Raw genomic sequence first — 144,179 nt, 5'->3', positions numbered from 1 at the left:
AGAGTTTTAGGCCTTGGCTTATTGCCTACATGATGTGTCTCTTGTGTATTTACGTTCATGCATTGGTTACTATTTGATGAAGAAGAGCACTAATAATCTAACGTGAAGAAGATCCTAATCTAAAGAAGTAAAAAGCATTCACAAGCAGTCACTAATGGAAGAGAAATCAACTAATACTAATGCCCTAGATTTCTCAACAAATTGAAAAGGATGAAAGATACGAGGGGGCAGGGCGGGCCACACCAGCAAATTGTTGCTATGCACAACCCTTCCCCCCATCAAGGAGTAGTGAATACCCAGCATGAAAACCCTCAACAGCAGTATCAAAATCCCCGTGGATGGAATTTCATGGATACCATCAATCGTGACATCTACATGGAAGGAGAAGAAGTTCGCTTGCAAACACGAAACAGGGACTATGGGACCCCTCCGGAAACCAACCCTTCAACATCAACCACAACTACAGCACCTTTGACGATCCCTCACCCCCTTGTTGAAACCATCCCACATATTGTCAAGGGCCTCTACGTCGAACTGGACATAACTCAAAGGTTTCTCATAACTACAGCGTAGTTGATGACTTAGCCCAATACCCATCGGCCATGTCAACACTGGATTTTTTGCAAACCTTCCCAACCCAACGGAAAGCCCCTCTTTCTACGTTAGGAGTGTGAAAATTCCTAAACCGGAATCCCTACTGCAACAACTAATGATATTTCTCCTACTTGTTATATTTACATGAACAGGTTATTTGCAGTCTCTTACGACGAATATTGAAATACATACATTGCAACCTTCACTTAATTAATTTATATGCGGAAACAAGAGACTTAGCAAGAAAGAAAATACAACACAATAACACCGTTATTTTTGGACAAATGTCCCCGGAAAAACCCAATGTCAGAAAATCGGTGCAGCAGATCTGAGGGTTTTATTATTATGCAGCAGTAAAATCTGAATACATCTCTAGAAGCCTTCTTGATAATCCAGTTATAGAGAATAATCCTGACAAAGAGATTTGTGAGATTACCTCACACTATCATTAGGAATCCTAGCTTATCCAGCCCCAGAAAGATTGCCCCTGCTTGTTTGGCTGCCTCTGTCCAACATCTACGTTAGCCCAATGTCAAGCTCACTCGAGACAGCGTCAATCCTCTGGCTGGTCAATTTTCTGCCCAGGATGATTCGATTTCTGCCTCCCGATCTCACACCCCGGCTCCCGGCTTCTGAAACTCAAATTCCCTCTGCAAATTTCGGACTCCCTCTTGGCTTTTGTGTTGCCTCTGCATGGCTCTGCGTCAACCCCTCTGGCTCAACGCTGCCACTATTGGATCTCCCTCTACCTTCTCTGTTGAGTATCCTCCAACTGGGAAGATTTCCCTTCAAATACTATCCCTACCCCTCACTGCAAAAGCTCACTTCGAATCTCTCTTTGACAATTGCTCTGCTTCAGAAATTCAATCTTTTGAACTCTCTCGGTGTGTGCTCCAAGTGTCCATCAAGATTCCTCTTATAATCCTCTCATTCATCATCAACGGCCCAGATTAGATTCTAATCAATGGCTAGGATCATATTGACTTGATCTCTGCCTTCTTCCAGAAGTTTCACCCACAGTTTATATTAATACCCTTTAATTATTTTAATTTCCTAAGTTTAGACATAGGGTCCCATTGAAAATAATTATTTATTTTAATAAAACTGTCTGCGGGTGGAATTTCCCAAAACGATTTATGGGTTCTTTGGAATACATGTGCCCAAGCCTCCCTGCAAAATTTGAGGCCTAGAGCACATCTGATGCTACCCTAAATCAACACTCCCTCTTAGCGAGGAATTTGCTCAAGCAATATGCTGTTGCATACTTCTCTGACTCTGAAGCATCGTCCTCTGTGCTGCTGATGTATAACATGTTGTCCACCAACTACTGCGTTGTTGCTGCAATTTTACTGCTTGTTGACACTATCACTGTCAACAATGCATCCATACTACAGCACCCTCTCAAGTGTTGCATCTGTGCTGATGCTAGCACTGCCACTGCCACTTCACTGCAAATTGTTGTTGCTACTCCATCAGAAACAAAAAAACATCCAAAATTACTGAACTAATTATGTTCAGTATGATACCACGTTAATGCTAGAGCCTGAATGATGCTAGTCTCTGCGCAAACCCTTTGAATATACTGCATTGTTGCTGACCTCTGCTCTGTTCCATTTGCACTGTTGCCAACTCTGCTTTGCACTGCTCAGACTCTGTCGCTCCTAGCCATTGCACTTGTCTTTTCGACACTCCTCGGCACCATCCGACACTAGTCCATCCTGCTACTTCTGATCTAGCCTCCCGTAGCAGGGAAATGATACTAGAGGTGGGATCCTCAAGGACACTGCCCATTTGTAGCTCTTTCGAACTACAACTCCAAATCAGCCCACCTCCCTCTTGGAGGTATCTCAACTATCATGGCGAACTCCTCCTCTTCGATCTTCGCAGGCACGGCCTTTGGATCGTGCTTCTCATCCTTGTCCTTCTTCTTGAGGGGACACTGAGTAGCATAGTGACCCATCTCACCACACCTGAAACACTTGATCTTCGAGACGTCCTTCTTACGTCTTTGTTGTTGTTGTTGTCCCTTCGATGCAAGAGCTGCATTATCCTCCTCATCCTTGGGCTTCGACCCATTGTTGTTGCATCCATCAAGTTTAACCTTGACTAAGTCTCACCTTAACTCCTCTTAGTTTAGAGCTGCCCACATCTCATCCCAATTTGGCAAAGTTACTCTGGACAAAGACTTGCCACTCATCTGAGACAGAATTGAGGACCAATCCAACCAACTCTGAATCTTGAGTTGTATGCCCCACAACAGACAATTCATCATGGGTCTCATGAAGCCTCGTGAGGAATGGATCCACATGCTCCCCTTTCTGCATCTTAGCAGATCTCAGTTCCTGCTCAAGATACATCTTCCGTTGCTCGAAAGATCCCTGATATAATGTAGACAAAGCATCCCACATCTCCTTAGCAATCCCTCTACTAGCGATGTGACGGACCACATGATCCCTCACTCTGTCGAGGATCATTCTTTTCGCCTTCACCATATCAGCCTTGTATTTTTTCAACAGATCTGCATCTGCAAGGAACAGCCACGACGTTGTCGACATATGTCTTGAGGGCATGCTCATCTAGAAGGAACGACATTCTTGACTTCCAAATGATGTAGTTGGATGCCCCATCCAACCTATCCTGATCCCTCAAGCCACTGGTTTCCATTTCTGCCACAAATGTCGAAAATCTCCTCTCTCTTTTGTGTTGTTGCTGGGCTAGCTTACGCACTCCCTGTTGGAGCTAGTAAAACTATTGCCCCTTGCTGCTACTCAACTCTAAAGAATTCAAATTCCTGGGCTAGGAATTCTCTGAGGAAGAAATTCCCTCAACTATGCTTCTCCTCTCTCTTCTGATGATTTTTTGTCTAGCAAATTACTTGCAGAACAATCTGCATCCCACCAGCTCTCCTCGCGCTAAGGCTTCTGCATTGCTCCCTCTACCCCAGCAAAAACTCGATCTGGAAGCCCTTCTCTCAGTGAACTCACTCAGATAGAGACTGCCTCGAAATTTCAGCCCTCCAGCTAAGGCCTGCGCAAACCCTCTGGGATTTCGAACTGTTGCCTCATGCAGCTTTTCGATTTCCCTCTTCTGCTCAGCGCTGGGTTCTCTGGCACTGCTCTTCTTGTTCCACCTGCAGCTCTGATACCATGTGAAAATTCCTAAACCAAAATCCCTACTGCAACAACTGATGATATTTCTCCTACTTGTTAGATTTACATGAACAAGTTATTTGCAGTTTCCTACGGAAAATATTGAAATACATACACTGCAGTCTTCACTTAATTAATTTATATGCGCAATCAAGAGACTGAGCAAGAAAGAAAATACAACACAATAACACCGTTATTTTTGGACAAATTTCCCCAGAAAAACCCAATGTGGGAAAACCGGTGCAACAGATTTGAGGGTTTTATTATTATGTAGTAGTAAAATCTGAATACATCTCTAGAAGCCTTCCTAGCAATCCAGTTACAGAGAATAATCCTGGAAGAGAGATTTGTGAGATTACCTCACACTGTCACTAGGAATCCTGGCTAATCCAGCCCTAGAAAGATTACCCCCGGCTTCTCTGGCTGGCTCTGCGCAGTGTCTGCATCAGTGCAGTGTCAAGCTCACTGGGGAATTGTCAATCCTCTGGCTAGTCGATTTATTGCCCAGGTGATTCAATTTCTGCCTCCACTCTCACACCCCGACACCCAGCTTCTGAAACTCAAATTCCCTCTGCAAATTTCAAACTCCCTCTTGGCTTTTGCACTACCTTTGTGTGGCTCTGCGTCAGCCCCTCTAGCTTAGCGCTACCACTGTTGGATCTCCCTCTGCCTTCTCTACTGAGTATCCTCCGACTGGGAAAGATTTCCCTTCGGATACTATCCCTGCCCCTCACTGCAAAATCTCACTTCGAATCTCTCTCTAGCAACTGCTCTGCTTCAGAAATTTGATCTTCTGAACTCTCGATGTGTGCTCCAAGTGCCCATCAAGCTTCCTCTTATAATCCTCTTGTTGATCAATCAACGACCCAAATTAGATTCTAATCAATGGCTAGTATTATATTGACTTGATCTCCGCCTTCTTCTAGAATTTTCACCCACAATTTATATTAATACCCTTTAATTATTTTAATTTCATAAGTTTAGACTTAGGGTCCCATTAAAAATAATTAATTATTTTAATAAAACTGTCTCCGAGTGGAATTTCCCAAAACGATTTCTGGGTTCTCTGGAATACATGTGCCCAAGCCTCCCTGCAAAATTTGAAGCCTAGATCTGATAATACCCCAAATCAACAAGGAGCCATAAACCCAGTCAATTCTTGTTTGATGGCTTTCGACTTGGAGAACGTTACCCCACGCCTTCCATTAATAGTCGCCTTCGAGATTCCAGTCACCATTCGGAATATCAACATCCATCGTTGAATTGTTGACGAAGGGGCATCTACTTCCATCATTTCAAAGACAATACGGCAGAAGTTGGGTTCTCCCAAATTAAAACCATCACCCATTACTGTTAGAGCTTACGACAGGCGCCCATCAACCCCTGTCGGACTTTTTCAGGACATACTGGTAGAACTTGCCAGTAAAATTCTGCTCATTGACATAGAAGTCTTTGATGCCCAACTTGATTAGAACATCCTGTTAGGTCACAGCTACATGTATGTTATGACTGCGGTGGCATCTTCTGTATTATATATCATGATGTTCCCCCACGACGGGAAAATCGTTATGGTAGATAAACTCACATACTATGAGAAAAAGACCACAAACCCTCCTGACGAGGTGTTACCTTTCATAGGATCCCACCAAGAGTTGATTACCACTTTTACGGAAACGGCCCTAGGAATGTTCAAACCATCATCATTGCTTAGCACATACCTGGGAGACCCATTACTAATAGAGGCCCCCCCTTCTGGCCCTGATATGCGTGATGAGATCATCAAACATACCGCAACCCTAGGAACCAGTCCCTGACACCCCTAGTGTTGTGGTTACTGACTCAACATTCCTACCCTACACTATCACTCAAACACCCCTCTTATACCTTCCACCTAGTTTTGTCATGCACCAAGTCATGGCAACACTCACGATGTCGAATATGGATTTTGCGATACATGTTTGGTATCTGGGCCCTCATGCCATGTCAGCAAAATCAGGTATCACCTCGATAGGCATCATTCTTATAGCCCCTCATCAGGACACCACCCCAAAACGAGCTACGCCTGCATCAACACCAGAAGGTGCCAACAAGTGGGATAAGCAAAAAGACAAGAAGGTGGAAGCCGCAAACTCTTCCTCACCTAGGGTACCACCACCTTGTGCTTTATGCAAAGTAGTAGGACACCCTACCAACTTGTGCCTAGAGTTAGAAGAGTTAAAATCCCTTCTTCATGCCCCAACATCGTCAATAGCCCCACCACCCTCAGGAGAAAAGGCCACCCCAACGCGAAATAAGGCATTACGCACTAACTATGCATGCGTTATATGCGCAAAATACAGACATTACACTCACCATTGTACCGAAATTCCTCATTATCGAGATGCAATGGGAGCCCTCGCTCAAACCAATACTTTGACCCAATCGCTTCTTGCCACATCGATAACCAACGATGGGTCCAAAACCATTTTTAGTGTCTTTGAGGAAGAAGCTTTATGCTCATATTCCTCTTACACCCATGGTCATACAACCTCTGACCATACAAGGAGGCAACCAGAATTAGTGACACCTCAACCTACCTCCATCTACGCCTTATGTGATGAACCTGGGCATGTGATTAACTAGTCTCCTGATTTGCGGGAACTCTCAAGTTGTCCCTAGCAACAGACCCAGGCACAAATACCATAGCTTTCGCATTTGTTCGTGAAACCATCATACTCGGTTTTTCCCAACCCTTACCCGATTCTGTGAAGCATTGGCTCATCTGCGCCAATATAATGTTGGGACCTCGGCATCTGTCCAAACAGATACCCAACCCTAGAACAACCCACGACATGCACCCCTCACCAGCACCTTAACAAGCCCATCATCGGCAATTATGTGAAACGTTGCGACAAAAACCACATATCACATTAGTACCAGCAACTACCCTTAGGAACCCATGAGAGAAATCTTACCACCACCTGGTACTGACAACACACAACACCATATACGATTCATTTCATCGACTGTAGGAAGCTTAATTCATGTCGTCTACTCATTAGTTTTTGGTGTCGAAACTGCTACACCCACCACAAAGGTGGTGCCACCACCGACTATGCAAACCCGTGGAATCTGGGCATTGTCAACATCACTGGGTTCTACAGCGGCAACCACCGAGTCATTTTCTTGTTCGTCAACTAGCATTGTTATATCCCAATCCCATCCTCACAACCTCCAGCAACCTTTAACACATGTAGGCCATCTTTTTCACTCAGATAAAGATATTCTGGAGGCCATGACAGAACCAAACTGCCCTTGGGACGTTATGCATCACCGCTCTTTCTTCTTATTGTAGAAAGCATTCTCACCTACTAAGGAACCAAGCCACAACATCTACACAATAGAAACTATGGACTTCCTACCCACAAGCCAGGTAGATTGATTCAAGAATCCCATTCCTGCACCAAATGCATTTGAGGAAGGGAATATGTCAATTATATCACCCACTGTCAAGGTAAATATTTATGTCAAACTAGGCATATTCAAGGAAATCTCATTGGGGGCATCATGCTCCCCAGACGAAGTAGCCTCATGCAAGGCCCTCTTCCAAGAATATAGGGACATTTTGCTTTGTCTTACTCAGAAATGCCCGGCATTATTCCTACCATCGTAGAACACCACATTGACACACGACGAGATTCTTGCCCTGTTAAGCAGAAACAACGTCAACTTTACCCTTCCAAAGACGAAGCGATCAAACTCAAAATACACAAGCTTCATAAAATTGGTTTCATCTACCATATCACTTATACCTCTTGGATTTCTAACCATGTACCCATCAGGAAAAAACAGGGCACCCTTCGAGTTTGTACTGATTTCCAGGATCTAAATAAGGCATGTCCCAAAGACAACTATCCAACCCCCTTCATTGATCAGGTCATTGATGCATGTGCAGGACACGAAGCCTTGTCCTTTATGGACAGCTTTTCTGGATATAATCAAATCCAAAGATGCCACACGAATCAGTACAAAAGTGTGTTTACAACCCCATGGGGTACTTTCACCTACTGCATCATGCCCTTTGGCCTAAACAATGTCGAAGCCACATTCCAGTGGGCCATGAATTATATAATCCATGATCTGGCTCATCTCATCTTAGCCTATTTGGACGACCTCACGATTCGCTCCAAAAAACACTCTGAACATCTAGAGGATCTTCGCTTGGTTTTTCAGAGGTGTCGACAATACAACCTACGCTTGAACCCCCTAAAGTGTGTTGTTTGCATTAGCGCAGGAAGACTGTTGGGATTCATTGTCTCCCAGCAGGGTATTCATGTAGATCCCCTGAAATTCCAAGCCATACGGGAGATCCGCCACCAAAAACTTTAAGGCAACTACAAAGCGTGCAAGGAAAGGCCAATTTCTTGCGCCACTCGTCCCAAATTACACCATATGTGCGCACAGTTTCTTATGCCCCCTCCTTCGGGACATTCCCTTCCACTATGATGATGAAGCCAAAAAATCATTCGAGGCCCTAAAGGACACGCTATCACAAGCACCTCTGATTAGCCCCCCTTACTATACCAAGGACTATATCCTCTACTTATCATCTTCAGAAGTAGCCATAGCAAGGGTATTGGTCCAAGAAGGAACTAACAATCGTGAACATGTCATTTACTACATAAGCAAGAACCTCTCTGACCCTGCCTTAAAGTACGAGCCAACAGAGAAAATTGCCATAGAACTCGTCCATTCCGTACAAAAGCTTCGTCACTACATCCTATGGACCACTACCATAGTTGCAAATATCAACCCCATGCGATATTTGCTTACTCGTCGTATGATGAACCACAAATGCGCCCGCTAGATAGTTATTTTGCAAGAATTTGACTTACACTTTGCTTCCCCCAAAAGCAAGAAAGCCTTGATCCTTGTTAAGTGCATCGCACACCTTCCCTCAGAGTCCCAAGGGTCCCTGGTTAATGACTCTTTACTAGACAAACACTTGTTCATCATATCTACGGATGATCCTTGGTACGACGATATTCTACTCTTCCTCTGAACTCAAAAGTTCAACCCACACCTCACTCGTGATGATCGATAGTGCATTAGCCACCATGCCCCACGTTACCTCCTTATGTGGGACATCCTTTACCAAGACGGCATCGACACCATCCTTCGTTAATGCCTTTCCATTAATGAAGCAGAACCGGTCTTAAATGACTGCCATAGTGGAGCTTACGGCGGCCACCTATCTAGAATGGCCACGGCGCAAAAAATCCTTCGTGCAGGTTATTTTTGGCCCACTTTGTTTTGCGCCTGTATTCAAGCAATCCAACAATACGCTCACAAAGCGTGGACTCCACCATCCCCACTCCACAGAGTCATTGTCACCAGGCTTGTTTTGCAAATGGGGCATCGACTTCATGACTTGCAACCCACAGTCTCATGGTGGTCATAAGTACATTATCATCGCAATAGACTGCTTCACCAAATGGGCAGAAACCATGCCCACTTACAATAACATTGCAGAAACCATTGCGCAAATTCTCTTCAACCATGTCATAACACAGTTCGATGTTCCCAAGGAATTGGTCTCGGATCATGGCAAACACTTCGAGAATGAGATATTTCAGGAATTATCTCAACACCTTGGTTTCTATCATGAGTTTGCTTCCCCATACTACCCTTAGTCCAATGTCTAGGTAGAAGTTGTCAACAAAGTGCTCAAAACAATGTTGCAATTTATGGTGAACAACCAAAAAACCAATTGACACCACATGGTCTTTTCAACCTTATGGGCATAAAGCACCCACAGGATTCACACCTTTCTAGTTAGTGTATGGGGATGAGGTTCTACTCCCCATAAAAGGTGAGATCCCCACCTTACACTCAGCCATCAAACTCCTCCTAGATACCTTATCTTTAGAACAAAGGCTAATACAGTTGGAACACATCGAAGAAAGTCGGCAAGAATCACTCGAACACAACGAAGCCCACAAAAAGAGGACTAAAGCTTCCTTTGACTGCAATGTCACCCCTCATTCATTTACAAAAGGGGAGTTAGTCCTTCGCTATGATGTTGCCAAAGAAACATTAGGACTAGGGAAATTTGAAACTTTATGGAAAGGCCCATACATCATCAAACATTGTCTCCTCAATTTTTTGGGCTCGTTTCACGTTTCAGAGTACCCCTTCAGGTGTGCTTTTCCATGTTCTTCGATTCATCTTGTTCAACACATTTCAACTTCTACCTAATTCATCAAGATGTTTTCACTTAGGGTGTTGGTTCTCGAAGTTGCAGGTCTTCCAGCAATTTCTCATCAGAGTCAGCACCCCAGTGATCATCGATGATTAAGGTACCATTCTCCACTCAACATGATAGACTTCTTACAAAGCTTTGCATATCCTAACCTCATTTCTCTGAAATACACCATAGGGTCCATCATCTCGACTATGTTTACCACTACCTTCCCCTTGCACATGGCAAACGTCCATGTCGGTTGATGGAAACTCCCCATACATGGATCATCTCATTTAATAGATCACCATACCCTATCAAGATCCATGACCATCCACTCAGAACTGGGAGCCATCTCATTTGCATGTCTTGAAAATCAGCGTCATTCTCCTCTTCTTTACTTATTGCTTACCAACCCCACTCCTGGGCTGCCTCATTTATTTTTTGTCGAATAAAGTTGAATGCACTCTTGCATTCTACATTTGGCCTTTCATACCTCCATCTAGAATGGTCTGTCTGTGTTACTTCATCCACCTCACCAACCTCGCACAGAGACCAACCAATGGGGCCCCCGCCCTCACCAAAAAACCTTACTTGTACCATTATGCAAGACGTCATTTTCTTGGTGCACCTGTCTCCATGTTTGTACATCCCAAACCACTTTTATATTCTTTTGGCAAGTGCACAAAAAAATTGAAGGAAGAGGACTCTCACCCATATTTTCATGTCAGTTACCCCGTGGCAGTCCCTAGTCACCCTTGGTTGGAGCTTGCTTTTGTCACCACATCATGATCCACTTTTATTCATCGTTCATCATGCCAGTCAAAACATGCTTACACCCACCCTAGATATCCTGCAGACTCCAGGGGCATTTGCCCAAAAGAATTTTTTTGATTTCCACCACTCGTATTACAACTCTAACCTCAGGAAATTTACCATATCCACCCATATCGTCAAGTCGTGTTATCATCACCCACCATGCTACAATGATCTTTGTTCCTTCACCATGATTCCTTGAATCATCATTTTGGGTGGTTGGTGCTTCTTTCCTATCGACTTCAACACCCACCTTCCAGGATCGAAGTTGTACCTTGTTTGCTTCCCCCTTATGGGACATCCTCAGGTGGCACAGTGGCAATCACTATCACCCACTAAATTCATCAGACTCCCTGACATTCGACACCAGCAAAGTCTATCAGGTCAGAGTAGTAGCATACATTGTGACCATTGCAGTTATTTCATTTAACCGAAGACTCATACATCTTTTAGGACCTCATTCAGTGATGCTTACTTTTTTTATGCATTGGAGGTACCCAGAGTCGAAGACACATCCATTTGTCAGCACCTCAGTCAGTAGTGCTTCACTATAGATGCATGGGGGCACCTAGTTCTGTCTATTTGTCAAAGGCATCCTTGAGGGCGTAAGCAGTTGTCATCATCAGCCATTAGCACACCAACCACAACAACGCTGACTTGGCAAGAACATTTCCTATATGATTGTCATAATTAGCATGGGACATGCCTGCCTCATACAAACATTTTTTATCTCAATTTCTCCAAAGCATGTTTATCTTTAATTCTATCTCAATTTCTCTAGAGCATCGTTATCTTTAATTCTCAATCAAGGATTTCCTCTACTCATCTCTGATGTAAGTTTCTCTCTCTCAAGAAGTTGGTCAGAGCCTCAGTCAAAAAAGAAAAACATGATGTATTTCGGCTATAGTTATATGCTTGCTCCTAACCTCATACATCAAGGGGCAACTATTAATATGGAAAAATCGTACACGCATTTGTACAATCCAGATGACACCTAGAGTCGTCCAGTGAGGCATACAGATGAAGGCTTTCCAACTGAGAACATCATGAAATATAAAAATCAAAGGTTCTCCAAAGGTTTTAATTATAAAATCTACCCATGCGGCTCATCCAAAGGCAAAAATTAGCGATTGCGTGATTTTTTCTTCGATAGTCGCGAAATCAAACAAAAGTTTGAATCAACGGTCCGAGACAACTTCACACATTTGGAATTGGGATTCTCTGACATGTACCACCCAAGGACAGCCAATTTCAAGTCGATTTGGAGATATGAAACCCCCAAGGGATCCTCTTGTCCTACTCATAAGTCATTTTCTCATTAATGAACTAAGGGAGGGAAGAGGAGTTCAAAATTATATATAAACAGGCCATTGGAAGACCAAAAACAAGAAGAAGTAAAGCATTGTTATGTTGGAAAAATTGCTCCACAGCAATCCAACATTTCATAGAGAAGAGGATTTCACCATTGAGAGAGTCTTCATACTTCTTTGAGAGAGAGAGGAAGCTTGCAAGGAGATTGAAGAAAGAAAATTCCTTGTTGAGGATTTTTTAGCACCATTGCCCAAACAAAATGTTATAATATGTGTGTTGAAGTTTCTAAGTTTACTTAGTTTAGAAACCCTTCATGCACTTTTTCTGATTTATTCTTACCTACCTGTTATTTTTCTTTAACAAGTTATTTACAAAATAAACACTGAAAATAAACACCAGTGCATGCTCAACATATTACAGATCGGCTACTAAAAGAAACAAGAACAAACACACCACTTGACACCATTATTTTTGGACCAATGTCCCCAGAAAAACCCAATGCAGGAAAATCAGTGCAGCTATCTGAGGGTTTTCTTATTAAGCAATATCAGAGTACAATCTGGGCACCGAAATTGGCCTACCCAACAGAGAATTTCCTTCGCAACTATACCTCACAATTTGAGAGAAATTTCCTGGCTGAAACCCCGGAAAATCCTTTCGGCAGTTCCTCAACACAAAACTGCTCTGCAACCCCAGCGTTTTCCCAATTTGGACTGTGTCATCCTCTCCTAGCCTAGCACTAGCCCTGTGTCAGCGTTCCTTGGCCTGCGTTAGCCCCAAGAGGCCCTGCATTAGCTCTAGAAGCCTATGCGTCAGCTACGTTGGCCATTTTGGTGCTCTACGCAGCACTTGGCTGCCTCTGCGTGGCCCTGCGTGAGCCCTTGCTGGCTCTGCGTCACCCTCCTTGGCTGTTGCGCTGCTCTCCCGATCACTGATTCTATCTCTCTTAGCAGACCCCACTCTAGAGAATAGAATGACTGATCACTCTAGTGTATTCTCCAAGTGACCCTCAAGCCTCCTCTTATACTTTTCCTGTTGACATCTCAACGGCCGAGATTAAGTCCCTAATCAACGGCTAAGATCAGATCTAGCTTGATCCATGTCTTTTAGACCATTCTAACACAGATTCATATTAATACACTTTAATATTTTATTTTCCCTAATTTTAGACTTAGGGACTCCTTTAAAAATATTAATTATTTTAATATCTCTTGATCTATTTAGAATCTGCCCAAACCCTTTTTGGGTATTAGAGATCTCATGCGCCCCAACCTCTCCACCAAATTTCGTGGCTAGAGCACATCCGATGCTACCCCAAATCAACACTCCCTCTTAACGAGGAGCGTGCTCTAGCAATACTCCTCACTGAGTATTACTCTAATCATCCAGCATCGGTACCTGTGTTGATGCTAGGCCTTCCTGCCCAACATCCTTTGCACTGCTGCCTCATGTACTGCTGCCCATGGTTCTACCATTGCCACTGCTGCATCTGTACGACAACTCCCTCTGCATCCATGCTGTTACAGGTCCTTTCTCCCAGCACCTCATCCGCACTGCACCTCCTCTCATCAAGATGCATCGTGCTACCCACTATTGCATTGCAACTCAATTACTGAGAAGTAAGTGACTGATCTCCCAACTAACCTCCCTATTGAGCTAGAAACACCCACTAATGTTGAAGCTCCCTCTGCCGCTGACAAGTGCTCCCTCTCTCTGACCTTTGCGCTGCTGCAACAACTCCCTACATCTCGCACTGTTTCACACTTCTTTGTGCCTTCCTGCACTGGTGCAACACTCCTATGCCTCTCGCACTGTTGCAGTCTGCTAGCTCTGCACTGTCTCGGGACTCCTACACTGTAGCTCTCTCTGCCACTCCATCCACATCCGTCTCTACCCAACTCAGCCAGTCATGCTACTCCTCGTCGGGGCTCCCGTAGCAAAGTCTAATCCAAGAGGTTGAGTATCTCGAGAATCCTTCCCCTCATCGCCTATAGTCCACCTGACTACAACTCGATATCTCCCCACTTCTTCTCAAGTGGCGCGTGTGCACTCATGGCACAATCATCGTCTGTCAAAACTTCCTTCTCTGCCCGTGCTGGCGCTGCCTTAGTCTCAGAAGACTCTCCCTTACTCTTCTTCCTTGGGCACTGGGTCACATAATGACCCATCTCCCCACAGTGGAAGCACTTGATCTTGGAGAGATCTTTCTTCTTCCGCTTCTCCTGCTTTCCCTCAGATGCTAGGGCCACATCCTCCTCCTCCTACTTGACCTTGATCCCTTTGCTGCTGCTACCTGTCTTTGACTGCCGTCTGATCTCTTCCTAGCGAAGAGCTGCCCACATCTCATCCCAAGGTGGGAGAGTCCCTTTGCCCAGGATACTCTGGACAAACACTTCCCAATCTTCTGAGACAGCATTCAGGGTTGTCCTCACCATAAGCTCTCGATCCGATGTCGCTCCTATAGCGGTCAACTGGTCTCGGATCTCATTTAGTCCTCTGAGGAAGGTGTCAATCAACTGACCCTTCTTCATCTGATACAACCTCATCTGGTTCTCAAGCAGCATTCTTCTCTACACAGAAGTATGCTGGTACAGGTTCTTGAGAGCCTCCCACATCTCAACTGTCGTTTCCTTCTCGGCTATATGTGGTACCACATGATCCTTGGCCCTGTCAAGGATAATGCACTTGGCCCTCGCCGTTGCTTCTTCATACTTGTCGTTATCATTAGGGTCGACTAGGATAGCTATAACCTTCAAGGCAAAGTTCTTGACACGATTCCTGTCAAGCACTGATAAAATTCTGGCCTTCCAGACTACGAAGTTCGATGCTCCGTCCAATCTATCCTGGTCTCTTACCCCGTGTAGTGCCATGATGCTCCTCTACATCCCTCCTGGAAGTTCCATGTTCGACTCCTTTGAGTCTCTACTTCCCGTCTGGAAGTTATCTTTTGGAATCCCTCTAAGTCCTGATTTCCCTCCTAGAAATCCTTCTGTCGCTTGTCGAGATGCCCCCTACTCTAATCGTCTTGTGCAACTGCACTGCTGATCCAGGTTCCTCTGCTAGAAACCCTCGGTAACAACTCCTCTAGACCTTCTCTGTCAAGTATTGTTCTGACTACAGTACCTCACCAGCTCCACTCTACAATATTCCTGCAGCCTTTTAGACCCCAGCAACTGCTTCTCTGTGAACTACGTCAGCCCCTCTTTGCGTCACCCCGGATGGGTCTGCGCCAGCACTAGGATGTCTTGCGTCAGCCCTCTGTCCCTCTGCGTCAGCAACGTTGGCATCTCTAAGGCTCTGCGCAGTTCCCGACTCCTTCTGCGTGGCTCTGGTTGGCTCTGCGTCACACTTCATTGGCTTTTGCGCTGCCAAAAACAACCTCTGTCACCTCGGGACAACTGTTTTCTGTTGCTATTGCTCCGCTTGATTGATGTCTTTTAGTCCTCATGTGATCTGCAATCACGCTCTAATACCATGTTGAAGTTTCTAAGTTTACTTAGTTTAGAAACCCTTCATGCACTTTTTCTGATTTATTCCTACCTACCTGTTATTTTTCTTTAACAAGTTATTTACAAAGTAAATACTAAAAATAAACACCAGTGCATGCTCAACATATTACAGATCAAAAACTAAAAGAAACAGAACAAACACACCACATGACACCATTATTTTTGGACCAATGTCCCGGGAAAAACCCAATACGGGAAAATCGGTGCAACTATCTAAGGGTTTTCTTATTAAGCAATATCAGAGTACAATCTGGGTGCCGAAACTGGCATACTCAACAGAGAATTTCCTTAGCAGCTATACATTACAGTTTGAGAGAAATCTCTTGGCTGAAACCCCAGAAAATCCTTCCGGCAGTTCCTCAGCACAAAACTGCTCTGCAACCCCAGCATCTGCCCAATCTGGACTGTGTCAGCCTCTCCTAGCCCAGCGCTAGCCCTGCATCAGCCTTCCTTGGCTTGAGTTAGCCCTAGGAGGCCTTGCGTCAGCTTTGGGAGCCTCTGCATCAGCTACGCTGGCCCCTCTGGTGCTCTGCGTAGCACTTGGCTGCCTCTGCGTGGCCCTGCATGAGCCCTTGCTGGCTCTACGTCACCCTCCTTGGCTGTTGCGCTGCTCTCCTGGCACAATCTTCGCCTTCTCTATTTCTCTGTACTCAATGCCCCTCAGTTTCTCTCTCGATCACTGATTCTATCTCTCTTAGCAAACCCTGCTCTAAACAATAGAATCATTGATCACTCTAGTGTATTCTCCAAGTGACCCTCAAGCCTCCTCTTATACTTTTTTGTTGACATCTCAATGGTCAATATTAAGTCCCTAATCAACGGCTAAGATCAGGTCTGGCTTGATTGATGTCTTATGGACCATTCTAACACAGATTCATATTAATACACTTTAATATTTTATTTTCCCTAAGTTTAGACTTAGGGAATCCATTAAAAATATTAATTATTTTAATATCTCTTGATATGTTTAGAATCTGCCCAAACCCTTTCTCGTATTGGAGATCTTTCATGGCTAGAACACATCCGATGCTACCCCAAATGAACAATGTGGGCAAGTGTTTACGTTGTAGATAGTATCATTACCAAACCAACCTACATGATGACAAAGCTCCAAGAACAATCAAGACTCAATGAGATTCCATGATAGGGTGTTGACTCTGGTCCTACAAGGAAGGGTGGAGGTTTTGCCAACCATTTATCCTCCAAAACTAAGATTCATGGGAAGATTGTGCGAGTCACGCTCCCCTAAACGTGTGATGATGACTGTCGGATGCCTACTAGAAAATTAGGTCAATATAGTCAACATTGTCACCCTTGAAGTTTATAAATGGTTAGATCAGTATAGTTGACACCATGGCATATCCTAGTAGAGAAATGATAGAATGGGAGTGGAAGAGATTAGAAAGAATGAGATGATTCTAAGTTAGCTTAGGCAGGGCATGACTATTAAGGTTGCAAACCTATAAGTGTTCGAAACACAAATTTTTAAATATCCTCACATTAAACAAATATTAAATCGTGGAACACAATCCTTACATGACTATATTAAATAATAAAGTAATTACAGATATACTTTAAACCTTAAGTTTGAGACAAATTTTTTTGAAGGAGGGGTGTATTTAACGACCCGTATCGAACTACAGGCAGAATAGGAATATTAGCATGCATATGAGAGCTACATATGCATGCATCACATGTACAACACCACTATACATACTAACTAAATGTCCAAGTAATAGGTAATGAATTAATTATTGGAAATACGAAGTAATTACCTAACTCATCATAATATAATGAATAATTAAGTGGGGTATTTCATATATATACCACCATCATAATATATAGTTAAATACCTAACTGTCAAAAGTAAGAAACGTATTAAGCCTAAGACCCTATAATATCATCCAAATGGGTATTCTAAAGTAATAATTCAATTAATAAAATTTATTAACTAATATAACTTTGATAACAATAAACCTTTTTTGAATTCAGGGTTCTGTGATCCATATTACATTAAGAAGAGTCTTTTCGGTAGAAATCACATCAGAGAAAATTTTGCCGACGCGTTTCAAACCAGCGAGTGTGGTTCATCATTAGGACCAAAGGAAGACGCAAATCATGGCACATGCTTAAATAGAGGGTGATGTAGAGACCAAAAGATCATATAACGGCTACTTTATGAAAATTAATATTTTAATAATGATAATATTCCTGTAACGGCTAGTCTAAGAATAATAATATTTTAATAATGATTATTAAAATCAAATAATATTCCTATAACGGCTAGTTTAAGAATAATAATACTATAATTTATAATAATAATTAAGATAAAACAATAAAAAACAAAAAACAAAAAAAATAATAATAATAATAATTAAGAAAGATCGAAAAATGTAAACATTAATAAGAAACAAACAATCCAAGTCAACCAAATACACGGAACAGAGTCAAAAAATATAAAAATAAACAAATAGGAGTCAAGACCTGATTAATGAGTCAAGACCCTATAACAAAATAATAATTAAAAGAGACTAAAATTAAAACCAAGCAATCAAAAGGGAGGGTAAAATTATTATTATTATTATTATTATGATTACTAAAATTAAAACTAGTTGGTTCGAAACGCGTCGACAAAACTTTCTCCAATGTGATTTCTACTGAAAAGACTCATTTTAAAATAATAAACCTTATTAATTAATGTTAATATAATGATAAACCTTACTAATTAGTATACTCTTTAATTAATTTAAATTTGGATTAATAAAGTATAGTAATTAATATACCTTGGTTAAAATGAATTGACACAAAACTTTATTTTTAATTCATTTATTAAAGTCGGTCGTTATCATGCCAGCAAGGGCAACTCAGGAATTTAAAAAATATATATTTAAATAAAGGCGATGGGAAGGTTTTCGAAGGGAGGCTTTACGGTGGACATTGAGGGGTGAATATAAGGAGACCAAGGAGGGCATGAAAGAGATAGTTTTATTTATCTGGTCTCACAGGAGAAGGAGGAAATACCGAGAAAGTAACATATAGAGAGAAAGTTGAGCAATTATTCTTGGAGTTTTGGGCACGGTGGCCAGAAGACCGCTATTTCAAAGTCTTATGGCTCTGGAAACCAGATAGGTTGATCCCAGATAGGTTGGGAGGAAAAGAGTCGGTTTGGTAGCAAAATGAGGAACAACAACAAACCAGAAACAACTTCAAACAAGAGTTTCAGGTAAGTACTTCCAAATGAATTGTTAAATTCTGGTTAAAAATGCATTGTATGGAATTTGAGCATAAATTTCGTTAAGTTCTGTTAATTATCAAATTTAAAGCTTTACATTTCAATTTAAAGCCCTAATTTTAAAATTTAACCAACGAAGCTCAAATTTTATAATTAACATCAAATTTTAATGCCCTAATTTCAATAATTTAACACGAGAACCGAAATTTAACAATTCTTTTGAAAGTCCTTACCTGAAAATCTCATTTAAAGACGTTTCTAGTTTGTTGTTGCTCCCCCTCCTGTTACCACACTGACCCCTTTTCTCCCAGTCTATCTAGGATCAACCTATCCAGTTCTCAAATACAGAGGACTTCAAAATGGATGTCTTCTGGCCCTCGTGCTCAAAGCTCTAAGAAAAATTAAGACTTAATCTTACTCTCTTTCAATGGCTTCTTCAAAATTTCCTTCTTTATTTGTGAGATACTCCAAAAAACTTCCTTTTCATGTATGCCTCTTGTGTTCTCCTCATATTCCAAACACCACCGTCTCTCAACACTCCATCATTTCGTCATTGAGGTATGGTTTTCTACCTTTTGTCAGTCATGTGGCTTCTCACAGTGTTTAAAGGGTAGATCACACTTTTATGCATTGACAGTGGTCACTTAATATCTCGTTCAACTAACCATTAACAAAGTTAAATAATACATTTCTTTTTTATTAAAGAAATATTTAATATTTTATTAAATTATACAATTTTCAAGTTTAATAATTAGTTTAGAACTTATATAGCTAGTTCATTTATAAAAATATAGTTCCTTTTTATAGTTAGCTCTTTTCCCCTTTTAAATTTTAATAATTTCATTTATAAATTTATATAGTTAGTTCTTTTTACTTGATATACAATATATAATATATATAATTTATTTTAGTTAATAAAATTCCCTTGTATTTATATATATTTTCGAATAATGTACTAGTTATATATTATGGTAGTGGTATACATATCAAGTACCCCACAACATATATTCATTAGATTATGGTACGTTATTGTTTACTTAGCACTTCGATAATTAATTCATTACCTTGTATTTGGACATTTTTCATAATTTGTTAATATGCATACTAGTGCAATACATGCAACGCATACATATGTAGTTATCATTTGTATGTCTCATATTAATGCTAATATTCCTATGCTCCCTTTAATTCAACACTCACTAAAGGAAATTAAATTAGTATATGGGGATAATATTGTCAGACCTAACTTACAGATATATTATGATAAAGCTGTAACAATGTTAATAGGTAATACTAGGTTGTAGAGTTAATAGGTTTGATGATATTATCATAGTTGATTTATAGATAGGAATTATGAAGTAGGGGATCAGGTTTTCATCCTGATCAGACCAAATAAAATCACCATCTGGTTTGGAAAAAGAACAATGTTGTCAACTCAATTTATTGGGTCATTCAAAGTTCTGGAAAAAGTTGGACTTGTCTCCTATCGTCTTGTATTGCCACACCACTTGCATAAAGTTCATAATATTTTTTATGTATCTGTACTAAGACATTATATAGCTAACAAATCACATAACCTTCAATGGAAGGAATTTCAGGTATCGGAAGAGGGAATCATTTCGGTCGAACCATTACGTGTACTGACACATAGGGTTCAACAGCTTAGGAACAACCTGGCAGACCAAGTTAAGGTCCAATGGGACAAGTATAGTCCTAAATCGACTATCTAGGAAGACACGGAGGCCATATGCTAGAAATACCCCAACTTGTTTTGATTTTGAAGCACTTAAAACCTTATTTTGTATATTTTCACTTTATTTTGGCTAGATACCTATGACTATCATTTTGAATTGTTGCAAGTGAGAATGATTTTAAATTATTTGCTTAACATCGTTGGTACATGGATACCAATATGAAATATGTTATTTTCTTAACAACACAGTGCATGGATACCAATATGAAGTCTATTATTTGCTTAATATCATTGGTACATGATACTAATATGAATTATGAATTATGTTATGGATGTGATGTCTATAATTTTTATTTTACATATCAACATGAATGATGAGATGGAAATAAAAGAATGACTACATCTGACTACTTAATATGAAAGCTAATGAATAGATATACGAGCTTGACATAGCCAATTACATTATATGAACTCAAAGATCAATATCGTAGATAGCAACATATTTGGAATGCATAGAAATTGTTTTTTGAATACAATTTGCTTTGAATATATTGATGCAAATGTTATAATATGTCGGAAAGTATTTACATTGCAAATAGTATCATTACCAAACCAACCTACGTGATAACAAAACTCCAAGAACAATTGACACTTAATGAAATTCCATGATAGAGTGTTGACCCTGGTCCTACTAGGAGGGATGGAAATGTTGCCCACCATTTATCCTCCAAAACCTGGAATCGTGGGAAGAATGTGTGAGTCACACTCCCTTAGACGTGTGATGATGATTGTCGGACGCCTACTAGGAATTTAGGTCAATATAGTCAACGTTGTCACCCCTGAGGTTTATAAAGTTAGATCAATATAGTTGACACTATGGCATATCCCCGTAAAGGACGGATAAGATGGGAGCGGAAGAGATTAGAAAAGATAGGATGATTCTAGAATAATTTGGGCAGGGCATGACTATTAAAGTTGCAAACCTACAAGTGTTCAAAACATAATTTTGTAATTTCCTCACATTAAGTGACTATTAAATCGCCGAACACAATCCTTACATGATTATATTAATCAATAAAGTAATCACCGATATACTATAAACCCTAACTTGAGGATGAAGTTTTCTGAAAGAGGGGTGTATTTAACGACCCATTTCGAAACACGAGCAAAATAGGAATATTAGCATGCATATGATAGCTACATATGCATGGATCGCATGTACAACACCACTATACAGACTAACTAAATGTTTAATTATTGGGTAATGAATTAATTATTTGAAACATTAAGTAATTACCTAACTCATCAAAATATAATGAATAATTAAGTGGGGTACTTCATATATATACCACCATCATAATATATAGTTAAAACCAAGTTAAATACCTAACTGTCAAAATTAATAAATGTATTAAGCCTAGGACTCTATAATATCATCCAAATGGGTATTCTAAAGTAAAACTTAAATTAATAAAGTTTATTTACTAATATATCTCTGATAATAATAAACCTTATTAATTAATGTTAATATAATGATAAACCTTATTAATTAGTATGTTCTTTAATTAATGTAAATATGACATTAATAAAGTATAGTAATTAATATACCATGGATAAAATGAATTGAATCAAAACTTTATTTTTAATTCATTTATTAAAATCGGTTGTTGTCATGCCAGCAAGGGCTACAGAGGAATATAAAAGAATATATTTAAATGCAGGCGGTGGGAAGGTTTTCAAAGGGAGGCTTTGAGACGGTGGATATCAGGGAGTGAATATAAGGAAAACAGGGAGGGCATGAAGGGGATCATTTTATTTTTCTTCTCTCACAGGGCAAGGAGGAAATACCGAGAGAATAACAAACAGAGAGAAAGTTGAGCAATTGTTCTTTGAGTTTTGGACACGGGAGCTAGAAGACTTTTATTTCAAAGTCTTCTGGGTCTGGAAACCAGATAGGTTGATCCCAGATAGGCTGGGAAGAAAAGGGTCGGTTTGGTAGCAAGAGTGGGAGCAAGAACAGACCACAAACACCTTCAAACAAGAGTTTCAGGTAAGTACTTGCAAATGAATTCTTAAATTCTAGTTAAAAATTCATTGTCTATAATCTAAGCATAAATTTCGTTAAATTCTGTTAATTATCAAATTTAGGGTTTTACATTTCAATTTAAAAACTTAATTTTGAAATTTAACCAGCAAACCTCAAATTTGACAATTAACATCAAATTTTAATGCCCTAATTTCAATAATTTAACCAGAGGACCTAAATTTAACAATTCATTTGCAAGTACTTACTTGAAAATCTTGTTTGAAGGAATTTTTGGACTATTGTTGCTCTCGCTCCTGCTACCAAACAAAAAAATTTCCTCCCAGCCTATCTAGGATCAACCTATCTGGTTCCCAAATTCTAAAGACTTCAAAATGGAAGTCTTCTGGCCCTTGTGCCAAAATCTCCAAGAATAATTAAGACTTAATCTTACTCTCTGTCTATGGCGTCTTCGTAATTTTCTTCTCTATCTATGAGATACTCCAAAAAACTTCATTTTCATGTATGCCTCCTATGTTCTCCTTATATTCCAAACACCACTACCTCTCAACCCTCCACCGTTCGTCATTGAGGTATGCTTTTTTACCTTCTGTCAGTCACATGGCTTCTCGCAGTGTTTAAAGAGTAGGTCACACTTTTATGCATTGACAATCGTCACTTAGTATCTCGTTCAAGTGACCATTAACTAAATTAAACAATACATCTTTTTATTAAAGAAATTTTTAATATTTTATTAAATTATACCCTCTTAAAGTTCAATAATTAGTTTAGAACTCATTAGGTTAGTTCCTTTATAATAATATAGTTCCTTATTATAGTTAGTTATTTCCCCCTTTTAAAGTTTAATAATTTTCTTTATAAATTTATATAGTTAGTCCCTTTTATTTGATATACAATATACAACATGTAATTTATTTCAGTTAATAACAAGCCCTTGTAGATATATATTTTTTGAATAATATACTAATTACACATTATGATGGTGGTATACATAACAAGTACTCCAAAACATATATTCATTAGATTCTGGTATGTTAGTGTTTACTTAGTACTTCAATAATTAATTCATTACCTTGTACTTAGACATTTTTCATAATTAGTTAATATGCGTACTAGTGCAGTACATGCGATGCACGCATATGTAGTTATCATTTGCATGCCCTAGATTTCTCAACATGGTATTAGAGCTTAGGTGCTAAAGAAAAGAAGGGGCAGTTAAAGCAAGTTGACACACAAATAAATCTTCAAAGAAGTAATCAAAGCAAGAAGGAAATTTAGATCTTCATCAAACCAAAACCCTAGATCGAAAGCAAGAGTCTTGAAATCATCTTCAAGAAGGAAGCAAAAACCCTAGAAGCACTTCAGATATCATCACATCATCAAAGGAAGTGGAAGCTCTTCAAATCTAAGGAAGATTGAATCAAAAGTCAATCCTCTCTCTTGAAGCAAAGATCTCATAGAAGGAATTCCTCCCTCACCAAAGATTTGAAGTATCAAGCAAACAAGTTCATCATCAAGTTGAAGATTTGATCTTCACAAGTAAGTACCTCTTATTATAATACAATCTAGTAAAAATGACTTCATGTTTTAAGGAAGATCAAAAGTTGGTTGGGATATCAAACTTCCTTGTTTGGAAAAGAAGGATAGACATTGTCCTCGAAGTAAATGAAGTCATTGATCATGTTCATGGGAAGGTCTCCAAGCCATCCGAAGAACTAGCATTATCTGAATACATGGAAAGGGATCTCAAGGCTCAAAAGATACTCAAGGAGTCCATCAAAGATTCACTTATTTCCTATGTAGCCAAGCTAGAGACATCTAAAGAAATATATGATAAGTTGGGAGAACTTTTCTCTAGAAGCACAATAGAAAATATCTTATCACTTAGATCTGATCTTCATAAGTTGAAAGTATCAAAGGATGAAGGGATATCATCATGCCTCTCTAAGGCATCTCAAATAAAAGAACAATTGAAGAATTTGGCCTGATAACGAAATACTCTCCGCTATTCTAAATGCATTAATTGATGAACAAGGTAACCTCATTTCCACTAGGGAAGAAGAAGTTATCCCATTCATCAGGTTATGGTCTCTCTGCAAGGCAGAAGAAGGTAGGATGAAGAATGAAAGTGATGAAAGATCAGAAAGAAGGAAACAATTAGTGTCAAGACGAAAAGAAAAATTTGGAAAGTTTGGTACTCCAAAGAATAAAAAGAAGAACATGGCTAAAGAAAGATGTTATGGTTGTCACAATTTTGGGCACTACAGAAAACACTGTCCTAATCGCAAGAGGGACAGGGAAGAAGACTATTCTATTAAGGAAGTAAAAGAACCTGAGACAAAGAAGCGTAAGAAGGAAGAAGAAAAAAGATGACTAAGATGATCTTCTTCATTAGAAGGTTTCTTTCACTTGTAAGATATAGATAGAAAGCAATGTAAATCAAATAGGATGCATTATATTAGAAAGAAGCATCGTGATAAAAGCATTAGAGATAAGAGCTTGTGACATGGGAAGCAGAAAGTATGTCTGGTACAAATCCTACTGATTTAAAAAATAGGAAGCTCTTAGGAAACCTCATTAATACTTATAGAAGCAGAGGTCATCATCGACTGGGATCATCATAGAAGAAAACATCTATCAGGTGAGGATATGAAACATCCTTGAATTTCTCATCAAAGGATTCACCGATATAGAAAGGAAGCAAAAGTTTTCATCAAGAATTCCAACTCATGGGATTCAAAGGATAGTGGTATGATGACATGTTTGGAAAGGAGGTCTGTAGGACAAAGTCCTTTCGAATGAAGCTGCTACAAGAAGTCTGAAAGATGAGGTATGTATGCTCAGATAGATTATTATGAAAAAGGTCATGTTGTATGGTTGTTGTTAACTTGGATCTCTATTTCCATTTTGGAAATATGATCTCGAGAAGAAAGAATCTCCTCCTCTGAAGAATTGCAGAATAGCATAAGTCACACTAGATGAAATCAACATAATATATAAATCATGAGGAAGCTGACTACAATCAAGGAATTCTAATTGGAGGCTCCTGGGAAAGAAGTGTGTGAGAAAAGAGAGAAAGAGATCGTGATAATACACAACGATGGTAGAAGGCATTCAACATCCGAAGTCCAAGAAGATTTGACTAGAATATCTCCCGGAAGGATGTGAAGACTCTTATGGAAGTCGGAAAAATATAGAGACCCTTAACACTAAATATCTGTGGGGGATGTGTCAATCTGCATGCAAGATGCTGATACTTATAGGAAGATGTTATGGTGAAAGATCATCACAAAGGTAACTATGATTTGAAGTATCCATTGATTATTTTTTAACTAACATCTAGATGGGCTTATGTAGGACTGTCAAAGGGAAGATCTGTGAATGACTTCCAAGCAAACCATAAAGAAGGATGTAATGTCCTTCCGGAAATATGGCATGAAAGCAGAATGACATGAAGCAAATCCGGATGGAAAATCTGATAGATCACTTTCTGATAAGTTGAGGACATGACTGACTCATGAACAAAAGTGATGAATGATTTGTGCCCTATATATAAAAGTTACCAAAGGGTTGAAGACTCCTTAAAGAAATTCATGACATTGAAGAAAGGAGCTCTTCATGCAATTGATTATTTTAGGAGCTCCACATAAAGAGTTGCTATAGATCCTTGGTTAGGGAGCATGAGAAAAAGTTTCTTACTTAGAAGAAACTCATAGATTCCTAACTCGGAAGCTTAGGTACATTCATCTGTGATAGGAATGGGTACATTCCTTAATGGAATAAAACCTCCTGGCTTGAAAAGGAGAGATAGACACGTTGTTCTATTCTTCACCTGGGAAAACGGAATGGAGGATTGTGTAATCATTTGGCATCTGATGCTCTTATAGGGTGAGATAGGGCATCCCATGAAAGAGTAGTCGTCGAGGACCGATATCCTTTTGAGATTGGAGAGTCCAAGAAAAGAATAGTCCTTATGGAGCATATCCAGAGAGAACTCGGATGGGGTATGTTCCTAGAGAGGCAATGATCAGTATGTCTATAAATCATTGGTCTCGCCAGCATTGTGCTCTGATCTTGTGGAGAGCTAGAGCAATTAGTCAAGGCCTTGCTATATAACAACGTTGGTTGGTATGATGCTATACAAATGAGTTGCAAATCCGAATTCTTCTTATGAGAGATTCTTCAGATTAAGAAAGTCCAAGGTACCATTATGAATACCTCCCTGGTTAAAAGGCACTGTTGAAAAGTGTAACTAGGTTCGATGTTCATAATGACATGCAATTATGATTTTTATGTAATGAGGTGTAAATAAGAAAAATGAAATTATTATATTGACTTGCTTCATGGGTTTCATGAACAAGGGATTTTGTTTTTGAGTCAACACTCCCATTGAGAGTCTTTAGGTTTTATTCGTCTAGTCATAAAAGAGTCATTGTCATGAAAATTAAGTCATGTTACACTTTATAAAAGTTCTATATTGTCTATGTAAAGTATCCTCCAAGAACTTGTCACCAAACCTCTTCAAATCGGCCTACAAACTATGAAGAAGTTGCTAGATGAAGTCGGCCTAAACTCCAATTGTCAAATCGACCTAAAGGGCAAGCGAAGAAGAGTATATATAGCCCTACTTGGCCTCATTTGGACACACACAATTCAGACAAGCATTCGATCTAATCTTGACTATAAAAGTGCGAAGAAGAAGGCTGAAGAAAGTCGAAGAGAGAGCTAAAAAGGAGCAGCAAAAGAGAAGCATGAAGTTTCTTTTAGGACATTATCTTCTAGGTCTGGCGAAGTTTCTTACAGGCAGTGTGAAGTCTGAGTAGCAGATTCTTCTGGGAAGTGCAAAGTCTAGGCAGTAAATTCTTATAGGCAGTGCGAAGTTAGAGCAGTGAAATTCGGCAAGAGAAAGACTCTTCTAAGAGATCAAAGTAGAGACCGAGTTTCTCTCTAGAAGACCTAGAGACCGAGATTCTCTAGGGAAGTTGTGAAGGTGCAGTATAAGAGATAGAGATCGAGTTTCTCTAGGAGGAAAGGCAAAGGAAGGAAGAGGCAGAACATCAAGGTGGGTGAAAAGGTTCTTGAGAGGATACTATAGTCAAGGGTCTGTGTCATGGTCTTGGTACTTATCAATTGAAGATCTAGAAGAATAATTTTATCGGGTTTTCCTCTCAAGAGGTGAGAGGTTTTGGCCCTGGCTGGAGAAGCCTATATACTATGTCACTTGTCTTTATTTATTTTGATAATTGTCTTGATGAAGAGAACACACTAATAAGATAACAAAGAAAGGTTCATAAGCTAAAAGGTAAAAACATATCACAAGCAATTATCAAGCAGAGAAATTGTTAATATTGCATGCCCTAGATTTCTCAACAGATATGAGGCTTCCTTCTAGTGTTTTCTCGCATTTCTTGAATTTTAGATGCTTGGATGGATGTTCATCAAGTGAGGCCAAGTCCTCCTTTGTATAGTAGTATGTCCATGCAAAATAAGTCGACTTGTGCTAGTGTGTAGGCCGGCATCCTCTTCTAGAATGATCTCCATTTCCTTTTGAAGGCCGACTTGATGTAGTACTTGTGACAAGGACTTAGAGGGTTTATGACACAAATAAATTCCCTTTTACAATATGTAACATGCCCAAATGGGTCTTCAATACATGAAAATGACTCAATTGATTTTATTACCAATCCTAAAAGCTCACAATGGGAGCTTCAACTATAAATATAAAATTTCTTGAGCATCAAACCATGACTCAAGCATAACATAAATAATTTTATTTTTCTTTACATCAATTACATAAAATCATGATTACACATGTCATTATGAATACCGAACCTAGTTACATATTTCAACACTCCCTCTTAACTAGGGAGGTATTCATAATCCATACAAGGTATTTGGACATCCTCAATCTAAAGAATTCTCATAAGAATTGTCGGATTGGTAACCCATTTGTTTAGTATCATATCATCCAGTATTGTCACATAGCAAGTGTTGAGAAAACTAGGGCATAAGGAGTTAAAATATTTCTCTGCTTGATAATTGCTTGTGATATACTTTTACCTTTTAGCTTATAATCTTCTCTTCGTTATATTATCATTGTGTCCTTTTCATCAAGACAATTACCAATATGCATAACAGAAGACAAATGACACAGTGTGTAGGCTTGTTAGCCAGGGCCAAAACCTCTCACCTCTTGAGAGGAAAACCCGATCAAAATTCTTCTTATAGATCTTCAATTGACGAATACCAAGACCATGACAAAGATCCTCAATTCTAGTATTCTCCCAAGAAACTTGTCACTAACCTTGATGTTTTGCCTCTTCTCTTCTTCGACTTCCTTCTAGATCTCGAGCTGCTCTCCTCAGCTTCTAGATAAACTCAGTCTCTATCCTTCACACTACTTCTTCTCAGCTTCCTCTAAAGAAACTTGGTCTCTAGGCTTTACTGGTCTCTTCTAGAGTATCTCAGTCTCTATCTTGGTCACATAGAGAATCTTGGTCTCTTAGGTTTACCCTAGAACAGAAACCCTAGTCATCTTAATGCAGCAATAGGTCCTTCCTTCGATCTTCTTGTGATGTATTTGTTTCTTCTTTCTTTGCGCGAGAAAGAGTATATAACCCAAGACAACTCCTAGAAGAATCCTTCCTTTGCTGACCCCAAAAGAATCATGTCTTCCCTATCCCTAGAAGAATCCTTCCTTTGCTGACCCCAAAAGAATCATGTCTTCCCTATCCCTAGAAGAATCCTTTCTTCGTTATCTCCAGAAGAAACCTTCTTCGCTATCCCTAGAAGAAACCTTCTTCGCACTTATTGTTGATGGACTCTATTTCGCACTTCTTCTTGATCGAATTCTTGTTGAGTTTCTTCCTTCTAAGTGAGGTTGAGCGTGGCTACTTATACACCTCGCCTCATGTCCCTTAGGCTGACATAATCTCAAGTAGGTAGGTTGACTAGTTCTAGCAAGTTCTTCCATCGTTGTAGGCCAACTTGAAGAGGATAAGTGACAATGTCTTGGAGGATACTTTACATAGACAATTTTTACCTCTTACAAAATGTAACATGCTTCATTACATGACAATGAATCTATCATTTTATGACTAGATGAAAAATAAATCCTAAAGACTCTCAATGGGAGTCTTGACTCAAAAACAAAATCTCTTGCTCATGAAACCCATGAAGCAAGTAAATACAATAATTTTATTTTTCTTCTTTACATCTCATTACATAAAATCACAATTATACGCCATTATGAAGACCAAACCTAGTTACACTTTTCAGCATTCCCTCTTAACTAGGGACGTATTCATAATGGTACTTGGTCATTCTCAATCTGAAGAATTTCTCATAAGAAGAATTTGGATTGGTAACTCATTTGTATAGCATCATATCATCGAGCATTGTCACATAGCAAGGCCTTGACTAACAACTCCATCTCTCCACAAGATCTGAGCTCAATGCTAGTGAGACCAATGATTTATAGACACTCTCATCATTGTCTCTCTCGAAACATCCCCTACCCAGGTACTCAGGGTGTGTTCCATGAGGACTATTCTTATCTTGGACTCCCCAGTCCTCAAAGAATATCGATCCTCCACGACTACTCTTCTATTGGATGCCCTATCTCATCCTCAAAGAGTATCGGATGCCAAATAATTACCCAATCCTCCATTCTGTCTTCCCAAGTGAAGACCATAATGATGTGTCTATCTCTCCCTCTCAGATAGGGAGGACATCTTCCAATAAAGGAATTTACTCATTCTTACAAAAGGAATGTACCTAAGCTCCCTCTTGGCTTAGGAACTTTCAAGTTTCTTCTAAGTAAAAAAATTATTTTTAGGCTCTCTCTTAACTAGGGACCTACAGCAGCTCCTCATGTTGAAATCATGGAACAACTACCTGCTTGAAGAGCTCCTTCTTTTGATGTCATGAATTTATTCTTCGTCATGGAGTCTTCATCTTTTGTGACTTCTTCATAGGGCACAGACCATCCATCACTTTCGTTCATGAGTCAGTCATGTCCTCATTCCTTTCATCAGAAAGTGATTCATCAGTTTTTCCATCTGGATTTGCTTCATGTCATGCTGCCTTTTTCATGACATATTTTTCGGAAGGATCTTACATCCTTCTATATGGTTTTCCACAGATCTTCCCTTTGGCAGTCCTACATAAGCCCATCAAGATATTAGTTCAAAAATATGAAATGAACAATTAAATCAAATTAACTTTGTGATGGTTTATTATCATGACATCAACCTGTAAGTATCAGCATCCTGCATGCATGTTGACACATCTCCTAAAGATATCCATTGTCAAGGGTTTCCATATTTTTCCGACTCTTATCAAAGTCTTCATATCTTTCTGGGAGATATTTCAGTCAACTCTTCTTGGTCTTGGATGTTGAATGCCTTCTACCTTTGTTGCATATTTTACGATCTCTTCCTTTCTTTTCACACACTTCATTCCCAGGAGCTTCCAATCAGAGTTCCTTAATTGTAGTCAGCTTCCTCATGATTCATATTAGAACATATTATGTTGATTTCATCTAGTGTGACTTATGCTTTTCTGCAATATTTCGGAGGAGGAGATCCCATTTTCTTTAATCATGTTTCCCAAGATGGAAATAGTGATCCATATTATCTGCAACCATCTGACATCACTTTCATAATAATCTATGTAAGCATACATACCTCATCTTTCCTCTGGGTCATCCAGAATTCCTGTAGCAGCTTCCTTTGAACGAACGAGTTTTATCCTGCTTCATTGTTATGTCATCATACCATCATCCCTTGAATCCCATGAGTTGGAATTCCTGATGAAACACTTGCTTTCTTTCTAGATCGGTGAATCCTCTGATAAGGATTCCATTGGAGAAACTTGAGGATCTTTCATATCCTCACCCAACATATGTTTCCTTATTGACTATTGTATGATGATCCCAGTCGATGATGACCTCTACTTCTTTCTATAAGTATTATTTGAGATTTCAATGAGGTTTCCAAGAGCCCTTATTCTTTGTAATCAATAGAATTTATTCTAGACATTATTTATGTTTCTCATGTCAAGAGCTCTTATTTCTAATGCTTCTATCATAATGATATTTTCTAATTGGATGCATCCTATCTTATTTACATTGCTTCCTATCTATAAATTACAAGTGAAAAGTATCTTCTAGTGAAGAAGATCATCTCAGTCATAGTAGAGAACTTTTACTTCTTCCATCTTAAGCTTCATTGTCTCAAGTTCTTTCACTTACTCAGTAATATGGGCTTCTTCCCTATCCCTCTTGTCCTTATTGCGTTTAGGACAATCTCTTCTATAGTGCCAAAGTTCCTAACATCCATAGCATCTTACTTTAGCCATGTTCTTCTTCTTCTTTTGAGGACCAAACTTTCCAAATTTCCCTTTTCTTCTTGCCATAGCAGCGTATGCTTGATTCTGCTCATTTGGTCCTACATCAACCTTCGCCTTCAGTCTGGTTTCTTCGATCTTACAAGGTGACCATAGATTTTGAAATGGAGCAGTCTCTTTCTTCCCATATAAACCTGAAGTGATGTTACCCCATTCTTCTAGTAATGCATTCAATACCACCGTGGTCATCTCTCTATCAGACATGACTTCTCCAAGCTCTTGTAGTTGATCTCGAATCTCTGATATCCTCATGAAGTATGAGGATATTCCATCTTCCTTGGACATCTTTAGTTTGTAGAGTTCTTGCCTTAATGAGATTACTTCTCCTGCAGTTCTTACAAAAAAACAACTCTACCAATTTGTCATATATAGCTTTTGAAGTCTTCAACTTTGATACATATGGGATTAGACTCTGTTATAGATTCTATAAGAATGGGCTCTCACTTCTCCCTTGATGAATCTAGCATGTGCTTGAGTACCTTCCTTTGGAGGCTGGGTTATTGACCTCTTGATGTGATCAATGACCTCATTCTCAATAAGATTTACGTCTGTCATTTTCTTCCATGCAAGGTACTTTGCAGCCCCAACCAATTTATTGCTTTCCTTGCAAAAAGACGTTTTGTTATTATCAGATATAGTCATAAACTTACTTGAGAAATTGATGCTTGCTTCCTCCTTAATCTTGATATTAATAGATGACTTGTTTCTTGAGAGATTGATGAGAGAGGGCTTGATTCACGATCTTTCTTGAATGTTTTAGTCTTCCTTCTTTCTTGAAGATGGTTTCAAGATTCTTATTAGTGTATATTTCTTCGATCTAGGGTTTTGAAGATCTTAACCTTGGTAGCCCTTGAATATGCTTCAATCCTTCCTTGAGGCTTGATGTCTTCTTGATTGAATGCCCCTTCTTGAATTTAGCACCTAAGCCCTGATACCATGTTGAGAAATTTAGGGCATAAGGAGTTAAAAGATTTCTCTGCTTGATAATTGCTTGTGATATAATTTTACCTTTTAGCTTATAATCTTCTCTTCATTATATTATTATTGTGTTCTTTTCATCATGACAATTACCAATATGCACAACAAAAGACAAGTGACACAATATGTAAGCTTGTCAGCCAGGCCAAAACCTCTCACCTCTTGAGAGGAAAACCCAATCAAAATTCTTCTTATAGATATTCAATTGACGAATACCAAGACCATGAAAAAGACCCTTGACTCTAATAACCTACCAAGAACCTTGTCACTAACCTTGATGTTCTACCTCTTCTATTCTTCGACTTCCTTCTAGATCTCGAACTGCTCTCCTCAGCTTCTAGAGAAACTCAGTCTCTATCCTTCACACTGCTTCTTCTCAGCTTCCTCTAGAGAAACTCGGTCTCTAGGCTTTTACTGGTCTCTTCTAGAGAATCTCAGTCTCTATCTCGGTCACCTAGAGAATATCGGCCTCTTATGTTTACCCTAGAACAGAAACCCTAGTCTTCGTAATGCGGCAATACGTTCTTCCTTCCATCTTCTTGTTGTCTTCGTTTCTTCTTTATTTGCACGAAAGAGAGTATATAACCCAAGACAAGTCCTAGAAGAATCCTTCCTTCGCTGACCCCAGAAGAAACATGTCTTCGCTATCCCTAGAAGAATCCTTTCTTTGTTATCCCCTAAAGAAACCTTCTTCGCACTTCTTGCTGTTGTACTCTACTTCGCACTTCTTCTTGATCGAATGCTTGTTGAGTTTCTTCCTTCTAAGTGAGGTTGAGTGTGACTACTTATACACCTCGCCTCACGTCCCTTAGGCCAACATGATCTCAAGTAGGTAGGCCGATTTCTTCTAGCAAGTTCTTCCATCGTTGTAGGCCGACTTGAAGATGATAAGTGACAAGGTCATGAAGGATACTTTACATAGACAATTTTGACCTTTTACAAAGTGTAACATGACTTCATTACATGACAATGACTCTATCATTTTATGACTAAATGACAAAAAATTCCTAAAGACACTGAATGGGATCTTGACTCAAAAACAAAATCTCTTGCTCATGAAACCCATGAAGCAAGTCAATACAATAATTTTATTTTTCTTCTTTACATCTCATTACATAAAATCATAATTATATGTCATTATGAAGACCGAACCTAGTTACACTTTTCAACAGCAAGGCCTTGACTAACTGCTCTATCTCTCCACAAGATTAGGGCACAATGTTGGCGAGACCAATGATTTATAGACACCCTCATCATTGTCTCTCTTGGAACATACCCACCTGCTCTCAGAGTATGTTCCACCATGACTATTCATATCTTGGATTCCAAGTGCTTAAAGAATATCAATCCTCTACGACTACTCTTATCTTGGATGCCCTAATACATCCTCAAAGAGTATCGTATGTCAAATGCTTACCCAATTCTACATTCTATCTTCCCAAGTGAAGACAAGAATGTTGTGTCTATCTCTCCCTCTCAATTAGGGAGGATATACCCATTCCATTGAAGGAATGTACCCATTTCTATAAAAGGAATGTACCCAAGCTCCCTCTTAATTAGGGACTTGACCAAGCTCCCTCTTGACCGGGGACTTGCTTCCAACAGCTCTTCTAAAGGGGAGATCATGGGACAAACAGCTACTTGTAGGACTCCTTCCTTTGATGTCATGAATTTCTTCTATATTATGGATCCTACATCCTTTGGGACTTCTTGTAGGGCACAGACCATCCATCACTTTCGTTCATGAATCATGTTATTCATGTCATCCTTCTTTTCAATAAAGTCATCCATTAGTTCATATTTGACCTTCCTTCATGCCTTTCTACCTTCTTCATGTCATGTTTCCTTCAGGATCTTTCATCCTACCACATGAGTATCAGTTGTAGATGACATTGTTGGTATCATCCCAAGACCCCTTTTTCCTTCCCAAAAACATATCATTTATCCATACATTTTCATCATATATCCCTCAAAATCCTTGGAAATTGATTATTAATAGTCTTATAGTTATTAAATTGCATAGAAATTGATTTAGGGATTTTATGTTGAAGAATTAGAAGTTTTTGATGAAATGGTTACAGGAAGTACCCACATCCTGTAATGAGCTTATCGTTTGACATGTGGCGCAGCAGATGGGCTAGAACGAAAGGCATGGACGAAAAGCAAAATGTCCAAGCATGGACAAACACCTATCTCCCAGCCGAATCGATCCTCCTATGTACGCGGTCAACTCAAGTCAAAGCATGGCACCTGGCAGACAAAAGCAGCAACAGCAGCTCGTTCTATTTTCATTTTAGTTTTTGTTCTTTTTGAAAACACTTAGCATGGAAACATTTTGAAAAGGCTTGATGTAATAAAAGCGGCAACAGCCGAATGTACATTCATTGTAGCAATGACATGGCTGTGGATATACATATGTAAATACAGTCCGGTTAATGGTTAATGTTTTAATCGTTGAATCGTTCCAGAACAGAGTTTTAAGTTTAATACCGAGACCTATTCACAGTTACAACGTGTGTATCTCTTGCATTGATTTGGTAGCCGGTCGATTATAGCCAGTGTACCCTTAGGACGCGGACGGGCGCTGCGTTCAATCGGTATACTGTCCATTTGTTTCATTTACATTTCGGTTATCATATGTTTGCACAGTGTTTATATTGGATTTCGATTTTAATAAGATTTTATATGGTTTGCATAACAATCACAGTTACATAGCCTTCGATTTCCGTAGCATATGGTTTGCACAACAGTTACATAGCTTTCGATTCCCATAGCTTTTGATTTCCATTGAATGTATATGGTGTGCGCTTATGAATGGTTTGCGTTTATGGTTATGTTGAACAGTCATCACTGAGATCTGGAAGTGAGACCTGTAAGGGATTCGATCCCTGTGTGTCTTGTAAAAGCATTATCATAAACCTTGCTTTTATTTTACAATTCATTTATGATCTCTGCATAGTTTGATATAGTGTAAATATCATTGAATGTTGTGTGTTTACTGAACAAGGGTTTTCTGGGTAATGTCTTTGTAAGGAGATTAAAATCATTGTTACAGTCATACACAGTGCTTAGGTTTGCATAGTCATACACAGCATTTAGGTTCAGGGTTTAATTTGGTAAATGCATTTAATGTTAAGCATCGTAATCAAGTTAGAGTAATCTTAGTGTTTGAATGATAGGCTACATATTCCAGTCTTCCGTAAAGAAGCTTTGTAACCTACATCATAATCACTTGGTCAGCGATCCTTTATGTCTATATATTTTAGACCACGCCTCTAAGCTTACGCACCTCGGTCGATATTAAATCTAGAGTCTAGCCTAGTACCCTAGCTGGAACACTACATTTTGGCGTCGTTGCCGGGGAGGCGTACTTAAAGGATTCAAACAAAAAGAAAAAAATTTCAATACACAAAAACAAACAAAAACACAGTTAGAAATCATGTTCATTTATGCCTAGACTTAGAGACAATCAAGGGAGATTTGTAAAAACCCCCCACCATCTAAAAACTAACCCATCAGGAGCAGACTCTCTAGGGAATACAACACCAGCTGAGGAGGATATCCAAACATTGGAAGAAAGATTTTATTCAGGACAGCAAATTACTCTTGCTGAGAGGGAAACTCTATTTGCACATAAATCACAGCAGAAGCCCTTTCTTAGAACTTCTACACAAGGGAAAAGTAATACCATTACAAGCAATCTTCCCTTCTCTCTTTTCCATCAAGTGACACTGAAACGAAGAGACCAATTAGAATGGCTGAGGAAGGATCTGGATTAGTTCCCCACCAAGAGGAGGAGGAGTCAACTTTCAAGTTCCCTATACAAGAACCACAGGAGGATGAGGAGATCAAAATGAAAAATATACCCCCATCCGTGCTACCCAATTTCTATGGGATGGTTTCAAAAGATCCGGACTCATTCTTATTCGAGTTTGACATTGTGTGCCGAACTTATGGCTATACAGATGATGCTCATAGACTGAGATTGTTTCCAGCCACATTAAAGGCAGCAGCCTTGAAATGGTTTATGGGGCTAGGTGAGCATGCCATGGTAGATTGGGATGGCATGAGGAGAATATTTCTAAGGAAATATCAGCCTTATTGCAGATCCAAAGACTCTAAAGATGACATCTTTAGAATGAGTCAGCAGGAGGATGAAACCTTAGAAGAATATTTAGAACGGTTTGTCTATAACTTGCAAAAATCTAAACACCGAACAATGCCTCCTGATCTAGTCTGCACAATATTCTTGAAAGGTATCCGGGAAGAATACATGGATGATCTCAACTTAATGGGCAAAGGTGACATTTCTGCCTTACCCTTTGAAGAAATAGCTGAACTGTGTGAAAAATATTCAAGGAGTAAAGCCAAAATGGGAAAGAGAACCTTGTCATCTAGGGTCACAAAAACTGCCTCTGCTAGTGTCACCCGGGCTGAAATTGGTAATCTTTTAGAAGAGTTCAAAACAGATTTGTTGAGCACTCTAGGGAACCAAATTGATACCTTAAAAGCCAAAAAGAAACAGGAGGAAGAAGATAATATCATGGCTATTTTCTGCCCCAAATGCCGCAAGAAACATGCATTAAAAGACTGCCCTCTAGAGAATATCCAAGTTTGTGCTTTCTGTACTGAGCATCATGATATGTTTAACTGTCCTAAAGTTAAAATTTTGCAGAACTGTAACATGGCAGCCAGTACAGAGATGGAAAACGTGTATTACATGGGTGTAAAGCGACCATGGCAGCCAAGGCAAGCACCCCAAGGTATGTTTCCTAATCAAAATCTGCAATTTCCTATGAATGATCAGATGTATGCACAAAACTCATGGAATGTACCCATGCCATGGCAGCATGGAAACCAATCACAAAATCAATGGAGACCGTCTCAACAGTATTCCCAATCCTATCATCCATATCCTCAATCATACCCACCTTACTCACAGCCATATCAACAGTACCAACAGCCATATCCATCACATTCTCAAACATATCAGCAGCACCCTCAGCAAGTTGTTTATCAGCCCCAACCTTCTCAACAAACACTGCCTGCTCCTCCACCAATAAATGTACCACAACTGCAATTTCCAACTAACCCACAACCTCCCAGACCCACTCAAATACCTGCTCAAACTGTCCCAAATCCGAACAATAGAGCAGAGAGGCCAGCCTATAATGTAGAGGAAGGAACCTCATACTCCACACTGCCTTTGCAAAACATTAACCTGAGGTCTGGTAGGGTGCTCCAAAAAGATTCTCCAATAACAGATCAGCAAGAAGAAAACTTAGAAAAAGACAATGAAATGACAACTCAAACAAAACCAAGCAGTGATACCAAAGATAAACAGATGCAATCACTGCATCCACCTTTTCCAGACCGATTGGTCCAAGTAAAACCACCACTGCCTCCACCACAATTTGATGTCTTGGATGAACTTAAAAATGTCTACATAAAAATCCCACTGCTGCAAGCTATAAAGGACATTCCTATCTATACCAAGGCCATCAAAGACATGTGTCTCAAGAAGCCTGCTAGAAAGAGGATTGATCCTCAGACCATTCATGTTTTAGGAAATTTAGCAGGCCTTATGAAAAGTACCCCCTATCATCCACAGGCCAATGGGCAGGTGGAATCAACAAACAAAACTTTGGAGGGGATCATTACCAAAACTGTTGCAATGAACAGGAAAAACTGGGAAGAAAAGCTCAAAGAGGCACTCTGGGCTTACAGGATTACTTGGAAAGATACCACAGGATTTACACCATACCAATTGGTGTACGGTAAGGAGGTCATGCTTCCTATTGAATTCCAAATTCACACTTTTAAACTGGCTGCAGATTTACAAATTGATTTGGACCAAGCACAAAAAGAGAGAATCCAGCAGTTGAACCAACTGGATGAGATGGGCTAGAACGAAAGGCATGGACGAAAAGCAGAATGTCCAAGCATGGACAAACACCTATCTCCCAGCCGAATCGATCCTCCTGTGTACGCGGTCAACTCAAGTCAAAGCATGGCACCTGGCAGACAAAAGCAGCAACAGCAGCTCGTTCAATTTTCATTTTAGTTTTTGTTCTTTTTGAAAACACTTAGCATGGAAACATTTTGAAAAGGCTTGATGTAATAAAAGCGGCAACAACCGAATGTACATTCATTGTAGCAATGACATGGCTGTGGATATACATATGTAAATACAGTCCGGTTAATGGTTAATGTTTTAATCGTTGAATCGTTCCAGAACAGAGTTTTAAGTTTAATACCAAGACCTATTCACAGTACCTTATGTTCCAACATGTTAGCTTCCATGAGCTCTTCCTTCAATTCTTCAATTTGTTTTTCTAATTTCCTCTGTCTTTTAATAGGAGGTGGTGAACATTTTTCCTGTTTGTTATTGCTTTCTACCTCCATGTCAACTTCTGGTGCTGGTAGTGAATGGTCACTACTCTCAACATCCATTTGTGCAGGTGCATGAGGTTCAAACTGGTCTCCTTGCAACTGGGCTTTTGGTGTCCTCCTTGTTCTTCTTGAGTAAGTGGTAAAAAAAATTTCTTTCTCGGCCCTCTTAGCATCTTCTTTTTGCATGTTCCTGGTCCTTATGCCGCCCACAGGTAAAGGTCCTTATGTTCCTGAGTCCTCTTACACTTCTTCTTTTTCTTCCTCATTTCTAATTTGATTGACAGCTAGGAATTCTTTCCATGGTTTACCTCTTTTCTGCAACTCATTTTCAATGAGGATTTTAATTAGGCCAAAATGGTACAAGCTTTTGTCTTCATTCCCCTTTTGCTTCTGGATAGTCTTGGCCATCTTGGTTCAGTAGACACACAGCATTGTTCAGTAGGGTACTAGCCTAGTACCCTTGTTCAGTAGACACACAACATTCAATGATATTTACACTATATCAAACTATGCAGATATCATAAATGAATTGTAAAATAAAAGCAAGGTTTATGATAGTGCTTTTACAAGACACACAGGGATCGAATCCCTTACAGGACTCACTTCCAGATCTCAGTGATGACTATTCAACATAACCATAAACGCAAACCATTCATAAGCGCACACCATATACATTCAATGGAAATCAAAAGCTATGGGAATCGAAAGCTATGTAACTGTTGTGCAAACCATATGCTACGGAAATCGAAGGCTATGTAACTGTTGATATGGCTGTGAGTAAGGTGGGTATGATTGAGGATATGGATGATAGGATTGGGAATACTGTTGAGACGGTCTCCATTGATTTTGTGATTGGTTTCCATGCTGCCATGGCATGGGTACATTCCATGAGTTTTGTGCATACATCTGATCATTCATAGGAAATTGCAGATTTTGATTAGGAAACATACCTTGAGGTGCTTGCCTTGGCTGCCATGGTCGCTTTGCGCCCATGTAATACACGTTTTCCATCTCTGTACTGGCTGCCATGTTACAGTTCTGCAAAATTTTAACTTTAGGACAGTTAAACATATCATGATGCTCAGTACAGAAAGCACAAACTTGGATATTCTCTAGAGGGCAGTCTTTTAATGCATGTTTCTTGCGGCATTTGGGGCAGAAAATAGCCATGATATTATCTTCTTCCTCCTGTTTCTTTTTGGCTTTTAAGGTATCAATTTGGTTCCCTAGAGTGCTCAACAAATCTGTTTTGAACTCTTCTAAAAGATTACCAATTTCAGCCCGGGTGACACTAGCAGAGGCAGTTTTTGTGACCCTAGATGACAAGGTTCTCTTTCCCATTTTGGCTTTACTCCTTGAATATTTTTCACACAGTTCAGCTATTTCTTCAAAGGGTAAGGCAGAAATGTCACCTTTGCCCATTAAGTTGAGATCATCCATGTATTCTTCCCGGATACCTTTCAAGAATATTGTGCGGACTAGATCAGGAGGCATTGTTCGGTGTTTAGATTTTTGCAAGTTATAGACAAACCGTTCTAAATATTCTTCTAAGGTTTCATCCTCCTGCTGACTCATTCTAAAGATGTCATCTTTAGAGTCTTTGGATCTGCAATAAGGCTGATATTTCCTTAGAAATATTCTCCTCATGCCATCCCAATCTACTATGGCATGCTCACCTAGCCCCATAAACCATTTCAAGGCTGCTGCCTTTAATGTGGCTGGAAACAATCTCAGTCTATGAGCATCATCTGTATAGCCATAAGTTCGACATACAATGTCAAACTCGAATAAAAATGAGTCTGGATCCTCTGAAGCCATCCCATAGAAATTGGGTAGCACGGATGGGGGTATATTTTTCATTTTGATCTCCTCATCCTCCTGTGGTTCTTGTATAGGGAACTTGAAAGTTGACTCCTCCTCCTCTTGGTGGGGAACTGATCCAGATCCTTCCTCAGCCATTCTAATTGGTCTCTTCGTGTCAGTGTCACTTGATGGAAAAGAGAGAAAGGAAGATTGCTTGGTAATGGTACTACTTTTCCCTTGTGTAGAAGATCTAGGAAAGGGCTTCTGCTGTGATTTATGTGCAAATAGAGTTTCCCTCTCAGCAAGAGTAATTTGTTGTCCTGAATAAAATCTTTCTTCCAATGTTTGGATATCCTCCTCAGCTGGTGTTGTATTCCCTAGAGAGTCTGCTCTTGATGATGATGGGTTAGTTTTTAGATGGTGGGGGGTTTTTACAAATCTCCCTTGATTGTCTCTAAGTCTAGGCATAAATGAACATGATTTCTAACTGTGTTTTTGTTTGTTTTTGTGTATTGAAAAATTTTTTCTTTTTGTTTGAATCCTTTAAAGTACGCCTCCCCGGCAACGGCGCCAAAATGTAGTGTTCCAGCTAGGGTACTAGGCTAGACTCTAGATTTAATATCGACCGAGGTGCGTAAGCTTAGAGGCGTGGTCTAAAATATATAGACATAAAGGATCGCTGGCCAAGTGATTATGATGTAGGTTACAAAGCTTCTTTACGGAAGACTGGAATATGTAGCCTATCATTCAAACACTCAGATTACTCTATAACTTGATTACGATGCGTAACATTAAATGCATTTACCAAATTAAACCCTGAACCTAAACGCTGTGTATGACTATGCAAACCTAAGCACTGTGTATGACTGTAACAATGATTTTAATCTCCTTACAAAGACATTACCCAGAAAACCCTTGTTCAGTGGACACACAGCATTCAATGATATTTACACTATATCAAACTATGTAGAGATCATAAATGACTTATAAAATAAAAGCAAGGTTTATGATAGTGCTTTTACAAGACACACAGGGATCGAATCCCTTACAGGACTCACTTCCAGATCTCAGTGATGACTGTTCAACATAACCATAAACGCAAACCATTCATAAGCGCACACCATATACATTCAATGGAAATCAAAAGCTATGGGAATCGAAAGCTATGTAACTGTTGTGCAAACCATATGCTACGGAAATCGAAGGCTATGTAACTGTGACTGTTATGCAAACCATATAAAATCTATTAAAATCGAAATCCAATATAAACACTGTGCAAACATATGATAACCGAAATGTAAATGAAACAAATGGACAGTATACCGATTGAACGCAGGGCCCGTCCGCGTCCTAAGGGTACACTGGCTATAATCGACCGGCTACCAAATCAATGCAAGAGATACACACGTCGTAACTGTGAATAGGTCTTAGTATTAAACTTAAAACTCTGTTCTGGAACGATTCAACGATTAAAACATTAACCATTAACCGGACTGTATTTACATATGTATATCCACAGCCATGTCATTGCTACAATGAATGTACATTCGGCTGTTGCCGCTTTTATTACATCAAGCCTTTTCAAAATGTTTCCATGCTAAGTGTTTTCAAAAAGAACAAAAACTAGAATGAAAATAGAACAAGCTGTTGTTGCTGCTTTTGTCTGCCAGGTGCCATGCTTTGACTTGAGTTGACCGCGTACATAGGAGGATCGATTCGGCTGGGAGATAGGTGTTTGTCCATGCTTGGACATTCTGCTTTTCGTCCATGCCTTTCGTTCTAGCCCATCTGCTGCGCCACATGTCAAACGATAAGCTCATTACAGGATGTGGGTACTTCCTGTAACCATTTCATCAAAAACTTCTAATTCTTCAACATAAAATCCCTAAATCAATTTCTATGCAATTTAATAACTATAAGACTATTAATAATCAATTTCCAAGGATTTTGAGGGATATATGATGAAAATGTATGGATAAATGATATGTTTTTGGGAAGGAAAAAGGGGTCTTGGGATGATACCAACATCTCTCCCCGACTTAAGGACTTAGCATGTCCTCATGCTATCCCAGAAGTGCTTCCCTTGAACTCTGTCCCTGCCTGGATCTCTGCTGCCTTGAGCAAGGTGTCTACATTCTTCTTCCCTGGTTATCTTTCTGTCCCTTGAGCTCCTGCTTTAACTTTTTATATTTTTCTTTAAGAGCCTTCTTCTGATTGTACCACTTAGTGGCCCAGTTAGAAATCTCAGTTTGCTCAGTCTCCAATTCACTGATTCTTTCCTTTAACTTTTCATTTGTCTTCTGTGTTTCTTTGCTTTGCGCCCTGAGCATTTCATTTTCTCTTTTAATAACTTTTTCCAACATGTTAGCTTCCATGAGCTCTTCCTTCAATTCTTCAATTTGTTTTTCTAATTTCCTCTGTCTTTTAATAGGAGGTGGTGAACATTTTTCCTGTTTGTTATTGCTTTCTACCTCCATGTCAACTTCTGGTGCTGGTAGTGAATGGTCACTACTCTCAACATCCATTTGTGCAGGTGCATGAGATTCAAACTGGTCTCCTTGCAACTGGGCTTTTGGTGTCCTCCTTGTTCTTCTTGAGTAAGTGGTAAAAATTTTGTCTTTCTCGGCCCTCTTAGCATCTTCTTTTTGCATGTTCCTGGTCCTTATGTGGAATCAACAAACAAAACTTTGGAGGGGATCATTACCAAAACTGTTGCAATGAACAGGAAAAACTGGGAAGAAAAGCTCAAAGAGGCACTCTGGGCTTATAGGATTACTTGGAAAGATACCACGGGATTTACACCATACCAATTGGTGTACGGTAAGGAGGTCATGCTTCCTATTGAATTCCAGATTCACACTTTTAAGCTGGCTGCAGATTTACAAATTGATTTGGACCAAGCACAAAAAGAGAGAATCCAGCAGTTGAACCAGCTGGATGAGATGAGGCAACAAGCAGAACAAACCACCATCATCATGCAAAAACACAGGAAGCAATGGCATGATTCACACATTAAGAAGAAGCACTTCAAGGAAGGTGATTGGGCTTTGCTTTTCAATTCAAAATTCAAGGATCATAAAGCCAAGTTCACCACCCATTGGATGGGCCCCTATGAAATTATTCAGGCTTATGACAATGGTTCAGTCAAGCTCACAACTATTGATGTCGAAGGTCACTCCTTCACAGTCAATGGTCATCGCCTGAAATTGTACACCAAGCCCATCAGCAAGCAAGATTTTCTCCATACACTATCTCAGCAAAGTGAGGTTGAGATACTGCAGCCCTCAGCTGCAGTATCACTGCCTTAGTTTCATTTCCTTTCAATTTCAAAGTCAAAAAGAAAAATAATAAAAAAATTATAAAACTAAAACTAAAAATAAATAAAAATAAATAAATAAATAAAATAAAATAAATAATGGGTTAGATGTGAAAACCAGTATCTGGCACAATCTAACCCCGAATTCCTACTTGAAAACCAATTCGTTGGCGGGTATGAATTCTCTCTTCTTTATTCACTGTTTGATTTCTTAGCTGACTCATGACTTGAGGACAAGTCAAACTTTAAGTCGGGGAGAGAGGCATCAGCATTTTGTTACTTTGCATTTTGTTACTTTTATCTCTCCCTTGTAAATTCTTCAAGATTTCTTATTCTATATCTTCACTGTAAATTTCCAACAGCAGCTTGTTACCAGCATTCCAGACTTCAATAAAATAAGCTGTTTTGTCATGATTTTATTTCAGAGGGACCTGGTTATAAACATTTTGCAGGGGGACCTGTTCTGTTCAGACATCTATGCTACCAACACCAGCAATTGACACATGTTTGAGACACTCAAACCAGCAGTAATGGGACATGTTAAAGAAATTGACACCAAGGGCTACTTCAACAGAATTTCATCAAGCTTCTACAAGGATTTGGGCACCAACACTCCAGCAAATGGCAAGCTCAGTGAACCTGTAACAATATAAGGAGCTGCATGAACATTTTCAAAAATTTCTAAGGGACATGTTACATTCAGTTTTCTAAGGGACCTGTTACATTCAGTTTTCTCAACGGACCTGTTACATCTTCAAAATTTTCTCAAAGGACCTGTGCATTCAATCTTCCTCAGAGGACCTGTTACAACAAGCAAAAGAACAGTCAAAAAGGGACTAGCTACTCAGCATGTCAATACAATAATGATCAACAAAAGAGTAATGTATTTCTGTTCTTAAACATTTAAATTCCTAGATTGGTTTTTAATGTAACGTTGATGACTGTGAGCTGTTATAATTGATTTCAAGGACACCTACATCCATCTCCTATCACCCCTTATCCCACCGATTCTCATCATTCCCATACATCAACCCATTCATATCCCTAAAACCCATTACCAACACATCCACCTTGTCATATGTCCTACAATCATACCAACATCCTCTATACGACCGAATACCAATTGAAAAGGGCACGTGGTGAGTTGTGTTTTTAAATACAAAGGAAGAGACAGATGTAAAGCGGCCTATATATATACTACTCCACACAGCCAAATCATAATAAGCGGCCTATATATATTTCAATCCACACAGCCAAATCATAACTTCGCCACCCAACGTACCCAATGATCAAAAGGGACTCCCCGAAATCATACCCAGCACTATAGCCCAGCATTATAGATACGCTACCAGCGCTCTTGTGGTGACATCCATGCAAGCGTACAGCACTCTGTTTTTTCAAATGAATAGTTACATTGTGAAGTGAGTACAGGGTTATCTCACCATCATTTCCACATTCGATTTACACAGTGAGAATCAGAAACAAGGAGCGTCGAAGGGAATATTACCGTTTGGGTCGAGTTACACAGTGAAGATTGAAACCAGTGAGCGCCGAAAGGGGAAGGTATCACCATTCTATTTTTGACTTCCATCACAGTCATATCAACCGGCCGAGCATCATATTGAAGACTAAGGAAGCGATACACCAGGTAACCAACTTGAAATTTCTGTGTTAAAATTGTAAGAATATAGACAGAGAAGGGTTAGAGGCACAACCCTCTGCCATCACCATGACTAATAGGGTCGAACTAAGTGTGTTCGACAGCTCACAATACCATGATGATTGTATTGAGATTCTCAGAGAAATACAGTGGTTACCATTTCTAGAAAAATTCCATGGAAGTAATGAGGAAGTCACCAAGCAATTTGCCTTCACCTTTAATGGAGAAAAGGCCCTAATAGGTAACTTCTCCTTCAGAATTTCAGAGGATACTATAGCTCAGGCAATAGGAATTAGTCCAGAGGGGGAGAAGTACTTTAAAACCAAGCAATTTAAAGAGAAATCATGGACACAGTTCATGTCTATATCTAGAGTTTCCTCAGTAAACTGGAAGAAGAGTGTTCCAAGAAGCTGATTAGTGCATCCTTGGGATGAAATGGTTTACATCCTTCAAAAATTCATAACCTGTGAGGGTAGGTATAGTATTGTTTATCTATACCACATCAAACTACTCCTCCATTTGAAGAAACAATGTGTAATCAGTGTGCCATATTTTCTGCTACAAAGTTTAACCAAGATGGCCAAGACTATCCAGAAGCAAAAGGGGAATGAAGACAAAAGCTTGTACCATTTTGGCCTAATTAAAATCCTCATTGAAAATGAGTTGCAGAAAAGAGGTAAACCATGGAAAGAATTCCTAGCTGTCAATCAAATTAGAGATGAGGAAGAAAAAGAAGAAGTGCAAGAGGACTCAGGGTTTATGAAGGACATTGATGAAGAAATTCCAGTATCTAAAGCCAGCAAAGCACCTTTACCTGTGGGCAGCATAAGGACCAGGAACATGCAAAAAGAAGATGCTAAGAGGGCCGAGAAAGACAAAATTTTTACCACTTACTCAAGAAGAACAAGGAGGACACCAAAAGCCCAGTTGCAAGGAGACCAGTTTGAATCTCATGCACCTGCACAAATGGATGTTGAGAGTAGTGACCATTCACTACCAGCACCAGAAGTTGACATGGAGGTAGAAAGCAATAACAAACAGGAAAAATGTTCACCACCTCCTATTAAAAGACAGAGGAAATTAGAAAAACAAATTGAAGAATTGAAGGAAGAGCTCATGGAAGCTAACATGTTGGAAAAAGTTATTAAAAGAGAAAATGAAATGCTCAGGGCGCAAAGCAAAGAAACACAGAAGACAAATGAAAAGTTAAAGGAAAGAATCAGTGAATTGGAGACTGAGCAAACTGAGATTTCTAACTGGGCCACTAAGTGGTACAATCAGAAGAAGGCTCTTAAAGAAAAATATAAAAAGTTAAAGCAGGAGCTCAAGGGACAAAAAGATAACCAGGGGAAGAAGAATGTAGACACCTTGCTCAAGGCAGCAGAGATCCAGGCAGGGACAGAGTTCAAGGGAAGCACTTCTGGGATAGCATGAGGACATGCTAAGTCCTTAAGTCGGGGAGAGATGTTGGTATCATCCCAAGACCCCTTTTTCCTTCCCAAAAACATATCATTTATCCATACATTTTCATCATATATCCCTCAAAATCCTTGGAAATTGATTATTAATAGTCTTATAGTTATTAAATTGCATAGAAATTGATTTAGGGATTTTATGTTGAAGAAGTAGAAGTTTTTGATGAAATGGTTACAGGAAGTACCCACATCCTGTAATGAGCTTATCGTTTGACATGTGGCGCAGCAGATGGGCTAGAACGAAAGGCATGGACGAAAAGCAGAATGTCCAAGCATGGACAAACACCTATCTCCCAGCCGAATCGATCCTCCTATGTACGCGGTCAACTCAAGTCAAAGCATGGCACCTGGCAGACAAAAGTAGCAACAGCAGCTCGTTCTATTTTCATTTTAGTTTTTGTTCTTTTTGAAAACACTTAGCATGGAAACATTTTGAAAAGGCTTGATGTAATAAAAGTGGCAACAGCCGAATGTACATTCATTGTAGCAATGACATGGCTGTGGATATACATATGTAAATACAGTCCGGTTAATGGTTAATGTTTTAATCGTTGAATCGTTCCAGAACAGAGTTTTAAGTTTAATACCGAGACCTATTCACAGTTACGACGTGTGTATCTCTTGCATTGATTTGGTAGCCGGTCGATTATAGCCAGTGTACCCTTAGGACACGGACGGGCCCTGCGTTCAATCGGTATACTGTCCATTTGTTTCATTTACATTTCGGTTATCATATGTTTGCACAGTGTTTATATTGGATTTCGATTTTAATAAGATTTTATATGGTTTGCATAACAGTCACAGTTACATAGCCTTCGATTTCCGTAGCATATGGTTTGCACAACAGTGACATAGCTTTCGATTCCCATAGCTTTTGATTTCCATTGAATGTATATGGTGTGCGCTTATGAATGGTTTGCGTTTATGGTTATGTTGAACAGTCATCACTGAGATCTGGAAGTGAGTCCTGTAAGGGATTCGATCCCTGTGTGTCTTGTAAAAGCACTATCATAAACCTTGCTTTTATTTTACAATTCATTTATGATCTCTGCATAGTTTGATATAGTGTAAATATCATTGAATGTTGTGTGTTTACTAAACAAGGGTTTTTTGGGTAATGTCTTTGTAAGGAGATTAAAATCATTGTCACAGTCATACACAGTGCTTAGGTTTGCATAGTCATACACAGCGTTTAGGTTCAGGGTTTAATTTGGTAAATGCATTTAATGTTAAGCATCGTAATCAAGTTAGAGTAATCTGAGTGTTTGAATGATAGGCTACATATTCCAGTCTTCCGTAAAGAAGATTTGTAACCTACATCATAATCACTTGGCCAGCGATCCTTTATGTCTATATATTTTAGACCACGCCTCTAAGCTTACGCACCTCGGTCGATATTAAATCTAGAGTCTAGCCTAGTACCCTAGCTGGAACACTACAGACATCTACAGTTCTTCCTTTGGCAGCCCTACATTAGCCCATCCAGATATTGTTCACAAATGGAAAATGAATTATTAAATCAAGATTACATTTTTTATGGTATTTCAACATGACATCTTCTTGTTTGCATCAACATCCTGCATTGACACATCTCCAAAAGATATACAATGTCAAAGATCTCTTTGATTTTCCAAAATTTATCAAAATCTTCATATCTTTCCCATCAAGATATCATAGTCAAAACTTTTAGCTCTTGGACGTTGATTGCCTTCCTCATAGTTGCATTTTTCACGATCTGTCCTTACTTCCTTCACATATTGCATCCTAGGAACTTCCAACCATAGTTCCTTTGTTTTTTCCAACCTCCTCATATTCCATATGAGAACTTAATATGTTGATTTCATCTTAGACAATATGTGACTCATGCCTTCATGCATCCTTCTAAAGGAGGAGATCCTTTTCTTTTGATCATGCTCATGAAGTAGAGAAACTATCCATATTATGTGCAACTCTATGACATGACTCAATTTTATCAAAATACAGGCATACATACCTCATCTTTTCCGTTTTGGTCATCTAGACTTCCTTTGGCAGATTCCTTGATTGAAATAACTTCAATCCCTTTACATGTTTCACTTCTTTTGACATCATACCATCATCCCATGAATCCCATACAAGTTGGAATTCTCAGCGAGACACTTGCTTCTTCAGTAGGTGAACCTCCCAATGAAGATTCCAGTGGAGGATCATGATCATCCTCATCCCGCAAATGCTCCTTTTGAATGATGTATGATGAGCTCTATACTAGATGACTTTCTTTTTCCCATAAGTACTACTTATGCTTCTAATGAGGTTACCAAGAGCTACATCCTTCTATAGGTGAGAACCATAGACTTCTATTTCAGTTGTCTTTCATGCTTCTTTATGATGATGTCACGAGCTCTTGCTTTCAATCGTATGCTTCTATGATTCCATCTCCTAACATGATGCATCATATCATGTTTCTAATGATTCCTACCATTATAGATATATTTTACAACAGAAAATTTTGAAACAAAAACTTGAAGAGAACTAGGTGAGGAAGACTATCTCAATCATAATAGAGATCTTTTACTTCCTCCTTTTTGGTTTTCTTCTTTTCATCTTCTTCCACTTCTTCAGTGATATGGGCTTCGTCCCTTCCTCGTTTGTTGTTGTCCTTCTTGAGCTTAGGACAATCTCTCTTGTCATGCCCATATTCTTGACATCCATAGCTTTGAACCTATGTCATATTCTTCTTTCGTTTCTAAGGACCAAATTTCCCAAACTTCCATTTTCTCTCTGCTATAGCAGCATATGCTTGAGTTTGCTCATTTGATCCTACATCATATTTTGCCTCCAACCTGGTTTCTTCAATTTTATATAGTGACCATAGATCTTTGAATGGAGTAGCTTATTTCTTTCGATAAATGCTTGCTGTAAAGTTGCCCCATTCCTTTGGTAGTGCATTCAGTACTATGGTAGTCATCTCTTTGTCAGGCATTATTTCTCTCAAATCTTGTAGTTGGTCCCTTATTTGAGATATTCTCATAAAGTATGAGGCTATTCATTCTTCTCTTGATATCTTCATCTTGTAGAGTTCTTGCCTTATGAGATTACTTCTCCTGCAATGCTTACGGAAAACAACTCTACAAGTTTGTCATATATTTCTTTGAAGTTTCAAGTTTTGATACATAGGGAATGAGGGGATTCTTGATGGATTCTATTAGAATCCTTTGGGCCCTTACTTCCCCTTTCATACACTTTGCAAGTGCTTGAGAATCTTCCTTTGGAGGTTTAGTAATTGAGCCCATAACATGTTCCATGAGCTCATTTTCTATGAGGTTTAGATCTATCCTTTTCTTCCATGCTAGAAAATTTGAAGCCCCAACTAACTTGTTGCTTTCCTTGCAAAAAGTCATTTTGACAGATTCAGATGTAGACATAAATGTACTTACTTGTGAAGATGCTCCTTCAACCTGCTTCCTCTTGAATTTGATGATGATATAGAAGATAGAAAACTTCTTCTTGATGAAGACGGTTTTCTTCAAAAAGTGATCCTTGACTCCAGAGAGAGGGAGATCACCTTGAACCTTTCAATGATGCCAACAACTCCTTCCTTGCTTCCTTTGGATGAGTAGAGTTTGAGATGATTCGATCTTTTATTCGAGTAGAGATAAGAGTCTTTTGAGCTCTCCATCCTTGTGATAATGTGTTGAGCAAGGATCCCAAGAATGCTTCTAGTGTGGGCTTCTTCTTTGATTGATCTAGGGTTTTGACACCTTTCTTCTAGAAGATGATGTAGCCTTTATCTTCTGAGAGGATCTTCTTGATTCTATGATGGCCTTGATGCCTTTCTAGAACTTCGGTTTTTGAGTTCTTGAGAGTCCCTTATTGAGTTGCCTTCATTGACTTGTTACCTTAGCTCTGGTACCATGCTGAGAAATCTAAGGCAAATACAAGAGATGGTTTCTCTAGAAATGATAACTGCTTGTGAATACTTTCTACTTCTTTTGATTAGGTCCTTCTTTAGCTTGATTATTATAATGTTCTTTTCATCAAACAGTTATCAAAAATATGAACAACAATGAGACAAGGGACACAAAATGTAGGCGATCAGGCAGGGCCAAAACGTCTCCAAATTGAGAGGAAAACCTAAACGAATTCTTCTTCTTATATAATCTTCAAGTGAAGAATTCCAAAACCAAGACCCTTGACCTAACAACCTCTCCATGACCAACTCACAAGACCTTTTGTACAGCTTCTCCTTCTTGCCCAAGTCAACAATAGTCAAACTGATTTCTTAAACTCCTAATCTCGGCTTCTCTGAAATTTCAGCCCTTTTCCAGAGTCCTGCAATTCTCAACCTACCTAAAACTTCTGCAATTTCACATGTGTGGGTTGATTGGAAGAGTTTGGTGATACTCTCCTTCTTCACTTGACTTGTAGACTTCTTTTGGTGATTTCGGCTAGCAAGAACGCTGGTTTGGTGACCTTCTTCTTGGCTTCTTCAAGGGTTGAGGTAACCCTACTGCAGAAACCCTAATATATGTCACACGTGCGAGGAAGATGACCCAAAACAGTGCCAAAAACTCTTTTCTTTCCTTCCCTTTCCTTTCGCTGGATATGAGGCTTCCTTCTAGTGTTTTCTCGCACTTCTTCTTGAATTTTAGATGCTTGGATGGATGCTCATCAAGTGAGGCTGAGTCCTCCTTTATATAGTAGTTTGTCCATGCAAAATAAGCCAACTTGTGCTAGTGTGTAGGCTGACATCCTCTTCTAGAATGATCTCCATTTCCTTTTGAAGGCCAACTTGATGGAGTACTTGTGACAAGGTCTTGGAGGGTTTATGACTCAAATAAAATCTCTTTTACAATATGCAACGTACCCAAATGGGTCTTTAATATATGACAATGACTAAATTGACATTATGACCAATCCTAAAAGCTCACAATGGGAGTTTCAACTATAAAAATAAAATTCCTTGAGCATGAAACCCATGACTCAAGCATTACATAAATAATTTTATATTTCTCTTTACATCAATTACATAAAATCATGATTACACATGTCATTATGAAGGCCAAACATGGTTACATATTTCAACAGGACGAGGGAACCATTTCGGTCAAATTATTATGTATATTGGAACGTAGGGTTCGACAACTCAGAAACCTCTTGGTAGACCAAGTTAAGGTCCAATGGGACAAGTATATTCCTGGATCGGCTACCTGGGAAGACATGGAGGCCATATGCTAGAAATACCCCAACTTGTTTTGATTTTGAAGCACTTAAAACCTTATTTTTTATTTCTATACTTTATTTTCGCTAGATACCTAAGACTATCATTTTGCACTGTTATAGGTCAGAATGATTTTAAATTATTTGCTTAACATCGCCGGTACATAGATACCAATGTGAAATATGTTATTTGCTTAACAACGTTCGTACATGGGTACCAATCTGAAGTCTATTATTTGCTTAATATTGTTGGTACATGATACTAAAATGAATTATGTTATGGATGTGATGTCTATAATTTTTATTTTACATATCAACATGAATGATGAGATGGAAATAAAAGTATGACTACACTTGACTACTTAATATGAAAGCTAACTTATAGATATACGAGATTGACATAACCAATTACGTTATAAGAACTCAACAATCAATATCATAAATAGCAACATATTTGGTATGCATAGAAATTGTTATTTCAATAGAATTTGCTTTGATTACATTGATGCATATGTTATAATATGTGGACAAGTGTTTACATTGTAGATAGTATCGTTACCAAACCAACCTATGTGATGACAAAAATCCAAGAACAATTGAAACTCAATGAGATTCCATCATAGGGTGTTGACCTTAGTCCTACTAGGAGGAGTGGAGGTGTTGTCCACTATTTATCCTGCAAAACCTGCAGTCATGGGAAGACTATGCAAGTCTCGCTCCCCTATATGTGTGATGATGATTGTCAGATGCCTATTGGAAAATTAGGTCGATATAATCAATGTTGTCAACCTTGAGGTTTATAAATATTTAGATTAGTATAGCTGACGCCATGGCATATCCAAGTAGAAAACGGATAAGATGGGAGCGGAAGAGAATAGAACAGATAGGATGATTCTAGAATAGCTTGTGCAGAGCATGACTATTAAGGTTACAAACCTATAAGCGTTCAAATAACAAATTTTTAAATATTCTCACATTAAACAAGTATTAAATCGCGGAACACAATCCTTACAAGACTATATTAATCAATAAAGTAATCACTGATACACTATAAACCCTAACCTTGGGACGAAATTTTCTAGAGGGGTGTATTTAATGACCCATCTCGAACTACGGGTAGAATAGGGAATATTAGCATGCATACGAGGAATGCATATGATAGACACGTATGCATGCATCGCATGTACAATACTAGTATACATACTAACTAAATGTCCAAGTATTAGGTAATGAAATAATTATTGGAAATACTAAATAGTTACCTAACCCATTTTAATATAATTAATAATTAAGTGGGGTACTTGATATATATACCACCATCATAATATATAGTTAAAACCAAGTTAAATACCTAACTGTCAAAAGTAGTAAATGTATTAAGCCTAGGACTCTATAGTATCATCCAAATGGATATTTTAAGAATCTAAAGTAATACTTCAATTAATAAAGTTTATAATATAAATCTGATAATAATAAACCTCATTAATTAAAGTAAAACCTTATTAATTAGCATATTCTTTAATTAATGTTAATATAATGATAAACATTATTAATTAGCATACCCTTTAATTAATGTAAATATGACATTAATAAAGTATAGTAATTAATATGTCTTGAGTAAAATTAATTGAAACAAAACTTTATTTTTAAGTCATTTATTAAAGTCGGCCATTATCATGCCGGCAACGGCAACTGGGGAATTTAAAAAAAAAAAAAAATATATATATATATATATATATATATATAAAGGCAGTGGGAAGGTTTTTTGAAGGGGGGCTTTGAGATGATGGACATTCAGGGGTGAATATAAGGAGCCCAGAGAGGGCATAAAGGAGATAGTCTTAATTTTCTGGTCTCACTGGCGAAGGAGTGAATACCGAGAGAGTAACAGAGAGAGAAAGTTAAGCAATTGTTCTTGGAGTTTTGGGCACAAGGGCTAGAGGACCGCTATTTCAAAGTCTCATGGGTCTCGGAACCGGATATGTTAATCCTAGATAGGCTGGGAGGAAAATGGTCAATTTGGTAGCAGAAGTGAGAGCAACAGCAGACTAGAAACACCTTCAAACAAGAGTTTCATGTAACTACTTGCAAATGAATTGTTAAATTCTAGTTAAAAAATCACTGTCTGGAATCTAAGCATAAATTTCATTAAATTTTGTTAATTATCATATTTATCGTTTTACATTTAAATTTAAAGCGCTAGTTTTGAAATTTAACCAACGAACCTCAAATTTAACGATTAACATCAAAATTTAATGCCCTAATTTCAATAATTTAACCAGAGGACCTAAATTTAACAATTCATTTGCAAGTACTTAAATGAAAATCTTGTTTGAAGGTGTTTCTGGCTTCTTGTTGTTCCCACTCCTGCTACCAAACCGACCATTTTCCTGCCAGCCTATCTACGATCAACCTATCTGGTTCCCAGATCCAAAAGACTTCAAAATGGAGATCTTTTGGCCTCGTGCCCAAAACTCCACGAACAATGAAGACTCAATCTTACTCTCAAACTATGGCTTCATTGGAATTTCCTTCCTTATATGTGAGATACTCCAAAAAACTTCATTTTTCTGTATACCTCCTACGTTCTCCTTATATTCCAAACACCAACGTCTCTCAACCCTCCATCGCTTCATTATTGAGGCATGGTCACGTGGCTTCTCACAATGTTTAAAGAGTAGATCACACTTTTATGCATTAATAGTCACCACTTAATATCTCATTCAAGTGACCATTAACTAAGTTAAATAATACATCTCTTTTTAATGAGAGAAATATTTTATATTTCATTAAGTTATACCATTTGAGAGTTTAATAGTTTAGAACTTATAAAGTTAGTTCCTTTATAATAATATAGTTCATTTTTATAGTTAGTTTTTTCCCGTTTTAAAGTTTAATAATTTAAATTATAAATTTATATGGTTAGTTCATTTTATTTGATATACAATATAAAAATATATAACTTCTTTTAGTTAATAAAAATCCCTTGTATTTAAATATTTTTTTAATAATGTACTAAAGATGTATTATGAAGGGTTGTATACATAAAAAGTACTCCACGATATATATTCATTAGATTTTGGTGCATTAGTGTTTAATTAGCAATTCAATAATTAATTCATTACCTTGTACTTCGACATTTTCCATAATTAGTTAATACAAATACTAGTGTAGTACATGCGATGCATGCATATGTAGTTATCATTTGCATGCCTCGTATTAATGTTAATATTCATATGCTCCCTTTAATTCAACACTCGCTAAAGGAAATAAAATTAGTATATGGGGATAATATTCTCAGAGCTAACTTACATATATATTATGATAAAGTTGTAACAATGTTAATAGGTGAGTTAATAGGTTTAATGAGATTATCGCAGTTGATGTACAAATAGGAATTATGAATTATGGGATTAGGTCTTCATCAGCATCAGACCAAATAAAGCACCATCTGGATTGGAAAAGGAACAAAGTTGTCAATGCAGTTATTGGGCCATTCAAAGTTCTGGAAAAAGTTGGACCTATCACCTATTGTCTTGCATTGTCACCCCACTTGCATAAAGTTCATAATGTTTTTCATGTATCTGTACTAGGACATTATATAGCTGACAAATCACATAACCTTCGATGGAAGAAATTGCAAGGTATCAGAAGAGGAAAGCATTTCAATCGAACCATTACGTATATTGGAACGTAGGGTTCAACAGCTCACAATCCGCCTGGTAAACCAAGTTAACATCCAATGGGACAAATATGCTCTTAGATCGACTACATGGGAAGACATGGAGGCCATATGCCAGAAATACCCCAACTTGTTTCGATTTTGAAGCTCCTAAAACCTTATTTTATATATCTTTACTTTATTTTGGTTGGATACCTAAGACTATCATTTTGAATTGTTACACGTGAGAATGATATTAAATTATTTGCTTAACATCATTGGTACATGGATACCAATATCAAATATCTTATTTTGTTAGCAACACTGGTACATGGATAACAACATAAAGTCTATTATTTGTTTAACATTGTTGGTACATGATACTAATATGAATTATGAATTATGTTATGGATGTGATGTCTATGATTTTTATTTTACATATCAACATGAATGATGAGATGGAAATAAAAAAAATGACTACATTTGACTACTTAATATGAAAGATAACTTGTAGATATATGAGCTGGACATAGCGAATTACGTTATATGAACTCAAAAATCAATATCGTAGATAGCAACATTTTGGAATGCACGGAGACTGTTATTTAAATACAATTTGCTTTGAATATATTGATGCATATGTTATAATATGTGGGAAAGTGTTTACATTGCAGATAGTATCGTTTCCAAACAGATTTACATGATGACCAAACTCCAAGAACAATTGAGACTCAATGAGATTTCATGATAGGGTGTTGACCCTGGTCCTACTATAAGGGGTGGAGGAGTTGCCCGTCGTTTATCCTCCAAAACCTAGAGTCATGGGAGGGTTGTGAGAGTCACGCTCCCCTAGACATGTGATGATGACTCTCGGATGCCTACTAGGAAATTAGGCCAATATAGTCAACATTGTCACCCGTGAGGTTTATAAATGGTTAGATCAGTGTCATTGACACCATGGCATATCCCAGTAGAGGATAGATAGAATGGGAGCGAAAAGAGATAGGAAGGATAGGATGATTCTAGAATAGTTTGGGCAGGGCATGGCTATTAAGGTTGGAAATCTATAAGTGTTCAAAACACAAATTTTTAAATATCCTGATCTTAAAAAAGTATTAAATCCCGGAACATAATTTTTACATGACTATATTAATCAATAAAGTAATTGTTGATATTATAAACCCTAATTTCAAGACGAGATTTTCTGAATGAGGAGTGTATTTAACTACGCATCTCGAACTACGCGCAAAATAAGACTATTAGCATGCATATGATAGCCACATATGCATGCATCACATGTACAACACTAGTGTACATACTAACTAGATTTCCAAGTATTAGGTAATGAATTAATTATTGGAAATACCAAATAATTACCTTACTCATCAGAATATAATGAATAATTAAGTGGGGTACTTCATATATATACCACCATCATAATATATAGTTAAAACCAAGTTAAATACCTAACTGTCAAAAGTAATAAATGTATTAAGCCTAGGACTCTATAATATCATCCAAATGGATATTCAATTAATAAAGTTTATTAACTAATATAACTCTGATAGTAAAAAAACTTTCTTAATTAAAGTAAAACCTTATTAATTAATATTAATATAACGATAAACCTTATTAAATAGTTTACTCATTAAATAATGCAAATATGAGATTAATAAAGTATAGTCATTAATATACCTTGGTTAAAATGAATTGAAACAAAACATTATTTTTAATTCATTTATTAAAGTCGGTCGTTATCATATCAGCAAGGGCAACTGGGGAATTTAAAAGAATAATTATTTAAATGAAAGCAGTGGGAAGGCTTTCGAATAACGGCTTTGAGACGGTGGACATCAAAGGGTGAATAGAACAATACCAAGGAGGGCATGAAAGAGATAGTTTTATTTTTCTAGTTTCACAAGTGAAGAAGGAAGTACCAAGAGAATAATAGACAGAGAAAATGTTGAGAAATTGTTCTTGTACTTTTGGGCACGGGGGCCAGAAGTCCAGTATTTCAAAGTCTTTTGGGTCTAGGAACCAAATAGGTTGATCCCAGATATGCTGGAAGGAAAAGGGTTGGTTTGGTAGCAGGAGTAGGAGCTACAGTAGACCAGAAACACCTTCAAACAAAAGTTTCAATTAAGTACTTGCAAATGAATTTTTAAATTCTAGTTAAAAAATCATTGTCGGGAATCTATGCATAAATTTCATTAAATTCTGTTAATTATCAAATTTAAGGCTTTACATTTAAATTTAAAGCCCTAATTTTGAAATTTAACCATTGAACCTCAAATATGACAATTAGCATCAAATTTTAATGCCCTAATTTCAATAATTTAACCATAGGACCTAAATTTAACAATTCATTTGCAAGTACTTACATGAAAATCTTGTTTGAAGGCGTTTTTGGTATGTTGTTGCTCTCGCTCCTGCTATAAACTGACCCTTTTCCTCCCAGCCTATCTGAGATCAACCTATCTGGTTCCCAAATCTAGAAGACTGCAAAATAGGTCTTCTGGCCCCATTCCCAAAGCTCCAAGCAAGGATAATTTTAAGGGCGAATGTTCGCACTTTGGCGAAATTAAGGGGTTTTAAATTTTTAGTGGGCGAATATTTTGTATCATAGTACATTTTTACAAATCACCTCAAATAGTCCACCTTATTTTAAGGGAGAGGGTAAAAAAGGTAAATTTAGCCCTTGAAATTAGGACTTACAACCTTCAATTCGCCCATTTTCAAGAATAGGTTTTATTTAAGTGAATCCTATGGGCCAAATACCATATTTGTAAAAGAGGTATGGTAAATTAATAAAAATATAAATAAACGAGAGGTATGGTAAACAAATAAAACATTTTTTTATATTTACTCCATAAGTCACCTTATATTTACAAACACTCAAAAAATGGGTTATATTTAGGTGAAACCTATGGCCAAAATACTATGGGACAAATACCATGGACTAGATTGTTATTAATACCATGCAAAAAACCATTATTAACCCTAATATTAGAATTAATAAAAATAAAAATGGCACATGGTATTGACCCATGGTATTCACCAAAATGGCACATGGTATTGGTCCATGGTATTCCCCTGGAATGTAGCCTATTTAAATGGGGGAATTAAACCAGCATGTAGCCTATGCTAAGATTCACTAGGACTTTACAAAGTTTTATTATTTAGTGAAAGACTCGCCAAGATCTTACAAGATTTTATAATTGAGTAAAATATTCGCCATGCCTGGTGAGAGATTCGCCAAAAAATTATATATACATATTATATTATTGATAAAATCTCCTTCCATTTTTCCTATATACCATGGAGATTCGCTCATTTATTATATTTATAAATTTAAGGGGTTCTTAAAATTTTCCCTCACTCCAAGAACAAATAAGACTTAATCTTACTCTTTGTCATGGCTTCTTCAAAATTTCCTTCTCTGAGAGATACTCCCAAAAACTTCATTTTCCTATATGCCTCTTGCATTCTCCTTATATTCCAAACACCACCGCATCACAACCCTCCATCATCTCGTTGTTAAGGTATGGTATGGTTTTTTGCCTTCTATCATTCAAGTGGCTTCTCCGATTGTTCAAAGAGTAGGTCACACTTATGCATTGACATTCATCACTTAATATCGCGTTGAAGTGACCATGAACTAATTTGAATAATACATTTTTTTAATTAAAAAAAATTAATATTTTATTAAATTATACTCTTTGAAAATTTAATAATTAGTTTAGAAATTATATAGTTAGTTCCTTTATAATAATATAGTTCCCTTTTATAGTTAGTTATTTCCCACTTTTAAAGTTTAATGATTTAATTGATAAATTTATATAGTTAGTTCCTTTTATTTGATATACAATATACAGTATATAATTTTTTTTTAGTTAATAAAAATCCCTTGTATCTATATATTTTTTGAATAACGTACTAGTTATATATTATGATGGTGGTATACATAACAAGTACTCCACAACATATATTAATTAGATTATGGTATATTAGCGTTTACTTAGCACTTCGATAGTTAATTCATTACCCTGTACTTGGACATTTTCCATAATTAATTAATATGCATGTGATGCATGCATATCTAGTTATCATTTACATGCCACGTATCAATGTTAATATTCCTATGCTCCCTTTAATTCAACACTCACTAAAGCAAATGAAATTAGTATATGGAGATAATATTATCAGAGCTAATTTACATATATATTATGATAAAGTTGTAACGATGTTAATAGGTAATACTAGGACCATTGAGTTAATAGGTTTAATGATATTATCATAGTTGATCTACAGATAGGAATTATGAAGTAGGGGATCAGGGTTCCATGTGCATTGGACCAAATGAAAGCACTATCCTATTTGGAAAAGTAACAAAGTTGTCACCCCGGTTTATTAGGCCATTCAAAGTTCTGGAAAAAGTTGGACATATCGCCTATCGTCTTGCACTGCCACCCCACTTAGATAAAGTTCATATTGTTTTTCATGTATCATTACTAATACATTATATAGCTAACAAATCACATAACCTTCAAAGGAAGGAACTTCAGATATCAGACGAGGGAACCATTTCGGTCGATTCATTACATATACTAGAATGTTGTTAAATTGGCAACTAGGGCAAAACTCCATGTGGGTCAGCTTATTTATGGCAGCTGATAATTTTATTGGATCCCTCTCGTCGAGAGGTGTAGGATTGATCCAAAGATCATTCGATTCCGATAAGTATTTATGGAGATATGAATTTATTTTGTTTATGTAATTATTATCAAGCCGACCAGCTCTTATGTAGGCTCTAGAAGCCCAAACGTCGTGTCTATTCATCATCTACACATTAGTATAAATAGAAGGGGATTTGAAGTCATTTGGCAGCTCACTCTCTCGTGATCTCTCTTCATCCTGTTTTGGGTTTTGATGGAGAAGAGATCTAAAAGGAGTGCCCTAATATCTACGTTGCCCTAACGAAGATGAAATGCTGGACATCTAGACGCAGTCACAGAGGATCCTTATACGATGTATAAAGGTGATCGTAATAAGCCCTAGCTGCAGTGATAAAAGGAGGCACAACCGCAGTTGAAATGGAGCCATCCTATACGCAGTCTTGGGAGACATCTAACCGCAACCCTAGAGAGGAAACCTAGCTGCTATCATAATAAAGCCGTAGCTGCAGATTATGAAGCCATAGCTGCAATCATTAAGGAGACCTAGCCGTAGTCTTGAAGGAAGATCTAGCCGCAGGTGAAGAGGAGACTCAAACACAAGTCCTAGCCGCCTTGAAGAGATATCTAGCCACAGTCAAGAAGGCCCTAATCCACAGCAAGAGAAGGAGCCTTAAGACAAGGAGAAGGGTCTCTGTTTTAGGGCCGCAGGTTAGGGCAACTTCAGCGAAGAAGAGAAGGACGTTAGGGTCATTCTCATGACTGTTTTGAAGTGCAAATGAACCAACATCAAGGCCACATTACAGGAGTCTACTTCTGGGTTGTTTGTAAGGGCATTTGTCGCAAGGTTTATCTCTGTCTTGAGCAGCGGATTGCACAGAAAACATTGCGGATGGACTGAGCCCTTTTAGTGAGTTGTTGGGTGAGTACAGGGGCTGGTTCTAGCCTTATATTCCAGCGTTTGACAACAGCTAGGAAGGGAGACAATACCGCAGTCTATTATGCCTGATCAAGAGGCTGTGTTGAATCTGATGGGTGTGAATAGGGTGTTGTAGCAGACGGAGTTTGTGCCCCAACCAGTGTAGTGATGAGGTTGTTCATGAGGATAGTTTAAGGTGACCTATCTAATAAGCAGTGACAGCTAGAGCAGCAGCATGATGATTAAGAGCAGCAAGTTATGTACAGCGTACAACTCAGCAGTAAAGCAGCATGGTGCAGCTCAGGAACATGGTATGATGTTGCAATATGATGAGGTGCAGCACATGGACAAGATACAACAGAATGATAGGTGAAGGAGTCACCTTGAGAATCAGTTGAAGCAGAATGTCTTCAACTGATCTCATCGCTATACGAAATGATCTATGCTAGATCTAGATAAGTCAAATTGTTGACTTCTGTTGTAATTGTACTCTCTCTCTCTCTCTCTCTCTTTCTCTGCTGAACTTTGAAGATAAAAGAAGATTGATCAAAGGGTTTCCCCACACATTGTGGGGTTTGTCCCTGGCTCGCGCCATATCTTGTGTCCTCTTGTCTTGGCTTGTCTTCTGCGTTTTATATTTATGTTCTATCTGCAGTTTATCATAATGCTGATGTGATTGCTAACTGTGAAAATTTAAATAAATTGCTCTAGCATAGAACATACCTAATCTTAACATGGTATCAGAGCTGAGGTGAAGACAATGCCCAAGCAAGAGTGAAATAGCAATCACCGAAGTCAGTTGGGACAAGACAGAAGGATCAACAGGTTCCTCATAATTCACCGAGGGTGAATTCAAAGCAAAGAATGTTATCAGAATGGCGCAGCGGAAGATTTTGATGGTCCATTTTAAGATTACTTCATTGGGAAGTTCGGATCTAAGGGTGGAAGGAAAGGCGGATGCCTTGTTGAAATAAGTTCGGCCATTATGCGAAGGAGTGTCCGAATGGTAGAGACACATCTCTTGATGAAGATAACAATCATTCCTGGGACATCTTCAATGATCAAAAGAATGACTAGTAATGCAGGTCATCAAGGAAATGGTCGACTCTTCCACGAAAGCAAGGAACCCCAAAATCTCTTTTATGTACCCGATCGAACCTGATGTCCATCTCGGAAATGGAAGTCAAAGGTTGCAGGGTGGCACTTATCGATGGAAAGGTACGTGTTTGAAAATAGATCTTTTAAAGATGATTTTCAGTTCAGGGTTGTATCAAGTTGCAGGAAGTCCACTGAGGACCATGTCCATTGACTCAGCTCTAGAGGTCTGTGAGTCAAATGGTGACTAGGATGCCTGAATTCAAAAGGAAGCATGAAGGTACATGTCTGAAATGTACCAAAGGAAAATATTATAAGGGTACCATTCCCCTCATGCAGCAGGTTCACAGGTTTGGAACAACCCGAGGAGTTTGAGAATCATGATCAAGGAATCTCATGTATACAGGTGGAAGAAAGCCCTCTATGGCTTGAAGAAAAACATTGATAGCTGTCTAATGCAGCTGAGATTCACTAGGAGTGAAACCGATCCAAACCATTACTCAAAGGTTGTGGATGATAAACCTCTCGTACCGGCACCTATGTCTGACAGGTGCAGACCCTCTCATTTATAGGAGACAGAGGGAGTTGGATTCTGAATGTGGGAAGATAAGATGCAAGCTTGTGACTGCCTCGAGGATCTTAACTTTCAGAAGTTATATGGTAATGATGTCGGACCAGATTTGGGAAATGCCTCTGAGTTTCATAAACTCATTCGCGTTGATGTTCTTGGAGAACCTCCGTCCGGACATCTGTGTTGCAGTTAGCATGGTGAGCTCATATTTGGTTGAGCCTCACTTGATTAGTGCCAAGAATCTTCTAAGATATCTTTAGGGCACAATCTCTCATGAATTGAGATACACTGCCGGAAATATGAAACCACATGATTATTCGAATGATGAGTGGGCAGGAAGTATGGAAGATCACTAGAGCACTTCTCAGTGCTGTTTGGAATCTGCCTTGATATCCTGGATGAGCAGGAAGCAGAAATCGGTGACTCTGAGCACCACCAAGGCAGAATACATTACTGATAGTATGGCCTTCTATGAGGCAGTCTGGTTGCTGAAGCTCTTCAGTGAGCTGTTTGTACACATGATGAATACCACTGTGAATCTCTGTGACAACCAGAGATGGGATTCGATTATTGAGGAATCCCGTATTTGACAATTGCTCCAGCAGATAGACATCAATTACTGCCTTATCTGAGATATGGTAAGTCGATGATCAAGGAGGCTCCATCACACTGAGATGATGTACAGGACAGAGCCCTGAGGAAAGATCAAATTTGTGATTTTCCCAAACGACTTGGAGTCGTCGAGAGACCTTTGTAAAAGGGTCCTGCATGCTGCATACATTGAGCTCTAGGAGCTTTGGGGTGCTTGCAGTTCTATTGGAGCAACATACGACCACAGGGTGACTCACCCTCCCCTGGTGGTGCGCATTGAAACAAGATGATTCGATCTCTTGTGGGACAAGATGATCCGCTCTCTTGTGGGACAAGATGATTCGCTCTCTTGTGTAGCAGGATGATTAGTTCTCCTGTGAGGCCTGGATTGATGTGTTCTCCATGGTGATTGTAGCAGGATTGATGTGTTCTCCTGTGAGGCCTTGATTGATGTGTTCTCCATGGCAGCCTGGATTGATGTGTTCTCCATGGCGATTGTAGCAGGATTGATGTGTTCTCTTGTGAGGACAGGATTTATTAAGTTCTCCTGTCGAGGCTTCCTACCCATGCAGTCAGGGACTCATGGGAAGTACCTCTCATCTGATCAATGAGTAGGGAAATGAAGTTAGGGACCATAGTAATACCGATGGACGCATCGTTGTATCTACCGTACTCCCTACGCTAGGATGTCCTCCATTGATCTGGGATCAATGATACTGGTCTGGGACCAGTGGTAGGAGTTGTACATGCTATGACGCTGACTTCGGGTCGGCTGAGACTGGTCTGGGACCAGTGGTACATACTCTGAGACTGACTTCGTGTCAGTGCAGTACTGGTCTGGGACCAGTGAGAGTGGTACATACTATGACGCTGACTTCGGGTCGGTTGAGACTGGTCTGGGACCAGTGGTACACTCTCTGAGACTGCGATACTGGTCTGGGACCAGTGGTAGGAGTGGTACTTACTATGAAGCTGACTTCGGGTCAGTTGAGACTGGTCTGGGACTAGTGGTATGCACTCTGAGACTGACTTCAGGTCAGTGGAGAATGATATGACTCATTCTCGATCAATTCTTCTTCTTCATAGTTCAGCAGAGATGAGCAGAGCAGAGCAAAGCCAGCAGAGCTGAGCTGGGCAGAGCAGAGCTAGCAGAGCCAGCAGCGCTGAGCAGAGCAGAGCCGAGCCAGCAGAGTTGAGCAAAGATGAGCAGAGCAGTGCAGGGCACTGATGGCAGAGATAGTACAGTCGAACATATGGATCAGCAGATGGAGTTCCCCCTAGTTGAGAGGGAGTGTTAAATTGGCAACTAGGGCAAAACTCCATGTGGGTCAGCTTATTTATGGCAGCTGATAATTTTATTGGATCCCTCTCGTCGAGAGGTGTAGGATTGATCCAAAGATCATTCGATTCCGATAAGTATTTATGGAGATATGAATTTATTTTGTTTATGTAATTATTATCAAGCCGACCAGCGCTTATGTAGGCTCTAAAAGCCCAAACGTCGTGTCTATTCATCATCTACACATTAGTATAAATAGAAGGGGATTTGAAGTCATTTGGCAGCTCACTCTCTCGTGATCTCTCTTCATCCTGTTTTGGGTTTTGATGGAGAAGAGATCTAAAAGGAGTGCCCTAATATCTACGTTGCCCTAACGAAGATGAAATGCTGGACATCTAGACGCAGTCACAGAGGATCCTTATACGATGTATAAAGGTGATCGTAATAAGCCCTAGCTGCAGTGATAAAAGGAGGCACAACCGCAGTTGAAATGGAGCCATCCTATACGCAGTCTTGGGAGACATCTAACCGCAACCCTAGAGAGGAAACCTAGCTGCTATCATAATAAAGCCGTAGCTGCAGATTATGAAGCCATAGCTGCAATCATTAAGGAGACCTAGCCGTAGTCTTGAAGGAAGATCTAGCCGCAGGTGAAGAGGAGACTCAAACACAAGTCCTAGCCGCCTTGAAGAGATATCTAGCCACAGTCAAGAAGGCCCTAATCCACAGCAAGAGAAGGAGCCTTAAGACAAGGAGAAGGGTCTCTGTTTTAGGGCCGCAGGTTAGGGCAACTTCAGCGAAGAAGAGAAGGACGTTAGGGTCATTCTCATGACTGTTTTGAAGTGCAAATGAACCAACATCAAGGCCACATTACAGGAGTCTACTTCTGGGTTGTTTGTAAGGGCATTTGTGGCAAGTTTTATCTCTGTCTTGAGCAGCGGATTGCACAGAAAACATTGCGGATGGACTGAGCCCTTTTAGTGAGCTGTTGGGTGAGTACAGGGGCTGGTTCTAGCCTTATATTCCAGCGTTTGACAACAGCTAGGAAGGGAGACAATACCGCAGTCTATTATGCCTGATCAAGAGGCTGTGTTGAATCTGATGGGTGTGAATAGGGTGTTGTAGCAGACGGAGTTTGTGCCCCAACCAGTGTAGTGATGAGGTTGTTCATGAGGACAGTTTAAGGTGACCTATCTAATAAGCAGTGACAGCTAGAGCAGCAGCATGATGATTAAGAGCAGCAAGTTATGTACAGCGTACAACTCAGCAGTAAAGCAGCATGGTGCAGCTCAGGAACATGGTATGATGTTGCAATATGATGAGGTGCAGCACATGGACAAGATACAACAGAATGATAGGTGAAGGAGTCACCTTGAGAAACAGTTGAAGCAGAATGTCTTCAACTAATCTCATCGCTATACGAAATGATCTATGCTAGATCTAGATAAGTCAAATTGTTGACTTCTGTTGTAATTGTACTCTCTCTCTCTCTCTCTCTCTTTCTCTGCTGAACTTTGAAGATAAAAGAAGATTGATCAAAGGGTTTCCCCACACATTGTGGGGTTTGTCCCTGGCTCGCGCCATATCTTGTGTCCTCTTGTCTTGGCTTGTCTTCTGCGTTTTATATTTATGTTCTATCTGCAGTTTATCATAATGCTGATGTGATTGCTAACTGTGAAAATTTAAATAAATTGCTCTAGCATAGAACATACCTAATCTTAACAAATGTAGGGTTCGACAGCTCAGGAACTGCCTACTAGACCAAGTTAAGGTCCAATGGGGCAAGTATGCTCCTAGATCGACTGCTTGGGAAGACACAGAGGCCATATGCCAGAAAATACCCCAAGTTGTTTTGATTTGGAATCACTTAAAACCTTATTTTGTATATCCATAGTTTATTTTGGTTGGATACATAATACTATCATTTTGAATTGTTACACGTGAGAAAGATTTTAAATTATTTGTTTAACATTGTTGATACATGGATACCAATATGAGATATGTTATTTGCTTAACAACGTTGGTAAATGGATACCAATATGAATAACATTGTTGGTTCATAATACTAATATCAATTATGAATTATGTTATGGATGTGATGTCTATAATTTTTATTTTACATATCAACGTGAATAATGAGATGGAAATAAAAGAATGACTACATTTGACTACTTAATATGAAAGCTAACTTGTAGATATACGAGTTGGACATAGCCAATTATGTTATATGAACTAAAATATCAATATCGTAGATAGCAACATATTTGGAATGCATAGAAATTGTTATTTGAATACAATTTGCTTTGAATATATTAATGCATATGTTATAATATGTGGGAAAGTGTTTACATTGCAGATAGTATCATTACGAAACCTACGTGATGACAAAACTAAAAGAACAATTGAGACACAATCAGATTCCATGATAGGGTGTTGACCCTGGTCTTTACTAGGAGGCGTGGAGGTGTTACCCACCATTTATCCTCCAAAACATGGAGTCATGGGACGATTATGCAAGTCATGCTACCCTAGACGTATGATGATGATTGTCGGATGCCTACTATGAAATTATGTCGATATAGTCAACGTTGTCAACCTTGAAGTTTATAAATGGTTAGATCAGTACAACTGACACCATGGCATATCTCAGTAGAGGACAGATATAATGGGAGTGGAAGAGATTAGGAAGTATAGGATGATTCTAGAATAGCTTGGGCAGGGCATGACTATTAAGGTTGCAAACCTATAAGCGTTCAAAACAATAATTTTTAAATATCCTCACATTAAACGCGTATTAAGTTGCGGAACACAGTCCTTACATTACTATATTAATCAATAAAGTAATTACTTATATATTATAAACCCTAACTTCGGGACAAAGTGTTCTGAAGGAGAAGCATATTTAAAAACCCATCTCGAACCACAAGCAGAATAAGAATATAAGCATGCATACGAGGCATGCATATGATAGCTACATATGCATGCATCATATGTCAGCACTGGTATACATACTAACTAAATGTTCAAATATTGGGTAATGAATTAATTATTGGAACCACTAAGTAGTTACCTAACTCATCAAAATATAATGAATAATTAAGTGGGGTACTTGATATATTTACTACTATCATAATATACAGTTAAAACCAAGTTAAATACCTAACTGTCAAAAGTGATAAATGTATTAAGCCTAAGACTCTATAATATCATCCAAATGGATATTCTAAAGTAATACTTGAATTAATATAGTGTATTAACTAATATAACTCTAATAATAATCAACATTATTAATTTGGGACAAAGTTTTCTAAAAGAGAAGCATATTTAAAGACACATCTCGAACCACGGGCAGAATAAGAATATAAGCATGCATACTTGGCATGCATATGATCGCTACACATGCATGCATCATATGTCAGCGTTGGTATACATACTAACTAAATGTTCAAATATTGGGTAATGAATTAATTATTGGAACCACTAAGTAGTTACCTAACTCATCAAAATATAATGAATAATTAAGTGGGGTACTTGATATATTTACTACTATCATAACATACAGTTAAAACCAAGTTAAATACCTAACTGTCAAAAGTGATAAATGTATTAAGCCTAAGACTCTATAATATCATCCAAATGGATATTCTAAACTAATACTTGAATTAATATAGTTTATTAACTAATATAACTCTGATAATAATCAACCTTATTAATTAATGTAAAACCTTATTATTTAATGTTAATATAATGACAAACCTTATCAATTAGGGTACTCTTTAGTTAATGTAAATATGACATTAATAAAGTATAGTAATTAATAGACCTTGGTTAAAATGAATTGAAACAAAATTTTATTTTTAATTCATTTATTAATGTTGGTCATTATCATGTCAGCTAGGGAAACTAAGGAATTTTAAAACAAAAAATATTTAAATGAATATGGTGGGAAGGTTTTCAAAAGGATGCTTTGAGGCGGTGGACATCAAGGGGTGAATATAAGGAGACTAGGGAGGGCATGAAGGGGACAATTTTATTTTTCTGGTCTCACAGGCGAAGGAGGAAATACAGAGAGAGTAATAAATAGAGAGGAAGTTGAGCAATTGTTCTTCGAGTTTTGGGCACAGGGGCCAGAAGATAGCTATTTAAAAGTCTTCTGGGTCTAGGAACCGAATAAGTTGATCCCAGATAGGCTGGGAAGAAAAGGGTCAATTTGGTAGCAAGAGTGAGAGAAACAACAGACCGGAAACACCTTCAAACAAGATTTTCGGGTAAGTACTTGCAAATGAATCCTTAAATTTTGGTTAAAAAATCATTGTCTGGAATCTGAGCATAAATTTCATTAAATTATGTTAATTATCAAATTTAGGGCTTTACATTTAAATTTGAAGCCCTAATTTTGAAATTTAACCAGTGAACCTCAAATTTGACAATTAACATCAAATTTTCATGCCCTAATTTCAACAATTTAACCAGAGAACTTAAATTTAACAATTTATTTGCAAGTATTTACCTGAAAATCTCATTTGAAGGCATTTTTGGTCTGTTGTTGCTCCTACTCCTACTACCAAACTGACCATTTTCCTCCTAGCCTATTTAGGACCAACCTATCTAGTTCCAAGATCCAAAAGACTTCAAAATGGAGGTCCACTGGCCCCTGTGCCCAAAGCTCCAAGAACAATTAAGACTTAATCTTACTCTGTGTCTGTGGCTTTTTCTGAATTTCCTTCTTTGTCTGTGAGAAACTCCAAAAAAAATCATTTTCTTGTATGCCTCGTGTGTTCTCCTTATATTCCAAACACCATTGCCTCTCAACCCTCCAACATTTTGTCATTGAGGTATGGTTTTTTTGTCTTCTGTCAGTCACATGGCTTCTCGCAATGTTTAAATAGTAAGTCACACCTTTATGCATTGACAGTCACCACTTAATATCTCATTAAAGTGACCATTAACTAAGTTTAATACTGCATTTTTTATTAAAGAAATATTTAATATTTTATTAAAGTATACCCTTTTAAAGTTTAATAATTAGTATAGAACTTATATAGGTAGTTACTTTATAATAATATGGTTCTTTTTTATAGTTAACCATTTCCCCCTTTTAAAGTTTAATAATTTTTTTTAATAAATTTATATAGTTAGTTATTTTTATTTGATATACAATATACAATATATAATTTTTTTAGTTAACAAAATCCCTTGTATTTATATATTTTTATTATAATGTACTAGTTATATATACATAACAAGTACTCCACAACCTATATTCATTTGATTCTAGTATGTTTGTGTTTACTTATCATTTCGATAATTAATTCATTACCTTGTACTTGGACAATTTCCATAATTAAGTAGCATACTAGTGCAGTACATGAAATGCAAGCATATGTAGTTATCATTTGCATGCCTCGTATTTGTTAAAGAATCTAGGGCAATTAGGTTAATAAGATTCTTCTGATGACGATAACTATTTGTGAGGCACTTTTTACTTTTCCTTATTAGCAAAATCTTCTCTTGTTATTATTAGATTATGTTGTCTTACTTCATCAAATAGTTACCAAAACAAAAGAGACGAGAACACAAGATGTTGCCTTTCTGCTAGGCTAAAACCTCTTAGTCTTTGAGAGGAAAACCTGCACAAATTCTTCTTATAAAGATTCCAATTGACGAATACCAAGATCAACACCCTTGACCTATTAGCCACTCCAAGACCAAGCCACTACTTCCTTTGAATGTCTTTTCTTCTTCATGATTCTTCCTTCGCTTTGACCTTCTTTGCGTCTCCACATCACTGTATTATCAAGACCCTTCCATCAAGATCGTCTTCTCGTTGTCATGTCCTTTTATGAATTGTCTCATCCTCTTTGTTGCTACTGAACCATGAACTATATAGAGATCTAACTTCTTCCTTTAGACACCCAATTTCTACCTCTATCTGATAGTCTGAGCTCTGCTCTCATATCCAAATCATAGAGATGCTTCACTGATCAGCTGTATACATTCAAGAGGGATTTGAATTCCCTTCTCCATGGAATTGTGATCTTGTAGCCTTTGACTGTAGTCTTTACCGAAATATGTATGATCTGAGATCTTTTTATGTCCTAGTTCACTGAAATCTCAGAGATGCAAAATATTGTGATCACCCACCGAAATTGCAGAGGTATCCACATACTGCACTGTGGACAGAGTTACGAAGATACCTCACTATGGCATCTGAAACCTTTTTCTGTGACAACCCTTTGAAACTTCAGAAGGATACGAGTTCTGCACTTGACTTATGCGAGGATCCTAGCTAGGTATATATAGTAATTTGTCCCACATATTAAGTCGACATGACAATATGAATGGATGTGTCTATTAATGTAAGAAGACATGAATTTCCATACAATTTGGAGGCCGACTTTGAAGAGGATGGCAACTGCTTGTCGTTGGAGGGCTAACTAGACATATATAGACTTATATACATGGACTCATGCTCAAGAAGAGCTTCCTCATACATGACATTGACTCTTTGACTCAATAATAAATCTTAAGGCTCTCAATGGGAACCACTAACAAACAAACCTCTTGTTCATGAAACCCATGAAGCAAGGCATACAAAAATAATTTTATTTCTTTTGTTTCATTATTTACAAAGATCATGTTATTATGAAGACCGAACCTAGTTACATTTTACAACACTCCCTCTTAACTAGGGATGTATTCATAATGGTTCTTGGTCATTCTCAATCTAAATAATTTTTCATAAGAATTATCGGATTGGTAACCATCTGTATAGCATCATAGTAACCAACATTGCTTCCACAACAAGGCCTTGACTGACAACTCTATCTCTCATCAGATCAGAGCATAATGTTGGCGAGACCAATGACTATAGACACCTTCATCATTGTCTCTCAAGGTACATACCCATCTGGTTGTTCACTGAGTATGACCTTCTATGACTATTATTATCTTAGGTTCCTAACCCTCAAAGAATATTAGTCCTCTTGCCTACTCTTATCTTAGATGCTCTACACAAGAGCATTGGATGCTAGATGATTACCCAATCCTCCATTCTTTCTTCCCAAGTGAAGACAAGAATGGTGTGTCTATCTCTCCCTCTCAACTAGGGAAGATATGCCCATTCATGTAAGGGAATGCACCCAAGCTCCTTCTGACCAGGAACTTGCCCAAACTCCATTTTAACTAGGGACTCTCCTTTTCATCAGCAGCTTCTTTTTCGTGGGTCCTTCAGCTGCTTGATCAATTTCTTTCCTTGATGTCATGAAATTCAGTTGAGCTTCTTCCTTGTAGGGCATTAGCCATCGATCACTTTCCTCCTTGGTTCGTCATGTCATTCCTTTCTTCATGGAAAGTGGCCTTCTTGGTACATATCTGGAACCTTCTTCATATAGCTACTTCTTTCTCATCATGCTTCTTTCAGGAATTTCCATTCACCACGTGAATGCTAGTTGTACTTGCACTTACAACTCTTGTTCTAGTAGCCTTGTATGAACTCATCCAGATATTATTCAATAAATCAAAACATAACATTAAATCAAATAGTTCCTTATGAGATGCCTCTTCATCATGACATCTTCCTATAGGTATCAACATCCTTCATACATGTTGACACATCTCCCAAAGATATCCATTGTCAAGGATCAACATCTTTTTCAAACTTTCATCAAAGCCTTCATATCTTTCTGGGAGATTGCCTAGTCAAATCTTCTTGGTCTTTTGGATGTTGATCGCTTTCATCATGGTTGCATATCTCACGATCTCTTCCTTCCTTACATATTCCATTCCCAGGAGCTTCCATTCATAGTTCCTTAATTGTAGTCAACCACCTCATACTTCCTATGAAGACATATTACATTGATTTCATCTAGTGTGACATATGCCTTCATGCATCCTTTCAAAGAAGGAGATCCTTTTCCCTTGATCATGCTTCTCAAGATAGAAGTAGTGATCCATGTTACCTGCAACCATACGACATGACTTTATAATATTAAATACAAGAATACATACCTCATTTTACCTTTAGGTCATCTAGGCTTCTTCCAGTAGCTTCCTTGATTGAAAAGATCTTTAACCTCTTGATCTGCTCCATTTTGCATGTCATCATACCATCATCCCATGAATTCCATAAGTTGGAGTTCCTGATGAAACACTTGCTTCCATTCTAGATCTGTGAATCCTCCGATGAGGATTCCATCAGAGAGTCTTGAGGATCTCACATATTCTTATTCAGCAGATGTTTTCCTTTTTGACTGATGTATGATGAAACTTGTTCTAGATGACTTTTTCCTTTGATCTTTCAATGAGGTCACCAAGAGCTATATAGAGTACCATAGAGTTTGTTCCAGATGACCTTCATATTTCCCTATGGTGATGTCATGTGCTCTTGCTTCTAATGCTTCTCCTCCTTTGTTCTTTCTTCTTTCAGTTTCCTCCATTTCGCCGACGAAATGGGCTTCTTCTCTATTTTTCTTGTTATTGTCCTTTTTAAGCTAAGGACAATCTTTCCTGTAATGTACATAACCTTCCATAGCATTGAATTTCAACTATGCTCCTTTTCCCTTTTCTAAGCACCAAAATTTTCCAAACTTCCTTACCTTCTAGCTAATGTTTGAGTTCCCAATGCTTTTGCCCTCAACTTGTTCTTTTCTATCTTGCATAGAAATCACAAGTTGAATGAGGCAACTTACTTGTTCCATGAATTTTGTTGCTCTTGTGATGATGTCACAAATTATTGTTTCTAATGTTTCCATGATGTCACACCTCATCTTATTGTAGACATAACCTATGCAAGATCTAGGAGCCATAAAGAGACCTAAAGTGAGAGAGACTATTTTAATGATTTCTTACTCTCTCTTACCATGGAATTCCTTTCCTCAGCTCCTCCTATCCTTTCCATAGATATGACCTTTTTTTTCTTGCAATGTTCATAATTCTTTTTCAGCTTCTTTAACATCTCCAATATTGTTTATGTGAGAGGACCTTAAGAGTTCCTTCCCATGAATCCAAAGGAGACCTTTTTCATTGATATGTTTAATGACTTTACTTATCTGCGAGGACTATGACAATCCTCCTTATTCCATGCAACAACCTTTGATGACCTATCGAACTTATAGATCTCCTTGCAACCACGAAGTCATTTTACCAAATAAATTAATGAATGAAAGATACTTACTTGATAACTAAAGATAAACTCTTCTACATGATCACTTTGATGATGGTTGAAGATGTATTAGAGCTTCCTCTTGGATAATCTTCTTTCAAATGAAAAAGCCTTTCTCCAATGGAAAAGTTACTCCTTTTGATGAGGATGATTTGTAGCTTCCTTGGAAGATCTTCTTTTAGGGCAAGGAGATGATCCATGCCTGTTTTATAACCTTGAAGATTATGACAATGCCTTCTCCCCTTCAATATGATTCACCTTCTTTTGTAGTGTAAATCAAAACTGCTTCTAGGGTTTCGAGTTTCTCCAAGATGATGTGATCTTCATTTTTAAGGTCCTTCAAGCTACCTTGCTGTTGAAGAAAATGTAACTAGGCTAGGTCTTCAAAAATATAATTTTGATATTTGTATTTATTCAAGAAAAGAGAAATTATTTTTATATTATTTGTCAATGAGTTTCTTGTTCATTGAAAATAGGTCAAGCACATTTTAAAGTGATTCTAGAGAGTCAAAGTCAAAATGTAATTATGATGAGACCCTTTGAGGGCATGTTACATCATGTATGTCAATGTACAAAGTCATGGGAACACCTCTACGTCAATTCAAATCCTCTCCTAGCTTCAACAAAGTCTCCAAGCAGCCAAATAATGAATAAAAGATGAATTGTGATGAAACAATCAAGTCGGCCTATTGAACAGTCAAATCGGCCTGAAAAGGAGGGACAGAACTCTATTTATAGAGGTTGTCTGCTCCTCATTTGAAAGTCAATCATATCTCTCTTTCAGCACAGAAAAAGGAGCGAGAAACTAGCCGAGAATAGAAGAAGTAGAAGTAGATAAAAAGGAGCCTTCTAAAGCAGCAAAGAAGGAAGGAAAACACAACGAAGATAAGGGGATTGTTTTAGGGTTTCTATCCACACGTGCGAAGATTTCAGTAGTGTACTTTTTGCGGATTTGACAACAGTTGAAGGCAACACATTTAGAAGCCTCATTCGAATGTGTAACTAGGTCTATAAGGTCTCCTAAGGGAAGAGAAGAAGGTTCTCTCTAAAGCGAAGTAAAGAAGCCCTAATTTTCTAGGGTTTCTCCTAAGAATAAGAGAGTGTAACCTATACAAGAAGCAGAAGAAGGACGAAGTGCTGAGGAGCAAAGTGCCGGAAGAAAGAGGTCCATGTGTGGGAACTTATAATGCATAAAAAGGAAGGATTTGACTTATGTTTGGAGGATATCCTAGTCAAGGGTCTAGGGTTTAGCAGTTGTTCAAATAAGAAGCTTCAATAAGAGAAAACTTACCAAGGGTTTTCCTCTCAAGAGTGGAGAGGTTTTGTCCCTGGCAGAGAGCCAAACTTTGTGTTCTTGTTATTTTGTTTTGGTAGCAGTTTGATGAAACACACACACTAATAAGAAGAAGATAAATTGTCAAAGTGCATCACAAATTGTTATCAAGTGTGAAGAATATTAATAAACACCATTTCCCTCCATTCTTCAACATGGTATCAGAGCTAAGGTGACACATCAAGGAGAAGGGCAACTCAAGAACATCTACAAGGTTGAAGCATCCAATCCACTCAAGGACAAGAAGGAGCTACAAGAAGACTACAAAGCAAGAGGAGAAGCCTTTTGTACAAAGGCAACTACAAGAAGAACAGATCAAGGAGGGACCTACACTACAAGCCAAGCCATCAATCAAATCTACTTGAAGCAAGCTATTGAAGAACTTCAAGATCCAAGGAAGGCAAGTCATCAAGTCTTCAAGAAGGGAGCAAGTCCACCACATCTCATACTCTATCAAGTAAGTATATGTCTAATCATATAAGAATGTGTTTTTGCAAGGAAAGCAATAAATTAGTTGGAACCACCAACATCCTTGCATGGAAGACGAGAACCGATCTACTTCTCAAAGAAAATGAATTACTAGAACATGTCAAAGGGAATATCACTGTCCCTGCTAAGGAACAAACTCAAGCCTTAGCCAAGTACAATAAGAATGAGACAAGAGCTCACAGGATTCTGATAGAATCAATCAAAGACACTCTCATTCCCTATGTCTCCAAGTTTGAGACATCAAAAGAAATCTATGATAAGCTAGTAGAGCTATTCTCAGTATCCATAACCAGAGAAGTAATATCTCTAAGGAATGAATTATACAAGATGAAGATAACAAAGGAAGGAATAGCTCCCTACTTCATGAAAATCTTTGAAATGAGAGATCAACTTCAAGAGCTTGGGGAAGTCATGTCTGACAGAGAAATGACAACTGTAGTACTCAATGCTCTACCTAAAGAATGGGAAAACTTCACATCAAGCATATATGCCAAGAAGGAAGCAACCACTCTTAGTGAAATGTGGTCTCTATGCAGAACAAAGGAAACCAGACTTAAGGAAAAGGAAAATGTGGGATCAAAGAAGCAAGCATTTGCTACCACGGCCAAGAGAAAGGGTAAATTTGACAAGTTTGGTCCACGAAGAACAAACAACAAAGACATGTCCAAAATCCAATGTTTTGGATGCCAAGAATATGGACACTACAAAAGGAATTGTCATAAGCTTAATGAGGACAACAACTACAAAAGAAAGAGGGAAGAAGCTCACATAACTCAAGAAGTGAAATAAGAAGGAAAGAAGCAAAAGAAGGAAGATCCTCCGGATCTCTACTATGACTAGGTCAAACTCTTTACTTATAAACTTCTTTCGAAGTTTTGAGTAGTATAGGAGCATGTAGGAATAGAATAAAATTGCATGGCTAAAAACATCCTCTAGAATCTAGAAGCATGTTGTACATAGAGTTCTAGATACTCATGAAGATGTAGCATTTATGATGAGAACAAAAATGCATGAGTAGAAGTAGCTTCTAGAATATAGGAGCATTGTCGATATAGCTCAAGATATTCATATAGAAGGAGCATACCTAGTATAGGACCTCATCCAAGATAAAAGAAGATTGATCATGATTAAGAATCTTAGAAGACCTCCTTCATCAAAAGAAAAGAAACATTTGCAAGGCAAGGGTTTTAAGATCCTATGATGGAATCTTCAAAAGAAGGTTCATGGACCAAAGCAGATGTCTCATTGGGAATCTCAATCATGGGATTCAAAGAAAAGGATGATATGCAAGCAAGCTAAGATGAAGCAAGAAGGACCACACCAAGGAAAACCAAATGAAGCTAAGATGATCAAAGGAGAATCAAGATGAGGTATGTATGCTTCAAAGTTTAGTCATGTTATCATTTTGTATATTATTGAGTCATGGGTATAGTTCTATAACATGATCAAGTATGAAAGAATCTCTTTCACCATAGACATGCTCGAAGGCATGCACTACATTGCAATAAAGGTCAAACAAAAGAATATGTTCACATAAGGAGCATAAGATTGTTGACTAAGAAGCAAGAAGAAATGCTGACAAGTCCAGAAAGCAAGCAATGAAGGAATGCTCTCACAAGAAGCATTAGATGGTTGACCTATCTATCTGAGAAGAAGCAAATGAAGAAAGAGATCAAGCATGTGAAGAACACCATGATCACCGAGAATCACTATCTGACAAAATGCTTTGAAGATATCTCCCAAAAGAAGGCAAGACAACTCTGATAAAGAAAGAAAGGACCCTTAACACCTATGAAGGCCTTGGAGATATGAAAGATGAAGCTAATTGATTCTGCTCTACAAAGATGTCGTGATGAATAAGCCATCCAGCAAAAGAAAAAGAAATGTTGAAGCAATATCAAGATGAAGTCATAATGGGCTACTAGATCAAAGCATGTAAACAAGCAAGTACAGCGAAGCATCCATGAGAAGAATATTCTGAAGCATGGACAAGATGACAAGAAAATCTGATGTATGACATGAAAGCCACTTTCCACGAAGGATGCAATGACATGACAAACCAGGAAGGAAAGTGATCGATGGATGGTGCCCTACCTAGAAGAAGTTCGGACGAAGACTTCATGACATCAAAGAAAGGAAGGAGATCAAGCAGCTGAAGGACCCACGAAGAAGAAGTTGTTGATGAAGAAAAGAGTCCCCAGTTAAGAGGGAGCTCTAGCAGGTCCCTGATCAAGAGGGATTTTTGAATCACCCCTAATTACAAAGGAGTGACAATTGTGTTTTCCATCTCATGGGTCATGCACTAGACCAGGACTAAGCGTTGGAAGTCTAGATGAAGGCCATGAATGGAAATGTAGACACAAGATAGATACTACATTCTTGTCTTCAATTGGGAAGAAAGAATGGGAGGATTGGGTAATCGTCTGGCATTCGATACTCTTTGAGGATGTGTAGGGCATCCAATACAAGAGTAGGCAAGAGGACCAATATTCTTTGAGGGCTCGGAACCCAAGATAAGAATAGTCCTAGAAGGTCATACTCAATGAACACCCGGGTGGGTATGTACCTTGAGAGACAATGATGAAGGTGTCTATAAATCATTGGTCTCACCAACATTGTAGCTCATGATCTCATCATGAGATGGAGTTGCTAGTCCAGGCCTTGCACTATGACAATGTTGATGGATATGATGATATAAAAGATGGATTGAAAATCCGGTTTCTCTTATGTGAATTCTTCAAGATTGAAAATTTCCAAACACCTTGTAATGGTTTATGAATACCTCCCTAGTTAAGAGGGAGTGTTGAAGAAAATGTAACTAGGCTAGGTCTTCATAAATGTAATTTTGATATTTGTATTTATTCAAGAAAAGAGAAATTATTTTTATATTATTTGTCAATGAGTTTCTTGCTCATTGAAAATAAGTCAAACACATTTTAAAGTGCTTCTAGAGAGTCAAAGTCAAAATGTAATTATGATGAGACCCTTTGAGGGCATGTTACATCATGTATGTCAATGTACAAGGTCATGGGAACACCTCCAAGTCAAGTCAAATCCTCTCCTAGCTTCAACGAAGTCTCCAAGCAGCCAAATAATGAATAAAAGATGAATTATGATGAAACAGTCAAGTCGGCCTAATGAACAGTCAAGTTGGCCTGAAAAGGAGGGACAGACCTCTATTTATAGAGGTTGTCCACTCCTCATTTGAAAGTCAATCATATCTCTCTTTTAGCGCAGAAAAGGAGCCAAAAACTAGCCGAGAATAGAAGCAGAAGTTGATAAAAAGAAGCCTTCTAAGGCAGCAAAGAAGGAAGGAAAAGACAGCAAAGATAAGGGCACTATTTTAGGGTTTCTGTCCACACGTGCAAAGATTTTAGTAGTGTACTTTTTGTGGATTTGACAACAGTTGAAGGCAGCACATTTAGAAGCCTCATTCGGATGTGTAACTAGGTCTATAAGGTCTTCTAAGGAAAGCGAAGAAGGTTCTCTCTAAAGTGAAGTAAAGAAGCCCTAATTTTCTAGGGTTTCTCCTAAGAATACGATAGTCTAACTTATACAAGCAGCAGAAGAAGGACAAAGTGTTGAGGAGAAAGTGCCGGAAGAAAGAGGTCCATGTGGTGGAAGTTATAGTGCAGAAAGAGGAAGTATTTGACTTATGCTTGGAGGATATCCTAGTCAAGGATCTAGGGTTTGGCGGTTGTTCAAATAAGAAGCTTCAATAAGAGAAAACTTACCAAGGGTTTTCCTCTCAAGAGTGGAGAGGTTTTGTCCCTGGCAGAGAGCCAAACTTTGTGTTCTTGTTATTTTGTTTTCGTAACTAATAAGAAAAAGATAAATTGTCAAAGTGCATCACAAATTGTTATCAAGTGTGAAGAATATTAATAAACACCATTGCCCTCCATTCTTCAACACTTGCTTTGTAGACAACTTGACAAGGGTCTTGGTGGCCTTTTGATGATGACTACGGAAATAAAAGCTCTTGTTGTTGTAGACTGCTTCTTCAATCTAGGGTTTGATCCAGGGTTTGATTCTTCAATGTAGATCTTGATCCTTTTCTTAGATAACCTTCAACTTGCTTTGATGCCCTTCTTGAAACTTGATCCTTGAATGTCTCTTTGCTACTCTTCCTTTGACTTCAACACCTTAGCTTTGATACCATGTTGAAGAATCTAGGGCAATTAGGTTAATAAGATTCTTTGACGATGATAACTATTTGTGAGGTACTTTGTACTTTTCTTATTAGCACAATCTTCTTTTATTATTATTATAGTATGTTTTCTTACTTCATCAAATAGTTACCAAAACAAAAGAGACAAGAAAACAAGATGGTGGCTTTCTGCTAGGTCCAAAATCCCTCACTCTTTGAGAGGAAAACCCATACAAATTCCCTTATAGAGAATCCAATTGATGAATACCAAGACCAAGACCAAGACCCTTGACCTATTAGCCACTCCAAGACCAAGCCATTGCTTCCATTGAATTTATTTTCTTCTTCGTGATTCTTCCTTCACTTCGACCTTCTTTGTGTCTCCACATCATTGTCTTATCAAGATCTTCTTCTCGCTGTCATGTCCTTTTATGAACTACCTCATCCTCTTTGTTGCTACAGAACAATGAACCATATAAAGATTCGACTTCTTCATCTAGACACCCAATTTCTTCCTCTATCTGATAGTCTGAGCTCTGCTCTCATATCCAAATCATAGAGATGCTTCACTGATCAATTGTCTACATTTAAGAGGGATCTGAATTCCCTTGTCCATGGAACTGTAAGCTTGTAACCTTTGACTGTAGTCTTTACCAAAATATGTATGATCTGAAATCTTCTGATGTCCTAGTTCATTGAAATCTCAGAGATGCGAAATATTGTGATCACCCACCAAAATTGCAGAGGTATCCGCATACCACACTATGGACAGACTTCCGAAGATCCCTGTTGTTAGGCTTCCTTTGCAACGTTAGTTGTATTTGTGACAGCAAATTAAGGCTTCTTCAGGCCTAAGATTAGGGCATGTTCTAGGCCTCCTTCCTGCGGCTTAGAGCAACGTATGAGTAGCATATAAAAGGCCTGTCCTAGCTAAGTATATGCATCCTCCTTGATTGCGAACACAGTGTTTAGGGCACTCAAGGACAACGTTAGGATGACTGTGTATTCCCTGTCATTAGGCCAGCGTATAGATCTCAATACAGTGGATAGAATTTCCATTATGACAATAGACATTAGGAGTTGTTCAGACATCAGATTAAGGCTCTCTTTTACTGCGTTTTGAGGGTCTCTTGTAACAGCAAATTGTGACCAGCGGCTAGGGCATTTAGGCTTATCCTTCAGCTGAATGTAAGCCTCTTTTATGAGGGCTTACACTTTAGTGCCCTCCTTGACATAGCTGTGTGTGCAGTTAGGGCTCTTTTGGAGCATCCTTTAGCAGCGTATAGAGGCTTCCATTTTTACCGTGTTAAGGTTACTTCATTGACTACGTTAGGACTTTTACATTAGGGAAACGTAGAGCCTATCTTCATAACTGAGCTAGGCCTTCATTTCCATGCCAACGTTAAGAGCTAGGGCATCTTCTTTAGGGTTGTGTGGATCCTTCTTTCCCATGACAGCATCTAGGGCATCTCCTCTTAGGGCAGTGTATCATCTTAAGATCTCACCTCCCAACAAAACCCAAAGACAAGTGGAGAGGAAGAGATCACAAGAGGTGTGTATCAAATGACTTGCAAGCCACCTCTTTTTATAGTAAACCGTTGAGGATAGATGGGGGCAATTTGGTTGCTGGCCGACCTTAACGAATTGTCGCATAACACAAATAAATTCATATCTCCATGAATACATGTCAGAATCGGATGATCTTTAGATCAATCCTACACCTCTCGACAAGAGGAATCCAAGAATAATATCAACTGCCATAAATGAGATGACCCACATGGAGTTTGGCCCTAGTTGCCAATTTTAACATGCTTCCCTGAAGCATAATTACAAAGCCATGTCTTTGCTCAACTACAAGATTATAGGGCGCCAGCTAGATTATTTGTCTATACCAGTGATATACGACAAAGGTCTAAGATGTTGCGGGGCACTCTTTGAGGCTTGAAGGGTTCATCAATTCATTAAATTTGTTTAAATTTTATTTTGTATGTTAAATGTTTTATTAAATTTTGTTGTCCTTTTAATTTTTTACTATTCAGTATTTAGTACTTCTATTCACGAACCCTTGCCACTTGCCAAGTTGGTGGCAAAACTTTGGTAGTGATATGCCATATTTGAAGAGATTAGTCATTCAACTCTTAAACAAAGCATGCAGTGCTTCAAGTTGCGAGCGCAACTGGAGCGTGTTTGAGAAAATACATTCTAAGAAGCGCAACTAATTGACACAAAAGTGTTTAAATAACCTTGTATTTGTCCATTACAATCTACGACTTCGCAACAAGCAAATACTAAGCAAGAGCTTGAATTTGAAGGTTTCATAATATGATTTGCACTTTAAAGTTCAAAGTTCAAACTTTGATTCACATTTCAATGTCTCATGATAATGACAAGTTTGGATCATTCACCAATCGACCTTGAAGAGATAGATCCGCAAACTACAAATGTAGCAAATTGGGTCCTGTTGTCGCACAAAATGTCTAGGGACCACTACAACGGCTCAAATCGAGTGCTGTCACCCTGATCCCCAATCTCTTCGTTTAAGTTGTCTCCCTACAACAGGCTAAGGGGGGTAGACCCTACGAAAATGTAATGACGAAGAACTAGTTGGAAACCAGCTAGTTCGGGAGACACAGTGAAGCGACCAAGTATATGATCTAGATTTAGCAAGATTTGTAAGATCTGATTAGATTTTAAGCAATTGATGTCAGTGCCTTATGGAATCAACTATCTTGCTAGGAAATTTATGACCAAGTAATTGATTTGCAACTACTGCTTGGATGAATGACTATCTTATATGAAGTGCAGATCCTAAAGCTAATATGAGATGCAAGAATCTTGGTTAATTTTAGTTAAATGCATATCTAGGTTTTAACCCTTCGATCATTTCTATATTGAACCTAATTTCGTAGTAATTGGTAAAAAAAAGATAAGGTGAAGCACACTAAGGTGTGATTAACAATACCTCTCCTGAAAATCTAACATATCTGGTGCCTCTGGCGCTGCAGAGAGTTGTGGCTCTGACGACTGCAAGGTCACCGTTTTAAGTACTATTAAAAGCAGGCTTCTCAAGCAAAGATGGATGGATACCTATCTCTCTATCGACCAAGCTTATGCTTGGAAGTAAATTTTAGTTATGCAGAACTAACTTAATATGCAAACGCACGAGATGATTAGAAGATGAGATGAAGTTAGATTCAAGGATGAAAAGTGCTTATGCTACGATCTGATTCAGAGTTATATATCAAAGCCCTTAATTGTCAAAATGAATGTTCACTTCACTAGACAAATATTGAAAGATATATCAAAGCCCTTAATTGTCAAAATGAATGTTCACTTCACTAGACAAAGATTGAAAAATAAACTTCTTAGCAATATCATAATTAGACCACAAGCTTACTTCAAATCTTCTAGATTCTTTCAAATGCAATTATAGCTCAAAGAGAACAAAAACATCTTCACAAATTAATATCAGATGCTCGAAAAATACTCAGTTTATGAAACAAAAGATATGCATTTTATCACAATTCCATGACAGAGTACTTAATTTTTAGAAATTAGTTTTTAGAACGGCAATAAGAAAAACTTTATGATAGCAGCAATATGACAATTAAAACATTAAGCTATCAATGAAATATTTAGCCCAGAAATTTAATGAAAATTTTCCAAACTTGCCCACATGAATTATCAGAAAATTTCATCCTGTTACGATGTGATTTCCATAATTATATTAGATCTGATATACTTATTACAACCAGCAATTAAAACATGAAAAAAGCCTAATGATGAATGCCCAACTCAAGAAATTAATTCCTTAATGTATTAGACAACTTAGGAACTGATTTTAGGCTAACCCACATGAAATTTTGCCATTGTTATATTTCAAACTTCAGAAACAGAATTATTCAGATATAACAGTCACCCAAAATGTAGATCTAGGCCAAATTTTTGATACACATCAAACATAAATGACTTATTAATGTATTTAGCAATTTTTTTAGTTAATTTCAAACCACTTAGATGTATTTTCACCACTATTAGAAAGATATATGACTGTTGTAGCAAACAGTGAGGAAAAAGATGGTTTAGAGATCAAACCCTTAGGCCCTAGGTCTTGGAGATCACTTGCCCAAGTTGCCAAAAAAAATTCAATACTTGAAACACAAATTTTTACCAAATTTTCTGCAAAAACCCACCAATGATTAGCTCCAAAAAATCAAATATTCAAATCAGAAATTGAGCAAAGGGAATCTAGAGCCAATGAGAGCTAGCACTAAGCCCCATAGAACTAGCGTTGGGCTAGGAGAAGGCAGATCTGGGCTTAAGAACCCAAAAACTTGAAACCTTTGTTCTGAAGAATAAAAAAAAAAAAAAATTGCTTCAAATCTTCAGATTTATTGCAAAATTTTCAATGGTTGACCTTGCAAAAATATTTTGGACAAGATATTGCCCTCCAAGGCCTAGATCTGTCTCAAAACCCCCAAATCTGCTTCAAAAAATCTCATATTTGAAGATTTACTTGGCTGATTTCCCATATCTATTCCTGCAAACAATCTTTGAGCCCAGATCTTGCCCTCCAGGGTCTAGAATTAGCTCAGATCTGAAGATTTTCTTGGTTGATTTTCCAGATCTATTCCTGCAAACAATCTTTGAGTCCAGATCTTGCCCTCCAGGGTCTAGAATTAGCTCAGATCTGGAGATTTTCTTGACTGATTTCTCAGATCTATTCCTGCAAAAAATATTTGAGCCCAGATCTTACCCTCCAAGGTCTAGATCTAGCTTAGATCTGAATATTTTCTTAGCTGATTTCTCAAATCTATTCCTGCACAAGTGAAAAGACAAAATCCCAATACCCAATATGTACAAAAATAGAGAAAATCCCAAAAACCAGTGTGTTAAAATTCAAAATTATGTTACAAAATTTCAGATCTACACAAGTAAATAATAGATCTCTATAAATAATTTACAGATCTATACAAATAATTTACAAATCTATCAGATCTGAGGAGTATGAGTCGAACTCTGCTCCCAGATCTGATAATCTAATGCTCTTAATAGCCAGATCTATCAAAATTTCCACAAAATATTTAAGAGATTTTGAAATTTTAGAAAGGTACTAGCCCAAAAACACCTTGTAGAAAAAATATTATCATTAGATAAATCCTGAGGCTTATATGAAGTAGGCTCTTCAGAAAATATGTGTTGAGAGTTGGCTAATCCAACTGAAGACTATCCTCAAACGCTCAATGAGAACTTGAGAGATCTTCTGCAAACACTAGATCAACTATCAAATCAAGTAGAGAAATAGAACAACAATAAAATTCTGAAGAAATAGAGATACATGCTACTTCAATCAAAATTAAAAATGTTACTCTATATCCAACAAATTGAATAAGGTACCTATATTCAGATTATTCTAAGAGCGCTATTGATTGATAGTTTTCACATAATATTAAGCAGAAATTAAAACAATGTTACCATAAATTCATGAAGAGGAACACTATAGCACGTTGAAACCCCAAGACTTTTGCATTAATTCAAAAAAGTATACAAGAGAACTTGAGAGCTTAGTACACGATCCAGAGATCGAATGGATCAACTGACAAATGACCTTCTATTTAAAGATAAATTTTTCAACGACTAATTCGAGTGATCCTCGTCAAAGCAATCTCAACCATTGATGAAGATTAAAATTTCTTTTAATTTCATCCGTCGAAATTTTAAATTCTTGAGGAAATTCGAATTTTTCAATTAAAATCATTTTAATTTACTCAAAAATAAATAAAAAAATGAGTTAATTTCCGAAAAAAAATTGACTTTGATTTAAACCCCAAGGACCAAAGGCTTAAAATTTAGCAAAATAATTAATTTGCCTTAGTCCCGGGACCTTTTAAAACTTGAATTTTAAAGAACCGACAAATTTTGCCTTTGGAAAATTTAAATTTACCTAAGACCTAGAATTAATTAAATTTTTGGCTTACGATTTTAATTAAACCTTTGGCCAGAAAATTTAATTAATGAACCTATAAGGGGATAAATTATTTTTCCAACCCTCAATACACTTTACATCATAATTTTCATATTTTTTACATCTCAAGGGAGAAACCCATCTGTAATAGACCCTCGCAGACTACCTATTTCTGCGACACAAATATAATCCAACAGAGCAAGCAATTTGTAATAAAATAACCTAACCAAATAGTTAGGATTATTACCAAATCACTTTCACATAGACTCGATCTATAACACTAGGACTCGCCTCAGATCCCAGTGACAAAATACATTTCGGCTTTGGGGTAAGACTAAAGGAAAACTCTGTCGACCATCCGAGAATGAATCAATGAGACAAAAAACCTCCCAGAATGTAGGTCGTCACCAAAAAATTATGTTTACCTAGGCAATTACAAGATGACACAGATCTGTTGAGATTATTTACATCATATACATGCATAATGGGTTTACGTTATAACATGAAGATCAAACTGATGATGATAGTTGGGCAGCACAGACACATCGATCAAGCGCTATCCTTTTTGCGAAAAAAGGGGGTGTACTGCCATTGGTCGTTGACACGTAGTGATCAACAGGTCCAATTAGAGGAGGCTCTTCTTCTTTTAAGCCTACATGACTTAGAGAACTTTATTTTGTATGTTAAATGTTTTGTTAAATTTTGTTGTCCTTTTAAGCTTTTACTATTTAGTATTTAGTACTTCTACTCATGAACCCTTGCCACTTGCTAGGTCTTTGGTGGCAAAACTTTGGTAGTGATATGCCAGATTTGAAGAGATTCGCCATTCCACTCTTAAACAAAGCATGCAGTGCTTCAAGTTGTGAGCGCAACTGGAGCGTGTTTAAGAAAATACATTCTAAGAAGCGCAACTGATTGACACAAAAGCATTTAAATAACCTTGTATTTGTCCATTACAATCTACGACTTCGCAACAAGCAAATACTAAGCGAGAGCCTAAATTTAAAGGTTTCATAATCTGATTTGCACTTTAAAGTTCAAAGTTCAAACTTCGATTAACATTTCAATGTCTCATGATAATGACAAGTTTGGATCATTCACCAATCGACCTTGAAGAGACAGATCCGCAAACTACAAATGTAGCAGATCGGGTCCAATTAGAGGAGGCTCCTCCTCTTTTAAGCCTACATGACTTAGAGAACTTTGAGAGTCAGGCAAGCAAAGGAGTGGGAGGAATCACTTCTATTTCTCACTCTTAAGAGTCTTACACTCTTAGTTACTAATTTTTTACTGATTAGTATGCAATTTTTTGTAAACTTTTAGAAGCAGATGCTTCTGGTTCTATGTAGTCACTGATTAGGAGTCAGGGCTCAGTACTTTGGATCATGTTTGGACTCATAAAATATATGACATACTTATTCATTCATGATATTTTGGACATCTATTCGATATTATGCATTGTTTGTACATGGATTTATTGAATATCAATGAAAAATGTTTATTTAATTCAATATGTGTATATTATTATTCATTGAATTCACCGAATTTTTTTCCATTTTTCCCTGGTTTGATTAAAAATATTTGCTCTTTTACCTCGTCGATTTATTGCTAATTTCGACTCTGGTAACATTGGTCCTAAGTCATATATTGATCTATCAGCATGAGCCTCCTCACAATAATTTGTCAAAAACCTCAAGTTGTAGTGCACAAAAACCAAGCTTTTTGCTTGATTTTCATTGAGGCATTTTCTTCTCACATTATCAATGAAGCTATGGGCGCTCCAATACCTCTCTGTAAAAGAAGTATTAACCTGATGAAGCACTTTTATTGCCAATTTTTCCAAAGGTCCCCCAAAGCCGTACATATTCCACCATTAAGCAGGATCCATTATGTCCCTAAGCTTCAATTGCATGCAAAGTACCAAACACTCTAGTTTCGCTGAAGTATTCCCCTAATTCTCCATGCAATCTAGCAGGCTCCTCCCCATCAAAGACCAATTTATCTAATGTTGCCATATACCATCTGTATGGGGTTTGGTCCTAACCCCACCCTGAGATGCAGGTTTGTCCAACCAAGATGGAGTAGTATTTTGGCATAAGGATATACGCCAAGGCATGTAGTGGAACATTAAGTTTATCCCACCATGCACACACATATTTATGAATATATACAAGATGGGATCAATCTGCTAAACAATATCTTTTATTTTCCCCCAACATGTTATCCATCTGCTCATACACCTCCCAAATCATCAGTGCATCCATATCTGTAAAATGGATCATGTTATAAATGGGCTGGTGTATTGCAAAACATCCCTCACACTTGCCCAAAACTAACCATCAAGAGCGGTGTCCTCCACCTCTTCAAAATCTTCCTTGTTAGTTGTGGTTGCAACCCTGTCCTTTAATACCTACCAATGTGGACTTGATACCATTCTAGCCAATGACTATCTTACCAATCAAATTTCTCCTTTGGAAAGCTTGTTACTGAGAGACAAAACCCTACAAAAATAAGCGCGAAAATTCACCTTCGAGCGAACCCATCTCTCCGCAAACCTACCTCAGACTTGGGCGAGCCAAAAATAAGAAAGAGAATAGAAGAATGATCTATGATGATGTTCAAATGAGGTAGAGCTCACTGTATTTATAGCCTTCCAAGGGTGATCGATTTGCTTTAGGGCCGACCTAATCAAATATGCACATGTGGGCTCATAATTCAAATATATACTTTCCCTTGTCCAAATTTGATGATCTTTAGGTCAATTTTGGTCCTCTCAAGAAGAGGAATTTAATGTGATCATCATATCCATCAAACGAGCTGTCCAAAATGGCATTTGGCCCTAGTTTCCAATTTTAACATAAAGAGATAAGCAAATAAGAGCTTTGCTATTTAGCCCACGGTTTATTAACTTATTCATAAGTTGCAAGGAAACAACAACCATTAATGTAATAAAAAAGATCATACACATCAGAAACACTTATTATTAATATATATGAATATTAATAATGGTTGTTATAACTTATATATAAATATCTAATACAACTGTTATAAATTTATATACAAAGCTATATAATAATTAAGATATTGATCTATAGATTTTTAATATATTTGTGTGGGCTTCAACATTTTTTTTCATCAAATTACATTCTAGCCAAATTTGAACATGAACGAGGGGACTTAGGTGGCAATTAACATCACAACCAAGTGTACGAAATGGGCTTTAAGATCAAAATTGCAGCATGAACAACTATAAAGCATTGTAAGGCAATAGGGTGATTCCCTTTCCATGAGAGACGGTGGCAACAAAAGAGAAAGGTGCATCACAAAATGCAATACAAGGAGAGCTACCAACAACTTTCCAACTTTCTTGTAGGGAGTGGAGGTAAAAGATGATAATGATGAATTTAGTGTTATTACATGGTGTCATTTCCATGCACAATCCTTACATGCGTAAAAGGATTGTGATATCGATTATACGGGTGATCCTAATACCATGACTTAAGTTGAATGCTTAGTTTATGTTAGGGTTATGCACTACCCCACTATAAATTGTAGTTTTTCTTAAAAATGAAACTAATATTGCAAAATACCAAAATATATTGCCAATAGTAATATGGTTTAGACCATAAGTTTTCCCTAGTAACAATGAAACTATTATTACAGAATGCAAAATTCTATTTTCAAAAGTAATATTGTTTAAAAGATATTGTTATTAGGTGGTAAGCCTCATTTGTATGGCCATTTCCAAGCACAATCCTTGTATGGGTAAAAGGATTGTGATATTCATTATAAGGGTGCTCCTATTACCATGAGATAAGTTGAATACTTAGTTTATGTTAGGGTTATGCACCACCCCCACTATAAACTGTAGTTTTTCTTAATAATGAAACTAATAGTAATATTACAAAATACAAAAATATATTGCCAATGGCAATATAGTTTAAAGCTATAAGCCTTCCCTAGTAATAATGAAACTATTATTTCAAAATAGAAAAGTCTATTCTCGAGAGTAATATAGTTTAAAATATATAAGCCAATAGTAATCTCCACCCGATGTCGTTAGCGTTTAGTCAAAAATTGCTCAATACTCTATAAACCAATTATTAACTGAAACTACGTAGTAACAAGTTGGATCCCTTTTGCTGGAATTCCTTAATATTGTTGGAATATTAAAATATTTCGACTTTACGAATACTTATAACTTATAAGATCGTTATTCTAAGTGCATTTGCTGCATTACTTGCAATGCCAGTTCGTTCGGCTGGAGATGTCTAGGTGTTCAAGAATTTTACATCTTTCGAGGCAAACTTATCCAGTACTGAATCCAAGTCCTTTAATGTTTTTCAGTATCTAAATGCTATTCTTCAGCAGTATTGCTTTTGAATAGACTAAGCATCAATTAGGTGAAACCAATGGAATTACTTCTCCAATTGAACTAGACCTATTGTGTAGATAGACCAGCATATTTTAAAGACAAGCATTCACTACAATGAACAATCGATATATAAATGTAAGGCACAGTCAGTAATTGCAAGTGGGGAAACTTCCCACGGGACAAATGGGAATAGATGATGTGAAACATGAAAGACACATACCAAATCTCAACCACAGTGCCATGCTAAAGAGAGTTGCTAGCTCATCTGCATATGTAGCATCCCAGTGAATATTTAGTCCTACCACTGATGGCTCTACACTAAAGACTTCTGCATCCTCATATGAGCTGTTCAAACCAAGAGAATAGACAAGCAGATTATGTAATGTTTCACAAATTTAAAGACTCAAAACATTCATGGAACTCAACTCACAGCAAAGAGCTTAAAATTCTACATATTCAACCAAAGAAATTAGTAATTTCCTCTTATGTTCTCAAGTGTGTTGGTATTATAAATTATGTAATTAGGAACATATCATAGAAAACACTACATTGAATGCTCTTTATTCAAGCCCATCATTGTTAATGTTCATTATGCTTGTTCTCCAGTTTACTTAATGAGGACCAACACACCGAAAATGCACAAACAGCTAGCTGCAAACCTGATCTGCAATCATATCACTATTGAGAAGTTCATACCAGCATAAAAACAGTAGTAATATGAATATGCGGGGTACAAAGATCAAGCAATGAAAATGACCTATATTTTTAACTGCAGTATTTATAAAAATGTGCATGCTCAACCATTTCTACCAACAAACAAAACAGAAGAACAGTCAATAGCTCATTGGTTTATTTTAGTTGATGCATGCACTATGAATGAATACAATTCTTATATGAAGTTGAGCACTTGCAACATACAATTCAACAACGTAGATGAAAATGACAACACGAATTTAGTTGATGCATACGCAAATTCTAATTTCTTTCAGACTTCTCACTGAAATTAAATGCTAATACTAAATTATATAATTCAAGTCATAGAAAAGAAAAAGTAGTAAAGATAACTCTAGTTCATGAAAGGAACTTATAACCAACGGAAAACAGTATAGCATCTTAATTACAGCATCAAATTCTAACAAAAAGATGTCATAGGTTGGAAGTAAATTTCAGGTTCTTTGATACCTACACTATTCACGTGGAGAAAAAAAGACATGTGAATCACAAGTTTCTGTGGATTTAACATTCCTTCATGTGAGAAGACGTTGATGAATACCGTATGAGGGTCTTTGAAACCATTCCAAGAGGTATGCTGCCGCAAATGCATATGTTACAGTCAAATTTTATGCTTAACATGATCTCTATGAAAGAAAGATCATGTTACTCTGATCTAACAGAACTCTCTGTAGATATAAAATCTACACTGTCTGCAGACAAGGAAAATAGGAAGCTCCCGAGTATAATGAGTTTTTGATTCTTGAATAAGTCGTGTATGCTAAAGAGTGAGAAGTTCCTCTTCCCTTTTTCTGAACCTCTCCTTAACTCGTGTATATAGAAAAGAATTTCAAGGATTTTCGCTTTTCCAGTTATGGAATAACTTGGGTGGCAATCCCTCTTGTCAAATATTGTCCCTCCAATTCTGACGCATACACCTTACCAAGATCATGAGCTTCCATTCCTATTAGAAGTTGGATGATAATACTTTGGATTAATAAAGGAGAAATAAGATTTTCTTAGTAAGATTTATGTCAAATACATCCCCCCTCTTTGGTTGAACTCAACAGAATTGGTTTGAGGATTTTTGTGCACCTACTTCTTTTGATGCATTTCTTTAAAGTTGATGGTATAGCACCTTCAATCCAGTTATCAAATTTTCTTGTAGTCTCACACGTTTGCAACTTTGTGGCCAGTATCAGCATTTCAAGTGGTGGAATAGTGCATAATTTGAATTGTATCTTGAACTTTGGCCCCTCCGTCTCTTGGACTGTGTTTGAAATTCTTTCCTCCATCCACTTAGACAAGATAGGACTCAAATAAATGCTAAAATGCTAAACTGTTGAACCAAATTTGCCACTCTTATAGAAAATAATTTTTTGGTTATTGAAAAATAAGCAAGTATCGTACGCTCATTTTACTACAAAAAAGGGCCTGCAGCGTGCAGACTACCAGCTGTCATCGCCATAAGCCAAACTTGGTCAATGCCAAAAATACATCACCGTCGAAAAGTAGTTTCAAAATGTTGTTACAAGTATGAGCCGGACTTTTCAATCAGGTCGATAGATTGTTTTGGATGTAGCACTTATCAGACGCAGTTATTTTACTTTTATTAATGAAAAAAATGACCTCCGTTTGGAAAAAAATATATGAGCTAGATTCTGCATAAAAATATCAACTATTACAAATATAAAAATCATTGGCCATCTGGCAACAGTACAGATGAACCCATTGACAGTATGTGTTGAAGATTATAATAGCTTCAAAAGGTTTTTTTCATAGGCTCGGGTTGGGGTCTTAGCATGCGGAAGATGATTTATTGCCTCTTTAGATGCTTGCTTGGTGGAGTAAAATGTTTGTCTTCTTTCCTATGTTTAACTTAGGAAATGTACAATAATTAAAGTCAATTAATTATTGTGGACTATTAAGTCATTTTCTAAGGATAAATAATTTAATTATTTAAGTGACTTAGAAATGATCTCAACCATTGATCTCCAAGATCTTCTAAAAGGGAGATTAGGGTTAAGGATTTGGGCTTAATAATGAAGATTATAGAAAAAATCCTAAGGAAGAGGTGAAGACACAAGAGAGAGACACAACAAGAGAAATCAATTTTCTCTAGTGCAAGTGGCTCGGTAAACTGAAGTGCGGAGGAGGATGACCATAGGAGGATTTGAGGGCGTATCCCAGAGGCCAAGTTGCTAGAGATTGCATGCACTACCGAAATTGCTGGAAACTATGAGGTCTCAAAGGCCTACTAAGTGTACATTCTAGGAAAGAGTAAAGTAATAATCAATTGAGATGTCAGGTTTGATGAGGGCAAGACCTATGGGTGATCTCATGAGAGACAGCCATTAGGGGTAGAGGATCAGGAACGAGAGGCTCCTAAGGCTGAGCAAGGACAAGTAGCACCAACAGTAGGGACACAACCTGTAGATCTAGAGGAGGAGCAAGATGTTTCTTCAAGCTCTACCAGGGGGAGTCCGAGATGGGATGAACAAACCATGAGGGATCTCGAGGAGCATGTGTAGGCTCCTAGCAACACTTTCAGGCAAAGCAAACCACGAACGATGTTAGTTATTTGGCGTAGTTGAGCAACATCAGTGAGTCTGAGCCTTCTGCTTTGAAGGAGGCTAGAGATGAATAGATCTAGAGGGATGCCATGGTGGAGGAATATAGCTCCATCATGAGGAATGACGTATGGGACATAGTGTCGAGACTGGAGGGAAAGTCATTGGTCACTTCTCAATGGATCTACAAGATCAAACATGCAATTGATGGCAGTGTTGAGAAATACAAAGGGAGGTTCGTGGCGAGAGGGTTTTCCCAACAGGAGGGAGTGGATTACGAGGAGACATTTGCACCTGACGCCAGACATGCATCCATTAGAGCAGTTATGTCCATTGCTTCAAAGATGCAGTGGAGGATACATAAGACGGATGTGAAGACTGTATTCCTCAACAAGGTAATTGGGGAGGAGGTGTATATTAAGTAGCCTCAAGGCTTTAAGGTGCATAAGAGAGTCTCATGTATTCAAGTTGAAGAAGGCTCTTTATTGGATGAAGCAAGCTCATGCATGGTATGCTAAGAACGATGGATATCTTCTTGCTTTGGGCTTCACCAAGAGTGAGAAGGACTCTAACTTGTACTATGTGCTTATTAAGGTTCAGCCACTCATCTTGGTACTTTATGTGGACGATCTCTTCTTAACGGGATCGAAGAAGCTCATAGAGAAGTGCAAGGAGAACCTTGCTTCGGAGTTCAACATGAAGGACATCGGATTGATGCTACTTTTTGGGATTGGAAGTGTGGCAACAGCTACGAGAGGTTTTCCTTAGGCAGGGCAAGTATGCAGTTAAGATCTTGAGGAAATCCAAGATGGAGGATTGCAAGCCTATGTCTACATCAATGATCACTAACCTAAAGAAGTTGAGTGCTTATGAAGGCAAGTTGGTGGATCCCACATTGTATACGCAGTTGATAGGGCCCTTGATGTATCTGGTCCATAGTTTTAAAATTCGGCCGATTCAAAACGGAAACGGCTGAGTTGATCCGTTTCATTGCCCAGAAATATGACTCGGTGGAGGAAACGGTTCGGGAGGCCAAGTCATGGCTGACTCGGCCAACTCGGCCGTTTCCACATCTACTCGGCCGAGTCATTAAATCCGGCCAGTCACCCAAAAAAATAGGGATTTTTCTTATTTTTTTTTTAACTTTTTAACATTTAGCTGATTGTTGGGGACGCCAAGGTGTTTTCTAAATTGGTTAAGTGCTATTTGAGGTCCATTCCCCTCTCTTAGTATTGATATGCTATTCAAATTTCATGGTAATGTTAAATTCTTAAAGTAAAAGTGACATTCTCCTTAATCTTCATTTTCATCGTTTTACTTAAATTTTTAACATTACCATGAAATGACTCAGGATGTTTGAGAGTGGTTCCGACCTCATTGGATTTCATATGGAGAAAGTAGAATTTTAGATTTCATTCAAAATCCAGCAGACTTATCAGTTTTTCAGGATTGCAATGTTTCCATTGAATTTTGTCATGTATTAGGGTATGGAACTCATATTTAATCAAGAGCACCAATCCCTCTATGTACCTTGATGTTAGTGACATTGGTTGTCGAACTCCTCCGGGATTCGCTCCCAAACCAGGAGCTTCTGAAAATGTCACTCCCACTCCCGTTTTCGCTCTCGCTCCCCACTTTCGCTCCCGCTCCCAAGTAACACTGAGCCAGATGATGTTGGCAACTCTAGCAGTTGCCAGTAGTACTGGTCATAGACTTTTGTTGTAGAGGCCATTTATAGCCTCCTTGGTTATGTGTTTTTGTTTTGATCTCTATATCAACATCGTGTATGTATTGGACAGTGCACTGGGTGCCATTTTGATATAATGGATATATTCATGAGCCTACTTTGATCATATGTTGTCTTCTATCTATATTCTAATGCTGTGTGTTTGGAAACATGAATGAAAATCTTTCAAATTATGTGTTTTTATAAAAAAAAAAATATTTAATGTATTTTTTACAACGACCGAGTCATTGAAATCGAGCCAGCCGAGTCGATACTGAGTCGAAGTCGAAGTCGGAGTTGACCCTCGGCCGAGTCGGAGTCGGAGTCGGAGTTGACCCTCAGCCGAGTCGGAGTCGGAGTCAACACTAGGTCGGATATATGTTTTGTTGTGAACACACTCAACCAATTCATGGTGGAGCCGAGACAGGTTCATTGGGTGGCAACGAAGCATGTGCTAAGGTACTTGCGAGGTATGGTGGACTTTGGACTGAGATATGTCAGAGTTGTTGGAGTGGAGTTGTCGGGGTACAGAGATTTTAATTGGTTTGGGAGTGTTTTGGACAGAAAATCCACGTCTAGATGTTGTTTCAGCTTGGGATTTGTTACGCTCAATCTAGCAAGGGCCCTAGGAGGGGTTCCTAAGGGGCAGCTACTAGACCAAATGGCAACAACAAGACAAGGACCCACTGTCACCTCAGTCGATGTCCCCTGCTCTTTATGGACTTTCACCGATGGGAGGAGTCTCGGTATGGAGGAAATCACTTGAATGATAGGATCAATGGCAAGGTATAATGTGATTTCCTAGGCCCATTCAAAGGAGAGACTCGATTAATGGTTCAAATACCTAAAGAAAAGTTGAAAGGCTCCCCAAGAAAGACCTATGAAAGATGACCTCGGGCTTGGGAATATTCAGAAATGATGAATGCTTAAGATCAAAACTTCCAATATCCCTCACTTATGATTGATGTGTTTATACTAGGGTTCAAAGTGAGGCAAGGATGGCTCATTCAATGGAAAGATTCAATTAAAGTGTGAGCTTTGGGAGAAGCTAAGGTGACTTTCCACGAAAAAACCCTTGAGAAAAATACTATAAGAGACCAAGGGTTGAGAGATATACCGTGGTAAAGGCTCATCCAATGATCACCTATAGTTAAGAGAAAAGGTTTTGAATGATGAACTAAAAAGTGCAAACCTTCAAGAAATCCCCAAGTCAAAGCAGTTTCAAGGGTTCCCTCTTGGTGTGATAGTTAGGGCATTAATTTATTTGAAATTACACCATCGGAATTCGTTCAAAACTAGAGGATGCCTAGAGGAGACATAAATGAAGAAACTTGTTCGGACGGAATCCTAAAATTCCTCCTCCCTAAAATTTCGCACCAAGCCCTAGAAAATCTCCTTATCCTTAGGGGACAAAGAAAAGAGGTGAAATAATGATATTTCATTAAGTTAATGTGATCACCAAGGATCTAGGACCAGTGCCTAGCTATTGGGAAGATTGGAGTCAAAATGATTAGGATTCAGGAACTTTGCTTTTCAAGGAGGGCTAAAGAAGCAGCTACGCTCTTTGTGGATGCAGCGTCATAACAACTTTAGTCTTTTATACTTTCAAATGCAATATTTGATGGAGTTTCAAGGTAAAAGGTGCACAACCTACCCCTAGGAAAAACTGTTCTTCTTGCCAAGATGAATAACATATACAACAAGCCAATATTAGAAGTGTTTCATAAATTCGCATTAATCTTTAGGGCATGTTACCCACCACCTATGGGTAGTATCCATAGGAGGAAAAATTTCTCCTAGATGGTCCTCAGTTGATAGGAAACAGCTCCTTGCAGCCACTAGATAGCTCAACGTGTCGTTATCTCCACCACCTAAGTCAACCATGTGGTCCCTCGCCCATCGTATGTTTGAAGATGGGCCCTCAAACCCGGAGGTATGGCCTTTCACTATGTACTTGGGTATTTTTGTTTACTTACCATGGACACTTTTAGACATGGATTAGTGGGGGAATTTGGTGGAAAGAGTGGGCTTGGTATGTACTTTTGTCTCTTATGCTCGATTTGATGGTTAACCTTATATCAGTCTCGTGGGATCTCCTTTAACGGCTACTAGCTTTAGGGATGGCACTACATAGGAAACCCTGATTTTGTTTATGTGGTTCCACTTCCTGATACCATAGACATCACCTCCCCTCCGCTTATTATAACCCCATTCATCACTTTTCCCATTCAAGTCCACATTTTTCCAGTGGGTCCACAAGAACTTAGCTTCCTCCTCCCCTTCTCCACACCTTGCGTTGGGCTTGGAACGATGCCCCGGAGGTCGATGTAGCTAAAAAAAGGTAGAAAGCATAATTTGGCCACTCTCAACAGGAAATGTACCATAAAATGCAAAAGATGATCGGGACACACAAATTTAGCACGTGGGCAAAAGCCAAGCATGAACTCTACCCTTATCATTATGGCCATCACCCCAGTTCCTAGGGCTTCTCATATTAACCCCTTTACATCAATAAGGAACCCATGATTATCCCAACCCCTCGTGGGTGGCATATCATGCTCTCATCTCTTGAAGCCCCGAGCATTTATGAAGAAAAATCAATCAAAGGAAAAAGGCATATGAAGAAGGGTGGAAAAACAAAGGTTAGGGTAACTCATGTGCCACGAATGCTCCCTCCTATACTCATAAACCCAAGTGTGGGCTTCCCTTTTATAGTTACCCTTGTACTGTGGCATGTGCCATGGAGCTTTCCCGTGATGCCCCACTCCATTCCATCATTATATCACGTGCTACCTACATTTAACGAGTCTACCATGGACATGTCACCCCTTTTAAAGGTTGAAACCACCTAATAGAGTCCTTGTTTAACCCTTTTTATTGAGCTTGGAGACACTTGCACATGCTAAAGCCCACTATGGAAGGGCATGCAACTATAAAGTGTCCACTTGTTTTCCATGATTTGTAAGCTCTTTTACCCGATTACTCTAATTATTTGTTGTACTGGAAGGTGAGGGGACGCATTGGATCTTATACAGGATTACAGGCTGTTAATTTTTGGTATTTTCTATGATTAAGAGCAATTTACTTCAATTTCTTGGTTAACCCAATATCAATGTTTAGTTTAGCAATCACATTAGCATGATAGTAAAATGCAGATAGAACATAAACATAAACAGTAGAAGACAAGCCAAGACAAGAGGACACAAGATGTGGCACTAGCCAGGGACAAACCCCAATGTGGGGAAACCCTTGATCAATTCTTCTTATATTCTTCAATAGTTCAACAGAGAGAGATAGTACAAATATACAAAACTGATATTTATGACAGCAGTAGAAAGTCCATCATTCTGCTAATGATCATTGTTCAAAGACACAGCTCTGAATTCTCATGACAGTCTTCAACCAATCACTAAGAATGTTGAAGCATACCCTTTTAGGAGATCATCAATTTAGAAGCCTTCAACATAATACTGCTGCAACATGTTAGTAAAGTGATCTGTTGTCATGTAGCCTTAGATCCACCACACAGTCAAGATGTTAAATTATGGTATGTTCTATGCTTAGAACAATTTACTTCTTTTTCTTCCTATTAGCCACAAATTAGCAATCATATATACATTAAGTAAAGTGCAAATAGAACATTAAACGATCGACAGAAAACAAGCCAAGACAAGAGACACAAGATGTGGCGGCTAGCCAGGGACAAACCCCAATGCGGGGAAACCCTTTGATCAAATCTTCTTTTATCTTCAATAGTTTAGCAGAGATAAATAGTAGAAAATCAGACTTCTGTAATTTTATATCAACAGCAGCAAACCCTAGATCAGCAAAGTCAAACTTGGTCAAACAACCCCGGATTGACTTCTAGTCAAATTGAAGAACTCGGTCTTCAACAGCAATAAGTAGCAGCCCAACAGTCTTGAAAACACGGTCAAAACAGCAATCAATATATCAACTCCTGCAGTCAGCCCTAACCAGTCAACGCTACCCCAAAACAATTGTCAAACAGAGGTCAACAAGGCTGATCTGAACTACGGCTAGCAAGAGAGAGACTCCCCACACAAATCCGCAGTCAAGGGAGCCTATACGCTGGTCAACACAGTCCTCTAGCACCGAAAACGTGTTGTTGTAACTTCCTGTGTCCTCCTCCTTCCACATCATAGCTTGCTGCCCTAACTATGTCCTCTTTCTTCTTCCCACGTGAGAGAGTCTTCTTCCTCCTATGCATACCCAAGAGACTAGGAGAGAGAAGAGATGTGGAGATGAGATGATTGGAAAATGAATCAACCTCTCTATATGATTCACTGGGCATGTGTGCCACACATTTAACTATTGGCCGACCTTGACAATTTGTCAAGTAAATACAAATAAATTCATATCTCCATAAATACTTGTCGAAATCGGATGATCTTTAGATCAATCCTACACCTCTCGAAAAGAGGAATCTAGGAAAAATATCAGCTTCCATAAATGAGGTGACCCACATGGAGTTTGGCCCTAGTTGCCAATTTTAACACTCCCTCTCAACTAAGGAGAACTCCATCTGCAATCCGGTTGACCGTCGCTACTACCCCAGCCATCAAATGCACTGCCTTGCACAGCTTGGCCCTGCTCTGCTCTGCTCGAAATATGAAGAAGAAGAAATGATCAAGGATGTATCATACCATCCTCCACTGACCCGAAGTCAATCTTAGAGTGAGTCATACCACTCTCACTAATTCCAGATCAGTATCATTGATCCCATAACAATGGAGGTTATCCTAACATAGGGAGTACGGCAGATACAATGATGCGTCCATCGATAGTACTACTAATGGTCCCTAACCCCATTTCCCTATTCATTGATCAGATGAGAGGTACTTCCCATGAGTCCCAGACTGCATGGGTAGGATGCCTCGACAGGAGAACTAATCATCCTATCCACAGGAGAACGAATCATCTTGTCCAATAGTCGCCACAAGAGAACTAATCATCCTGGCCCACAGGAGAACTAATCATCCTGTTCCACAGTCGCCACGGAGAACTAATCATCCTGGCCCACAGGAGAACTAATCATCCTGTCCTACAGTCGCCACGAAGAACTAATCATCTTGGCCCACAGGAGAACTAATCATCCCGTTCCACAGTCGCCATGGAGAACTAATCATCCTGGCCCACAGGAGAACTAATCATCCTGTCCTACAGTCGCCACGGGGTGTCACAGGGGAAGGTTGAACCTTTCACCCTATACATAGTGCACCACCAAGGGATGGTGAGTCGCCCTGTGGTCGCATGTCGCTCCAAGAAGTACCCCGCACCCCCCTGGAGCTCCCAGAGCTCAATACATCATACTCGACCCTCATAAGAGGGTCTCTGAATGACACCAAGTCGTTCTCGAAAAGTCAAGAATTTGACCTTTCTCAGGGGCTTCGTCAAAACGTCGGTGACTTGTTCATCTGTACCGATATGTTGGAGCCTTATTGCTCCCCGCTACACCATATCCCGAATATAGTGGTCCCTGATATCGATATGCTTGGAGCGATCATGAAATACGGGATTCTCTGATAAAAGAATCTTGCTTTGGTTGTCATTGAAGAGCTTTCGCAACCAGACTGCCTCACAAGAGGCCATACCAGCAACAATGTATTCTGCCTTGGCAGTGCTCAAAGCCACCAACTTCTGCTTCCTGCTCATCCAGGGTATCGAGGCAGATCCCAAAGAGAAACAACACTCGGAAGTGCTCTTTCGATCCCCACACTGCCTGCCCAATCAGCATTGATATATCCAAGTGTCTCACATCTTTGGCAGTGTATCTCAACCCATGAGTGATTGTGCCACGAAGATATCTCAACAGATTCTTGGCACCAATCCAATGTGTGTGGTGAGGCTCAACCATATGTTGACTCAACGTGTTGACTGCAAAGCATATATCCGGACGAGAGTTCACCAAGAACATCAATGCTTCGATGAGTTGACGATACTCGGTAGCATTTCGTAAAACAGGTCCGGCAGCACTACCGCTTAACTTCTTGAAGTCAAGCTCCATCGGGGTAGTTACGGGCTTGCAGTCCACCATACTGAATCTCTCCAATATCTTCACCACATATTTTCCTTGAGATAGGAAAATCTCCCCTGGCTTCTACCAGACTTCTAGTCCTAGGAAATAGTGCATCAGTCCTAGGTCCTTCATCTCAAACTCAGAAGCCAACTCCCTCTTACATTTGTGAATGAGAGGGTCTGCCCCTGTTAGAAAGAGGTCGTCAACGTACAACACCAGTATGAGAGGATTATCATCTTCAACCTTAAAGTAAAGGTTAGGGTCGGCTTCACTCCTAGTGAATCCCAACTTCATCAAGTAGTTATCGATCCTCTCATACCACGCTCGGGGTGCTTGCTTCAGCCCATAGAGGGCCTTCTTCAACCTGCACACATGAGATTCTCGATCATGAATCTCAAATCCTTCGGGTTGCTCCACATAGACCTCCTCTTTGATCAAACCATGCAAGAACGCAGTCTTGACATCCATCTGATGTAGGTTCCATCCTTGCGAAGCAGCAAGGGCTATGATTGAGCGGATGGTGGTATATCGGGCAACAGGTGCAAATATCTCGTCATAGTCTATACCTTCCTTCTGAGAGAAGCCACGAGCGACAAAACGAGCCTTATACTTTTCCGCACTTCCATCAACTGCATGCTTTATCTTGTAAAGCCATTTCGAAGTGACAACTGCTTTGTCCTGGGGTCTGGGGACCACATCCCAGACATCGTTTTTCATGATGGACTCATATTCCTCAATCATAGCATCCTTCCATACTTGATGCTTGACAGCTTCTGCGAATGACGAAGGCTCATTTTGGATGATTGTGCTCATGATGGTCAAGTATCCCTGATACCTGGTCGGCTTCTTACTTTCCCGGAAGGTTCCCCTGGGTGCAACGTGCCCTTCAGCATCATCAAGTGTCCCCCTAAGCCATGAAGGCCTCTTCCTAGAAGAGGAGGGCTCTTGCAGAGGGGGATCAATAGGATCCATAGGTTCTTCCACATCGGGCATCGTCTCATCTTCCTTTTCCTTCGGTTCCCTGGTGTCAGCTTCTTTAGATCCCCTTAGAGTAGGAAGATTGTCAACTTTGCTAAGAGCCATATCTTCGTCAAAGGTGACATCATGGCTAATCTCGACTTCCCTTTGACCAGCCACATAGATTCTATAGCCCTTAGTATTTTCGCTATAGCCCACGAAGATTCCTTTCTTTCCAGATGCACCCAATTTATTCCTTTTCTCCTTTGGTACATGAAAATATACAGGACTTCCAAAAATTCTAAAATGAGTACGTCAGCTTTCTTACCAGTGAACATCTCTTCAGGAATCTTGGAACCCAATGCTTGATGTGGGCATTGGTTTTGTACATATATGGCGGTATTTGCAGCTTCGGCGCATAGAAACTTCTTAAGTCTTTGATCATGGAGCATAGCACGGACAGCCTCCACAATTGTACGATTCTTCCTTTCTGCCACACCAGTTTGCTCAGGAGTATACGGTGTAGTAGTCTCCCGCTTAATACTAGCCTCTTTGCAAAAGTCATGAACCTCATTGGATTCATACTCAGTCCCATTATCAGTCCTTAAGATCTTGATCTTCTTTTCGGTTTGATTCTTGATCAAGGCTTTGAAGTGACGAAACCAGGAGAACACTTCATCCTTCTTTTTCAAGAAGTATATCCAAGTCTTGCGAGAATAATCATCTGTAGAAGTGAGGTAATATAAATATCCTCCCAAGGAGTTCACAGGTGTCATACCAGATATGTCTGAGTGAACCAACTGCAATATATCGGAGGTCTTGGTTAGGCTTGAGGGGAATGGTCCCCTTTTGAGCTTTCCTTCGGCACATCCCAGACATACACCTTCTTGCTCTAATCTGAACTCGAGCATCCTGGTCACCATTTTTCTCACATTGGGTAGAGCTTTATAATGAAGGTGAGCAAACCTCCAATGCCATAGTTCAGACTGAAGAGATGTGTCAGAAGACATGACACCCAACTGACTTCCTCTGACCTTATATAATGAATCACCTCGAAACCCAAGAGTGAAAGCATCTTTAAAGATTTTTTTCCATACACGTACCTTGCCATCGATGAAGGCCACCTTGTAGCCTTTGTCTTCCATTGCCGAAATGGACACCAGGTTCTTTTTGAGATCAGGTACATATAATACTTCTTGTAAATGAATTGTATTTCCCTGATTCAATTGAAGAGTGACATTCCCTACGCCTTTCACAAGATATTTTGAGTTGTCCCCAAGAACAATTTCCAGGTTGGTCTCCTTCTCTATTAGATTAGAGAGAGCTTCTTTGTAACCAGTGAAGTGCCTTGAGGCACCACTATCAATAAGCCAATTTCCCAAAGAGTCCGGGGAAGCAGTGGTAGAGAGGTCCGCTAGTAGATAATATTCATCTTGCTTATTGTTAACAACGTTAGATTCATACCTGGAGTTTCTTGCCTTCTTGAAAGGTTGTCTTCTTCCTTTATTTTCGGCATTTCCTTTACCTCTGCGATTGGACCTGCCATTCCTTTGATTGCCTTGAGAGTGATTTTGATCAACGTCATGGTGTGAGTCCCTTTTATCAGGGCAGTCCCTCGCATAGTCGCCCATTTTGTTGCAATTGTAATTCTCCCTTGGTCCACTTGCTTCTAGCAGCAACGGATGCATTTGATGGAGGCGCAACAATATTGCCTCTCACATGGTCCAACACTTCCTGCTCTTCCAATGTTAGATCGAGAGACATCTTCCATCCGTGATAGTCAGACTTCTCACGGAGTTTGTCTTCAGCGGGGAAGTGTGCTGAGGACCCCATGACTTCTTTAAGATTGCTTCAACAGCCTTCGGTGATTGCTCTTGCTCTTGCTTGGGCTTTGTCTTCACCTCAGCTCTGATACCATGTTAAATTATGGTATGTTCTATGCTTAGAGCAATTTACTTCTTTTTCTTCTTATTAGCCACAGATTAGCAATCATATATACATTAAGTAAAGTGCAGATAGAACATTAAACGATCAACAGAAAACAAGCCAAGACAAGAGACACAAGATGTGGCGGCTAGCCAGGGACAAACCCCAATGCAGGGAAACCCTTTGATCAAATCTTCTTTTATCTTCAATAGTTCAGCAGAGAGAAATAGTACAAAATCAGAATTCTGTAATTTTATATCAGCAGCAGCAAACCCTAGATCAGCAAAGTCAAACTTGGTCAAACAACCCTGGATTGACTTCTAGTCAAATTGAAGAACTCAGTCTTCAATAGCAATAAGTAGCAGCCCAAAACAGTCCTCAAAACATGGTCAAAACAACAGTCAATATATCAGCTCCTGCAGTCAGCCCTAACCAGTCAATGTTGCCCCAAAACAGTGGTCAAACAGAGGTCAACAAGGCTGATCTGAACTGCGGCTAGCAAGAGAGAGACTCTTGACACAAATCCGCAGTCAAGGGAGCCTATACGTTGGTCAACGCAGTCCTCTAGCACCCAAAACATGTTGTTGTACCTTCCTGCGTCCTCCTCCTTCCATGTCACAGCTTGCTGCCCTAATTGCGTCCTCTTTCTTCTTCCCACGTGAGAGAGTCTTCTCCCTCCTCTGCATACCCAAGAGATTAGGAGAGAGAAGAGATGTGGGGATGAGATGATTGGAAAATGAATCAACCTCTCTTGTATTTATATGATTCAATGGGCATGTGTGCCACACATTTAACTGTTGGCCGACCTTGACAATTTGTCAAGTAAATACAAATAAATTCATATCTCCATAAATACTTGTCGGAATCGGATGATCTTTAGATCAATCCTACACCTCTCGACAAGAGGAATATAGGAAAAATATCAGCTGCCATAAATGAGGTGACCCACAGGGAGTTTGGCCCTAGTTGCCAATTTTAACACAAGAGATAAGTCCTTTTAGGACTGAGGTTTACCTTGGAGACTCTTCTCTCATGCCAGGCTGCCTTCTAAAGGTTCTGTCTACCATAGACAACCTCTAGCTGAACTAACTGTCACTGCTTCAGACCTTATCCTTCACACAGTGAACAATAGTTTTATTGTTGTCATCATGATGACTGGTTAGGGCATCAAACATTACTGTAACAGTCCTCCAACGGTCATCAAAACAGCCTTTAATCTCTACGGTATTAACTCACAAGACAACTCCAAGGTTATGCTGTTGATCTGGGCATATATAAGCCCTCAAGCACCCATACACAATACTTGAATGTGGTGTTATGGCCTGTGGCTTAACACATAGTCTTCCTGTAGCTTACAGTTGGCATAAAATTTATTCCTTGTCCCTCCAATGATACCCAAACAGATTTGTTCCTATGCTCCTCTAACTCAGTACTCCTACAAGAAGAAAACAGCCTCACACAGTCACAAAAAGGATGCCCAAACAATCCCTTAACCCATGCCTCTTTCATGTTGTCAACAGGTTTATACTAGTTGCATTAGGGATCCTTTTGTTGCGGCCTAGGGGCTCCTTCTTGTTGCGGCTTAGGGTCTCTCCTTAGCTTTGAATTAGGGCTCCATTGACTGCAGCTTTTGGCCTTCTTTTGCTGCGGATTAGGGCCTTCATTGACTATGTATTGAGCCTCCTCTTTGTTGCGGATTAAGCCTCCTTAGACTGCGGCTAGATCTCCCTTAAATCTATGGCTTAGAGACTTTAGATGACAACATCTAGGGCTCTCTTAGATGACCCTTTCCACTACGTCCTCCTTGTGAGAGGACAAACCCAAACAAGTGGAGAGGAGAGATCAAGAGTGATGTGTGTCAAATGACTTGAGGCCTCCTCTATTTAAATGCAACATTGAGGTTGAGCTGGGGGTTATTTGGTTGTTGGCCGACCTTGACAAATTGTCAAATAATATAAATAAATTCATATCTCCATAAATACATGTTGGAATCAGATGATCTTTAGATCAATCCTACACCTCTCGAAGAGAGGAATCCAAGAAAAATATCAGTTGCCATAAATAAGGTGACCCACATGGAGTTTGGCCCTCGTTGCCAATTTTAACACTCCCTCTCAACTAGGGAGAACTCCATCTGCTAATCCATCTGTCAGTCTGTACTATCTTTGCCATCAATGCACTTCTCTGCACTGATTTGTTCTGTTGAACTATGAAGAAGAAGAAGAGATCGAGAATGTATCATACCATTCTCTGTTGACCCGAAGTCAGTCCCAAAAAGAGAGTGTCTCATACCACTCTTACTGATCCGAAATCAGTTCCAAATAGAGTGTGTCATACCACTCAACCTAACCTGAAGTCAAATCCAATTGATCCCAAATCAATATCATCCTAGCATAGGGAGTACGATAGTACACAATGAGTCCATCAGTAGTACTATGGTCCCTATCCTCATTTCCCTACTCATTGGCCAGATGAGAGGTACTTACCATGAGTCCCAAACTGCATGGGTAGGATGTCTCAACAGGAGAAAGATGAACAACTCATCCTGCCTACATGTCGCCATGGGGTATCCCAGGGGAAGGCTGAACCACTCACCCTGTACACAACAAATCACCAGGGAAGGTTGGACCACTCACCCTATGATTGTGTCTCAGCAATAGAAGTATGAACCACTCATCCTGCCTACATAGCAAACCATTAGGGGAAGGCTGAACCACTCACCCTATGGTTACTCATCGTTCCAAGAAGTACCCCAAGCCCCCCGGAGCTCCCAAAGCTCAATATCCATATCATACAGGACCCTCGAGAGAGGGTCTCTACACGACTCCTAGTTCTCAGAAAGTCAAGAATTTGACCTTTCCTAGGGGCTTCGTCAGAATATCGGCAACCTGTACATCAGTGCCAATGTGATGGAGCCTTATTGCTCCTCGTTGTACCATATCCCGGATAAAGTGGTACCTGATGTCTATATGCTTGAAGCAATCATGAAATACAGGATCCTCTGATAACGGATCCCACTTTGGTTGTCACAGAGGATCATGGTGGTATCCAGCACGTGTCCAGACATCTCACTGAAGAGCTTCCCCAACCAGACAGCGTCACACGAGGCCATACTCGCAACTATGTATCTGGCCTCAGCGATGCTCAAAGCAACCGCCTTTTTCTTCTTGCTCATCCAGGATATCAAAGCATAACCCAAAGAGAAACAGCACTCAGAAGTACTTTTGCGATCCACCACTGCGCAATCAGTATCATAATAACATTGTAGCCTCACATCTCTGGCAGTGTATCTCAGACCAAGAGTGATTGTACCCCAAAGAAAACTCAGAAGATTCTTGGCACCAATCCAATGTGAGTGATGAGGCTCAACCATATATTGGCTCAACATGTTAATTGCAAAACACATATCCGGACGAGAGTTCACCAAGAACATCAGTGATCCTATGAGTTGACGATACTCAGAAGCATTACCCACTTCAAGTCCGGCAGCACTACTGCATAACTTCTTAAAGTTAAGCTCCATCAGGGTAGTCACAGGCTTGTAGTCCACCATTCCAAATTCGGAATCCAACTCCCTCTTATGTTTGTAAACGAGAGGGTCTGCACCTGTCAGAAAGAGGTCATCCATATCAAGCACCAGTAAGAGAGGTCTATCATCCACAACCTTAAAGCAAAGGTTTCGATTGGCTTCACTCCAAGTGAATCCCAGCTTCATCAAATAGCCATTAATCCTCTCATACCAAGCCCGAGGTGCTTGCTTCAAACCATAGAGAGCTTTCTTCAACCTGCAAATATGAGATTCTTGGTCATGAATCTCAAACCCCTCGGGTTGTTCCACATTTGTGGTCTTTCTATTACGTGTAAGTTTTCCCTTGCTACATCCCGGACATATACCTTCATGCTTTTCTTTGAACTCAGGCATCCCTGTCACCACCTTTCTCATATCGAGAAGGGCCTTACAATGAAGATGGGAAAACCTCCGGTGCCATAGTTCAGATTAAAGAGATGTGTCACAAGACATGGCTCCCAATGGACTTCCTACAACTTGAGAGTGCCAACCCTAAACCCAAGAGTAAAAGCTTTTTTCAAATTCCTTTTCCAAACACTTACCTTTCGATCGATGAATGCCACCTTGTAACCTTTGTTTTCCATTGCCAAAATGGACACCAAGTTCTTCTTGAGATCAGGTACATACAGAACTTTTTGTAAATGAATCGTGTTACCCTGATTCAATAGAAGGGTAACATTTCCGACACCCTTTACAGGATAGGCGGCATCGTCTTCAAGAATAATCTCCAAGTTTGTTTCCTTCTCTATCAGATTAGAGAGAGTTTCCTTGTATCCGGTGAAGTGCCTTAAAGCACCACTATCAATAAACCAATTCCCCAAAGTGTCTGGAGGAGAGGTAGTGGAGAAGGCCGATATAAGATAATACTCTTTTTGCTTATTGTTAACAACATATGATTCTTCATATCTAGAGTTCCTTGCTTTCTTGGAGGGTCGACCATTTCCTTGATGTCCCGCATTCCTTTTTCCTTTGCCATTGTACCTATCATTCCTTCAATCATTGTAGTTGAAGTTGCCCCTCGAATGATTGTGATCATCATCATGTGATGTGTTCCTTCTATTTGGCCACTCCCTTGCATAGTGGGTAAACTTATTGCAAGCAAAGCATCTTCCCTTCCTTCCACCCTTAGATCTGAGCTTTCCATTGAAGTGACCTTTTGACCCTGCATTATTTCTCCTTTTGGCATGAGCAAAGAAAGCAATGGGGTTGCCTCTATTAGAAGGCATTTCTTGCTCCACCATTCTTGTTTCTTCCTGAATGCATCTTGACATCAATTCTTCAAATCCCGGAATTCGATCATTATTGAGAATAGTGGTTCTAAATATATACCACTCGGGTGGGAGTCCTCCAAGGGTAGTAATAGTAAGTGCCCTATCAGGAATGACTTCTCAAATCGATAGAAGATCATTCTTGATCTCAGTGATCCTTAAAAAGTAGGATTGAATATCCTCGTCTTTGTCCTTCTTAGTATCCTTCAGCTTATTTTTGGGAAATAAAATTTGATTTGCATCACTAACATTGAACATGCTTACCAATCTATCGTAGATCTCCTTGGAGGTGTTCAAATCAGAGATGTAGGCCACCAGACGCTTGTCAATGGAATCTCTGATAATCTTCTTCGCTTTGACTTCACCCTTGGTGTACTTGTTCTTTATAGCAACTGGTGCATTTGATGGAGGCTCAGGGATTTTACCCTTCACATAATCCAACACTTCTTGTTCTTCCAATGTCAAATCAAGAGACATCTTCCATCCGTGATAGTCAGACTTTTCATAGAGCTTGTCTTCAGCCAGGAAGTGGGATGAGGAACCCATTGAGCCTTTTGTCCTTTCCAACTGTCTTCGGTGATTTCTCTTTCGCTCTTGCTTAGGATTTGTCTTCACCTCACCTCTGACAGCATGTTAATTTTGGTATGTTCTATGCTTAAGAGCAGTTTACTTCAATTTCTTAGCTAGCCCAATATCAATGTTCAGTTTAGCAATCACATTAACATGATAGTAAAATGCAAATAGAACATAAACATAAACAGTAGAAGACAAGCCAAGACAAGAGGACACAAGATGTGGCACCAGCCAGGGACAAACCCCAATGTGGGGAAACCCTTGATCAATTCTTCTTATATTCTTCAATAGTTCAACAGAGAGAGAGATAGTACAAATATACAAAACTGATATTTATGACAGCAGTAGAAAGTCCATCATTCTGCTAATGATGATTGTTCAAAGATGCAGCCCTGAATTCTCATGACAGTCTTCAACCAATCACTAAGAATGCTGAAGCATACCCTTTTAGGAGATCATCAATCTAGAAGCCTTCAACATAATACTGCTGCAACATGTTAGTACAGTGGTTAGTTGTCCTGTAGCCTTAGATCCACCACACAGTCAGGAGATAAGTCCTTTTAGGACTGAGGTTTACCTTGGAGACCCTTCTCTCATGCCAGGTTGCCTTCCAAAGGTTCTGTCCACCCTACACAACCTCTAGTTGTACTAGTTGTCACTGCTTCAGACCTTATCCTTCACACAGTCAACAATAGTTTTGCTGTTGTCATCATGATGACTAGTTAGGGTATCAAACACTACTGTAACAGTCCTCCAACAGTCATCAAAACAGCCTTTAATCTTTGCGGTATTAACTCACAAGACAACTCCAAGGTTATGCTGTTGATCTAGGCATATATAAGCCCTCAAGCACCCATACACAATACTTGACTGTGGTGTTATGGCCTGCGGCCTAACACATAGTCTTCCTATAGCTTCCAGGCAGCATAAACTTTATTCCTTGTCCCTCTAATGATACCCCAACAAATTTGTTCCTATGCTCCTCTAACTCGGCCCTCCTACAAGAAGAAAACAGCCTCACACAGTGACAAAAAGGATGCCTAAATAGTCCCTTAACCCATGCCTCTTTCACGCTGTCAATAGGTTTATACTAGTTGCGTTAGGGTTCCTTTTGCTGCGGCCTAGAGCTCCTTCTTGCTGTGGCTTAGGGTCTCTCCTTAGCTATGAATTAGGGCTCCATTGACTGCGGCTTTAGGCCTTCTCTTGTTGCGGATTAGGGCCTTCATTGACTGCGTATTGAGACTCCTCTTTGTTGCGGATTAGGCCTCCTTAGACTGCGGCTAGATCTCCCTTAAATTTGTGGCTTAGAGACTTTAGATGACAACGTCTAGGGCTCTTTTAGATGACCCTTTCCACTACGTCCTCCTTGTGAGAGGACAAACCCATACTAGTGGAGAGGAGAGATCAAGAGTGATGTGTGTCAAATGAATTGAGGCCTCCTTTATTTAAATGCAACGTTGAGGTTGAGCTGGGGGTTATTTGGTTGCTAGCCGACCTTGACTAATTGTCAAATAATATAAATAAATTCATATCTCCATAAATACATGTCGGAATTGGATGATCTTTAGATCAATCCTACACCTCTCGAAGAGAGGAATCCAAGAAAAATAGCAGCGGCCATAAATAAGGTGACCCACATGGAGTTTGGCCCTAGTTGCCAATTTTAACACAGGTGGGTCTCCATTTGGGGTGTGTTCTCCCTATACGAGGTCCAAGCCCCAGAGGGTCACGTTGAGAGCCATGGGCCTCCACCATAGCAGAGAACAGATTTCCACTTCATGGATCCCTTAGCACCATTCATTGATTGCTTGTGTTCCACCTTTTGGATGAGGATGATGCACCTGGACCACCATGCCCAGTTGGCTTCACACTTGCACCATACACTTAGCAGATGTTCCAGGGCCCAGATGAGGATGTGTCTCACCATGAGAGACAGAGGGAGGGCTTATGTCATCATTCTAGCCCTTATAGATGGTATACAGGCATTATCAATCCACTTGGAGACCCATGAGGATGTCATTGTGCCCCCACACCCACTTGGGGACACCACATTTGATTTGCTTGGATATCAAGGGGCCACCCCCTTGATCACTATGTTTGGAGCCTATTCTCTCACCTTGGCACACTTTGGACTCCACTAGGCCTCTTCAATGGCCCAACGACTCATTGTATCTATTATTTTTCCCTCTTTAGAGGCTTATCTTTGTATTATGGAGCTATCTTGGTGGGCTTGTCACCAAGTTTTGTTATTTTTGCACATTATTTTATTATTAAGGGGCATTATTAGGCTAATAGGCTATTTGAACCCCCTTATGGATTGTATAAATAGATGAGAGGCTCATTCATTTCTCTCATCACATTTTTGGATTAGACTGGATTAGACTATCTCTTCTTGAGAATTTCCGCTAGCCTTTTTGATGGGTGAACTGGATTTCTAAATGCATTTCGATGTTTGGAAGAGCTTAAATCTTGTCTTGGAGTTTCGATTTTCTTCCACATTGAGGATTGGAAGAATTTTGTTATACTTGTGAGTATCTTTTCATGTTTTATCTTGAAATTTTGTCTCATGTTTAATCTATGAAATATTTTCGCTCATGAAGCTGGTGAAGCTACCCTAATTGTAGTGTGAAGTTGTAATCTTGTCTTTGTGAGGGATTTTCATATGAACCTTGTGAAGCATGGTGGATTATTGTCCTAGAGATATACGCTTGGCTCATAATTAACTTGATAAGACATCAATTGCAACTATTTAGAAATATAATTTCCCTTATACCCTAGTTGAATGCCATACGAAGTTGCTTGGGAACTCCTTGATTGGAATTAAGCATCTCAAAATGTTGTTTTCATTAGACTCCATTCTCCCAATAGGCTAGGCACTGGTCTAGTCCAAAGGTGATCACAAAAAGAAAACTCGTTTTCACCTCCTTCCTTCTTTTCTAAGCCCTAACCTAGTAGGCCTCCTAGGGCATCACCTAAAATCATTTCTAGCCATTGAAAATCCTTGAAAATTGGTCAACTATTGCACTGGGATCTTCTTGAGAGGTCCTCCAAATTTGAGGTTGATCCCACAGTGGAATCTCAAGATATTCCAAGCCCTAGCTTGAAGACCATCCTCCTCCCTAGGTATCCTTTGGTTAGTGGCTTCACTAGAATCATTCAACTCAAATTCCAAGATAAATTTCATTCCTTTGATCCTATTCTCCTCCCAACTTGGTCAAGACCAATTTGTTGCAACAAACCAAGCCCTTGGACTCGTTCGGGTCCACTTGGGCTTCTTTGTGATCCCACAAACTTGAAACTCCAATCTCACAAAGGACACTTAGAAACCCTTTTTCTTTTAGGATTCCTTGATCTTGGGCACCTCTTTTTAAGTAGCACTCCTCAAACCCTAGGTCTAGGTATCCTCTTAGCCCTTCTAAGAGAGCCATCCATCTTGCTATTAGAGCAAGTAAGCCCATTATCTGAGCTTCTCTTGTAAATAGGCTTTGGGAATCACCCCATATCCTATCATTGATCCATCTATTCTTGTGATTCCTCTCATATTGGGACTCCTGCCATCAATGAAAGTCTGTAAAGAGCAAGGAGCTTTCGCTGAGGTGACAGTGGGCTATTGCTCCATTATTTCAACTTGACCTAGTAGTTGCTCTATAGGATCCCCTCCTAGGACCCTTACTAGTTTGAGCAGTAACAAGGCACAAGTAAAATCATGACATAGCATTCCATACATTAGACATGAAACATTATGAAATTCGCATGAAAAGAGCAATTACATGACAAAAAGAGTATATCTATCCATAAACTTTCCAAATAGAAGCTCCAAAAGAGATAGCGAAAATATTCCACACATCAAAATGCATTTAATCATCCAAATCATTCCACAAATTGTAGGTCTAAAATCTTTAGAAAGATATATCACAAATCCAAGTGATGATAAGAGATACATGATTCTCTCTCATATTTATATGATCGTCTAAGGGATTTGAATGGCCTACTTGTGCCTAATAATGCCCCTACAATAAAAATAATGTGCAAAATAACATCATTTTGGTGACAAGCCCACCAAATAGCTCCACAATAAGAATAATTAGCCTCTCAAGAGAGCCAAAATTATAGATAATTAGCCAGGTGGGTTGGGGCGTTAGAAGGTGAAATGAAGTCCAACATGTGCCAAAATGAATAGAAGGGCTCCAAAAATAGTGATGAAGGGGATGGCCCCTTAATCTCCAAGCAAATGACCTGTGGTGCCCCTAAGTGGCTATGGGGGCACAAAATCATCCTCATGGGTCTCCAACTGAATCGAACAAACATGTATCCCATTTGCAAGGGCTGGAACAATGATGCAAGCCCTCCCTTTGTCTCCCATGGTGAGACACAACCCCATCTGGGCCCTGGATCAACTGTCAAGTGTGTGGTGCAAGAGTGTAGTCGGTTGGGAAAGGTGGTCCAAGTGCATCATCATCATCAAATAAGTGGGACACGAGCGAGCAATGAATGGTGTTGAAGGATCCCATGGCATGGCTATCTGCTCTCTGCTATAGTGGAGGCCCATGGCTCTCAATGCACACCCTATAAATGCCAATATGACCCTCTGGAGGGCTTGGATCCCATATAGGGAGACCAAACCCCAAGATGAAGACCCACCTGCAATCTTGCATAAGATCCAATGCATCTCCTCACCTTCTAGTACAACAAATCATTAGTATAGTTGAACAATTGAGCTTACAAGTCATGGAACCAAGTGGGCAATTCATAGTGGCATTCCCTTCCATAATGGGCTTTAATGTGTATAGGTTTCTCCAAGTTCAAGAAGGAGGTTAATCAAGGACCCTGTTAAGTGGTTTCAACCTCCAAGGGAGTGACAGGTCCATGGTACATTCGTCATATGGCTGGTGTCATGTGATATAATGATGGAACAGAGTTGAAGAATTAAGGGCATTAAGGTATAGTATGATTCTTCTTGACTTGATAAAAATTTGTTGAGTCTCTTTACTTTTCTTGTTAGCTTAATCTTCTTCTTATTATTATTAATTCATGTGTGTACTTCATCAAGTTGCTATCAAAACATACGAACAAGAACACAAGACGTTGGCTCTCTGCCAAGGCCAAAACTTCTCTTCTCTTGAGAGGAAAGCCCTTTAGTAAGTTTCTCTTGTTGAAGCTTCTTATTGATCAATGCCACCCTAGACCCCTGACAAGAATATCCTCCAAACCCAAGTCAAGATCTTTCTCCTTTCTACACTTTTTTCCCCAACACTTCCGACACTTCGTTCCCTAGCACTTCGTCCTCCTCCTTCCGGCACTTCGTTCTTCTTTCAACTGTTGGTAAACATTGTTGCACTTGCTCTAGAAGAGGTACCTTTGATGAGACCCTTTCTTTATGATGATCCCTTTCTTCTCTTCACCAACCAACGAACTTGTATGACTGTAATGGGAGGGTTGTTATGACAGCAAAGACAACCTCTTTACCTTCACACGTGTGACTGTTTTCCTTGTGATGTTGACCTCTTCCTTCTTCGCTTGAGAGAGTTCCTTCTACGCTTGAGTGAGGGGCCTTATAGGCCTACTTAGATTGCCCAACCAACGAAGTTATGTGACTGTGATGATAGTGTTGTAATGACCACAGGAAGAGGCTTTGTTTCTCGCACGTGTGACTGTTTTCTACCCTAGAAAACAATCCTCTTAACTTCAGCCTAGACTTCACCTTGTACGCTGCACTAGAGGCTCCCTTTCTTGTCACTTGATCACCCTTTACTCGTACCTTTTCTTCACTGATTTCAGAGGTGGATTGAGTTATCTTTGGAGGAGTGGACAGCCTCTATATATAGAGGATTGTTCCTCCTTTAGGCCGACTTGCTATCTATAGCTCAGATTGCTTTTTTGGAAGTGTCTTTGCTTTGGAGGAGGCTTGACTTTGCTTGGAGGGCTATTCTTTGACTCTTATACAGACATATACATGGAGTAACATGCCCTTAAGGTCTTCAATCATTTTCTTTTGACTCCTTGACTCACTTATAACACTTAACAGGTGCTAGACCTATTTCAATGAGCAAGAAACTCATTGACATATATTATAAAAATAATATTTATTTTCTTGAATAAGTACAAATATCAAAAGTACATTTATGAAGACCGAACCTAGTTACACTTCCTTCCATAGTGGGGTATCAAGGGAAGGCTCCAAGCCACATGCCATGGTACAAAGGTAGCTATGATGAGGGACACCCATACTTAGGTATATAGATGTAGGAGGGCGAAATCGTGGTACATGAGTTACCCTGGCCTTTGTTTTTCCACCCTTCTTCATATGCCTTTTGTCTTTTAATGATTTTTCTTTTGTAACTACTTGGGGCTCCAGGGGATGAGAGCATGATGCGAATGACATAGTAATGAATACCTCCTTTAAGGTTTGGCAATTCATCGCCCACTAGCGGTTGGGACAATTATCGGTTCCTTAACAATGCAGGGGGTTCACATAAGGAACCCTAGGAACCAGGGTGATGGCCAAAATGATAGGGATAGAGCTCATGTTTGGCTTTTGCCCACGTGCTAAATTTTTATGTCATGGCCATCTTTTGCATTTCATAGAACATTTCTGTTTTAAGTGGTCAAATTACGCTTTTAACTTTCTTTTTAGCTGCATCAAACTCTAAGGCATCGTTCCAGGCCCAACCCAAAGTGTGGACAAGGGGAGGGAGAAGTTAACTCCTTGTGGACCCAATGGACAAATGTGGACCCAAATGGAAAATATGTGAAAAGGGGTTATAATGAGCGGAGGGGAGTGATGTATGTGATGTCAAGAAGCGGGACCACGCAACCAAAATCGAGGTTTCCCATGTAGTGCCACTCCTAAAGCTAGTAGCCAATAGAGGAGATCCCACGGGACTAGGATACAAGGTTAACCACCAATTTGGACAAGGGGACAAAAGTACAAACCAAGCCCATTCTTTCCGCCGAATCCCCACTACTAATCCATGCCCAAATATGTCCATGATAAGTAAGCAAAAATACCCAATTACATAATGAAAGTCGTACCTTCGGGGTTGGAAGGCCTGCTTTCAATCATACAATCATAACAAATGGGCGAGGGCACATAATGATTGGCTCAGGAGGCGGAGATGGAGGCAAATCGAGCTATTTGATGGTTGCAAGGGGTTGTTGGTTGTCGACTAAAGACAACCTAGGAGAAAAAAATTCTCCTATGGGTGTCACCCGCTAGTGGTGGGTAACAAGATCATCCATGATCACGTGGTACAACAAGAAGCAACAATCAATGGTACTTAGTTCAGTTGAGGCAAAGTAATGGCAGCAAGTATGGCGAGTTGTGAGGTAGTATAGCTTCACAAGATGCTTATAGGACTATTTGATCTTGAGATGGGGCGAACGGTGATTCACTATGATAATCAAAGGAGCATTAATCTCTTTGAGAATCTTGTTTTTCATGACAAGTCCAAGCATCTCAAGATTAGATATCGCTTCAACAGAGACAAAGTCCATAGAGGTTTTGTGAGACTACAATACATTTCCACATAAGAGCAGGTAGTAGATATTCTCACTAAGCCTCTAGTGAAAGGGAAGTTTATGAAGCACCGAAATAAGTTGGGGATAGTGGAGAAACTCTTCCTTGCTAGGAGGGAGTGTTGAAGCTTATAATAACTTCAGAAGGTCTTTTGTGTAGGCTTGGTGTCTTAACATGTGGAAGATGATTTATTACCTCTTTAGGTGCTTGCTTGGTGAAGTAAATGATATATGTCTCCTTTCCTAAGTTTAATTTAGGAAAAGTACAATAGTTAAATTCAATTAATCATTGTGCACTATTAAGTCATTTTCTAAAGATAAATGATTTAATTATTTAAGTGACTTAGAAATGATCTCAACTATTGATCTCCAAGATCTTCTAGAAGAAAGATTAGGGTTAAGGATTTGGGCTTAATGAAAATTATGAAAAGAAGCATAAGGAAGAGGTGAAGGCACAAGAGAGAAGACACAACCAGAGAAAGCGTATTTCTCTAGTGTGAGTGGCTTAGTAAACTGAAGTACAGAGGAGGAAGACTACAAGAGGATTCAAGGGCATATCTAGGAGGCCAAAATGTTGGAGATTGCAAGGCCGAGTTGTTGAAGAGAGGGAGGTCGATTTAATTGGATAAGTCGATTTGTTGGAGGCTGAATTTCCAAAGGCGCATTGGCAGCTCATAGGCAAGGCACAAGATCGATTTTCTAGCAAATTGTTGGGCCGAATTTTTCCAAAGCTCTATTTTCGGGAAGCCGAATTTCTTGGGCCAAATTCATCCAATGAGGGCCAAGTTACAAGTTCCAAAAATTTTAGTCTTCCTTGTAATACTTTGTGGGTCAAAAACCTTGATTTTCTAGATTAATGAATGATGGAGAATTGTTGTGGGTATTTATCTGTTGTAATGTGTGATTGATCTCACTGAATTTAATATTTTTCACTACATATATTTCTAAAGGTTAAAATATTGATGATTTTATTTTTCGGTAATTCAAAATTTACTTGGTTAATTAAATAAATTGTTGGGAATAAATCATTTCCATGAGAAAATAAATCTGGGTTGGTATCAGGAGATTTAATAGCATGCACCATAAAGGACCCTTATTACAATTAAAGCTTTCTCCCCACTTTATCCTATTTATGAATATTTGTTGCCTTTCCTAACCGATGCTTAACTTGAATTGGTAACTGACGTCGTGAATGTACAAATAATTTTGTTGAGGATAATCATCATTTGGTCATTGTAAAAAATGATAGCCATTGTAATCATGTAGAAAACATCAAACCGAGGACTATTTGGACACCTTTTTGGAAAAGACCAATACAAGTATTGAAGCATGTTTTCTAAATGATGTGATCCAGAACGAACTGCGCTTGGTGAAGATCAAACAAATAAAGGCTGACAGAAATATGCAAGAAAAGTCACAAAATAAATGAACAAGGTACTAAATAAAAGGCATGTTAGCAACTTAGCAACTAGCAAAATATGAACAGAGTAATCAATGTCCAAACAACCAATGGTTGAAACCTAATTTTCAGGTATATTGTTTATTAAAATTTAATCTCATTACAGTTTCATCTGGTTGGTAAAATTTCTCTTCACCAATAAAAATTTACATGGCAGCGATATACCCATGCATTAATACATATATGAAACACATACATTCCTACATATATGAAACATACATAAATAACTTTAAAGCAAGAGAGTTGCGCACCTTTGAAGCTTTGGCCAACAAGTCCTCTAGTGTACATGCAAAATAGACATGCATACACTTACATTACTGTCAGTGTAGAATTAAAGAAATTTCCCATGCCAACAAAGTGACCTTCGACTTCTCTTGACCTTCGCTCTGATACCATGTTGGAAAATCAAGGATATTATATTAGGGTTTGATTCTCCTTTCTTGATAATTACTTGTGAGTGTGTTGGCTTCTTTTACTTCTTTATTATCGTACCTTTCATCGAGCAATTATACATATATTAAGATCACAAAACAAGAGACACAAGATATAGGCACATGCCAGGGCAAAACACCCCTCGAGGGGAAAACCCAATCTACTTGCAAAAATTTATTTACATGTTTATGCATCAGATATATACATGTGAGAAAAAAAAAGTCCACTGAAGAAAGGACTTTTGAATGGTGAACTTTATTGGTGTTGTTAGCTCCTGGAGAACGTGACTTGATTTCTCACTTTGATGATGCTTTTGTTCTTGTTGCTTCTTTAACCGCTTCAAATTCTTGACATGTTCATAAGCTTTGTGTTCCTCTTCATTACTCCTTCTTACTCCCCCTTAGATGGTGCTCAATTTCATATACTCTACAATCTTTTAGGTTCTCCTTTTGAAATCACATTAGTGAAGAGAGTCTATAGGCACTATCCCTAGTTTGTTTCTCAGATACTCAAATGGCTCTTTAGCAAGGGGCTTTGTAAATATGTCTGCTATTTGTTCCCTTATGGGTATGCGCTCCATCTTCACTGTTTGCTTAGCCACTTGTTCTTTGAGAAAGTGGTACTTTATAGGGATATGTTTAGTCTTTGAATAGAACACATGATTTTTTGAAATCCTTATTGCACTTGTATTGTCGCACTTGATAGATATAGGTTCATTAATATTTACCTTTCTTGTAATGTTTGTTTCATCCACAATACTTGTGGGCAACAGGCTGCAGCTGCTATGTATCTAGCTTCCGCGGTAGATAGAGAGATGGATGTTTTTTTTTTGTTTAGCCACGCAACCAAAGATTCTCCTAGGTAGAATGCACCACCGCTTGTACTTTTTCTGTCATCCACACAACTCGCGCAATCCGCACTTGTGTATGTGTTCAATGTAAGATTCTTACCTTTCGGATACCATAGACCATAGCTTGTAGTCCCTTTGAAGTACATGAATCACTATGATGAAATGGATTTCTAGTATGCTTCCCCAGAGAACACCCCTTGCACATGCCTTCATGGTCTAACTTCATATCAGGAATACCATGAACCAATTAACTAAGAGTATGGATGACCCTATAATGAAGATGGCCATACCTTTGATGCCATAGTTCAATGGGACTTATTTCCATATGAACCAGAGCTTGAGGAGATGGAGTGATAACCCGGTAAAGACTTCCTTCACGAACTCCAATAACCCTAGCTTTGTCAATACTAGAGTTCTTTCCCCAAACCAATACTTTTCCATCAACAAAAGCAATTCTTTCCCCTTTATCTTCTAAACAAGAAATAGAAAGTAAATTCTTTTTTCAAACCTGGAACATAGAGAATGTTGTTGAGATGTAGCTTCGATCCATTGTCCAGCTTCAATGATGTAGATCCCAGGCCTCTAACAGCATAGCTTTTGTTGTCACCCAATTCCACTGCATGAGAGGATGACTCCTTTGATAGTGTGTGTAGTTGCCTTCTTTCACTTGTCATGTGTCTTGATGCTCCACTATCAATGATCCATGCATTGTCATCAGTAAGAGAACCTCTAAGGGCAGCCAAGAATCCTTGACTCTTGACTTTGTTGAATAGGTAGTAGATGATCTTCTTGATCCATCTTCCAGCAGAGTTGAAACCCAATCTTATGTAGTTCACCATAGAGGGAGAATCCATGCCAACAAAGTGATCTTCGACTTCTCTTGACCTTAGCTCTGATACCATGTTGGAAAATCAAGGATATTATATTAGGGTTTGATTCTCCTTTCTTGATAATTACTTGTGAGTGTGTTGGCTTCTTTTACTTCTTTATTATCTTATCTTTCAGCGAGAAATTATACATATATTGAGATCACAAAACAAGAGACACAAGATATAGGCACATGCCATGGCAAAAGCCCCCTCGAGGGGAAAACCCAGTCTACTTGCAGAAATTTATTTACATGTTTATGCATCAGATATATACATGTGAGAAAAAGAAAAAAATTCCATTGAAGAAAGGACTTTTGAATGGTGAACTTGATTGATGTTGTTAGCTCCTGGAGAACGTGACTTGATTTCCCACTTTGATGATGCTTTTGTTCTTGCTACTTCTTTAATTGCTTCAAATTCTTGACATGTTCATAAGCTTTGTGTTCCTCTTCATTACTCCTTCTTACTCCCCCTTAGATGGTGCTCAATTTCATATACTCTACAGTCTTTTAGGTTCTCCTTTTGAAGTCACATTAGTGAAGAGAGTCTATAGGCATTATCCCTAGCTTGTTTCTCAGATACTCAAATGGCTCTTTAACAAGGGGTTTTGTAAATATGTCTGTTATTTGTTCCCTTGTGGGTATGTACTCCATCTTCACTGTTTGCTCAGCCACTTGTTCTCTGAGAAAGTGGTACTTTATAGGGATATGTTTAGTCTTTGAATGGAGCACAAGATTTTTTGAAATGCTTATTGCACTTGTATTGTCGCACTTGATAGATATAGGTTCATTAATATTTACCTTCATGTCCTGTAATGTTTGTTTCATCCACAATACTTGTGGGCAACAGGCTACAGCGACTATGTATTCATCTTCGGCGGTAGATAGAGAGACTGATTGTTTTTTTTGTTTAGCCACGCCACCAAAGATTCTCCTAGGTAGAATGCACCACCGCTTGTACTTTTTCTGTCATCCACACAGCTCGCCCAATCTGCATTTGTGTATGTTGTCAATGTAAAATTCTTACCTTTCGAATACCATAGACCATAGCCTGTAGTCCCTTTCAAGTACCTGAATATTCTTTTTGTTGCTAACAAATGGCTTTGTTTGGGTGCTAATTGGTACCTTGCTACTAATCCGACTACCAACATTATATTTGGTCGAGAAGTTGTTAGGTATAACAAACTTCCTATCATAGATCTATATAAATTTTGATCCACATCAAGTGATTCATCCTCTGCACATAGCTTACATCCTGTAGTCATGGGGGTTAAGACAGGTTTACAATCTTCCATTTGGAATCTTTTCAACATATCTTTTAGATATTTCTCTTGAGAAATGAATATTCCTCCAGGTTTTTGTAGGATTTGGAGCCCTAGGTAGAACGTAAGTTCTCCAATCATAGACATTTCGAACTTGGTCTTCATCTCTTCAGAAAACCATTCTACTAGATGATGTTTATTGTTTCCAAACATAATATCATCCACATATACAACTATAATCAGTAACTCATCTCCATCTGCCTTAATGTATAGATTACTATCAGCTCCTCCTCTCTTGAACCCCTGTTTTTGAAGGTACTTGTCCAGTCTAGAGTACCACGCCCGTGGTGCTTGTTTAAGGCCATATAGTGCTTTCTTTAACCTGCAGACATAATTAGGCTTATCTGTCAATGAAAAACCTTCAAGTTGTTCCATATAGACTTCTTCCTCAAGATCACCATTTAGGAAAGCAGACTTCACGTCCATTTGATACACCTTGAAATCATTGTAGCATGCAAAGGCTAAAAACATCCTGATTGCCTCCAATCTCGCGACTGGTGCAAAGGTCTCTTCATAATCAAGTCCTTCTACTTGTGAGTAACCCTTACACACAAGTCTGGCTTTGTTTCTAACAACTTGACCCTGTTCATTCATCTTATTTTTGAATACCCATTTTGTGCCAATGATATTCTTTCCAACAGGTCTTGGTGTTAGTTCCCAAGTCTCGTTCTTCTCAATTTGGTCTAACTCCTCGTTCATAACATCTAACCAAATTTTGTCTTTACTTTCCTCTTCAAAGTTCTTTGGTTCTATCTGTGACAACATGGCTATATGAACTTGCTCATATTTTTCTGCTAGTTGCCTCCTCATTTGTACTCCTTCACTTTTATCTCCAATAATTTGATTTTCAGGGTGATTCTTTTGAGTGTGTCTTGAAGGTCCTTTTGAGTGAGTCTCAGTATCTCCTAATTCTTCTTCTTGTACTTCATTCTCTTTACTGATATGATGATGATGATCTGGAGGATTGATAAAACCTTCGCTCTTGCTCTTATTGAGTAGTTTTTCATCAACCTTTACATCTATGCATTCCACAATCTTATGCAGTCTTTTATATAACATTTGTATTCCTTACTTTTTGACGAATATCCCAAAAATATTCCTTTGTCAAATTGAGCATCAAACTTTCCGAGCTTTTCATCATTATTTTTTATATAACATTTACTTCTGAATACTTTAAAATGCTTGATTGTTGTTGGCTTCTCGTGCCACAGTTCATAAGGTGTCTTATCACAATTTGGTCTGAGATGTGCCTTGTTGAGAATATGTACCGCTGTATGCACTGATTCTGCCCAATAGGTTTGAGCAATGTTTCTTTCTTGCATCATGGCTCTAGCTATTTGCTTAATAGACCTGTTTTGTCTCTTTGTGACTCCATTCTGTTGTGGTGTGTCTGCAATAGTATATTGTTGTTTTATCCCAAATTCATTACATAGTTCTGCAAACTCATCTGATGTAAATTCACCTCCTCTATCTGACCTTATGCACTTTATCTTGCACCCTGTTTGATTTTCTGCCAATGCCTTAAATGTTTTAAATTTCTCAAATGCTTCTAACTTATTTCTGAGAAATGCCACCCAAGTCAATCTTGAATAGTCATCGATTACCAGCATGAAATATTGTTCTCCTCCTAGTGCTTCTATTTTGGAAGGCCCACATAAATCCATATGAACTAGCTGCAAAGGCTTACTACTCAATAATTGATCTTTGACTTTGAATGATGTTTGTGTTTGTTTGCCCATTTGACATGACTTGCAGATAGTGTTTTGAGGCTTCTTTATTGTTGGTAGATCTCTGACTGCTTTCTTCTTGCTGAGTTTGATGATGTGATCAAAGTTGAGATGCCCCAATCTCCATAGCCAGGATTCATCTTGTTTGTTGATGTAGCATTCCTCATTCTCTTCTTTCAAGATATATACAATATTCTCAATTCGAACTCCTTTAGCCAGAACCTTCCCTATATATGTTGCCCTGATTTCACAGTCTTGAGCTCTAAAAAGAACATCACAGCCTTTTTCACACATCTAACTTACACTCAACATGTTATGTTTTAGACCATCTACAAACAGTACATCTTGAGCATTTCCTCTTATGTTGTACACACTGACTATACCCTTTCCTCTAATTCTTCCTGCTTCATCATTACCGAATGTGACATTTCCAGTTTTATTTTCATTTAGGGAAATAAACTTGCTTTTATCTCCTGTCATATGTCTAGAGCAGCCACTGTCCACATACCATTTATTATTTTGATCTTGAGCATACAAAACTAAGTCACACTTGTCAGGTTTCTTTTCTTCTACCTTCTTTCTCCATTGCATGCATCCAATTGTTTTATACATATTCTGAGATGTTAATCTATTGTCTTTAAGCTTACATTCATATGACTTGTGCCCAAAGTTGTGACAATAGAAACATTCAGTGATATCAAGGAGTGGAGCAAATGTATTTTTGTCTAGATTCATATTTGTTTTAACATTCGTGAATCCATTCTTTCTCATCTTAAAATTTCCAAAATCAATTCTTCTGACATAAGCTCTACAATTTATGGCTTTATGTCCAAAATTTTTACAGCAATAACAATATCCATAAAACAAATATTTGTACCTGGTAGTGGGTGTTGCTTATGGATCTAACCATCTTGACATTTGATCACTTTGTCTTCTGAAGAAGTGTGGTTTATGATAGATTGTTGATTGATTGTACATTTCTTTTGCCTTTTGTCCTTTACTGACAATGTTCCTTTGCAGTTGTTCACTTGATGTTGAAGTGTTGCTCAAATTTTTGTTCTCAGATTGATGTGAGTTGTCATCCTCTCCCCTAACATCTTTTACGAAGGTGATTGTTCTTTTATCCTCTACCTTAGATTTACTGGATTCTCCTTCATAGCCTAGCTCGATCCTTATGAGTGGAGACCTCTAAGCATTTAATATCACATTCACTTTTTTAGAACGCTTTATCTACTGAATATTCATGTTTAGTTCAGTTTGAGGCTTCTCTAATTTTTTCTTTAGACATACCACCTCTTCCTCCAATCTTTCACACTCCTGGCTTTTGTGAACCTATACCTAGTCGTCCCATACCCTATGGTGGACTTCCCTGCTAAGGAGTCCATTGCTCTACCTAATCCATATCTCACGACCTCCTCAAGGCTCTCTCCTTCACAAATCTAACATCCCACCCAAGAACAACCTTCCTCTTAGCAGGAATGCATATGCAATAGCACTTGGAGGTCTCGCTATACCCCACAAAAATACCCTTCTCCATTGTGGTTTCTAGCTTTGTCCTCTTCTCCTTATGGACATGTGAATAAGTTAAACACCCAAAAATCCTAAAGTACCCAATCAAAAATTCCAAAATGAGAAACATCAGGTTTCTTATAGGTGAAAACTTTTTCGAGTGTCTTGAAGTACAATGCATGATGCGGACATCTATTTTGAACATACACAGCGGTGTTGGCAACTTCTCCCCATAAGAACTTTGGTAGGCCTTGGTCATGAAGCATGGCACGGGTGGCTTCTATGATAGTTTGATTCTTCCTTTTGGCAACACCATTTTTCTCAGGAGTATATGCAGTAGTGGTCTCCCTCTTAATGGCAGCTTCTCTACAATAGTCATTGAATTCATTTGATATATTCAGTTCCATTATCGGTCCTCAATATTTTGATCTTCTTCCCTGTTTGATTCTCGACCAAGGCTTTGAAAGAGCGGAACCATTTGAACACTTCATCCTTCTTCTTTAAGAAATAGATCCATGTTTTGCGAGAGAAATCATCCACAAAAATTGCATAGTACAAATATCCTCCCAAAGATGTTACAGGCAACATACCTGATAGATCATAATGGACCAATTGAAGAATATCGGTAGTTTGACTTTCACTTGAGGGGAATGGTCCCCTTGTATGTTTTCCAGTTGCACAACCCTGACAAACTCCTTCATGATCTAAGTTGAATTCGGGCATACCTGTGACCATCTTCCTTACATTAGGTAAGGCTTTGTAATGAAGGTGAGCAAATCTTCAGTGCCATAATTCGGATTGAAGAGAAGTATCGCAAGTCATTGCTCCCAACGAACTTCCTCCAACCTAATAGAGACCTTCAACCCTAAATCCAAGTGTAAATGCATCTTTCGGGTTCCTTTGCCAAACACGAACCTTCCCATCAACGAATGTCACCTTGAAACCTTTATCTTCCATCACAGAAATAGAGACCAGGTTCTTTTTCAGATTAGGTACATACAACACTTCTTGTAAATGAAGGGTTTGACCTTGATTTAAGTGAAGAGTGACAGTCCCAATTCCTTTCACGAGATAAGTGGCATTATCCCCAAGTATAATCTCCATATTTGTCTTCTTTTCAACTAAGTTTGAGAGGGCCTCCTTGTACCCAGTGAAGTGCCTTGAGGCACCACTATCAATCAACCAATGATCCAATGTATCCAGAGGAGAGGCAGTGGTGAGAGCAGAAATAAGATAAAATTCTTTTTGCTTATCTACAACATTAGTTTCTTCATACCTGGAGTTCCTTGACTTCTTGGGAGAACGACCATTTCCATATCGAGCAGCGGGAGCATTCTTCTTTCCTTTGTTGTTGAACATGTTGTTCCTTTCATTCCCTTTATAGTAGTTGTGGTTATTGTTGTCATCATCCCTTGGAGTATCCTTCTTGTGAGGACACTCTCTAGCAAAGTGGCCAAACCTGTTGCAATTGAAGCATCATCCGTTTCTTCCTTCTTTGAATCCCTCTTAAATCCTTGACCTTGTCTTCTTGGACCAATGTTGTTCTTTCTTTTAGCATGAGCGAAGAAGGCAGTAGGACTATTTCCATTTGAGGGCTTGTCTCTTTCCATCATCCTTATTTATTCGTGAATGCATCTAGCTAATAATTCATCAAATGCCGGAACCCTATCATTGTTGAGGATGGTGGTGTTAAACACATCCCATTCTCTTGTAAGGCCTCCAAGTGCAATAAGAGTGAGCTCCCTGTCACCAACAACTTCTCAAATAGATAGGAGATCATTCTTGATTTCGGTAATCCTCATGAAGTAGGATTGAATGGATTCTCCTCTATCCATCTTGATGTCTTTCAACTTGTTCTTGAGAAAGAGGACTTGATTTGCATTATTTACTTTGAACATCCTAATCAACTTGTCATACATCTCCTTAGATGTTTCCAAATCATAAATATAGGCAACCAAAGCCTTGTGAATAGAATCAACAATAATTTTCTTAGCTTTGACCTCACCTTGTACTTTGTTTTTGTAGTAACAGGTGCACTTGAAGGAGGCTCCACCACTCTTCCTTTGACATAGTCCATAACATCATTCTCTTCCAAAGTCAAATCCAGAGACATCTTCCACGTATGATAGTCAAATTTGTCCTTAAGCTTGTCCTCAGATTTGAAGTAAGATGTAGTCGTCATTGAGACTAGTTCCAAGTTCTTGTCCAACAAGTTCCCTTAGTGATTGTTTTTCCTCGCTCTTGCTTCGGCTTTGTCTTCACCTGAGCTCTGATATCATGTTAATTTTAAATAACAATGGTATGTTCTATGCTTAACACAATTTAATTCAATGTTCCTTTAGCAACCCAATGACAATGTTCAAAAATTTCCAGTAGCAATCACATTGACAGTAAATGCAGATAGAACATAAAAACATATGCAAAAGACAAGCCAAGACAAGACGACACCAGATTTGGCGAATGTTAAGGAAAAACCCCAATGTGAGGAAAACCCTTTGATTAAATCTTCTTATTATTATTCAATAGTTCAACAGAGCGAGAAAGTACAAAATTCAAATAGAATAGCCCAATACAAAGTCAAATCAGCCCTGTCAAATTCTACTGTGAAACTTCAGCCCTAACCAGAAAGTTAACGTTGGTCAAATCAACAACGTGTCATTTCCTTTGAAGCTCGGTCAAAGGCAGATTATCAAGAGTCAAAGTCAACCCAAAACAGTCTCACGAATGCTGGTCAAATTTGTTCAAGCAGCAATCAGCCCTGCAGTCAAACAGCGCTAAAGTCAATGTTGGTCAAACAATCCTAAACACCTCAATTTTTGTGCCAATTAATGCGGCCTCAAGAGAGTGAAATTCTGCCCAAGAAAACGCATTCAAACTCGATCAAAACAACAGTGGTCAACGTTGGTCAACGCAGGTCAACAATCTGAAATTTTCATCCTGTTTCAGCCCAGAAAAAAACGTCCTCCTAGTTGCACATGTGGGAGAGAGAGAAGATTCCCAAGCTCTGCATGAACCAATCTATTGTGGAGTGAGAAAAATGATGAAGTGAGTGATGTCCAAATGAGGAGAGAGGCCTCTTCTATTTATACACTTAGATGTGGGTGAAGAGACACATCTATTGGGCTTCTTAAGCCTACATTAAGCTTAGGTCAATCTTAACAATCTGTACATGTGAGAGAATAAATTCAAAATCACACTTTTGCTTGTCCGAATGAGATAATCTTTATATCAAACTTGGACCTCTCGAAAAGAGGAATCTAATGCAATAATCATCTCCATGATATGAGTTGTCCCAAGGTGGAATTTGATCCTAGTTGCCAATTTTAATACATTCAAACTTTAGACACCAAATACCTAAGCCTAGTTAGGTTCATAATCTATAACAGACACATTTTTTACATACTAAACTTCAATTTCTTGCTAGGGTTTTGTCATAAACCCTAGACTCCATCTTCGAGACACAAAGGCCTTAGATATCAGCAATTCAATCAAATAACAATTCTACTATACATCTAAGGTTTCAACAATAAACTCTATGACAGACTTTACTAGGGTTTGTTCCAAACCCTAGATTTTCATCATCAAAACCATATCACTAATATCATCTAGTCCTAGAATATCAGTGTTTACTAGGGCTTTGTTACAAACCCTAGATTTTACAAATCAAAACATGAGTATCAACAATTAAGTTAGCATACTCACATATATCTAGGATTTCATAACCATGCACTAGCATCTCACAACAATATCTACTAGGTAAACCCAATACACAAACATTAATACATCAAAGTTAGATATACAACAATTTTGACCAGACTAGGGTTTCGATCAGACAGACAAATATACACCTAGGGTTTCATTCCTAGGATCTTACTATAAATGTTATAGGGGTTTTGTTCATAAACCTTAATTCACCAAACCCTAAAGATCTAGGGTTTCAATACATAACTTAGACATTAACAGCTAACCCTAAAGAACTAGGGTTTCTATCATAACAATACCAAAAACCTAAACATCAAAGGAATAGGATTTCCAGACTTTATCAACAAACCCTAAGAGGACTAGGGTTTCAACATTATAGACATACCCTTAGCATGGGTTTCACAAGAATTATCAAAATGATAGTATGACGAGGGTAGATTCAATCTAATGATTAATCACCCTAACAAGAATCTTTAAGATTCAAAATCCTACACGTAATGATGTCAGTAATGTAAAGAAAATTTCAAAAGAGAATTAACATACCTTTTCTAGGAAGAGAACCTTGTAACAAAACTTGTAGTTTAAAACATACCTTGAATTGTTCTTTAACAAACCTTGTAGGAAATCAAATCTTGATGGACTTCCTTTGTAACAGAACTTCTTTCATGTGTCAAGTCTAACCTTTGAAGTCTCCTCAATTATCTTAAGCATTCATTAAGCTTTCCTAACCAAGGGAAATATAAATAAAAGGTTATTAGCATATAATATAAACAAATCTTGATATGAAAGGAAAACCAAACATAAAGAACAAGATACTTATCTTTTGGTAAAATGGTGAAGGCTCCCTCTTAATCCAATCTTGAGGGATACCTACAACTTTATCAAAATAATTCAAAAATGTTCTAACAAGATATGTTAGACCTACAAACTTTAGAAACCAAAACATAAAAGAAAACAATACAAAATTAAGAAGGATATGTAGGAAGGACTTAGTAGTATAAGTCCTTGACTTCCACTTCCTCAACCTCGTTCTTCTTAGGTGGAGATTCATCGGTAATATTTGCAGTTCCCTATCTCTCCTCTTATTTCTTGGATTCTCAAGACATTAATTCTTGAATGACCCATCTCATGACTGTTGTAACATTCAATCTTGAATAGGTCAACTCTCTTCTTTGGTCCTTTGAACTTCTTGAAAGTTCCTTTCTTCTTGTGATGAGCAAAATAAGCATTGGAGGTGTTTTGTTCTTCATCCTCCTTTTTGTTGATTTTTTATAGCTTGGGAGGTACTCCAAGCCCTAGGGTTCATGCTCATGCTCCGAACGTGTTTCAAGGATGCGACAGCAGGCTCGACCAAAAGCCCCCCCACCCAATAAGTAAATTGACATTTCTGTTCGTTCTAAGGTAACGTCATCCCTCCTCACGATACGCCTATTTGGCGGTTCTTGACCAATGGGAGCCAAAGCTCTGGAAATAAAGGATGCAAGAATAGGTAGGAATGAGACTATATATTAACGAAAATATCCAGCCAGAAAGTATTATATTAGGGAAATAGGAACCTTTGGAGGTTTGAGCGCCACAAAATTCATTTGCGGGCTTCGAAACCAAGGTTGGGGTTTTGCACCCATCGATGTTTCGGCCAAAACCATGAGGCTCTACATGTGATGGATGGAGATGATAAAGGATGGCGAGGAGAATCCAAAGCAACGAAAATCGTCAAAATCCGAGTTGTAGAAGATGAGATATTAATTTTTTTAAGATAACCATGGGTTTTTGGATAGTCAAGTCATGTAGGCTTGAGGTAAACATGTCCAAAAGCATGTCTCTTTAAGGAATTCATGGAGCCCTTGTATTGGTATAAATATAATGTGTGGGAAGGTCATTTTACATCATCTCAAGTGCAAAAAACATAAGATTAATTGATCTGAAGCAGCCGCAGTCCAGAAGGACAAATCTGAGTTGGTGAGAGGCATGTTTGGCATCTTCTTGATGGATTAGGAGGTCTGAGTTGGTACAGGAAGGCAGCCGCATGCCTTAGGTGAGTTATGAACTGTGTTTTTGGGTTATTTTTGTGTGGTTTTCATCCTTTGTGCAAGTCCCAACTCCTAGATGATTGAAAAAGTAGGCCACAGCCCAAATAATCACTGAAATAGGGTGTCATGGAGCTTATTGGTGACACAGCTAGGCCGCAGAGCTTGTTTCTCTGAACAGGAGGGCCGAGTAAGGTTACTCAGGACTAGTATTAGCCCAGAAAGGGAGCATATTATGGACAGAACACAAGAAGAGGAGGCCGCAACTGTAGGAGGTCTTTTGGAAGAGAAGAAGGGACTGACAAAGGACTGTTAGAAGCCCTAACTAGTCCATTGACATGACAGCGGTGCACAGAAGTTCAAAACGGTGAAAGGTATGTATGGTTGACATGGTTTGTTGCTAGGTGGATGGTCCAAGTGAGGACATAATTGTTTGCAGCCTGTGGGAGCCAATTGGAAGGCTTGACTTGGTGGTTGGAAGCCTTTCCTAGGAGCATATTTCATTGTGGAGTTGTGACAGTTGTATTGGCATCATTGGATTGTTGGAGGGCAACATGTTGGTGTCCAAAGTAGCCCTAGCTCAGCTTGACAAGGACATTGACAGTTCTGCGTTGGGTGAAGGATTGAGCCTAATGTGTAGCTCTTTGATGGACGAAAGAAGCTACTAGATTGGCAGTTTGATGCTCAGGCATTGGTTAGCGTAGAAGGGAAGATTGGATCAGCCCATGTTCATTGTAGCAAAAGCGACTTGCAACAATGATAGGTGGCAACCCTCCTGGAATCTCTATGGTTTGTCCTTTGATGGACTAAGGGGCAGCTAAAGAGCATATCAGAAGCGAAGGACCAGCAGGTCGAGATGCGACATAGATGTTGAGATTGTAGCGAGATTGTCATTGTATCTTGTATTCTTGTACTTGTGGATAATTGAGAACCATTATCCTTTGTAAGGGAGCCCTAGACAGTTATATTATATGTTGATTAATATAACGAAGTTGGGTTGAAAATTTTGTAAGAAGTTGTCGATAATTGTGCATGTGTGATTTACTATTGTTTATATTTCGTTGTGCAAAGTAGCTTTGTTGAGATTCATGGTTTGGTAGCGTCAAAGATCTTAAGATTCTATCCTAGCACCGGGGTCGTGGAAATTCAACACTTTTTGTTGATTACCAATGATATTCGAGCTCCTTATTGACTGCATGCATTCCATATTTGTTCAAATGTTAGAGTATCCTTCCAACTGTTAAGTCCTAATGCAAAAGCACTCCAAAATTTTGGTAGTCCTAGAAGAACAGTAATTACGAGTTCTTTTTCTGAGACAACTTCAACTATTGCTTAGAGTTCATCTCTGATTCTAGATATCCTTATAAAGTAAATTGATACAGTATCGTCTTTTGTCATCTTAATAGTGCTTAATTCATTCTTGAGGCTTGCTATTTGACCAATGTTCTTGATGGTGAATAATTTGGAGAGAGCCTCATGCCATTCTTGAGCAAAATCTATGTTGGATATGTATGGAATTAGGTTGTCCTTAACTCCATCCACTATTAGGTTCATGGCCAGGATTTTGGTTTCTCTGAACTTTGCTTTCTCTGCTTCATCTGTAGGCTTCTTGATTTTTCCTTGAACAAGATCCAAAACTTTGTTCTTTTCGAGGATGAGATCTATCCTCTTCTTCCAGGCCCTATAGTTGGAGGCTCCTTCTAGTTTGTTTTCTCACTTCATTGAGTTTGACATAGTTCCTGTAGATAGTAGGCTTATTTCTTTATATGATCCTTTTTCTTTAATGACCTTCCTTTAATCTCCTTTTCCTCAATAGATCTTCAACCTGCCTTTTCCTTCCTTCTTCACCTTAGCTCTGATACCATATTAGAAAATCGAAAAGGCAAAAATATTTTCTTGTGTAGATAATTACTTGCGATGTTATTATGTTCTTATTAACTTATTTTGTTCTTTCTTTATCTTATTCTGATCAAGCAATCATCAAAGCAAAAACATGAAGATCAGGGACACCAGAAGTAGGCACTCAACCAGGGCTAAAACCCTTGATAGGGGAAAACCCAATTAGAACTCTTCCTTTAGTAAATTCAAATTGAGACAGACCAAGACCCTAGACTCAAAGACCTTCCACCTCCACCAAGACAACTCTCAAACTATTCTTCCAACCTTCAAATATCAACTGCAACAATATTGCATCAACACTGCTTCAATACTGCATCAATATTGCATCAACACTGCTTCAACACTGCTTCAATACTACATCAAGGACAGATTTTCTACCCTACTGCATCAAAATTTCAGCCCATCTTCAAGACTACAATTTCGGTCCTCCAACAACTTCAGTTCCTTCGCACATGTGAGATAAGATAGAGAGAATTTTGACCTCCTTAACTAGATAACAACCTCCTTCCCCTTTGATAGCCCTTTCCTTCTTGCTTCTTGAATTTCGCACTTTTCTGCGTTCAGCTACTGCAATTCGAACTTGTTGAGTGCGTGTCACCAAATGAGTCAAGTTGCTCCAATATATAGTGATTTTGTGAGGTCAAATTCCCTTGTTGAGGCCGACTTGTCCTTTCTTGAGGCTGACTTGGAGGGGGAGGCCTAATTGACCTATTTTACATTAAAATAAATTTATTTCTTGACAAATAGAGCCCAAGAAGGGTCTTTTACATTATGACATGGACAAGGATACTTGACATAAACCCTAGAAGCCTTCAATGGAGTCTTTGACCTAAAAATAATTGACCCAAGCATGGAACCCATGCTTTAATAAGTCAATTTCATTAATAATAATTTTTGTTTTCTTTCTTTTGATAAATGCATTACATAATGACTCAAATACAATTATGAAGGCCGACACTAGTTACATTCTTCAACAGAATTGTCATCTAAAGAATGATTTTCTGGAGACTTATTTAATTCTTAATCATTTATGTTATCAACCAGGTCTTTTTCAATCCAATTTGGTTTGTCTTAATGGATTGTTTTACCCTTAGTGACTTTTTGTTACTTAGTGACTATGATGATTATTGATCTCTTTTGTTGTATGACTTTTAGTTTCATCAAAGACAACGTCTTGACTGATAATAAATCTGCCACTAGAGATTGAGACCTATAACCTTTCTTTTCATCGAAGCATCCAATGAATATGCATTTCATAATGTAATTTTCCAACTTGGTCCTCATTTTATTTAGGAACAAAGGCATAGCAAGTGGAGCCAAAAACTCAAGAATGACTAACAAAAGGTTTAATACCATAGCCCCAAGGGTTAGCTCAATTGGTCAAGTCCCTGTTGTTAAAAGCACCTTTGTTATTGAGAGGTCATGGGTTCAATTCTCTCAACACCCTCAGGGTCAACCTCCGTGGTTGAGACCACAGTAAGTGATCCCTTCGGGTGGATCTGCCTGGTACAAATATTTTGTGGATATAGCAGTCACTGATCTCTAGTGTTGACCCACAAAAGTGAATGAATAAACCCCCTTTGAAATAAATTCTTTGTTAAACTAGTGTATGAAATTTGAATTCAACAAGTTCTCTTTCAAACCTCTCACACCCAGCTTGGAAAAAGTTCTCTGGAGTTAAGTGATAAAAAATACCCACTAAAAGACAACCTTCACATAATATTTGTCTTTTTCTCATTTTCTTTTAGAGCATTACAATAATGATGTTTTCAGCAGCCACTACCACTCAAACTTCTTGTTCGATTTATGCAGCCACTACCATTCAAGCTCTTCCAGTTGATTAATGTGATCTTTTTATATTGTGAAAGAAGGCGAAATACCATATACACAAAAAGTTGCTCACGACCTAAACATTACGAGAACATGCTTCCATTCACAGAAAAAGAATGACATGCTAATTACTAGAATAGTGGTTGATATTTCTTAATGGTCATCGTTGAAAAATCCACGTGGCCCCTATAGTCTTCTTCATATGATCATGAATTTTGTTTTGCTTATCTTCTTTTCCATTGGAGCATTGGTTGCTTTTCTCTGCTTGTGCCTACATACGTGTCTCCTTTTCTTGGGCAACTAACATGTGCACTCTCTTCTAATGGCTTGCTTAAAATCATTGCCATTTTTTGTTGAGTACAACACTATTAATTTTAGGCAACAATGGTATGTTCTATGCTTTAGAGCAATTTTACTTCAATTTCTTTATGAGCCCAATATCAATTTCAATTTAGCAATCACATCAACATGATAGTAAAATGCAGAGAGAACATAAACATAAACAGTAGAAGACAAGCCAAGACAAGAGAACACATGATGTGGCACCAACCAGGGACAAACCCCAATGTTGGGAAACCCTTGATCAAATCTTCTTTTAGTCTTCAATAGTTCAGTAGAGAGAGAGATAGTACAGTTTACAAATTCTGATCATTTATGACAGCAGCAAAAGAGAGCCCTAACCAAAAAAGTCAATGCTAGTCAATAGGGCAAATTTGACCCTCAAAGATTCGGTCAACTTCAGTCAACTTCGACCTCCAAACAGCAAGATGAAACAACCCTCAAAACAGTCAAAGTCTGGTCAAACAATCAACCCTAACCACAGTCAACGTTGGTCAAACAGAAGTCGAACAGCCTCGGATTTCATGCCCAAAACTACAACCTGACCAAACAAAAATTCCTCACACAAAACCGCATTGAAAGATGGTCAACACAGTCAAAACAGCCTCCTGCAAATTCGGTCAACACCCAAAACAGAAAATGACTTTCTTCTTTGCACGTGTGGAGAGGCTGCCCAGAAATCTGTACCTAATCATGTGAGGAGAGAGAGATGTATGAGAAGTGAAGTGTGTCCAAATGAGGATGAGGCATCATGTACTTATAAACTAACGTTGAGGATGAATAGACGTGACTGTTGGGCTTCTGAGCCTACATGAGTTTGCTGGTCGACCTTGTCCATAACATAAATAAATTCATATCTTCATTTGTACATGTCAAAATCGGATGATCTTAATATCAATCCTACACCTCTCGGAGAGAGGAATCCAAGAAAAATATCATTTGTCATAAATAAGATGACCCATGTGGAGTTTGGCCCTAGTTTCCAATTTTAACACTCCCTCTCAACTAGGGAGAACTCCACCTGCTAATCCATCTACCAATCTATACTCTCTGCCATCCAAGCACTACTCTGCTCTGCTAAACTATGAAGAAGAAGAAGTGATCGAGAATGTATCATACCATTCTCTACTGACCCGAAGTCAGTCCCAATCAAAAGAGAGTGTCTCATACCACTCTTACTGACCCGAAGTCAGTTCCAATCAAAAGAGAGTGTGTCATACCACTCTTACTGACCCGAAGTTAATTCCCATTGATCCCAAATCAATATCGGACATCCTAGCATAGGGAGTACGGTAGTACACAATGCGTCCATCGGTAGTACTATGGTCCCTATCCTCATTTCCCTACTCATTGGCCAGATGAGAGGTACTTCCCATGAGTCCCAGACTGCATGGGTAGGATGTCTCGGCAGGAGAAGGATGAACCACTCGTCCTACTCACATGTCGCCAAGGGGTATCACAAGGGAAGGACGAGCCACTCGCTCTGTACATAGCAAACCACTAGGGGAAGGCTAAACTACTCGCCATATGGTTGCTCACTGCTCCAAGAAGTACCCCAAGCCCCCTGGAGCTCCCAGAGCTCAATGTCCATCTCATACAAGACCCTCATAAGACGGTCTCTCCACGACTCCAAGTCGTTCTTGGAAAGGCCAAGAATTTGACCTTCCATAGGGGCTTTGTCAGAATATCAATGACCTACTCATCAGTGCCAATGTGATGAAGCCTTATTGCTCCTCGTTGTACCATATCCCGGATAAAGTGGTTCCTGATATTTCTATGCTTGGATGGATCATGAAACATGGGATTCTCTGATAATTGGATCCCACTTTGGTTGTTGCAGAGGATCACAGTGATATCCAACACATGTCCAAACAGCTCACTGAAAAGTTTTCTCAACCAAACAGCTTCACAGGAGGCCATACTAGCAGCTATGTATTTGGTCTCGGCGATGCTCAAGGCAACCGATTTTTGCTTCCTGCTCATCCAGGATATTGAAGTAGAACCCAAAGAAAAACAGCATCCAAAAGTGCTCTTGCGATCCACCACACTAGCAGCCCAATCAGCATCAAAATAACCATGCAGCCTCACATTTTCGGTAGTGTATCTCAGTCCATGAGTGATTGTGCCCCGAAGATATCTTATAAGATTCTTGGTGGCAATCCAATGTATATGATGAGGCTCAACCATGTATTGGCTCAATGTGTTAACTGCAAAACATATGTTCAGACAGGGGTTCACCAAGAACATCAGTGCTCCTATGAGTTGATGATACTCAAATTCCCAATTCAAGTCTAGCAGCACTACCACATAACTTCTCAAAGTTAAGTTCCATCGGAGTAGTCACAGGCTTGCATTCCGCCATCCCAAATCTTTCCAATATCTTCACAATATATTTTCGTTGAGAGAGGAAAATTTCACCTAGCTTTTGCCAGATCCAACCCTAGGAAATAGTGCATCAGTCCTAGGTCCTTCATCTCAAATTCAGAAGCCAACTACCTCTTACATTTGTGAATGAGAGGGTCTCCACCAGTGAGAAAAAGATCGTCCACATAAAGTACCAGAATGAGAGGTTTATCATTTTCAACCTTGAAGTAAAGATTCAGATCGACTTCACTTCTAGTGAATCCCAACTCCATCAAATAGTTATCGATCTTCTCATACCAAGCCCGGGGTGCTTGCTTCAATCCATAGAGAGCTTTCTTCAACCTGCATACATGAGATTCCTGATCATGAACTTCAAACCCCTTGGGTTGTTCCACATAGACTTCCTCTTTAATTGAACCATGCAAGAAGGCAGTCTTGACATCCATCTGATGTACGTTCCATCCTTGCGAAGCAGCAAGGGCTATGATCGAGCAGATGGTGGTGTATCGGGCAACAGGTGCAAATATCTCATCATAATCTACAACTTCCTTTTGAGAGAAGCCTCAAGCAACAAAGCGAGCCTTGAACTTTTCTACACTTCCATCAGCTCCATGCTTGATTTTGTATAGCCACTTAAAAGTAAGAACCGATTTGTCCTAGGGTCTAGGGATCACATCCCAGACATCATTCTTCATAATTGACTTGTATTTTTCATTCATAGCATCCTTCCATACGTGTTGCTTCACGGCTTCTTCGAATGATTAAGGCTCATTTTGAATGATAGTGCTCATGGCAGTGAAATATCCTTGATACCTATTCGGCTTCTTGCTTTCACAGAAAGTCCCCCTTGGTGCAATGTGCCTGTCAGGCCAGGTAGTAACTCCATAAGGCAAAAATAATTAGTGTGTCTTATTCCATCAGGCAGGTCTTCATTATATACATGAGGGAGAGATTGTTCAGTTCATCTCCCGATGACTGTTCATATTTCTTATTTATCTATTTACATATATTCACCCAATCACAAGGATTAGGTGTCAACATTCCCCCCCTTAATCTAAAGGGATGTTGGTGAGTCCAAGCATCATTCTGAATCGTTCAAGCTTTTCTCTTCCAAGCGCTTTGGTGAAGATGTTTGCAATTTGCTCATTTGTGGAACAATGACGGAGATGGATTGTTTTGGCCTCAACATGATGTCGAATCAGATGATATTTAGTATTGATGTGCTTCGTTTGATCATGGAACTTTGGGTTCTTGGCCAACTTTATTGCAGAGGTATTGTCAATCATGAGTGGAGTTGATTGTACTTGTTTTACCTGCAAATCTTCAAGAATTTTCCTGAGCCACACAATTTCTTTTGTTGCTTCAGCTGTTGCCACGTATTCTGCTTCTGTTGTGGAATCTGCTGGAACTGATTGTTTGCGTGATCTCCAGGAGACAGCTCCTGATCCAAGACTCATAGCATATCCTGAAGTAGATACCCTAGTTTCTTTGTCTCCATCGAAGTCTGAATCAGAGTATCCAATCAAGCTGAAGTCGTCCACCTGTGTATACTTGATTCCAAAGTCTTGAGTTCCCTTCAAGTACCTTAGAACTCTTTTTGCAGCAGACCAATGTCTTTCACAAGGCTTTTGCATAAACCTGGAGAGGATTCCCACAGCAAACGAAATGTCTGGTCTAGTAGTAGTTAGGTAGTTGAGACTTCCTACAAGTTGTCTATACTTTGTTGCATCCTCAAATTCTTTTCCTTCAATAGATGTGAGCTTTAAGTTTTGTTCCATTGGAGTAGTAAGAGGATTGCACTTTGTCATGCCAAACCTGTTCAACAGATCTCCAGTGTATTTCTTTTGAGAAAGAAATATGGACTTCGGATGTTGGGTTACTTCAATGCCAAAATAGTAATGAACATAGCCCAAATCAGTCATTTCAAAACTTTTCCCTAATTCCTTCTTTATGGATGCAATGTAGCTTTCATTGTTCTCTATCATCAAAAGATCATCTACATATACCACAAGATATACAACTGTTTTGCCAACTTTCTTGACAAATAAAGTTGCATCATCAAGATCATAATGTTTGAAATTGAGTTTCAGAAGATGCTCAGTTAGTTTTTCATACCAGGCTTGCGGTGCTTGTTTGAGGCCATACAAGGACTTCACTAGTTTGCATACTTTATGTTCATGTCCTTTCACAGCAAATCCTTCAGGTTGGGAGATAAAAACATTCTCTTTTAGATCTCCATTTAAGAAAGCAGTTTTTACCTCCATTTGGTGGACTTTCCAATCGTTCTGAGCTACTAGTGCAAAGAGTGTCCTAATGGTGGCCCATTTTGTTGTGGGGGCAAAAGTCTCCTCATAATCGACCCCTTCCTTCTGTGCAAAACCTTTTGCCACAAGCCTAGCTTTGTGCTTGTCAAGTGAGCCATCAGCTTTATATTTGTTCTTATAGACCCACTTGCAGCCAATTGGTTTGGTTCCTAATGGAGGATCAACCAGCTTCCAAGTGTCGTTCTTTATGAGGGCATCATACTCCTTTTGCATTGCTTCTTTCCATTTATCATGAGAAGCAGCTTCTTTGAAGGAAGTTGGTTCAAAATCTGTAGACAAGTTCAATTCACAATCATAAGAAACATCCATATCAACAGGTGAATTAGAGTCATCCACATCACCTCCATTTTGCCGGTTTGAATTTCTAGTTCCTGTCTTTCCAACCTCATCAGGATGAACACTTTCAAGTGTCATTGTCAGCCACTTTGGGGGACCTTTCTCAAATGGTCCAGGCTGCTCCATTGATTGAGTTGGGATTGAATCAAGATTGAGTCTCCCAATTCTATCAATTACATCACTTAAAGGATCATCCGTTGTTGGAGTTTCATGAGGGGGAGAGTGTTCTTCAGAAGAAGATTCCACATGTTGATCTAGTATAAGAATCCCCCCTTCAAGATGTGGAATCTGATTATCAAATTCTTGAAATGATTTTGCTTTTGCGAATCTATCCAAGCGATCAAATTGCCGCTCAACAACATTGTCAGTTTTGGATGTTTCAAGAAAAATTACATCTCTAGATACAACAAACTTCCTATTTACTTCATCATAGAGACGGTATGCTTTGGAGGTGTTTGAATACCCTAGAAAGATATACTTACGACTTCTAGCACCAAGTTTGTTTCTATGTACCTTTGGTATCAAGGCATAACAGGTGGAACCAAAGACCCTGACATGCTTTACCAAAGGAACATGTCCATACCACATTTCATATGGAGTCTTGTTTCTTATAGCATTAGATGGACATCTATTCTTTATATATGCAGCACATAGAACAGCATCAACCCAAAACATTATCTTTACATTTTTTAAGAAGAGCATGGATCGTACCATATTTAAGAGTGTCCTATTCATTCTTTCAGCTACACCATTCTGTTGGGGATTATAAGGCACAATTGTTTGATGTTTGATCCCATGTTGGCGAAGATAGTTTTCAAATTCATTTGATGTGTATTCTTTTCCATTATCAGTGCGAATAGACCCAATATGAGATTGTGCATCATTTTCAATCCATTTATGAAAATTCTTGAATGTTTGAAAAGCATCAGATTTGTTCTTCAATAAATAAACCCAACACATTCTGGTGTAGTCATCAATAAATGTCATGATATATTTATTTCCATTTGCAGAAGGAACAGGCATTGGACCACATAAATCTGAATGAATGAGTTCAAGTTTTCTATGTGCTCTTGAATGTGAATCATGAAAAGACTGTTTGCTATGCTTTCCTAGAATGCAAGCATCACATTGCTTAAGTTTCCTAGGAATTGTAGGCAAACTAGTAACACCATTTTTCTTCAACAAGCGGAGACTGTCATAGTTCAAATGTCCAAATCTAGCATGCCATAATAAACTTGATGGAAGTGTACCTTCTTCATGATGAGAATTGTATGAGAAATGTTGTGCACGAGCAGAGGTTCCTTGCAGCTTGAGAAGCCTTTCTTCTTCTATTCCCCTCATGACAAGTGAGTGGTCAGATGCTTTTCTTACCTCAAGCTTGCCATCAAACATATGAATGGAGTGACCTTGCTGGCGGATGTGGACCAAGGACAGCAAGTTTCTCTTGAGTTGTGGGAGATATAGAACATGATGCAGAAGAAAGTCTAGAAGACCAAGTAGTTTAAGCCTGATTGTGCCAAGCCCTGATGGCTTGATTTTTGATTGGTCTGCAAAGTATACTGCTCCATCAACATTGTCAGTGAAATCTTCAAAAAAATCTTTTCTATGAGTCATGTGGCAAGTTGCTCCTGAATCAAGCAACCAATCATTTTTCCAAGAAGCAAGTGAAGCATTAAATAAATCTTCATTTACTCCAATGTTACATTGTGCCACAACATAGTGAGCAGATTCAGGTGCTTTACCTTTGTCTGTATCATCAGTTTTACCTTTCTGTTGGTTTCTTTTCTGCTCAATTTTGTCCCATGGTAGCTTGCATGTAGAGGCATCATTTGATCCATTTCTTTTGCAGCGTATGCAATGCAAATCTGCCTTTTCTCCTTGAGAATATCTGCCCCCCTGCCTCTGAAATATCTTCCTCTTCCTCTTGTAGAATCTTGAGCAGGATGCTTTTCTTTATGAGCAAGGCACACAGCCTCTTCAGAAGATTCAGGGGTTGTCTTCTTTCCAAAAGCTTTCTCTCTTTCAGCAAACTTATTCACAAGAGAGTCAAAGGTTATATCTTTGAGATTTCCATTTGCTTGCAACGACTCAAGATAATTGGAGTAAGTAGGATAAAGTGCCTTGAGAAAAGTGATAAGAGGAATATCTAATTCAACCTTGGTGGATTTGATATCATGCATTATAGACTTTACTTCAGATGCAAAAGTAAGAGGATCATTATTTTGCAGTTCAAGAGTGAAGAGTTTAATCATGAGTTGAACAACTTCAAGTGCAGAATGTGAGTCATAGAGTTCTTTCAGCTTTTGTAAGGCTTCAAAGGCAGTTGAATATGACGAAATATGGCGACTCACCTCTTCATTTACAGATGTTGCGATTAATGCATAAGCTTTGCTGTTCTTGTTTTCCCAAATGACGAGCTCCTTGTCTGAGGTAGGCTGTACTGGTTCATTGACTTCGTCTCCAACACACACTCCTTTCCACAACTCATTGAAAATGAGGGTATGTTTTATCATCCGGGACCATTTAGGATAGTTCTCCTCGCCAGTGAGAACTATTCCCACCATGGATATGATTGAATGTATTCTGTAAAAAAAAATTACTCCTGCTGATAGAAAAATATATATATGCTATACCTTCCACTTCTCAAATATATATGCTATACCTTCCATATACCCATATATGATTTTTTTTATTTTTTTTTTTACCATATAACACATCGCCATAAAAAACTTAATGAATTTCATGTCACGTTCACTTTTATTCCCATTCGAAATAATATAATATCACTCCATATAATATATTATTATTCTTATTACACATTAATCACGGCCTTCACACATGAACATATGTTTTCATGTAAAAAATGTATCGCACCAAACTTCTGCGTAGGCTTATTCAATATAGGTGCGTTGTCGACTGAGCATAAAAACAATATGGAGTGCTTATGGAATATGGGGCGGTGAGGTGGAAGCGAATTGAAATGAAGCGGCGGTGAATGCAGCGTTTCTTTCACACTGCAGAAAGTCGCTTGCTAGAAAAAAACGAGTCCTGGATATGCAAAAAATCCAAACTCTCTTCCAACCTGTCGCTCCAGACAAATTAAATCCACGCACGCACAATTCGCTAGCAAACTCCAAAAAATGAACAGCACCTCAACTACGCCCTCTTTTTATTTAAACATACAAACAATGCAGCATGGAGTTAAAACTATCAACACACCGAACAACGGTACCATTTACACCCCATTTACACCAACACAACCACTGCACAGTTCAATGA

The sequence above is a fragment of the Pinus tabuliformis genome, chromosome 9, assembly GCF_031772625.1.
Source record: "Pinus tabuliformis cultivar Carrire ecotype Pingquan chromosome 9, CPIR1, whole genome shotgun sequence".
NCBI lineage: Eukaryota > Viridiplantae > Streptophyta > Pinopsida > Pinales > Pinaceae > Pinus > Pinus tabuliformis.
Note: the sequence above shows the minus strand (reverse complement) of the source record.